This window comes from Protopterus annectens, chromosome 12.part0 (assembly GCF_019279795.1).
Source record: "Protopterus annectens isolate FY-2018-M chromosome 12.part0, PAN1.0, whole genome shotgun sequence".
NCBI lineage: Eukaryota > Metazoa > Chordata > Ceratodontiformes > Protopteridae > Protopterus > Protopterus annectens.
The window spans coordinates 996,255,706-996,392,277 of NC_056746.1; the positions used below are offsets into that span (position 1 = coordinate 996,255,706).

Consider the following 136,572-nt stretch of genomic DNA (forward strand, 5'->3'; position numbering starts at 1 on the left):
GATCTTTGAGGGTTGAAAAACATTTGCCCATGGCAGACAGGGTCTTTCCCTACTTTTCACAAAAGAATAATAGCGCTTTCTTTGGGGCCAAACAAGGACATCTTGTCAAAAGGAGCATTGATGAACAAAGACTTGAGGGGATCCACAAAAATCACATAAGCACTTCCATAGGCTTGTCTCCTTATGTAAATGCCTGAACCTGTTGCCCTTGAGATTCCTATGGTTGTGTGTGAACTGAGCCTCATAGAAGAATTGGAAATTGATTGTAGGGTAGCCACCTGAGAAGTCACCAATGCTTGTATTCTTCAGAAATGGATCCTGAGATGGTGTGACAAAGCTCCTTAATCAGATTTCTCTGTAACCTGGTGAAATGTGCCAGATAGTTCAGTGACTTTAAGGCAAAGATTGCTAAAGCACAAACACACTTCCCAAACCTGTTCATCATCCGAGACTTTTTGTTGGGGGTGATGAACAGTGGAACTCTCCTCAGCAAGTTCCTTCTTAGTGGCCGCTGCCTTGTTCAAGGGATCAACAGGCACCTCTTTTACCCAAAACTGCTTGTCCTCTGGTGCTGTCATAATTTTGTCAGGTTTCTGAGGTATTGCTTCAGTAGTGTCAGGATCCTTCCATGCCCACTGAGAGATCAACTCAATGAGCTCATCAGCAGGTGGAATCACCCAAGAGGTAGACAGACCAGTACCAAATGCCTCCAGGAATACAGACTCCTTGGAAGAAGTTCGATCACCCTGTTGGGAAGCCTGGAGTTTTGGTACCAGCTGTCCCTGTGGAGAAGAGAAGTGAAACTCCAAGCACAGAGATGGCAAGGCTGCGGACTGAGGATCCGAGATGGTAGGAACATTCTGTGTTGTTGAGGCAAACAAGCCTCTCTCCAGAACCTCAAAGGCAGACTTCCCTAAGGAGGGGATAGGACCCTGGATCCAAAAAGACAAGCTTTTGGACCATAGTCTCTTCCTGCTCTGAAGAAAATACCCTGAGGCAGAAGTTGGAGCCGAACTAACCTGTGCCAAGGCCCAGAAACACAGAGATGACTCTAAAAACTTCAGAGTCAACTCCAACACCTTGGATCCAACAGGGTAGCTCTGACTTGAACCAAAGTGCTCAGAGCAAGTCTCAGATTAGTCAAAAAGTTAAGAACAGAACTTTGTTTTTTTTTTTTTTTTTTTTAGACAGTGAAAGTATCAGACAAAGGTATAGAAAAAAATTTAAAAAATACCAACAATGGTACTATCAGGGCTGCACAAATTGTAGAAAGAGAATACCTGCAATGGTACTAACAAAACTACAGAAAATGTAGAAGGAGAATACTAACTATAGTATTCAAGAGTACGGAACATATGAGAGAAGCAAAAAAGAAGAAGAAGGTTAATGCAGTAGAATCTATACTACAAGGAGTGAGTGGCAAGGGAGATTAAATAGACCTAAGATTTAAATCAATTTAGACTTGAAAATATTGTCATAACAAAATACATCACTTAGCTCGACAGTAGTGATCACCACATCTTTTGCTCAAAGCAGCAAAGAGATCTGAGGTACTTGGGGTTAGTGCATTGTGGTTAAGGGAGAAGCTCAAGAGTTCTAGGTTGCCACAAGCTTTTGCAATGGCCAAGTCAGATCCGAGGGATTGAACCTGAATCCATTAGTTGGGGATAGAATGAAAACTGACAACATTCGATTAATATTTTATGTCATATATCATTATCCTATGCACACTCCTTGTATAACCATATACTGTCCCCAAGCTTTCCACTGTGCTGTGAAGATATTCAACAAAGCTTGACCATTTCCTTTAAAATATTATCTTCCCTAACCAACATCTCATCTATGTAGAAAATGTCACATCTTAAGCTTGTCTACATTAACTGATAAAGCTTGTCTAACAAATTAACTGAGCTAACTCACATCAACACAAGACTTCTTTCCTCATTTAACAATAAGTAAAGCATGGGTAAAGCCACACAACCCAGACAAATAAATTGTTCTACCAGGTATCTTAGCTGCCTGTAGTGACAGGATGCATAAAGGGGCTAGGAGGTGCTACCTTACTATTTAAAATAATCTGCCATGCCCATTATATAACCACCAAATTCCAGCTAAAAAGGTAAAGGGGTCTCTTATAATCAGAGTAAAAGTCAAGACCAGACACAACTAGTGAACACCAAAGCTATATATATATTTCTCCAAAATCTGTACCCAAAAGGTAGAATAATCATTTCAATATGTGTATCAATGCCAGATTAGAAGTCATAGCAATGTAATGTATCAATATATCTGTAAATATCTATTGATTTACTCAGCTATTTTCTGTTACCACTGAATGCATACTGACTGGAGTCTAACATCACTACCTAGTCACATAGGAGTATTTGGCTTCATCGTAATGTGTGCAAGCAGCCTATGGTTTGAAAACAGTCTAATGGTAAACTGCCACCAGCCAGTTTTATTTCTTTGAATGTGGGTGTGAAAAAAATGAAAACACTGTCATCTATCAGTATGTCTGGCAGGAGATTTGGGCATATTCTCAGATTAATTTGTATTGTATGCCAGCATGCCTAATTGTGAAAATGTAAATAAGTTTTTAAATTTTGAATATTTTCCTGTTTAAATAGAATGTTTAAAGAAAAATAATCTGTCACTGCTCTGATACATTTCTAACTGTGCATGTTTGAGAGGGACATTCTAAAGCACAAACTATGGAGAATCAGCTGAACAGTGAGTCATGTCATTAGAACACTTGAAATAGTTAAAAAAGTCCTTAATTGATTGATTGAATGATTGATTTCAGAATGCTGTTGTAAGGGTGTGTGTAAAAAGATGCATTCAAACATTTAATAATTTGTCTTGACAAAGCCTGGGAGAGCCTGGGTGAAAGCGCTTGATTTTATATTATTTTTCTTGTGTTAATATCAGTTCTTTACTTTACATTGTGGCCAAAACCAGTGTTTTTCTTTAGAGAAAAGAGTGCTTCTACCTGTTTGATACTCCCCAGGTCATTTCAAAGGCCTGGCTGTTCTGGTTATAGCTATCATTTATTTTGATAATTTTCATAATTGAACACTCCTTTGGAAGGGCATGAAGACCCTCTGATCGGTGGCAGCACTACTGTATTATTTCGGGAAAGAGACACAGCTGGAAATCTGCATCAGGCTTTCCCAGAAGTGTTTGGATGCGTGAAATTTAAGTTTTCTCTGAGTGTGAGTATATCAGGAGTCTTAAACGGGTACACTTTGCTCTGAAGTGTGTTAATAAGAATATACATTTGGGTGGACAGAGGTATACAATCCAGTCCCAGAAAAAATAGAGTGTGTTCCTGCTGTGCTCTTAGGAGAAAATTGTGAAATATTACTTCTGTTTAAATGACAGTCTCATACTGGAGTCAGTAGTGAGGACTGAAGCTCCTTAGTTACTTACCCTGGATAGTAAGGGACGTCATTTAATTTTTGGCAGTTTGGTAGGATATAGCTGGATGTCACATTGGGTTTTAATGCCATTTCAATGACTGCGTTTCAAGGGCAGAGAAGTTTCTATTAATGCTAGGTCTGTTTTTATTGTGAGACTATTTTATTTTGTTTAGCAAATGTCCATCAGTTTTTGTGCTATAAAATTTGAAATAAGTCTTTAAATTAAATCCAAATATCTGTAGTATTTGTAGATGTAAAGAAAATAGTATGCACACTGAAAGGTTTGAACAGGGTTTATGATAACTGGGAAGAGATAGCCAAGTAATGGGACATTGGAATGGCTGTGGGGAAAACTGCTGCTGGGAGGGGCCACCAATCCATTACTCTGCCTAGGGCCCCATTTGACCATGATCTGGTTCTGTCTGAGGTACAAGCTCTTATGGTAAGTCATCCTAATCTCACTTTTCACAAAGATAGGGTAACTTGGAGAACAAATTTGCTTTAGGCATAAAGGAAGGATTTGGAGTCCACACAAGGCCAGTCTATACATCTCCCTGTTTTCTTTCCAGTACAAAAAAATCAGGGAGAAAAATTTACACACGCTGGATGTCCACAGGTAACTCAGATGAGTCTACTTCATTTGTATGAAGTTTCAGTACTTCAAAACCCACCTGGTCGAACCCAGTTGTTAGAAGTACCAAAACTTCAAAAACGGAGCAGGGAGATAACAATACAGCATGGAATGGGAATGTTCCCTTTTCCTCACTGTAGTGTGATCTCAGAGTTGGTATATTCAAATGGGGGGTGGGGGACTTTCCCCCCTACAAAACATGTTTTCTCTGTGTTTTTTTAGTCAGCCAATCTGGCAACTAGGCTTCAGCTAAAGTGCACTTTTGTTGAAATGCACTTTCGCTGAAGTGAGCATCTACTTTGTTCGATGTAACATATTTTTGAACAAAGTCGATCCACTCAGGGTACTACATTGACAGAACAAAGACCCTCATTACTTCTGATCAACTTTTTATCATCAATGGCACATATAAACAGTGAAACTTTTTATCACCATTGAAGACAAGGAAACAGGGCAACCTGCATCTAAGACTATTTCCAAATAGTTGTCCCATGCCATTGCTTATTTGTTTCTCTCAATATAGCAAAACACTTTTGGGCAGGGGCGGCTCGTGGCATCGGACTGCCAGACTGCAGCCCCCTCAGCTAAAAAGTAGTAAAGTGTTTTAAGTGTTTTAAAAAAATGTAAAAAAAAAAAATACCTTTTTTTTTTGTACTTTAAACAAATTTCGAGTCCATGACTCGGAAGTACGCGCATGCGCATTGCACACTTTAACCGCCTCGGCTGCGGCGGTTTTAAACAGCTTTTTTTTTTTTGTTTTCATTGCAGCCCGGAGGAGTAATGAAGGCATCATTGTGATGCCCAGAAGTCTATGCGGTTCCAAACCGCATAGAATTGGAAGGGGCTCGGACTGCGACGTCCGCAGGCACGTCATGACGTGCTTGCTGGACTAAATGCTGCTGATTGGTTGTCTGTCTCTTCCCGGGCTTTATGTGCTGGGAAAAGAGCGAGAATCAATCAGTCAGTTGTGGGCTTGTGGAATGTGGATTGAATCGGACAGTCAAACTCTTCGATCAGTTATTTTTTTGAGGTAAGCAGTTTGTGAAGAAATCTATAGCTTCCTGTAGCACAGCATACATCATAAGCCTTGGTGGAAGCAATAGAGTAAAGGTTAGTTAAAGAAAAATCTATAGCTTCCTGTAGCATTGCATATGTCATAATTCTTGAATCCTTGCTGAAAGAAATGGCCTGAAGATTATTGGATTCGAAACTCTAAATTTAACTTTATTGATGTTGTACTTGGGAACATTTTCATGTATATATTTTCCTTGCTGCAGGTGTCTGCAGAGTATCCCTACTCTTAAAAAAATATTTGTTTAAGATGATAGCGAATCTTCCTGAGTTTCCACTAGAAAACTTTTTGTTTTAAGGTATAGATTGCAAATGGGAGCACTAGCAGCAGATGAGCTCTAACCAGACATTCATTGGAATTTAGCTTGTAACTGGACCTCAGATATTTTAGTCCCTCAGCACAGACTGTCAAACTCAATACATTTCCCTGTCTAGACTTTTTCAGGTATACCAAATAACTGAACTTTTTCATTTGACTTAACCTTAGAAATTCACTGTTTTACATTCAGGCAATGCAGTTCTGCTCACTGCTCTGCTTTGTGATACTTAGTTTTATAGCTCAGAGAGTTTAAGTGTGCTTACATACTATACCACACTGATTGTATGTTTAATACAACTAAGAACAATGACATTCATTAGCAAATAAGGATGTTGTATATGAGACTGGAGAGATATAAATTCAAAGTACTAGGATTTGATGAATTTCTAATTCAGGAACTTTTTGTCAACAAGACTGTCTTGTTTTTTTTTTTTTTTTTTTTTTTTGTGTTGCCTTTAAGTTAAATGATGTTATAAATATGCTATTAGATCTTATATTTTGCTTTGCATTTTGGTTGCTAAAAAGAGCACATTTATTACCTGTGGGAACTTCAGAAGAATTCTTAAGTGTTTAAAGTATATTAATTAATGACAATCTGTTTAAATTTTGTATATTTATTGATTATTTGTGCACCTCTCTGCTATGTTCTTTATATAATGCTGGAATTTTTCCTCTATTCCCAAGCTCTTTGCTGAGCTTTCTGTTTTAGAATTCAGTTCCCACACTGTATGCTTCGTTTTGGAGGGCATCCTAGATGTGATCTTGCTATTTTGTAAATTCCTGAGCTAAAACTGCATTCCCAGCTGCATATCTGTACAGCTGTGGAAGACCTTTCAAATTTATTTTTTATATTTAGGGGTGGACAAGCACAATATTTATTTCCAGCTAGCAAATCCTCATGTCTGAATGAACTTCCTGCTACACATGTTAAACAGAGACTTTTCTAGTACCTGCTGTTATGAAATGCTCAGAACAGCTTGTCTAATTTCTTAACAATAATGCTAAATAGGTTCATAGGTTGGTACTGAGCTATCTGCCTGAAGGCATATATTAGCCCAGCCACGTTGTGCGGTATTCACCGCCCCTTTAGTAGTTCCCTAAACCCTTGTACTAGCAGCTAGTACCCTTGGCCCCTATCTAGTATTGCTGTTGGTGTGATCCCCGGTGTGAACTTTCTGTTACCCATCCACTCATCAAGGTTCCTCTTGAAGAGTGATAGTGTGGGGCTCTGTCTTATGTAGATCCGGACCCTGTTCCATAGTAAGGGAAGTCTCTGCGAAGGGAATCTATCCCTCCAGCATGTTCTATTCATTGTTGTGTTGAGGTTTATATCCCTAGAGCGTGTAGCTCGAGTAGATTTGGTTTTGCTAAGATGGAGCATGTTCAACAATTCTGGGTGGGACATGGCTCTGTACGTTAGACATAGATCGCCTCTGAGAAAGCGGTATGCAACAGAGAACAGTCTTAGCTTTTTCAATCGTGCTGCATAGGGCAACTGTTTTAGGCCAGTAATCCTCTTGGTTAGGTACCTCTGTGGTCTCTCCAGCTGCTGGAGATGTCTAGCCAGGTACATTCCAATTGGTGCATTGTACTCAATAATGGGTCTGATGAGGGAAGAGTAGAGGGGCACCATTACATCCTTAGATCTTGATGCGAACCCTTTCATGATCAGATGGGTCACATAGAAGGATATTCTAACCACTTTGGCAATATGGTTATCAAAGGAAAGCTGGCTATCTACTTGGGTCCCTAGATCCCTTATTTCTTCAGATTTCAGGGGATTACCTCCTATGTTGTAGTTTGTGGGCACTCTGTTTTTTCCAAAGGGGATTACTACGCATTTTTTTGCATTTAGCTTGAGACCATGGCTTTGACACCATGCATCAGTCTCATTTATGCCCTTCTGGAGGATCACCATGTCGGCCGGAGACTCTATTATAGCACCCAGTTTGCAGTCGTCGGCAAACTTAGTCAGCCACAGCCCTTCCTTGCTTGCCTGTACTTCTGAGAAGTATATGCCAAACAGGAGGGGCCTCAGGACAGAGCCCTGAGACACACCACTAGTTACTGGTCTGGATTTGGACATAGATCCCGCTACTCTTACTTTATGGGATCTGTCTGAGAGCCAGTTTGCGATCCATCTTGTGACATGAGGGTTTATGCACAGGCTTGTGAGCTTATCAATAAATGTACAAATCTAAAAATAATTAGCAACAGCAGAAAAAAATCATGCATTTGTAACCATGTTGTTTGTGGTACTGTAGAGAAAAAAATGTTCTGTCTAGTATATTTTAACTATGTTGTTGTTTAAAATAGGCTTACTGGCTTCCCATACTTAAACAGAATCTGTAGAATAGATGGATATAAGAGAAATCTGTAGGCAAGGTAGGACGGTTCTGTGGGGGGGGGTCTTGAATGCTTTTCCCCTATTAGTGATAATAAATGCAGTTGCTTTTTAGATGCAGGATGATTATTACAAAATACCACCCTGTGTGTTATTCACAATGTATATTCTGTCTTTGCCTTTTTGAAAGTTAATGTACCAAGGTGGTGGGGAGTTATTATCTAGCATGTTATTTTAGTCTATTTACATTTTGTTTTTATCAGTGTAGGAAGCTCAGTAACATTTATAACTATCTTTGGTTAAAGAAATTTTTTTCCCTAGCTTGGACATGTTCCTATAATTGCATTGCAATGGATATTTCATTTCTCCATATATACATGTACCAATGTGTGCTGTGTAGAGTATTTAGCATGTGCCATAGTGACTTGAGCTTTTATTCCATGTAAATTAGTAAGCATGGCCATCATTGATCCCACTGCACCATAGTTCCACCCCTTTTAGTTGGCCACACCCCTTCCCATTGGCCCACCCATCCAGCTGTCTCCTGCAGCCCCCCTTTGATTTGAAGTCACCAGCCGCCACTGCTTTTGGGCAAAGTCAAAGTTCCCTCTCCCATGGTCCTGGCTACTTCAGTGGCTTTTTGGAAAGGGGTGGCTCTAGGATTACACTATATGGAGCAACTATGTGATCCATGCATATCTTTATCAAGCACCACAAATTAGCTTCCTTCTCCAACTCTAGAACAGGCTTTGCTAGGACTATTCTCCAAGGGATCCTGAACTCTGTTTCACCTTCCTCCTTCTTTACTCAATAGGCTTTGGTATTTGGACCAAATTGCATAAGGCTACTGCAGCAGTGATGAACATACTACAGTTATGCAAGTAAACTCACCATAACAGTAGACATTCAAATAGGTCATTGCTGCAGCAGCTGCTCCTTCCCTCCCCCTATTTTTGCTATTTTATGTCAGGTTGTGGCAGTTTTTGTTTTCATGTACCTATCCCTCCCCCTATTTTTGCTATTTTATGTCAGGTTGTGGCAGTTTTTGTTTATATGTACCTATCTGACAGTGCTCTCACCTCCCTATCTTCTGAGGTAAGAAAGTACTGGAGTTTTGGCACCCTACCCACTGGAAGGTGGAAGCAGCTTTAAAATGTAGGAAGCTGGTTGGCTGTCCCAGTCCTTGGTAGGACATCACATAATGCTTAAGGCTACTACAACAGAGCTCTATTCAAACATCTGCTGTTATGGTAAGTTTACTTACACAACTGTACTTTCTGGGTTCAAATCTCAAAAACTTTCTACAGCATTTATGCTTGTGTGCCATCTGGTCTTAAATCACTATACTAGGGGTTTCCTCACTGAAAAAGAAAGATCTTTAGGGGAACTATCTATATAGTGGTACTTTTTACTCACAGGACAATAACAAAAGCATAAGATCATAGGAGGTTACTAGGTATCCACCCAGAGGTCATTTCAAGCTTAGCCTTTTCATCCCAATGTAATACCAATGATACTCTAGTCAATACCCCGGACTGTATTTAGTAATGACTGCCTATGTCCAGGAAGGCTGTAGACTGTATCCCTGGTAAGAATTTATGGTGCCCCATCCACTCGTTAGGGTTTCTTTTGAACATTGTCATAGAGGTGCTCTGCTTCACATGAATTGGCAGCCTATTCCAAAGACACATCAGTCACTGGGAGACAAATCTGTCCCTCCAGCACATCCTATTCAAGTCATAGGCCACATTTAGGTCCCTGGAATGGGTGACTCTATTCCCATTTGATTTACAGATGTGCAACAAATTCATTAGGTTTGGGCCAGAGATTGCTCTGTAAGCCAGGCATAAGTCTCCCCTAAGAAGTCTATACAATACTGAGTATAGTGACAGGGACTTTGGTCGGTCTGTGTAAGGCATGTGCTGGAGTCCCTTGATCTCCTTTGTTAGGAACTTTAAGGTCTCTCCAATTGCTGAAGGTGCTTTGAATGGTACATGCGAAATGTAACATTATACTCAGTTATAGGCCTGATTAGTGATAAGTATAGAGGGGTTATAACCTCTTTTGCTCTAGAGGTGATTCCTTTGCTAATCAATAGTGCTAAATAGAAAGTCTTCATTACAACAGTAGACAAGTGGTGGTCAATGTTGTGGTCGCAGTCTACTTGTGATCCCAGATCTCTTACCACTTCGTAGGTACACAGGACATTGTTGTTAATTTAATAGTGTGAAGGGACATTGTTTTCACTGAAGGAAATGATGCATTTATTTGCATTTAGTTTGAGACTGTGACTAAGACACCGGCTGTTGATTTTCATAAGGTCCTCCTGAAGTATACAGATATCATTTGGGGATTCGATAATTGCACCCAGTTTGCAGTCGTCTGCAAACTTGGTGAGCCACATTCCCTTAGTTTTGGCCTGAACGTCTGAGAAGTATATACCAAATAGTAAGGGGCCAGGCACTGACCCTTGTACCACCCTGCTGCTGACAGGTCTGCTGGTTGATGTGGAATCATCCACTTTGATAGTGTGCAATGGGTTTGTGAGCTAGTTGGCAACCCATCTTACAACAAAGGGGTTTACATTCCGTTTGCTACATTTATTGGTAATGCCTGAGTGTGGGATTGTGTTGAAGGCCTTGTCCAAGTTGAGGTATGCTGTGTGCACAGATTTGCCATAGTCAATGGCATTTTATATTTTCAAAAAAATCCACCAGATTTAACAAGCAGGGTCTGCTCTTGATGAAGCCTAATTAGGTCGGATCTGGGGTTTGGAGGTTGCCTATGTCTTTATTTATGAGGTCAATGAAGATATGTTCCATGGCCTTACAGATGAGGCTGGTCAGACTTATGGGTTTATAATTCCCCAGGTCTGTTGCTTAGCCACCTTTGTGGAGAGAAATAACTGTTGCTGTACTCCATTCCGCAGGAACATAGCCCGTGGTTAGGCTGTGATTGAATACGCACTTAATGGTGATGATAGTTCATGCTTTAGTTTATTTAGAAGACAGCCTGGGATGCTGTCTGCCCCCACAGAAGCTGTGTTTTTGGCCTTAGACAAGGCTTTACTGACATGCTGTTTGGATATGTAGGGTGGGGGGGAGTTGGGGGCTATCTTTTTGTTATGTTTGAAGGGGATAAGGGAGTGAAATTTTCACCACATCTGTTCACCAGCAGGTTTGTAATCTCTGCAGGATCAGTGTGTATACCTTTAGTCACTAGATCGGCACATGCTTGGGTCCTACCTTTTAGGCTGCATATGGAGCTGTAAAAGGTCTTATGATTATTCTTAGATGTGATTACGTTTTTCTCAAAGTTCCTCTTCGAGAATTTGACATGTTGTCTTATTTGCCTGTAGAGGCTGAAGAGGGTGCTTTTCCATTGTGGTGGTCTCGCCTTAATTTTTTTTTAGACCATTGAATTCTTAGGTTCCTGTCCCAAACAAAGACCAACATTTTTCTTTCATATTCCATAAATGAAACAATGCTGATGTAGGGGTTAGTCTGTATAACTTGGAATTAACATTACCATGTTAGGGGTTTTCCAGCTTAAAGGAAAAGGGATTTAAGGGAAACTCAGAAAAAAGCTGTTCTGAAGACCTTTGTTAGTCTAAAGCTGTACAAGTAGCCTGGAATGCTGGAATTTCCGAGTTCAAGTCCCAGACAAAAGCCATCATTTTCCTTTAATATTCCAAAATTCAAACAAGGTCTATGCAGGGGGGCATTCTTGTTGTGTGTGTGAGATAGACCGATTTAACCTCAAAATCACCTTGTTAGGGGTTTATTAGCTAAAATTAAAGGAAACTCACAACCAAGCTTTTCAGGGGCTCTTTATTCATTCAGATACAATGACTGATACCACCACAGAATGTTGAAGGCCCTGGGTTGAAGTCCCAGGCAAAAAAAAGTTCCTTTCATATGTCATAACTTTTACCTACATGGGTGAATGCTATAAATACAGGGCTGATCTATATTAATTGACTTGTACGTTCACTCTCAATGGAAGACTGCTCAAAAGTCAATAGAATGTTTTACTTTTGGGCACACTATTAAGTAAGGCAACACACACACACATACACACACACACACACACACACACACACACACACACACACACACACACACACACACACACAAGAAATCATTGAGATTCTGACTTGCACTTTTTCTGTAAAATGCTTACCAAAACATAACTTAGTCATTAGTAATGCATTGTTTTTACAAAATCTCCAACAAATGTCAGATGCACATTCATCCTAAAGTTTGTGTAAATACTAGAAGAGTCTTTAAAATGAACTCTGATCTTGCATATACTGCCAGAGATCCCCAAAATATCCTTTTCGTACTCATGAAAATACCACAATCTTTTATTTCTCTAATATAATGTAAGGCAGTTGTCTGAAAGTCTATGAATAAACTAAGACTCTGAACTACAAGTGAGAGACAGACAAAATAAGTAAAAAGAGCGCACAGTGCAAACTTTAATAACTGCCATTTCAGTTTTACAGAATAAAAAATAGCACATTATATTTACAAATATTTCCTTTAACATGAATATGACTAAACAATATAGTATATAAAATACCAATAAATAATTACTGTAGTTCTAGTAAGCATGTGGCTTATTGTAAGCTGACAGTGTAGTTATAGTTTAGTAGAAGCAGAAACAATAAATGGATCATTTATGGTTAACTGAAGCAATGCTTAGGAAAGCAAATAACAATTATCAGTTTACTGTTTGACAGTATTAGACATCTAGCTAACACATATTTTTAAACTAAACAGTGGAAGCACCTTATTTGATTATTCTCTGGTAATAATGATTTACTGTCCAAGACCACCTCAGTTCCTGCAGGCTTATTCATTCATTATTTAAACATTCTTCCTTGTTAAAGTGCTTTAAAATAAGTTTTTATCTCTTTCACTATGGTTCTCTTCAGTTTAACACTGTTCATAACTGAATTTTAAACTAATGCTGTGCAAGAAATGTTAATAATAGCCTTCATTTTAATGTTCCATATTAAGCTCAGTCTGTAAAAAATCATTTAGCAAAACATATTATAAAAATATAAAATGGAGTGTGCAGTCACTGAAACACTATTGTGTGTCTTGCAGTTTTCTCAGTAAAAAATCCATTTGATAGGTGGACACAAACATCTGCTATATCACACATATGAAATTTCACAATAGCTTTGATCAGCTCTCTTTGTATAATTTACTGTTTGAAAAAAACGCTACAATACTTCAAACACACAGATTTTCTGGATGAGGAGTCTAACAGCTATAAAATAAAGTGAAATCCGAACATGATTTACAGAGTAATCATGGACATAATTAGTTTTGGATATTTTTAACTGACAAATATGTATCATCTGCTTGATAGACTGATGATTTCATCTTTGTTCAAAATGCTTACTTCATATTACAGCACATACCCTTTTATAGCTTCAAGTCATATAACATGAGATAAGTGAAATGAACAGTATACATCACAAACAAGTATGAATTTAATACTACTGCATTTCTTGAGGGATGGATGTCAGTTCAGCAAAGCCTATTTAACTTAATGCCATTTGGAGAAAACCACCAGACTAAAACAGAACTTTAAGAAAAATCTAACTTATTTTCCTTTCAGATGTAGTGACATCAATGTTTGTTATTTTGTAGTGGTATGCAGGGAATCCCTCACTGTGTAGGGGTTAAGAAGTTTTTCCCCCAGAAAAGAACACATTTTTATTAAATACTATGTAACAAAATATGGAGAGTGAGAAATGAATAACCAAGCAGGTCTACCAGCTTTAACGATCTGAGTTAAACTGACAGGTTTTGAAACATAATTAAGGTAACTGTATATATACTTACATATGAATATAATTCCACAGCATGGCAATGTTTGGTAATCGTGCAAAAAGTGACATCATGACAAATAAGGGTCAAAGAACAGGTGGGACACCAACTGGAAGCTTGATCTGTCCCTACCACTACTGAACTGGTCATAAGGATAAACAAATGCAAGATTTCTAGTTCGAGTCTGTAGTGCATCGAGTCCTATTCTGAAGGATGATTATTTTTGTAAGTATGGATAAAGCAACTCTTCAGTGTTCTCTTGGATTGCACATATTCTCCTTGCAGGCAAGAATTCAGGTGAGAGGTAAGCTAAACTCTTAGGTTCACAGCTTGAATCAAAGCCTGCTCATCCATACTGCCTCAGATTATTACTGCATGACTATGTGTAGGTAAGGATTTAAAGATACTGATTTATAGCCACATAGATGAAAACAGAAAGGCAGGTTGCTGTTTTTATAAAAACTACACTTGACTGAAAAGATAAATTATGAAAATATGATTTATGTGTGACACCACTCAAGCAAAGGCAGTCCTCTGCAACTCCTCTCTAATCCAATTATTTCTAGTATAAGCAAATCATGGAGAAAAGGTTATTCTGCAGATAACATAGACTTTAATATGGTGAACTATAATTTACTCAACTCAGTCCTTGACAAAAACAAATATTTACTTATTTGTGTGTGTGTGTGTGTGTGTGTGTGTGTGTGTGTGTGTGTGTGTGTGTGTGTGTGTGTGTGTGTGTGTGTGTGTGTGTGTGTGGATGCATGCATTTCCATTTATTGATTGGATAGTCTGCCCTATTCTACAAAGGCCAATGGAGAAAAGTGGAACAATACCAGATTGCAAGTGGTAACAACTTGGCATAACAAAACCAATCTGTCTGATTTGTGGGTATAGTGACCCCATCAGTTACTGCAAAATTAACTATGAACAAATAAGAAATGCCTTCAGGAAAAAATAAAGTCTGTCCACTCTGGCCAGATGCTGAGCTTGTCCCATTAAGTGCAACTTTACTGTTTACGTCTGCTAACATACTCAGAAATGAGAGACAGCACCTACCAATTCTACCCTGCAAATGGATATAATCTGTCTCTTAAATGCTTGGTTAATAAGATGCCTATGAATAATGGAATCATGTTACTGTGAGCCATTTTTGTTTCTGTGTATTACAAAGATGCTGCTGTTTTGCCATCGACTGGTGTGTGACAACCTGTGCAACACCACTATGCAGAGATATAGTTAACAGCTGGTACAAAAAAACATGGGAAATTAAAAAAAAAAATGAAAAAAAAAATCACAAATGAACTGTTGCAAACAAAAGAAAAAATACACATTGGTTTTATATTCCATCAGCAGTGCATGTTATAATTTTGCAGTATATTTACTTTACTTTGGCCTTCGCATAGATTTACTATAAATACAGGCTTACTCCTTTTAATATGCATGGATATATATATATATATATATATATATATATATATATATATTTATATATATATATATATATATATATATATATATATATATATATATATATATATACATGATTGGTGGACGCGGTGGTGCAGCGGTTAGCGTTGCCGCCTCACAGCAAGAGGTTCTCCAGTAGGATTCTCGGCTGGGGTGCCTTCTGTGTGGAGTATACATGTCCTCCCTGTGGTCATGTGGTTTCCTCCGGGTGCTCCGGTTTCCTCCCACATCCCAAAGACATGCTGTAAGTGGATTGGACACTCTAAATTGGCCCTAGGTGTGAGTGGGTGCCTTCTGTGGAAGGTTGGGTGTTGGGCTGGCACCTCGACACTGTAAAACTCCACTGCCAATAATGAGCGGACAGGTGATCTGCTGTGGCGACCCCTAACTGGGAAAAACCTGAAAGAAGAAGATATATACATGATCAGGTGCATTTTAAAAGTGGATATACTGGAAGAAATTACTTGGAAGGTATCAAATTTCTAGACTAAATTGTGCGTTGTACAAGCTAAAAAACACTGCAGTGAAATAATATATCATAGTGAAATAATATATCATAAAGACTTCTAAAGTCAAAATTAAATCACCACAGTATTGATTTGTAGAATGCTCTGTCACACTGAAATATTCATTACACTTTCAGATTGTAAATGCACATTCTGCACAAATCTGGTTTACTGCAGGAAAAATAGTTTTAAACCAAAATGTGTCTTAGTTTTCTACAGAAACTGCACTGCTTTGGAGACTTAACAGTGGTTATTCCTGAAACTATACCCAGTTTATTTTGTTGGACTGGGCCCCAAAAGTACACAAATTGTTAATGCAGGAACCTCCGTAGCTTGGCGGACAGGCTGAGCAAGGTCTTCCCATCTTATAAGGAGCTTCACCTATCCAGTTTCCCCTGGAAAAAGAAACAAAAAACATTTTATTTTTACATACTGAACTGTGATGGGAAGCTTCCCCCAATGTTTTTCAGCTTGTCTCATTTTATCCAGTCAAGCAGTCAATGTCTACCACTCTGATTCACTATCATGTGCTGTTAATCTAAGATAACTCACTGGGTGGGTCCTCCATATCTGACACACCTGACTCCAAGAAATTTCACCTACCTCCTCCATATCTGACATACCTCTCCAGGAAATCTGTTCAAAGCCAAAAATAATAGAGGGTACAAAGGCCCAAAATTAGGACAGATTTAAACAACTGCACTTATAAACTTAGAAAGTTTTTAGAATAACAAGTTTTGTGCAGGTATGCATATTCTGAAGGATACGTATATCTGAAACTCAAATGTCTGTCATTACTTATTGACTTCACCCTTTGATAATTGACCAGAAATGCACAAATGTTATGACCAACAAAGGAAAATACAAGATAAAAATATGGAGTTTCTATGAAAATCTGGACAGTTGAGGGGAATGACAGCTGAGGCCAATTAACTTTTTGTGTCACATGCACATATAAAGTTATAGAAAAAATACTGTATCTCATGGTACCATAAGGAGGGGTCCAAACCAAAGAGAAGGATGAGGAGAGTTCTGCAGAGGCATGCACTTGTAATAAGCCTAGAGCCATGGGTCTCACTCTTACTCTGAGTATCAAGAACAATGATGCGATGGTATGTTCTTCCATGCTGTGTGCTTATCACACCACAGCACAAAAGGCAAGCAGCTCAGTGGTTGCTCTGTCCTTGCCTTTTCTGGGCTGATTCCCCAATTATAATATGCAGACACCTACATAATTCAAGCACCAAAAGGGAAACTGTCTAGCCACAAAATGGCCCATATTTTAAAGACAGCATTTGTTAAATGAGATGATATTTGGTAACATTTTGAAATGTCCTATCTTGCATGCGTGAATCTTGAAACATGGAGACTGAATGGCAGAAAAAAATGGACTTGCATATACCATGTCTGAGATGGTCATTTCTCAGAATATTCCATTTTCTCTGAGGTATGATTATCTTGGAGTTCATATATATAAGTCTGGTGGAATGAGGGTGCAGGGGGAAGGTGGTTGTTCCCTTACAAAAGCAAGTTTAAAGGAGATGAAAAGACATTTTCAACATTTTTGGTGTACTCTCATTTCAACTGGGAGTCATGATTTTTGCTCTACTTACCATATTATAAAGAAAGAAAGTGTACAAACCAGTAAATAACAGTGACATTTTTGAACTCCTGAGAGTATTTCTGTGCTGGTTATTAAGGCACAGCATGTAGACAGGATGTTTTAAAATTTAAATGTATGAGGTTCTGGACTACACTAAATCAGTCATTGTGAAAATCAAACAGGTAATCCACTGATTGCATAGCAATCTGCCTTAGTAGCTGCAATTCATATGAGATTTTTTAGTAACAATTTAAGAGTCTAATTACCTCCTGCTATGGTGTCCCCAAAAACATGAGCACTCTATGAAAAATATTTTACTTTTGTTAATTTTTTTTAATTTTTCATAGCCTTTTTATTTCTTTATTTTTTGTAGACTTTATTTTGATTTAATACTTAACTACAGAAAAACACACTGCAATAATAACTAATTGCAAGCAGGAAGAATACATTTACAATAGATAAAAATGGATAAAGAATAAAACAGACTGCATTTTAATATATAGTAGCTCCCTATGAGAGCTTAAAAAATTTCTCTCAAAACAACAACACTTTAAAGTGAAACTTCATACTTGTACAACTGAAACAGTGAAAGTAGTCACTTTGGAAAGACATCAGGTAGGTAGACAAATATCCACCATAGCTCTCAAGCCCAGTCCTAGAGTGACCAGTAGCCCTTTATCTGATTAACTGTGCTGTCTGACAGAGATATATAAAGAAAGGAATTCCTACAAGTAGGCAGGACTCAGATGGTGTATGGTAAGCTAAGTTAATGCTAACATTTTAAAGAGTGACACCACTACAGCCAGTGGCCACTGCAGGTCGCATACCACAGGAGCACTCTCACTAGTGTGCAAGACATCACACCCTGACAATAAATCCTGCTGCTGAAGGTGGATGAGGTCACCATAATTTAGCTGAAAATAAAGCACAGTAAAGATGTTTTGCTGTGCTTTATTTTAGGCTAAATGCTCCTTCGGCTTCCCTTCTCTCAGACAACCCCCCTTACACTTGCCTAGTAATTTCAAAATACCAGTACACACCTGTTAGCCACAGAGGCTCAGAATGGCACAGTACCCTATTAAGAGGGTTTTCTCTTCATGGCTGGAAGCTCCTCCCCTTGAGACCATGACCATTAATAAGTAATATACCAAAGGAAGTATGCACCTATCAGGGACATCTGCTTCATCTTTGTGACCAATGCCACCTCTTGCAGTATTATAACTAGCGTAGCCATTCATATAACCTAGCTGAAGGGCCTCCTACTTGCAAGACATTACTGGCTGTAGAGAATCATTCTCTTTCTACACACTATGCCCCAGTGGCCCAGGGGGTTCATGTAATTTTCTCAAATGCCCTGAATGTCAGGTGAAAAACCACAGACACCCAGAACATTGAATCTGAAAGTGTCATAGCATAGTGGGTGACTGGGGAATCAATTATCAGACATCATGGTACAACAGGAATCAGGGAATTGGTCTTTTCTCTGCTGTAGTGCAATCACAGAGTTAGTTTATTATTTTTTTGTTGGTTTGTTTTTTGGCATTCTGGATATCAATGTTTTGTCCCGTGACATTCAGGACATTAGTGTACATGACCTCAATCGCCCAGGTGTAATTACTTTCCATGATCCATTGCTTCTTAAGCAGTACTCTTTCTGCTGCACTGATGACGCTTAGAATACAGACTGTAATACTAATTATTTCTCTCCAAGTAAACAAATGCAGATCGATAGGTCTCCAGCTTTACAATTCATGTTAAGCAGTACATATTGTTTTCATAATTCAGTGACTAAGTTTTCCCTTATGTTCCTGATCTAATCCCAAGATCAAAGTCAACAAAGAAGTTAAATAGGCTGGTAAAGACTGCTCTGATAACAATATATATATCAAACTAAACAAAAAGTGCAACCACCATGGCTAAAATAAAAACAAGAATATTTTAGTATATACAAAACTCCAAAAGATAAGTGCTTTCACAATCATCAGACTGCTTCTTCAGACCTAACAATTCCACAATACATCAATTTAAAGTCCTAAGAAACCAATAAAAAAGCCTCAAACATTATTGCCCTTAAGAAAGTTAATAAAACACATTTTTCAAACTGATAAGATGGAAATAGCAATCCATAAATACAAAAACTAGTCACAATATATATATAAAAATACATATGATTATGCATAAATATAATACATCTCAAAATATTTAAATTGTGTAAAAATAAAAAAAACACGCTTCAATGTGGGTGTGGTCGAGCCTTTAATACAGGTTTTAAACAGACACGCTCATTAATGCCAAGAACCTTATCTGCATTAAGATGAATAATCCAGTTCTGTTCTCTCATTTCAGTTACATTTCTAAAATCAGCATCTCCAATATTTGGACTAAAAATCTCTAAAGCAAAGAATTTAAAAATATGTCTCTCACCCAAATCAGAGGCATGCTGTGCTAAGGCATTATTGATGTTCTTATTTTTAATATCATTCACATGTTCTAAGATTCTGTCTTTTAAAAAGCCTATTCATTTTCCCCACAGAGAATGCAAACCACTCTACACAAAAAGTAAAATAAATCAAATTCTTTGTAGTACAGTCAGCATAAAATGATGTCTCTGTTATAAAGCATTGTGTCAGATGTGTAAAAGTGTAGCCTGTATGATAAACTTACAAGCTTTACATCTTCTGCAAGGAAAACAAAATTTTGGTCTATCACTAACCAATCGTTAAGAAAAACTGGGCAATTGTATGTGCAGATGATAAGTTAAATCAACTGGTTAGTGCTAGACCAAAATTTAGTTTAGGAACAGTATGTCCTTGAAGAGACAACTCTTATAAAAATATGAGAAAGGATTATGCACCACCATCTCAGCATGAAGGGACTTTATGGATTGCTATTTTTTGTCTTTTTATTAGTGTGAAAATGTGTTTTATTAACTTCCGTTAGGTAATAATGTCTGAAGGTTTTTTATTGGCTGCTTAGGATTTTAAACTGATGCACGTGAAGCACTTGTTATTAGGTCTGAAGAAGCAGTCAGGCGACTGTGAAAGCACTTACCTTTTGGAGTTTTGTACATGTCAAAAATATTCTTGTTTTTATTTTAGCTGTGGTGATTACACTTTTTTGTTTAGTTTTAGCCTAATCCCAAGATACAGGATGAATAGTCCCCTTACTGCTCTCTAATTCAAATAAGGCCATCAGGCTTCAGACAGTTTAGGCAATGGATGCAGTTGATGCCTCTACCTAAACATGGCTGTGGAATTTTATTCCATCCCCTTGGGCTATGTATGCAGTGACATCAACTACAGGTGCCCGTATGTTCTGAATACATGTATGGTTCCAATATTTTGAAGAACACCTTTTCTGGCAGTTACATGTCTCGGTCTGTCATCACTGAAAAAACATACGGTCTTAAAATGCCCCCCATGATAGATTACATTTTCCTGGTATGGTTATCAAACCTTTGGCTGCAGTTTATCCATAATGTAATGCTGGGGTAGTGGGGATGTGGGGCACATTCTCATCTTGTTTTTTGATTTTGCTTTCCTAGAATGTGTTTAAAGAGACAAAACAGCAAGACTCATCAACACCTAAGGATGTGAAACTAAGGCAGTCCCTACATCCCCACTACCCCAGCATTACATTATGGATAAACTGCAATTTTACTTATTTAAATGTTCTTAGCCAAGTTTACTCTACTGGGCACTGACCATTTTCAGAGAGGACCTAGACTTATGACAACTGATACGATTGCAGGATAATGGACGTGTAAAACACCGTTGGCACAGCACAGAAAAATAATAAACGCAGAGTAAACAGCCAATACTAGGATAATGTCATATAACAACCAAGTATTTCTGCATTACTTACACTTTGTTAGATACTTGTGTATGATGCTTCTGCTATGACTACCTGACTTGCATCTAAATCCAATAATCTATCTAATCCAATAATTACTACTGCATTACTTTGTTGCATCTTTTGTTCACTTATGTTTCTTTTTCTATGCATTACTTGTTGGAGCTTTTCTCCCAAGGTCTCCACTGAAAACAGTCTACATAATCCAGTCAGACACTACCCGGTTAACAAATGTAAATAAATAAAGGTTACAAATGGATGAAAATAACTGTTTGCAACTTTACTTGGATGAAAAACATTTTTTTTTAATGCAGAAGGCTAAGACATCTGCACCCTCTATTTGGAGGCAAATCCCCCACAATCCTCAAACTTATATATAAATCAACTGTACATTCACTCAGATATGATGGGAACCCCCCCCCCCCCCACTGCCAAGAAAAAATGTCACTGCTGGCACATACTTGGGAACCACAATGGCAGTTATTTTCTAAGGAAAACAGCAATCTGGGTGTTCGGCTTCATTGGTAAACTCTCAATGGCACCTCACCCAATTTAAAGCAGACAGAACATCTGGAAAGCCATGTATGAGATGCGATTAGGAGTAATTGAGGAGCATAGGTTCATAGGTAGGTACTAGGCTATTGGCCTAGGGCCTACATAAGCCTAGCCAAAAAGGTACCTTGGCTTTCGCCACCCAAGAAAATTATTTTCCTGTGCCCCTGTTGAGCAACCACAGAAGTGATCCCCAAGGTGAATTTCCTATTTCCCATCCAATCATCAAGATTTTTCTTGAAGAGTGCTAATGAGGAGCTTCGTTTGATATAGATAGGTAGTTTGTTCCCAGAGTATGGGAAGTCTCTGGGACAGGAATCTATCCCTCCAGCATGTTCTGTTTATTGTGGTGACAAGGTTTAGGTCCCTAGAGCGTGTAGCTCAGAGGGATTGGGATTTCTTTAAGTGGAGCATGTCGCAACAGCTCTGGGTTTGACATAGCTTTGTATGTTAGGCAGAGATCGCCTCCAAGTAGGTGATATGCAACGGAGTAAAGCTGGAGTTTTTTGAGATGGTCTGCATAAAGCATCTGTTTGAGGCAGGTAATCCTCTTTGTGAGGTATTTCTGTGGCCTTTCTAGTTGTTGTAGATGTCTTGTGAGGTACATACCAAAAGGAGCATTGTACTCTATAAAGTCTAATGAGTGACGACTAGAGGGGAACAATGACCTTTTTTTTCCTGGATGAGAAACCTTTTGTGATGAGGTGTGCCACATAGAAGGATTTCCTGACTACTGTGGTGATGTGATTATGAAAGGATAGACTACTGTCCACCTGTGCCCCAAGGTCTCTTATCATACTTTCAGTGTTAAGTAGACTACCACCTATGTGGTAGTTCATGGGTACAGAGTTTTTATCAAAGGGGATGACATTGCACTTTTTGGCATTGAGCTTGAGGCCATGGCTTTGACACCAGGCATCTGTCTCAGTGAGGCCCTTTTGTAGGATGTCCACATCATTAGGAGTTTCGATTATGGCTCCTAGTTTGCAGTCATCTGTGAACTTCATTAGCCAAAGACCTTCTGTGTTAGCCTGTACTTCAGAGAAGTAGATAACAAATAGGAGAAGACCCAGGACTGAACCATGTGGTACTCCACTCGTCACTGGTCTGAAGTCGGATTTGGAGTCTGCTACTTTCACAGTGTGGGTTCTGTCAGTGAGCCAATTGGCAACCCATCTTGTGACATAGACATTTATACCTAGTTTAGTGAGTTTATCTATAATTCCAGAGTGGGGGATGATGTTGAAAGCCTTGGTGAGATCTAGATAGGCTGTATGCACCACCTTACCCACATCTACAACTTTTGTGACTGCTTCAAAGAAGTCTATCAGATTTAGGAGACATGATCTGCCTTTTACAAACCCGAACTGGGTGGGGTCCAGAGTTTGGAGATTACCAATGTCTTTGTTCATAAGTTCCATGATGATACGTTCCATGGCCTTGCAGACCAGGCTCATCAGGCTAATGGGGCAGTAGTTCCCATGGTCCGTGGTGGCTCTCCTTTTGTGGAGTGGGATAACCATTGCTGTGTGCCATTCAGTGGGCACAAAGCCTGAGGTGAAGCTATGACTGAACATGGTATTTAGGTGGGGTGCCAGTTCGTTCTGTAGTTCATGTAGAACACAGCCTGGGATGTTGTCAGGTCCCATGGATGCTGTGTTCTTGGCTTTGGAGAGTGTTTTTTACCTGTGCAGCTGTGATTACAGGAACTTTGCATTCTTCTAGTATCAAGATGGGCTCTTTAGGGGGTGAGAGGGAGGTAAAGTTAACACTGAACCTATCTGCCAGGATGTTGGCAATATCAGTTGCTTCTGTATATTTAGTGCCATTGTGCTGTAATTCAGAGCAGATCTGAGTGTTGGCATTGATATTCTTGACATAGCTATAAAATACTTTGTTGTTGTCTTTAGAATCAGTGGCGATTTTGTTTTCTTAACTAGCTTTGGAGGATTTTATGAGGGATCTCAGCTTCTTACTGAGGCTGACCAGGGAGTTCCTGCAATCATGAGATTTTACTCGTTTTTGCAACAGTTTCTTTCTTCTGTTGTAGAGTTTGTTTATGGTAGGGGACCACAGATCGGCTTCCTTTTTTGGAGGATAGCATCTTGGTTCTGTTAGGGATAGCACAATCCATGCACTCATGTAAGTGTTTATAAAGTGCATTTGTATAGGATTCAACAGTCGTACCTCTATTGTCTGGTTGCATGGGTGTCGTGAAGTTTGCCACTTCTGTCTTAAAAAGCTTGACATTGGCTTTGGAGATATTTTTTACGGTGGTTTCCCTAATGGGGAGGTGGGGGCGGAATGTGGATGTCTAGGGTGATTAGCTTGTGGTCAGATCTGACCAATTTTATTTTATTTATTTTTATTTATTTATTTTACATTTGTTAACCGGGATAGTCCGACTGGATATATGTCCATTTTCAGCGGAGGCCCGGGGAGACAAGCTCCCAAAGTAAAAAAAAAAAAAAAAAAAAAAAAAAAATCATTACATATCTCAAAAACTTCATTACATGTCACATATCACGAACAGCGTAATGGAATATTTGGTGAAGAAACATTTAGACAGTAATAGTATATTTACAAAAGAATATCAAGACAATCCATACACATAACATCTATACAAAATCTAGAGAAAGAGTTAGCCAGGCTTGATACAGTAGCAAGTCCGATTTGACCCCAGGTGTAGTTTGAGTTTAGCTTTGAACTGACCTAGAGAAGAGAGTGAGGTAATCTCAGGAGGTAGTAGGTTCCATTTTCTGCCTGCAGAGTTAGTAAAGAGAGAGTCACCGCTAAGTTATTAGATTTACAAGTCTGGATAAGGAGTCTACTGGAAGAACGGTGATCTAGGGTTGTTATAAATAGTAACCAGGTTTTTGAGTGCAGGGGTGTTTTCAGGATTGTATAAAATTTTGTGTGTCATAACTAGTTGGTTATACAGTATTAGACTAGGTAGTTGGAGCCATCCAAGCCGAGATAGGTTAATGCAGTGATGTGTCCTGAAAGGAAATCCAGTAGCAAACCTGGTGATGTGATTGTAACAGATTGTGATTTTATTCAGAACAGTCTTACTAGTATTGTGGAGAAGAGGGGATGCATACAGGAGAGTAGAGAGAAGATAAGATCGAGCAATGGCAACTTTAGCTGGGGGAGTCAGAAAGCTTTTTATTCTATACAATGAACCTAGTTTTTATTGATGGTTTTGATCAATTGATTGACATGTAGGTCAAATTTTAAATTATTATCGATGGTGACACCTAGTAGTTTTGTAGAATGGTCTGGCAAAATTATTGTGCCATCCTTTGCTTTGATTGTAAAGTTAATGCCGCTAGACCTTTGTGTTGGAAGGAATAACAGCATTTTAGTCTTTTTGGGATTCAGTATCAGGCGACGATTTGAGAGCCAGTTTTCTATTGTGTTAAAGGTAGACTGGGTAGTTAACTGTAACTCTGTAGGAGATGTTCCTGAGCAAATTATTGTGGAATCATCTGCATATTGGATATAGCTGACTTTAGGAATGACAGTGTTCAAGCCATTGATGAAGATAGAGAATAACAATGGGCCTAATATAGATCCTTGTGGTACACCCAGGGTGTTAGGTAACAGGGTGGAGAGTTTGGTCTGCCATAGCACGGCCTGTTTTCTACCACTTAGGTATGAATTAAACCATTGTAGGGCTTTATGATCTAGACAAAGTGATTGTAGGGTATTGATTAATAGTTGGTGATCCACCATATCGAATGCTTTGGACAGATCCAAAAAAAGAGCTGAGGAAATAAGGTTATTATTGCGGTGGAGATTTATGGTGTTGGAGAAGACAAGTAGGGCTGAGGTAGTGCTATGGTGAGGTCTGAAGCCATGCTGGGTATCTGCCATTAGGTGGTTGTTAATTAGGTGTTGCATAAACTGTTTTTGAATACATTTTTCCATAATATTTGCTAGAGGAGAGAGTATAGCAATAGGCCTGTAATTGGAGAGTTCTGTAGAACTGCCTCCTTTATGAAGAGGGATTATGTAGGATATTTTCCAGATATTAGGAATATTTGCTTCTGTTAGAGTGCGATTGATAAGTAGTGACACTGGGTAGGCAATGGCGTCGGCTGATATTTCCAGGTATTCAGCTGGAAGTTGGTCAGCTGAGAGAGTTTTTAGTTTTCTGATTAAGGTGCGGATAAATGATGTAGCAACAGGTTGGAAGCTAAAGAAGGTTTATTTATAAGGGTAGAGCTACCTGGACTATGGGAACTTAGAGGCAGTTGGTTGGCTAGGGCTTGGATAGTCTCAGTAAAGAATCTGTTAAAACTGTCAGAGACTACTTCTGGTGGTTTATTGATATAGGCATCTGGGTCAGGGTAGAGTGACCAGGGTGGCGAAGATTATTTAATCCTGCCCAGAACTTTTGAGGGTGATTTTGATTTTCTATTTGTAGTCTGTGGTAGTATTGTTTTTTGTCAAGTAGTATGTGTTTTTTAGTTTCATTCCTAAGTTGTCTGTATTTAATTTGATCATGCGGAAGTTTAGTAGTTCGCCATAAAGCCCAAGCTTTATTTCTGAGATTAATTTTAAGCCTGGTCTCTTTTGAAAGCCAAGGAGCAGCTACTGCCTTGGTTTTCTTTGAGGGGCATGAAAGTTAAGAATCTCAAGGAATTTGTTGTTAAAATACAATACCGCTTCTTCTAGGGGAAGATGTTTTAGTATGGACTAATTGCACGAATTTAATTCTAGTTGGAATTTGGCTGAGTCAAATTTTTTTTTATTTCTGACCGTTCTTAGTAAGGGTAGTTTGGGATTGGTGACTTTGTGCTTAATTATGTATGTGAGATGGTGATCACTTAGACTATCAGGGAGGGTTCCAAATGTATACAGGTTAGGGTGACTATTAATAAATACCCAATCAAGTATACTTTCTTTCTGGTTGGATTTGCCTGCCCTTGTTGGGGTGTTGATAACTTGCGTGAATGAGTGCAGGTTAATATGGGTGGTAGGGTATTCTAAAGAACAGGAGGTCCAGTCTATGTTAAAGTCTCCAAGAAGTAAGGTTTCTTGGGGGTAATGGCTTGATATCCAGTGGAGGGTATCTTCAAGTGTAGCTATATTATTACCTGGGGGAATGTACATACAGATTATATAAATGCTTTTACTGTGGTTAAGTTGCAGTTTGGTGGCTAGAATTTCTAAGTTATTAATCTGAGGTGGTTGTAAGACATCCAGTATCTGCCTGCCTGGGGTGACATGATCGACAGTCCACGATGGTTTGCCAGAGATGGCCTCCACCTGTCCCCCTTGGGATTCCGGATTCCGGGCATGGTGGGGGATCTGTAGCAAGCTACAATTTGGATTGTGGGCTTGCCCAGAGTTAGTTGCACTTGGATAATCTCGGATGCATTATGCTAAGCAACTAGCCTGGAGGTGTGGATACCCTTAATGAATTAGGACATGCCTCTGCCTTTAGTGTTTTGATCCAAGACCAATGAGGAATTGACCTCTGGTGTGGAACACTGGTCGCTCATGTTGCTAATGACCAGGTCTAGGATATTGCTGCCCCTGGTGGGGGTGTGGATAAGTTGATCCAAGGCATTGCAATTTATGAATTTCAGAAAACATTGATCAAAAGAGTTGGTACACCAATAGTTTTCCCAGTTAATGGTGGGGTAGTTGAAATCGCCCATTATTAGGGTGTTGGGTTGTACCCCAATATTTTCCAGTGTATCAGGAAATGAGGACTGAGAATCTTGGGGCATGGTGGGGGATCTGTAGCAAGCTACAATTTGGATTGTGGGCTTGCCCAGAGTTAGCTGCACTTGGATAATCTCGGATGCATTATGCTAAGCAACTAGCCTGGAGGTGTGGATACCCTTAATGAATAAGGACATGCCTCTGCCTTTACTGTTTCGATCCAGGTTAGGTGGCCGAAAGGTGTGGTATGAATTACAGCCTGGTAATGCAGGGGTGCTCTCTGGAGCCTTGAACCAGGTCTCTGCTGCTGCACAGATGTCAATGTTCTCCATTATAAGCAGTGCCTCGAGTGAGTGCATTTTGAGGTTTAGATTTCTAGCATTGAGTAGCATTACCCTCAGATTTTGCTTGCTTGTACCTGCTGTGGTGGTGAATTTGTCATTTGAACCTTGCCTAAAAAAGGCACTATAGGGGTGGCAAGATCCTTAGCCAATATCCGGAATCCCAAGGGGGACAGGTGGAGGCCATCTCTGGCAAAGCATCGTGGACTGTCGATCATGTCACCCCAGGCAGGCAGATACTGGATCTCCTTAGAATGACAGCAGAAGCTTAGCCAATTGTTGAAGTCAATCATTTTGCCCTTGTACTGTAGTATTATCCTGGGTGATGGCAGGATACTACTCAGGGCTAGGGTCATACCTGCCTGTAGGTGGTTAATCATAGCAAATTCAAACCTGCAGAGTCTTCAGACCATTACACTTTACCAGTTCCCAGCTTAGACTGTACATCTCCTCTCAAGGGGGACTGGGCTAGTCAAGCCTGAGGTGAATTGATGAATACTCATTCAATTATCCAGGTCCCATTTGAATGAAGATAGCACACCACACTGCTTTATCTTTAGGGGGAGTCTATTCCAAAGGCGAGGGAGATGTGGCGTTAGATATGTTACACAGGGTAGGAGGTAGCAACTTCACTTTTAGAAAGTATGGGAGCAGTAAAAAACTGTTAAATCTGTAGTGGAAGGTGCAATGCCCGTGCACTAACCCAGCAATCAAGGAGCCTCAATCATCACCACTAACACCACAGAGAGCGTCTCATATATGAGGAAAGGATAACAAATACACACAGTAAAGTGCAATTTCCCTTAAGAGCAACAAAGATCACAGTCAGTCTGGGACTGGTCACTCCCTTGCTCCCCAAGTCCCCAATAAGACTCCCCACTGGCACAGCCATAGGATCCAGATCTGAACCTAGCTGGGCAAGCTAAAATCTCCAGCACCCTCTCTGTCCAACCAGTGCTCTGTGTCCCTGCCCAAGTAGCTGACACACACACACTTTGAGTTAAGTGTTTTCACAACCACACAGACACTTCTGGGGAAGGCTGGCACAGATTCTCCAGCTGTGCTTCTTTTACCCAGACTATACGGTAGTACCAGCTAATACTTATCAGCTACTCAAAGGCCCTTAAAAGGGTGTCCACTTATTACTGTGCAATATTATTATCTAATTGGTAGATGTGACTAAATAGTCAAAGCTTATTTGGAGTGACCTGGACAGTAAACTCTATAAATATGCAATGTACAGAAGTCTAAGATAACTTACATAAGGCAACAGGCAGAGTGCTGATGAGTTGGATATCAAGACAAAAATGCTTAATAATCTCTAGTTCTCACTGTTTAAATTGAAACTGCAGTTCTGATAAAACAGAAACTGCATTTACATTCTTTTACACTTAGAGCAATAAATGACATTCCAGATGTAAATTCCGTTCATTAACTCTAGTCTTAAAATAATAGGCAGGAAGCCTTCATCTAGCCCGGCCGGAGCCGAATTGTAAAACATCAAAGGCAGTCATGAAATAATTTTAACTTCAAAGGACCAACAAGAAATGCTTGACTTAGCTTTCTTTACAGCAGATGGCAATGTTGCCACATTGTTTTAAGTTCAACATTTCACAGTATTTACAAATGATAGAATTATGTACCAAATTCTATTTGACTAGGCTGGCAGCCTTCACCCATCTCTACCAGTCTTCACAGAAGGTATGAAAGAGAGCAGCAGCTTAAGTGATGATTAGACTATATATATCAGAAGTGAGGTATGTCAGATGTGACTTAAAAGAAGTCTAAACACTGATGAAATTATATGGGATGAGATTCACACTCTTGTTTGAAGGTGGATGTTTTATTAATACCTCTTATTTAGCAGGAGAATTCCATTTGTTGATTACAAGTATGCTAAGTGCTCTGTTACCCAATTTAGATGAGGTTTTGTTTTTGTGTAGGGCAGATATATCTGATCTTACAGTTATTTTGGTATTGTACCATTTTATTAGTGAGTCAAGTGCTAGGTACTGGTCTTTATACAGGGGGTTGTGCATGAATGTAAGGTATATGAAGTTGTTCAAAGAACATCCAACATCTGTTTGAGTACACTGCAAGTATGAGTGTGTGCTGAAGGTTGTTGTCAAGCTTGGCAATTTCTGTAGTATATGGATATAACTTTTGTGTGCACAAAGCTTTGTAAGATTCCTACAGTACTGAACTCATAAATAAATTTGTGCACGAGTAATATAAACTTTGTTAATTCTGTTTAGTACACTAGATTTTTTGCTTAGGCCCTTTAAAATGACGCTGATGTTTTCATTAAATGTGCATTTGCCATCAATGGTTAATCCTAGCAGTTTATAATAAGGTAGTAGATAGATGTCTTGAAAGAACTGACTGTACAGTCTGAAGTGTTTGTTGTAGAATTAGCTTCAAACTGGTATAAAATATCATGACTATTTTTCCTTTCATTTAGTATGAGTTCAGACTCATGTAAATGTAATAGTACACCAATTAAGTTTTGCACTTGTCAGAAAAGGTTAGTTGTATCACAAGCACTAGTATAGTTATTAGCATACTATAGTAGTTTTACGTCTTTATTATGTATGCCATTAATGAAAACAGTAATAAGCCTTGGTACACCCTGATGCTGAAAAAAAATCTGCATGACACGGAGTTGTGCTAAGCTACACATTATGTTCCAACATAAAGGCAGCTAACAACTTTATGACACATGATCTGCAAATAATTGGAAAGTCAAGAAAAGGTTCCGCTGCTGTAGCCTGTCCTTTATGGCTTTGGGTGGAGATGTAGTTAACTCTTATGGTGAGGAAACTAATATGGACCCTAAAATGTCCAGATGCTATTTCTGTATTACAAAGCCATCCTGAATTATACACTGTATACTGTAAATACTGTTTGTTTGTGTCTTTTGGCTTTTCCCGGTTAGGGGTCGCCACAGTGGAACTCCGGTCCGCTAATGATCGGCAGTAAATTTTTACGTGCTGGCTTGCCGGGCCTAACGCACAACCTTCAACAAAGGAATGCCCATTCACGCATGTCGACACACAGAAGACACTCTAACTGAGAATCGAACGGGCAACGTCTAACTACAAGGCTACAACGCTACCGCAGCACCACCACCGCAGTCATATACTGTAAATACTGTATACTGTAAATACTGTAAGCATCGATTTTTTTTATTTGTAGGGAGCCCTTCAATAACCTATAACTTATTCATGACTCTTCCAAGAGAGTACCTGACTACATTTTAAATTAATTCCCTTATGTCATTGCAGAGACACAATACATAACCTGTTTCTATTGTTAAACAATGTGACTGCATTTTTTTGCCACATGCTGTGGGGGGGAAATTTACTAAAAATCATCACCCTGTCAAGCTTCAGTGCAGACAAGCAAGGCAGAAAAGGTATCCTCCAATTTCATCATGAGATACAGAGGAGCTTGCATCTTCAGAGAAACCACACCTACAATATAAATGGTTCTTTCTGTATTAAATCTTTTCTAGTAGTGGTGTGGCTACCCCTCTCTCGACACGCATCTTTTTGCATCCAAATGACATGTGGTATCTTAACCTTTTAGCATTTAGAATCTTATTAAATGTTAACATTTATACTTATATAGTGTGCTTTTTGTTAACTGTACTTATCAAATACCTTTTGATTGTAGGATATACCTTTTGATTGTGGTTATGACAAAAAAGTCATGCTATTATATATCTGGGTTTATGTCAGATTATTTTTGCAGGAGGGCAAGTCTCCCTGCACCCCCACCCCCTGCAAATTTTAATATACACACACACACACACACACACACACACATATATATATATATATATATATATATATATATATATATATATATATATATATATATATATATATATATGGGTGTAGGACACATGCTCAACTAGCATATGTCCAAATCACAAAACATCGAACACACATACACAAAAATGCTCAACATTGAAAAGCACTTCTGTGTATGTGTAGTTAAAAAAAAAAATCTACGTTTCTGCAAGGGGGCTTCATCCCCCCTGCACCCCCACACCCCCCCTACTTTATTATTCTCACTCCGAGATCACACTACAGTGGGGAAAAGGGAATTTTCCCTTACCCACACTGTAGTCTGATCTACGAAACAGACACACATACACGGAAGCTCTTGTCGATGTTAAGCACTTTAGCGTATGTGTGTTCGATGTTTTGTGATTCAGACATATGCTAGTCGAGCATGTGTCCGGATCCCATAGATATATATATATATATATATATATATATATATATATATATATATGTGTGTGGTGTGTGTGTGTGTGTGCAATCTCCATATAAATGCTTCGAGTTTTCAGAAAGTTGAACATATGGTCTCAAACATATGCCGTTCGAGGTTCCAAAAACTGGATAATCTGACATAAACCCATACATGTAAAATCTATCCTTTCATTTTTCATCTTAACGATTCCACTAACTGTTCTGTCTGCTGTTTCTGCATCAAATGTTAGGTGAAGATCGATCAATATTTTAAGAAAAAGAGTCCTGATATGCAATGATATCTAATAATTTAGATTACAATCTTTTCTAACCCATTATATCAATGTAAGGTTACAATCCAAGACCCAATCATCCAAAGGCAGGTGTCCAGTCTGGTGGACCCCTGCCATAAATAAACTGTACAACAGAAGGAGGAAGCTACTACATGATAGAGCAAAATCCCTAATAGTTAAGGCATCTCTGATCAGTACTAGCAAAAAATTACAATCCCTCATAAAATCCTCCAAGGCCAGCTTCGAGAGAAAAATTGCACAGGACACCAAAGACAATCATAAGGCTTTTTTCAGTTATGTTAGAAACCCGGGATGCAACTCCCAGACTTGTTCTGAGTTGATTCTAAACGACAAAAAATACACTGAACCCACAGACATCGCCAATATCCTGGCAGACAGGTTCAGTGCAAACTTCTCCACCCCTCCCCCCCAAAAGAGCAAGTATCTATCCCAGCAGAGGGCTGCCTCCCAAACATCTCTGATGCTTAGGTGAAGGCTGCCCTCTCCAAAGCAAAAACACTGCTTCCATGGGACCAGATGGCGTCCCAGGTTGCATCCTACATGAACTCCAAGAGGAACTAATCCCTCAAATAAAACAGCTATACAATCTCAGCCTCACTACAGGATATGTGCCCACAGAATGGCGTGCAGCAACAGTGGTCCCACTCCACAAAGGTGGAGCCTCTACGGACCCTGGAAACTATTGCCCCATAAGCCTGACTAGCTTAGTCTGCAAGGCTAAGGAGAGGATCATCATGGAGCTCATAAACAAAGACATTGGGGACCTACAGACACTAGATCCTACCCAGTTCGGCTTTGTCAAGGGCAGATCCTGCCTTTTGAACCTGGTTGACTTCTTTGAAACAGTCACCAAAGCCATAGATGAAGGGAAGGTAGTCCACACAGCCTATCTGGACCTTGCAAAGGCATTTGACACAATACCCCACTTGGGCATCATAGATAAGCTATCCAGCTTAAATATAAACCCCTATGTCACAAGATGGGTCGCAAACTGGCTCAAAGACAGAACCCACAGAGTGACAGTTGCTGGACCCATGTCAGACTCGAAACCGGTCACAAGTGGTGTCCCACAGGGTTCTGTCCTGGGACCACTCTTGTTCGGTATATACTTTTCCAAGGTACAGGCAAACGTGGGAGGACTATGGCTCACCAAGTTCACAGACGACTGCAAGCTGGGTGCCATAATCAACTCTCCAGCTGACACAAACATCCTTCAAAAAGGTCTCACAGAGACAGATAACTGGTGCCAGCACCATGGTTTAAAGCTAAATGCCAAAAAATGTATAGTCATTCCCTTTGGCAAAAACAATGTGCCCACAAATTACCACATAGGTGGAAACCCATTAAGTACAGAGAAAGTTATTAGGGACCTGGGGACCCAAGTTGATAGCAATCTCTCCTTTGAAAACCACATTGCCAAAGTGGTTAGAAAGACCTTCTACATAGCCCACCTCATCACGAAGGGTTTCACATCTAGATCAAGAGAGGTAATTGTGCCCCTTTATTCATCCCTCATCAGGCCCATCATAGAATACAATGCCCCTTTTGGGATGTACCTTACCCGACACCTGCAGCAATTAGAAAGACCCCAAACGTATCTCACCAAGAGGATCAAGGGTCTCAAACAGATGCCATATGCTGCTCGGTTAAAAAAACTCCAGCTCTACTCAGTTGCATACCGCCTACTTCGAGGCGATCTATGCCTGACATACAAAGCTATGTCAAATCCAGAATTAATGGACATGCTCCACCTCAGTAAATCTAAATCCCTTAGAGCCACACGCTCGAGAGACTTGAACCTCAGTGCAGAAATAAATAGAACTTGCTGGAGGGACAGGTTCATAACCCAGAGGCTCCCTTCGCTCTGGAATAGAATTCCAGTTCATGTGAGGCAGAGCACCTCACTGAATCTCTTCAAGAAGAATCTCGATAGGTGGATGGGGGATCGTAGGTTTGTCCCAGGGATTACTCCCATGTCACTATTAGACAGAGGCACAGTAAACTAAACCTTAAAAAGGGCACAGCATACTCAAATCAAGGGGTGGCATAAGCCATACAGAATCGGGCTAGGTTTATAATTGCCCCAGGGCAGATAGCCTAGTATGAACCTATGAACCTATGAATATAAATGTTAATTGCAAAACCATGCGCAACTACTGTACTATGAATGCTTGTGCCTAAAACTGTATAGCAATGTGATTATTTATTAAGAAATGTAAAGGCTCAAATAATGTTTACAGGTAGCAATTTCTGTTCTTTGGGCTTAAGGAGCAAATGTGGATCAGGGGTCCAGTTCTGTAAATCTTGAACTAAGCTGCAATTGTTATTTGTAGCTAATCATAAGCTAAGATGGGGGATCTTAATTCAGAAAGGGGGGGCACCTAGAGTAACAGATTTGCACTTGGGGATGCCCAAGCATTTGTAATCACAGACCTCAAAAATATGAAAAGCCATAGGCATTTTTTTTCATGTAGTAGGTGCATAGACAACAATATAATACTGCTGTCTTATGCAGGTGCAGCTGCTGTTACAAATCTGTTTGTAGGTTTTCTTACGTTTCTATCTTTTGAGCCAGAAGCAGCCATAAACCAAGTGTATACTGAAACCAGGACCCCAAGCTGAAGTTTTGTTTCTGGGAACACGTACTCAATGTGCAAGAAGTAAACCGCTGAGTCAACTTGTACCACAACAAGCATGTCAAACTGTCATTTTAGTTATTCAAAAAGACACCGGTCCACTGAGCAGAAGTGAAAGAACTTGACAAGTGGTCACAAAGTTCTTCTTCCCAATTTCTGTAGCCTGCCCAACAACCCTTTGAGGGGAAGTAATGGTGTGTTCATTATGCTACTTGTAGAATGTATTTTGATCAATTATCTCAGGTCAAAACTGCATGACGTCGATGCATTTGCATTTGCACAGCTTAGTTTTTTTTGACAGTGTCAAGCATGTAAGAGGCATGCCATGACTTAACATTAACCTTTGTATGGGTTTGCTGTTGAACTCTAATGAAACATTTCAAAGTGAGAATCAGTTTGAATGTCAGTGGTAATGGGTGGGGGTGCACACGTGTGTCGGACAAAAAGGCTACACAACATTTGTGTCACGTCACAGGCATGTTTAATGGGATTTACTTTTATTGATGCAAAACAGCCACTACTAGTCAAGATAAATTAAAATATATTTGACTTTGTGATCAACAGCTTTTCTATGTGTACTTGCTGACATTCCAGACACATTTTGCACATCCCCTGAACTTCATATTCAAGGGTTACCACTGTGATTTCAGCATAAGGGAATGTGTCTGTACTGGTTTCTTTGTGATCCTTATTAGATATTCAGTTTGGAACTGACACGTGTTGTGATGTTGAGATGATATGTTCAACATTCTTTTATCAAAAATGATACTAAGTTACACTGTAAGATTTGTTTATACTAATTCCTGGGTCTGAATAATACAAACTGTGTTGTAGCAATGTAGTACCTGGAAACATCAACATTTCTTATTCTGAGAGCATAAAGTTGTGAGAGCATGAGGCACTATGCTTTATGCAGAAAGGCACTTCATGACATCCTAAAAGGACACCACTGCTCTAACCATTCTGTTATTAACACTTACTTAATTGCGTAGTTGCACACTAGGTATACAGCACGACGCCATGTACTTCCCCACACGTTCATGTTGTAGCAGTTGTGAACAGCACAACCTATTCGGTTGGTCATGGCCCACACCATCTGAAAAACATAGCAAGGTACTGCTTTAATAAAATGTTACATCTATTTATGATTTAATTATTTAATTGAAGTTAGCACCACAAAGTACATATGCAATATCCATCAACAACAGCATCATATGCATAATCATTGTATCACTTCATTTGCAATGTGGAGACCATCAAAAACATTATTTTCACATGTATTTTTATTCTTCTTTACCATATGAACTGCAAATGATTAAGTTGCTTCTAAAATCATAGCCAGACATTTCCTAGAACCTCTTCAGTAGCAGTAGCCTGCAGTACTACTGTGGGCCACCAGATGGAACCTCAGCCTTATCATAGCACTCAGAAACTATAGTAATCAAGAAACATTAGGGATGATCCTTTCCGAACAGATTTTTGCAGAATGTCCAGATTCTTCCTCATACTTTTGGTCCATTTTTCATAAAATTGTTTTCTGGCAAATTAGTGGCAAACCATTAAAGACTGAAGTTAGAAAATAATGACAGACATTGAGTTTCAGACTTCATATCCTTCAGAAAATTCATGCTAATGCAAAATGTTATTCTATCAACTTTCTAAGTTTTAAAGAGCAATATTAAATAATTGTCCCTATTTTTGGTCCTTTGTCCCACTTCTATTTATGGCTTTGTCCAGATTTCTTGTTCTAAGAAGTTGAGAGTTATGATCCTTTCCTTCAAACTTCTATTATATAATAAAACAGAACTGGGATAAGTTCATATGCAACTTTCTTCCATAGTGAACTGCAAATACCACCTGGAATAGGGACGAATAAGTCTGTAGTGCCTTGCCTTCAGAAATTCTTTACTGACTACATTAGAACTGCTGGGTAGTCATAGCACAATTTTTATGTTTAACATTTATAGAAGACTCAGATAGCATCTAATAATCAGGATTAAAATCTTCACCCCTAACCTTGTTTTCTAAATCTTGAGCGAGTTCTTCTAAGTATACTGTAACATAATTTAACTGCGGCATTTTGAAAATGCAGTTACCAAGCTTTGCGGCTGTCCTTGATGTTTAGGACTATAGTCACTTCTCTAGTACTTCTCTTTAACACCCTTTTAATATGTCTTTGAGTAAAGTGATATTTTTTGTTTGTTCATTACGGGCATACTTCATTAAACAGTGCATCCTTTTTGTTATTATTTATCCGTTCCTTAATCTGTTTTGGAATCCATGTACCTACTCTTGTTGACAGTGTAATCGGGAGTATATTCAGTTCTCATTTATCCCTTGGCTATTCCATTTTATTTATTCATTTATTGACGTTTGATTATTTATGATTTAGGATTAAACACCTTCATCACCTCATCCAATCCTATAATACCAACTAATTTCCATTCGCACAGTTCCTGTCTTGTTTTATTCTAATTTGCATGTCTCCATACACTGTGTCACTACCTACCTTATTCCTTATTAGTTGCAGGTATGCTCACAGATTCAAGAAAAATACAATATAAAGAAATAAGCAGTGACCATTCACAACCATAAAACTAGATTATAAATTAGGGAAGAACAAGTGAGTGGTTCTTTTTAAAGTGAAACAACCTTAACTTCCTGTAAAAATTTCTGAGGTTTTGAAAACTGGTACATAACAAGGCCCTACAACTTATTTTTTTGTAGCAGTCTATAGGGAAGATTATGTGACACTTGCTAGAATTCAAAAATATAGCACCTGGGGTATAGGGCAACTGCAGGGAAAAATGACAGCATGTAATTTTGAAGACACCAGAAAAGTAGGAATGCAGCAGGACTGACATTCTACTAGCAGTAAGGTGCACAGTTGGCAGTCAATATGCAGTATATATTGCATCCTTGTCACGTCGTCATTCTACATAGCCTGTAATAATTCTACTAGTGTTTCTGGGACTTCAAAGGATCTCAGGACTACCCAGATCCCCTTTTTTGGGACCTTGTCAAATGCTTTTTCCAAGTCTATGAATGGCGAGTTGGAATCCATTTTCAGCTTCTGCTCCTCCATCTCTCTACATGCATCCTGATCTGAATTTGCACTGCTCATCTCTCATCTTGCATTTCTGATACTCTGCATATTGATTTTTTAGTCACCATCTCTGCACTTTTATGCACTGTGACAGAAGGATACCTCTAAACTGCTCACAGCTGTGAATATCTCATTTGTTCTTGTAGACTGGTTTTAGAATGTTTACTCACCAGTTGTCTGGGGTACACCTCTTTTTCTGCATACCATGAGCAATTTCTCTCCTACTGCACTCAACATCTTAATCAAATCTCCTCTGACTTCATTGGAGCCATCCACTTTCCCAGGTTCATGTTCTTTCGGGCAGTTTGTATTTAAGGGATGTTTTTTTTTTTCCAATTCAGAAGCTTCTTGAAGAACTCCTTCCATCTGCCCTTGAAGTACTTTGTAGTGGTGAACAGACTGTTTCTGGTGTCTCTTCATTGTCTTTCTGCCCTGTCTTGCAACTTGATAAAGCTTCTTTGTGCCATCTGCAGAGCCACTTTGTTGAGTCACTTTGCAGAAGCTGGTGCAGGCTGATGCTCTCACAGCCTTTCCGTCAGCCATCAGCATTCCTCCCTCGCCTAGCCTGGTCTGTCTTTCCATCTCCCATGTCGTCCTGCACTACTCCTTTCTTTGTTTTTCATAACTTCCTTAACCTTCGCATTCCACTGCCACATTTTCTTTTACATCTTATTTCCATACTTGGCTTGACTGTGGCCACCAGTAGCTTACACTGGGGGATGACCGTTTCATTAAGGATGACTTTGCAATCTCTACTTCAAACCAAATGCACTTTTATTACTAAGAGGAAGTTAACTACAGTAGTTGCATGATGGCCAAATATATATTAAAAGAAACTATGTGTAATCTAAATAGCCACACGAATACACAGTGCTACAAACAGAATATATACCAAGCTGCAATTCATATAATTTATACAAACACTCATATATATATATATATTTATAAGAGAGAGAGAAGAGATAATGCATAAATACAGCTATTAACTTGTACACACATGCCTAAATGCATGCATATACCACAAAGTGTGTGTGTGTGTGTGTGTGTGTGTGTGTATGTGTGTGTGTGTATAAATACACACACACACACATATGCACACATCATTTATATATATATATATATATATATATATATATATATATATATACACACACACACACACACACACACACACACACACACACACACACACACACACACACACACACACACACACACACATACATACACAATCAATTTAGTTGGTGTCCAATTTCTAGATTTGTCTAAACCCTTCAACTTAGTTTGTCACAGAAAACCTACTTCAAATGTGCTCATTAGGTCTGTCTCAGTCCACCCTTCTGTGGTTCATAACCTGTGTGTCAAATAGGTATCAGTCAGTAAAATGGCACTCCACCCTTTCATCATACCTCCATGTCACCTATGGTATACCACAAAGCTCCATCCCTGGTCTCCTCCTCTTTAACATTCTCACTAACACCCTCTACACATCCACACAAGGGGCCTTTCTAACACAACATGCAGGTAACTCCACACTCATGCACATCAGACAGACAACCTGTCACATCTCCAAAAAATTACTCAGGACACTTCCCCACCCCATGTTCCCCTCTCATGAAAAACAAAAAAATAAAATCCTCTCTCTTAATAATGCAATCAATGAAGTCACTCCTGATAAATTATTAGGCATAGTCTTAAATTTAATCTATATATACAAAACTAAATAAAAAATCACCAAAACCTAGGATGCTTTAAAGAGCCAAAAACTATGTTACCAATGCAACTAAAACTGCACTTAACATTACTTACCTCCTTCCATCACTATTTTATAGTGCTCCCATCCTTACTAACCTCCAGACATTACAGAATCAAAACTTGGACAATGCCAAAATAAAGTGGGTAATTTTGCAGTAACTACCCCTTTCAGAACCCATCACTGTATAGCACTAAAAAGCCTAAATTAGTTAAAACTACCCCATCAGCTAACATATCCAAAGCTTCTTACTACCTATAAAATTATCCAGTAGCCATCTGCTTGTCTGACACCAAGTACCATTCTACATAACTATGTACCCACTCAAGGCACTATGAGCCAGTGACCAAAAACTTCTATCTGTCCTATCAAATCTGCTGGGCATTGCCTGTAGTCATACCATGTTGCTAAGAGCTGGAACTCATTACCTGTATCCATCAGGTCAATACCATCATCCCCCAGTCCTTTACAATGATTCTGAAAGATTTACTAGCCAAAATGTGGCTCTGTTCTTGCTCATTCCAGGATAAACCATATCCCTAAATATAAACATGTACCTATTCATACCTTACACCTCCTTAATCACCCGTTATCACTCACTTCCCAACTTCAATCAATTTCTCTCACCTGACTCTCTAAGTTTTCCATAACCCTGTTTTTATCTCTTTCTTAATATTGTAATTCTTGTTTGTATTATACTAACTTACCTTTGCTTTCTCTAAACTGGCTAAAATGTCTCGATATTAAATCATTGTCATATAACTTGTATCTGTTTTTGTATTATTTTTAAAGATTGTGAAATTACTGTTCTTAAAATTAGACTTTCCTGATAATCAAATGTCAATAAACAAACCTCTAGATGCATATTTAGACTGTTATACCTTAAAGTAGAATCCTGTCCTCTCAGCCTAGATAGCATTATGGGGTTAAATGAAAAATAGCGAGGCATCTTAAAGGAAATTTAAGTGCAATCTGGGAGGTATCCTTGAAGTCTGAAATCTGTAAGGTATGTCACATCTGAAGGCACTGGGAGATGTTTGAAGTTACCCCTACTTGTGCCAAAGACAAATGTGGTTATCCTGCTTGTATGACAATGAGTAAAAAAAAAAAAATACTAACACGTTTTAAGTAATGTTATTTTTACTAACTCAAAAGGTTAGGTACAAACCCATATGTCAACCATTGGATAGCCAACTGGCTATGTAGAATAAAACCAGTAGTCACACCATCTCAGAAAATGTTTATTAAAAGACAACAGTGCTTTCCAGTTCTCACAACTCTTCTTCAGTACCAATATGGTTAAAACAAGACTCAGTTTAAATATTAGATGCGATTAGTAGCCAGCTTATCAAATTTTAACAATAAATCACATGACCAAAAACCAAAAATATTTATTCAGTGAACTGCATTACGCATATACCTAAAATACCTAAATAAATAAGTGGACACACAAAATACATAAATATAAAATGCAAAATATTTATGACACATACAAAATTCTGAAAAGGTTATGTGACATAGGTTTGCTGCTGGACAGACAGGTATGTATCCCAGAGACTACCCCATCTCTGGGACAGGCTCCCCATCAGTGTAAAGCAGAGTTCTACCCTAACTCAATTAACGTGCAACTTAGACAATTAGATGGGGAACAGGAAATTCATCCCTGGTTTGGCACTTAAGTCTCTAATGGACATAGGCCACCTGTAAATGGTTCATCTCCCAAACCCTTGCTTACGGTTATCAAGGGTATCAGAACTTGTCATAGATTCGGGATGCGTGGCTAAGCTTAAAAAGGGCCTTGTGGCTGTTAGTTTGTAAGTTCATAGGTGTAGGCTATCAAAACCTTTGGAGAAGTCTTGTATCAGAAATATTAAAATTGTATTTACTAAACATACAAACAAACAAAAAGTAACAATGAGGTTTTTTTTAGAAGCCCATGTGTGGAGTTGAAATTTATAGAAACACTTTCTGAAGCAGATTTTGTGACTGTATTTTTCTGTTACTCTATATTTAGGCAAGAAAGCACTATTTTTAGTTTAGCCCCTATAAATAAACATTATTTTAAACTCAAACAGGGTATATATACATTATATTCTACACACATATATATCTATGGGTCTACTTTAAAACACTGACATGCAAAACACTGACGACGAGAACATCGAGACCGGAAGATCGACAACTGAGATGACCGACAGTTTAAAAGCATGAAACTTCACATGCCCGACAAACCGCAATCCTGACAATCAACAAAACAGAACCGCAATCCCGACAATCAACAAAACAGAACAAACACCTTTTCTGAAAAACACACACACAACACAAGCACAACAAAAAACTTACAAACCTACACTAAACCTTACATAAACAACTACCTATGCACTAACCTTAACCCAAACCCTAACCCTAAGGTCCGTCACTATCGTACACTCACCTAACCCGTGCCCTAACCCTAACTCACTTAACCCGCCCCTAACCCTAAAGTCTGGCACTATCACACACTTACCTTACCCGCACCCTAACCCTAACTCACTTAACCCGCCCCTAACCCTAAAGTCTGTCACTATCGCACACTTACCTTAACATGTCGGTGTTCTCAGTGTCTGGCTTTTAAACTGTCGGTCATCTCAGTTGTCAGTCTTCTGGTCTCGGTGTTTTCATCCTCGGTGTTTTGCATGTCAGTATTTTAAAGTAGACCCATATCTATATCTATCATTACACACACACACACACACACACACACACACACACACACACACACACACACACACACACACACACACACACACACACACACACACACACACACACACACACACACACACACACACACACACACACACACACACACATACACACATATCCATGTCTTTATGTATATTGCTACATCTATCCATATCTATAAAGTTGTATCCAATATATGAACACGTATGCCAGTAAGGTAACAGGCAAACATGCAGCAGAACATTCACTGTAAGCCTAGGCAGCAATAAACAGTACTTAATTGTTGAATGCAAGCTGCATATAGATTGTGCAATTGCTATATTTTTTCAGATCCCCAGCCCTGTCCACTCCCACCCCCACCCCCTGAATTCTAGTGAAGCAGTTTGGAAAGAACGATGAACACCAAGCTTCTTCAGTGCTGACAGGCAAACTGCCTCAGCATGAATCTTCAATATAGAAGGCATTTGTCCGCATACATATATTGCCAATAGTCACAACATCATACATACTGGATCATGTAGCCATAGCACTAACCTAATGCAGGCTATTAATCATTTTTCTCATGATAAATGCCTCCTTCAGCAGAAGTAGACATCCTCTTACATGAATATCAGAAAGCAGACATTCTACCTTTGCTTCTTATTAATCTGTTTCTAAAACATGTTGTGAACATTAACGGAAACTTGTTTCTGTTAAACATGTTGTGAACATTAATGGAAACTTGTTTCTATTACACCACAAAGTTCAACAAATGTATTCAATTGAACTGAGGTCAAGAAGAGAGTTTCCCTCTTTTGAAACTACATGTTACTGTTCTCAGTAAAACAGCACTGAATATTAAGCAGAGATCTAAACTTTGCTTATGATAAACAGAACATGCCGGAAAGACAGATATGTGTCCCAGTGGATCCCTGCCCTATCGAATAGGCTCCTCATCCATGTAAAACAGAGTTAATTCCTGACCCTATTCAAACAAAAACTGACAACTGGATGGGAAATCATAAATTTACCCAGGTCTACCCCCCCCCCATGTCCCTTACGAACAAAGGCCATCAATAAGTACAGTAATATCCAAACTATCAACCCCCCCCCCACAAATCCTTTAATTATCTCCCTGCTAACATGCTCCCCCTGTATACACACCCATGACACTCGGGATCCAAATGGGTTTGCGGTGTGCACCTAGACTTTTAAGGGCTCTAGAGGTCGTTAGCCTACTAACAACCTATAACATTCTGCAAAGTCACTGATAAATACTTTAAACAGGTAATAAATATAGACATAGTCAAATAGACAGCAGATGGCTAACTGGAATTTGCTTATGCATAGACATTGTGCAGGCTACAACAATAACTATTCCAAGACTATAGCAATTTTACAATACCATATTTTAACATCTTAAGAGTGCACAAATCATTGCCTTGGAACTTTTAACAGCTGTATAGTAGCTACATAATAATAACTACTTACACCAGAAAACTCAACTTGGTGATTTATAAAAGTGCACATTAGGAGCTCTTTGTTTAATGGAGCAGATTGTTAATTTCTCCTGTGCTGCCTGTCACCACCTTTGCTGAGCCAAGTCTACGTAATTCTGAGCTACAGTGCCCAGCAATGAAGTCTGAAAGGCTTATGTGTGAACAATGGCTGCGTGCTCTGAGCCCAGTGCCACCAGGGACAGAAAATGCTGGCCTAATTAAAAGGAATTGATCTTGAGCTGATCCCACGGATATAGGGATCCCACTGTTACAAGCCCTTCAAGGTCAATGCATGACACCTGAAGTGCCTGGTACTAATCAGGAATGAAAATGAAAAATGTGCATTTCTGAAGCACTGCTTGCCTTCACTTTGTATGACTGTTAACGAGATTATCTTTTTCACACATTTCTTAGACAGATAGATTGTATTCAAATTACCCTTAAGGATTTACACTTCATTAAGTAAGAAAACCACAGAATTTTTATAATACTAAATTGAAGAATGTGTAATTTCATTCCCATAACCACAGAGAAAAATAGCTGTAGGAGGATGAGAGCGATACAGTACTTGCACTAGCACTCTGTATAAACTCTGTGGCTGTCTGCAGACATAGTTAATATAATACATTCCAAATATATCTTCTAGCTAACTTTAAAATGCCATTGTGAAGACAAAGCCACTTGACAGAAATAATTTTGCCTCAAACCTGTTGGACAGCATGCTGAAATATTTCCTGTTAAATCATTCTTCTCAAATCTTCTGTTTCCTAAGATCGACCCATTTACATCACACCCATAGCTACTCTGTTTCCTTCATTATGAGCTAAAAGCTTGAGCCGTTGTGTACTTGCAGATACCGTTAGTCTAAGCATCTTTGTCACTTTTAGTGACACAGATGGTCAGGTGGGCACTACTGCTAATCTTCTCAAAGCTCAGCTATTTGACGCTTCACCCCAAGGAAGGTGTTATAAAAACATTTGTTTTTGCAAGGGGGGCAAGCTCATAGTATACCCCCATGTAAGGGATTTTGCCTCCACATCCCAATTATTAAATATACTAATTTTACATTTACACAACCAAGAAAAAAAATGAAAAAACATACAAAGAGCTGGAACATAAAAAGAAACTGCATTAACAAGGATTGCCATCTTGGAAATCAAAGATATCCTCTTTTCCACTACCAGCTTTGTATTTCTGAGAAAGACGGTTTACTTACTGAAAAAAGTGTTTGCATTACAGAATATAACTGTCATTTTGAAAAGTTAAAAAATGAAAAACAATTTAATCTTCAATAGCTGTAGTCTGTAGGTTTAGCTGGGTTTACAATACAAAGCATGCTAACAGCAAACTCAGTGAGATAAACTCACTGAAAAAAATCCTGTCAAGCGTCTTAGCCGTATCACAAAAAAGAAACATTTCTGCAGTGCCCGCAGGCTTCCCTCTAGCCTACAAGGAGGAGCTTTTCCAGCACCACCGATCCTTGCTTAAAAGCAACTCTAAGCGCACACAACCATGGAGAAAAGTGAAGCATTCTGCATGGGGTACAAAAGTGTTTATACAATTGCAATCTAGTAATATTCTGGATAAATGTAAAAGCATTTGAGGATTGCAGAATTCAGGAAGTGGGAGTCAGGGAACTATGTTCCACGAGACACCGTTGTTTAGATCTCTCATTCAGTTGGAGTATAACTTTTGGAATTCTGACTAGCAAGATTGTGAATAAAGACCATGAAGTAGTTAGTACAGTCAGCTTTTGATTGAGAGCCTCTCTCAGCTTTGAAACAGTGACTGTAGGTGTGCTGTAAAGTGCACTGACCTGTTTGCTAAAAGTAAACAGCTTATTCTACACTTAAAAATCAATAATATTTCTGCAAGCATGCATACTTAGGCAAAAATTCCTGTAGTCCTTCCATTTTATCCTTTATACAGTCATGGACCCCACCAGACCCTATCCCAGCAGTCAGCGGGCACAAGGCTTTGTATTGTGATGATTAATTTGTGCTCCTCAGTAAGCCCAGGACATGCTTAAAACATTTTTCTGTCTAATCCACTTATCATCTATTTAAATAAAAATAAAAACGGGATGTGGGGTAAAATAAAGTTTCTAAATGATGCCACTCTACAGTTAATCTGAAAACTTTTATTTCTTGGAATTAGCAGACTGCATTTTTTAGCATAAACCTACAACACAGCACTTTGGTTATTTACTATAAATAAAAGTATACACCCTCCTACCTAGTAATTTGTGTTACCCTTAGTAGAGCACAATTAAGTGGATTGGTTAGTACTCTTCTCAAATATGACCCAGGTTCATTAAAGAGCACAAATAAAACATCACAGTACAATAATAATACTAAATGAAAAGTATCAGTCAGATATAGCCCAGTGATACAAAAGTTATATAAACAGTTCAACACTAAGATAACTTTTGGACTTGTGACACTATTTTGTATCTTCACTACAAATGCAAATGACACTACTTGTCCTAACAGTAACATACTAACACAACTTACTGACTTACAGCTATTAGAATCAATGCTATTTCATGACATTTTCACAGATCTTTGAATAGTCATGTTTACGTGCAGTACCCATTTACACACAGCCATGTGGTGCAGTGGTTAGCATTGCTACCTCACAGCAAGAGGTTCTCCGGTTTGATCCTCAGCTGGGGTGCCATCTGTGTGGAGTCTGCATGTCCTCCCTGTGGTCATGCGGATTTACTCCTGGTGCTCCAGTTTCCTTCCACATCCCAAAGACATGCTGTAGGTGGACTGGATACTCTAAACTGGCCCTAGGCATGAGTGTGTGCTTTCCATGGAAGGTTAGGTGCCGGGCTGGCAGCTCAACACCATAAAAAGTTCCACTGTCAATCATGAGTGGACAGGTGATCCGCTGTGGTGACCCCTAACCAGGAAAGGAAGAAGTACCTTATTTGTTGCTTTTGTTTTTGTTTAGAATAGGCTCCATCTCATTTTGTTACATGGGTCCACTATTTAAGATGCCAATAATCTCAGCACATTTACAATAGTCTGCAGCCCCAGACAAATATCATGCCACCCTTATAAGGCTCACAGTTATACCCCTTAGAATTACAACAGGCACCCGGAGTGCTGTCCCCCTTTGGTGATTGCAGTCTTCATTGTGGCACACTGACTTCAAATTGCCTGTGCACCATCTCTGTGTGGTACGTGATGACAGACAGTACAGCTCTGCAAAGATGCAAACACGAGTATGGACTAGCTCTGGATTTAGTTGCATGATACATGATCCTTAGAAAATCAATTAACTTATTTATGCTCACATCCCACTACTGAAAAAGTAGACACTCTTTTTATAGTTTCATTCCTAGTTAGTGAAAAATCACATAAATATAAAGAAATATGTATAATATTGTATACATGGTGTTCGGTTACCTTTGTGTGCTATTGTATCATTTCATTTATTCTGCATTAGTTTTCCCACATAGCACTGCAAATTTGGAAACAATCTTTAGTTTGATATGTTGTTCCTGGCACTACAGTCTTATACATGAATAAATATATAAATAGTTCATTCAGAAAAAGATACAGATTGTATTAACTACTCCATACCTGGGTGTAGTGACCACATACAGAACCACTGCATTTGTTAGGGCAGCTAGGATTGCATTCCTGAGGATAAGGGAAGGAATAATATAGTTTCTCATCATGCCATGATTTCACAAGATCTACAACAGACCGATACCTGTATTAAAGAAAAAAAAAGAACAACCTGTAAATGCTGCTTTAACTCATTAATATGTTAATGAAGTAGGTTACTGCAGTCAAAAAGTCTTCTGAACTTCAGATTACTGATTTTTTAAGGTACAATAATATTTCTAAAACATTGTTGTGAGATTTTATTCTGAATTCTCTGCAATTCTGAAGCAGTGCACAGACCGTAGGAAAACCGTGCTATAAGTGTAACTCTTCTAATGACAGGAAAGGGCCAGCTGAATTTCATACGGCTGCCTATTACACCATTCACCATCTACAGTTCAGAACTAGCATTCTATAAAGGGCACCGCGTTTCCTTGCAGGTGACACATGGCTATCTCAGAGTTTTACTTGCAGAATAGCATTACAGTACAAACTGGTATAAGGAATCAAGTGTTGGTATCCAGTTCCAGAGATAACAGCTGCAAGGTTATATGTGTAGTCAGGCTGCAGTAACCCCAAGCCATATTATGTGCTGGTTATTATATTTCTCAGATAAAAATCACTTTGTAATGTTTGCAAGATCTGAGGATGGATAATGGGAAAGATGTCCAAAATAAGAAGAAAGGAGAGAAAGAAGGTGCTGCCTTTCATTATTCACTGATAATGCCGTGTTTTTTTTATCTGTGTATATTTGTGTGTTTTTTTACCTGTGTATATTTGTGTGTTTTTTTTTAATCTGTGTATATTTGTGTGTGTGTTTGTGTGTGTGTATGTGCATGCGCTTGCACGCGCATGTGTGCCTGCGTGCCCACGTGCTTGTTTATTTGTTTGAAAACCAGGTGACTGATCTGGTCCAGAGATCCTTTTCAGTCATGAGCCAGGCTAAATTCACATAATGTGTAGCGGGTACAAAATAGTGAAGACTTCAGGCAATACAATAATGTACAATTCTTTAAGCAATGAAAAGGTGAAGAAACAGAAGTTAAGCTTGCAAAGTTATGAAATTCAGCAATGAAATCAAAAATGTAACAATTTAAGTAACATTAAATAAGTTACAAAACAATAGATGGAAAAAAGCTAAGGGTAATGCTGCTCAATGCCAGAAGTCTCAATCTCAAAATGCACGCACTCAAGGCCCTTCTCAGTATGGAGAACATCGATGTCTGTGCTGTGACAGAAACCTGGTTCAAGGCTCCTGAGAGCACCCCAGCACTATCAGGTTTTACCTCATACCATGCCCCAAAATCCGGACAATACCAAGAAAGGAGGGGGGTATCCATATTCATCAAGGACACCCACACCTCAAGATTGGTGGCAACGCACGATGCATCGGAGACCATCCAGGTGCAATTAACCATAGGCAAGACTGCTCTGCAAATTGTAGCATGTTACAGGCCACCCTCACAAACTCAGGAACCTCACATGGCTTTCCTGAAAACACTGGAGGGGATAAATGTATCTCCAAACACCATCATACTAGGTGACTTCAATTACCCTAATATAGACTGGGAACACTACTCAAGCCCAAATACCCTAGCCCAAAAGTTCCTGGAATTCATAAACTCAAACTCCATGGAACAACTGGTCACCATCCCCACAAGAGGAGAAAACATACTTGATCTCATCATCACGAACATGGGAGCACAATGTTCAACACCGGAAGTATACCCCTCACTGGTGAGATCAGATCACAAACTAATCTCTCTGGAGGTCCTCATCCCACCCCCACCTGAAATAAAAAAGACCACAGTAAAGAACTTCTCGAAAGCCGACTTCACACTTCTAAAGACTAGTGTGGTCTCCTTTAAGGCACCCGAGCCGGTGGAAAACAGTACCCAAGCCGCTGAATCACTTACAAATGCCTTCTACCAGCACCTACAGGACTGCATGGATAAGGCAATCCCAAGCAAAACAAAGACTCTTTGTACCAAAGGTAAGCGTCCAGTCTGGTGGACCCCAGCCATAAACAAACTCTACAACAAAAGGAGGAAGCTACTACAAGATAGAGCAAAATCCTTAAAAGGTAAGACACCTTTGATCACTACAAGTAAAAAACTAAGAGCTCTCATAAAATCATCCAAAGCAAACTTTGAGAGAAAAATAGCTAAAGACTCAAAAGACAATCATAAGGCCTTCTTCAGCTATGTTAGAAACCTGGGAGGGAACTCCCAGATATGCTCAGAACTAGTTCAAAATGATGTGAAGATTACTGATCCTACAGACATTGCCAACATACTGGCTGACAGGTTCAGTGCAAACTTCTCCACCCCAAAAGGTGAGATATCTATACCAAACGATTGTAGCCCCCCAAACATCTCTAACGCCCAAGTGAGAACTGCTCTCTCCAAAGCAAAAAACACAGCATCCATGGGACCTGATGGTGTCCCTGGCTGTGTGCTCCACGAACTCAACGAGGAATTAAACCCACAGCTAGGACAGCTGTTTAATCATAGTCTCACCTCTGGATACGTACCCAGGGAGTGGCGCACTGCGACAGTGGTCCCACTTCATAAAGGCGGTGCCTCCACCGACCCAGGAAATTACCGGCCCATTAGCTTGACAAGCCTTATCTGCAAAGCCATGGAGAGGATCATAATGGATCTCATAAACAAAGACATAGGAAATTTGCAGACTTTGGATCCAACCCAGTTTGGCTTTGTCAAAGGCAGATCATGCCTTTTAAACTTGGTTGACTTTTTCGAAACAGTCACCAAAGCCATTGATGAGGGAAAAGCAGTCCATACAGCATACCTCGATCTGGCAAAAGCTTTTGATACAATACCCCACTCGGGTATCATTGAAAAACTCATCAGCTTAAATGTTAACCCATACATCACAATATGGGTTGCAAACTGGCTGAGTGACAGAACCCACAGGGTCAGAGTTGCTGGCGCCATGTCAGACTCTAAGCCTGTCACAAGTGGTGTCCCACAGGGCTCAGTCCTGGGCCCACTCTTGTTTGGCATCTACTTCTCAAGTACAAGCAAACACAGGAGGGTTATGGCTGACAAAGTTTGCAGATGACTGCAAACTGGGCGCCGTAGTCGAAAACACATCTGACACAGATATCCTTCAGAAAGGTCTCACAGAAACGGATAACTGGTGCCAGAGCCATGGCCTAAAGTTAAATGCCAAAAAATGCATAGTCATACCCTTCGGGAAAAACAAGGTTACCCTAGCTACCACATAGGTGGCAATCCACTGAGCACAGAAGAAGTTATTAGGGACCTGGGGACCCAGGTTGACAGTAGCCTGTCATTCGACACCCATGTAGCTAAAGTAGTTAGGAAGACCTTCTACATTGCCCACCTTATCATGAAGGGATTCACATCTAGATCAAGGGAGGTCATAGTTTCCCTGTACTCATCACTCATCAGACCAATGATTGAGTACAATGCCCCATTCGGAATGTATCTGACCCGACACTTGCAGCAGCTGGAGAGGCCACAAAGTTCCTCACCAAAAGGATAAAGGGTCTCAAAATCTGTCCTATGATACCCGACTGAAAGAACTTCAACTCTATTCAGTCGCTTACGCCTTGCTCAGAGGTGACCTGTGCCTGACATACAAGGCCATGTCAAACCCAGATTTGATGAATATGCTTCACCTCAATAAATCTAGATCCATCAGAGCCACAAGGGCGGGAGACTTAAACCTCGACACGGCTATTAATAGGACGTGCTGGAGGGATAGATTCATCACCCAAAGACTCCCTATGCTGTGGAACAAAATCCCAGTATATGTGAGGCAGAGCACCTCGCTGGCCTTGTTCAAGAGAAATCTTGACCAATGGATGGGAGATCGCAGATATACCCCAGGGATTACCTCAGTGTCACTGCTCGACAGAGGCACAGCAAAATAATGGGTATAGTTCCCCATACTAAAGGGGTGGCGTAAGCCACAAAACTATGGGCTAGGCTTGTAAATGCCCTCGGGCAGATAGCCTAGTATAAACCTATGAACCTATGAACCTAATCAAAGTATATTACAGTTTGTATACACTGTATACAAACTCAAAGTATGCACACTGAATAATATTCTAATATTTTCACAAAATGGTTCTGTGAGGTGATTAGTGACTGGTAAGAGAAAGGCAGAAAGAGACAAGTAATCTGTTCAAAAGGCAGGTAGCCAGACAGATAGATACAGTAAGTACTGTTTTGAGTTCCAGACGTGACACTTCTGTGACACTATGATAATATATACAACAGAGATACTTCTGGTCATACCATCAGAAAAATATCTACTTTTTTGAATAAATGTAGTGGGACCTTTAATATCCACTTAGGAAGGCACATATGGTGGGTAAAATGGAATCTTGCTAAATACATGTAGGCATTCAAAAATGACTTCCTTGTCTACAGCACTTTCAAAGCAGCCATTCCTGATTCTACAGGCCAAGAGAAAAAAAATGAAGCCGAGCGAAACAATTTAATAGAGAAGAGCCTGTCAATAGTTTCTAATCTAACAATGCACATGAAATAAGGATACTGGTATATGAGAGGTTGTAAATAACCAAAGAAGGCATACTAAAACTATAAATCACACATACAAATTTTACTTTTGAAAATGTAGTTGGAATTTCGGCCAGTGCTGACTTCATAAAAACAGTTTAGAAATCTGTGCGATAAATGATGGTGGCAAATTACTTCAGGTGCTCATCTTTAGAACATTTTGTGGGAGGTAATCTCTTGCAAACAAACTTCTAAGTGCAATGCTGTTCTGAATTCTCCTGTTCCATCATTTATTCACATCTGTCCATGACCCGTTCTGTCATTTATTCACATCTGTCCAAGAACCATTCCATCATTTGTTCACATCCATCCATGAACCGTTCCATCATTTATTTACATCTGTCCATGAACCGTTCTGTCATTTATTCACATCTGTCCATGAACCTTTCCGTCATTTATTCACATCTATGAACTGTTCTGTAATTTATTCACACCTGTCTTGCACTACTTAGTCTACCACTTCCCATCTCATTGGTGCAGGGATACAAAGTAACAAATGTTGAGTAATACTTTTTTAGGTGCACAACACAACTTGTGCATTTTTTTATGATATTGGCTGATGCAGGGAGCATTTAATCAACTGAAAGTGTAAGGTTTTAAAATTGGAAAAATAAGACTGCAAAGATAAAGATGATGGTGTGGATTTTTAGTGTGACAGATTTTATTGATCTGTGAAAGAGGGTCAAAAGAAGAGTTAGGGACCAGGAGGCAAACTAATGGAATAAACAGGCTACAGAAATGAGTCAGGAATGGAATACTCAAGGCTGCGGACAATGGTTTGGGCAACTAATAAAAAGGAAAGTAGTGGATTCAAAGGTTGCAAATTTAGCAGTTGGGGAATAAGGGAATAAGGGAATACAGGCGGTTGAAGAAAGTGGGCAGGGAGCAGCAGGAGGTGAAGGAAACAAAGCACAGGAAGACAAGCAGAAAAGTATAACTCAAAAAAGAACTGTTAGAATGGATCAGTACAGGTATATAGCAGAAAAGAAAAGTGGCCGGACAGACCAGGCAAGTTTTAGTAAAGATGAGAGGGAAATACTTAATAAATAATTTGTTACATTTTCGTGGATTAAAGTGATTGGGATGGTACTGTGTTGGGAGACAGATAGTACAGGAGGACTGTGGAGCAGTGGATAGAGAAATTGAACCGCAAATATGATATTGTGAGGGATTTGGCTGCTCTAATAGATAAAAATAGCATTGGATCCACTGGGGCTGCTTCCCAAAGTCCTCCAGAATCCCAAAGTCCTCCAGAATTTGGCCACTGTACAAGTGAATCACATAACAGAGACCTTCAGTAGTTCCCTAGGGAGTGCAGAAGTGTCCAAGGACTGGAAAACAGCAAGACTGCTACAGTATGCAAAGGAGACGCACATGAAAATATAATGATCTTTACGGCTGATAGCCTAACAGTGGTGGTAGGGGAAGTCTTAGAGAGAACTCTGTGGGAAAGATAGCCTTCTTTCCTAGATTCTAACAGCGTCCAGGGCCACAACAGATGAAGACTCAGGCCAGAGGAATTTGTCAGACAGTCCTGATTCAGTTTAATATCCAAGTTACAGGAGAACTCAGCAAGGGAGTACTGGTAAACTGCCCAAGCCTTTGATTCAAGTTCAGATGGGAAGCTTAAAGGAAAATTAGAGAAGCTGGGGGAGTGGGGTTGTTGAATCAAGAATGAGGAACTTATTTACTACACTGCTGAAGGGTAGGACTTAGGGCTTCTGTGAGAAGAATGTTAAGAGAAGTGACCAATGGGGTATAGCAGGGAGCTAGTTCTGCAGTTGTTACTCTGGCATGTTTATTCAGATATATCTGAGGAGAATATAGAACAGAGCCAGCCTCCTTGTTGATGACTCAAAGGTGGGTGCGGGATGGGATGATGTGTGGAAGTATATGAAGTTCAAAGCCAAAAATGGAAATCACTGCACCTGAGCCACAACAACCTTGGTTTGTAGTATCACTTGTAGAGAATAGCACCAATGGTGACAGACCAGGAAAACAGTTGGAACGGTGCTGATCACACCAGGACTGGGTCACTGGGAACAGAGTGGAAGAGCAATGGCAACAGCAAATAAAATGCTTGGATGTGTCCTCCAAGGGTTGTCTCCAGAAGCAGAGTAATGATCCTGTTCTTCCAGGCCTTATTTGTGCCCTGCCTTATGTACTGCCTGTAGCTCTGGAGGCCACATAAGAAAATGGCACTAAACTAATAGAAACAAGAAAGAGAACATTTACCAGGAGGGTTCTTAGGTTGGTAATAAAAGAATATTATGAGATGTCAGAGGTGCTGCAGCTTTCTCACTTGAAACTAGAAGACAGTAGGACGGTATGATCACGGCTGGGAGAAGAAAAATGGTCACCTGAAATGGAAGGAGAAAGTGTGGGAGGAGGTGGCACAAGAAGCAGAATTTTGGGAACAAACTTTTCCTTGTATCTGTGGAAGTACTTCAAAGAGAGGTTGTGCACCCATGGCATACATTCCAGAAATGGATATTAGAGAAGAATTCAATGAAGGCAATTTAGAAAACATGGGATAGGGCGAGTGAAGGGGAAAGAAATTAAGAAAGGGAAGTTGCATGTTGAATGATATTAAAGGGCAGACTAGACAGGCTGATTTTCTCTTGTAAATTCTCTGCTGTCAAACACATATTTATAACTAATATGTATTGTGTGTGTGTGTGTGTGTGTGTGTGTGTGTGTGTGTGTGTGTGTGTGTGTGTGTGTGTGTGTGTGTGCTTGGTAAGGCAATATTAAAATTGGAACAGCCTTGTCCTTTTCTACTAAAATTAAAATAAAAGATAACTACATCTGTACATATAGTTTTCAATCTTACCTCCCAGAGCGAACAGCTAGATTCTGTCCCAAATATCTCATCACCTGTGGAGGGCCATGGTCCCAAATGCATTTAACTGCCCACGCTTCTGCAGACTTTGCTAGCCTGTCATCCCAAACCTATGGACAAGGAGGACAAAAATAATGAAGTGCAATTATGACAGAAATACATTTTCTGACCTCAACTTGCTTTAGGGAAAAAGAGACATTTTAAAATATTAAAGAAACATTCTGTTTTTTTTTAATTTTTGAATACTGTTAATAAAAACTTTTGTAAAATTCACTGGACTTTGTAAACTTAACAACAAAGTACATATGATGTGAAAGAGGAAGAAATACCCTGACTCTGACCCGGATGACCCATTTTCAATTAACAACATGGGCACTTGAAGGGTCAGGCCAGGAGGAAGGGAGTGAATACTGATCTTGCCTAACCCAGAGATACCACTCTCTCTCCTGATGGAATGAATGTGTTGCCAAAGTGAAGTTAAAGGAGCCATTAGGCAGATCCAACAGGCACAGGTGATAGAAGTAGAAGTGAAAAAAATAGATTCATGGAAAGGTTTACCTTTGGCATTACTAGTCATCTCCTGAAAATGATAAATGGGAGAAACAAATTTGTTCTAGAAAAGAATGTAAGCAGTTCCAGTGAGTCAACAAGGAAAAAGGGCCCAACAATATAATGTTCTTACTGCTTTAAATACAAGCAACAAAGCTCAGTTTAAAAACAATCTGGAAACATCAAGGTTAAACATGCTTTACCACTTTATTTTGATTATTGTAACTGTCTTTAATATTTGAAATGCTTTAGAGACTCAACTGGAGATTAACAAAACAAAGCCTATTTGAGTCCTTTGAAATTAAATAAACCATATTTCTACCTAATCAGACAGTATCAGTGAAGACAAACTGTGAAGCTTGGTATATGTGTCTTTTAACTGATAAGCAGATATCAAATCTATCTTTGTGAATTGTTGCACCTTGTTCAAGTGGATTAAAACCATGCTAATATCCTGTGGGATTCATACCATGCATGGATTGCCTTAACCTTAACAATGTAAAGATGGTATGGTTTGGCTGCACACTATTATATTGAACAGATCACCTTATGCTGTACTTTGGATTCATGGCAGCGGCCCATAACTTCTCTTCTGTTTGTACCAAGCACAACAGTGTTGCTCTTCTCAGAATGCACATTCCAATAAAGCAGCGTGTGTTGTGAACTTATCCATAGCTCTACACCCCAGCACGCTAAGTCTTGATGTACAGATACTTGGAGTAGCACAGGACTGCCTTGTGTGTCAGAACTCTTGAATTTTATCAGATAGCTTCTTGATAAATCTTGTCACTGAATGCCTCTGTGTCAGTATAAAGAGATCCATTCAACATTCTACTGTCAGACTGGAGAACACCAAGCAGAAAACAGCACATATAATATACTTTACTACATGATTTTACAAGGACAGTGCAACCAAAACTACAATACTCATCAGTTCATATTAGTAAACTGAAAACAAATTCAAAACACAGTCATGCTCTTCAAGACAAAATATCTTTCACGTAAAATACATTTGACACAAAATACAGTGGAAGTAAACTACATGACAGCAACTGAATGACAATTACATCAATATCTATTTGTTCAACTACTTTGGTTGTGTTTGTCTTAAATGAAGGGTAAGAAATAAGCAAACAGCCTAGATAAGGAAAATATAATATTTTCTAGAGGATCATTATGGCATAATATAGTTCATGCTGAAAGGCCTATTTTTTTTTCATGTCCAATAATGTGGTTCAGTCTGAATTCTGTGCAGTCATGTTGAGTGTGGCCCTAAAGACAGAAGTTAAGTTTCTTTTTTATGTCCAATGTAAAGATATGTGAAGGCTGCCTGCCTAGCTAGACAGAATTTTGTAGATAATTCTGTCATTTGTAAATATTAATATAAGCCACAGGCTTGTTCTCTTAAATGGAAGAAAATTGTGTGAAATATCAAACGTCAAAAATGTAACAGTGCACTCTGCTGGAAGAAAGCTGATAAGTCAGGCCTTGTATGACTGTTTGATCTCAGGACTCGAAGCCGTGGTGTCTGAACCAGCAGATTCTTTCCATTGTTTTGAGACCAGAGTTAATTGCTAGATTTTACATATATAATGTCTTTAATTGCTGTGGTTTCCTGACCAGCTGCAAGCTCACTAAGAAATGTAAATGTAGAGTTTCTGTTAGCCTGAGAAACCAGAGAATTGTTACGAATGATGTAATCTAAAATGAGTCAGCAGGATGCATTATCAATTTAAAGGATTTTCTCAGAGATAGAGAGCATTTTGGATTTTGTCTAAAGCTGACAACAACTTACCAGTACTCTGCATTTGCTCTATATGTAAGTTTATTTAGAACTGTGATTGCTCTTAGATATAGATAGAAAATAGTAAGTTTAGTTTAACTGTTTTCTGTATAGATATCAGAACTATTCTACTATATTATTTTAAGGATTTTCCTGTAATCACTGAACTCTTGACTAGCACTGTGTAGTAAGAACTATTGTCTTGTGTTTTATTTATTATTAAATATTTTAAACCTTCCAACTGTGGATGTTTTGTGAAGGGATAACTTAAGCTCCAGAGTACATTGCATGTATATAGTGGTACTGTCCAAGCCACTCCAATAACTTTAGCCCTGGGTCACACTTACTATTTGGATAATAATATTGCACAGTAATAATTGGGACACCCTTTAGTAACAGCCTTATTAGTAGCTGATATTAATGGTTGGTGGCAGTGATTTCTACCGTATAGCCTGGCAGAAAAGGAGGCATAGCTGGAGAACCTGTGCCAGCCTTCCCCAGGAGTGTCTGTGTGTTTGTATATAACTCATATCTCAAAGTGTGTGTGTGTGTGTGTGTGTGTGTGTGTGTGTGTGTGTGTGTGTGTGTGTGTGTGTGTGTGTGTGTGTGTGTGTGTGTTTCAGCTACTTGGGCAGGGACACGAAGTACTGGTTGGACAGAGAGGGTACTGGAGGTTTTAGCTTGACCACTACACTAAGACCTGTACCCTATAGCTGTGCCAGTGGGGAGTCTTATTGGGGATCTGGAGAGAAAGGGAGAAACCAGCCCCAGACTGACTGTGATCTGTGTGTGTGCTCTTAAGGGAATTTGTACTTTACTGTGCCTGATTTGTTATCCTTCCCAATGAGGACACCCCTCACTAGTGTTAGTGGTGAGGATTGAGGCTCCTTGATTACTGGGCCAGTGCACAGGCGTCACATCCAGTAATGTGGTTCAGTCTGAATTCTGTGCAGTCATGTTGAGTGTGGTCCTAAAGACAGAAGTTAAGGTAAGCAGAGCTAGATTACTTCTTCTTTATGCAAATTCATTTGCATATAAATGTCATTGATACTTTAGATTTCACTTATGAAAAGTACAGGAAGGTCTGATAAGATGGGGTTAGCTTCAAATAACATCCTTAATATGCAACATAAATACCTATCAGTGAAGTGAGTGCTGAACTGCACCACAATCTCTCAAGCCAGTCCCAAGATACCATGTTTCTGAGTGAATGATATATGGCTTACTGATCTGGACACCTCTATGTGAACCGACAGTCTGTGTCAGGTCTTTGTCATGTTGTTAAAGACAGTGTTAGACCTGAATTCTGGTGATGGTGCATGGATGAGTAGCTCTAAAAGTAGTGATGTTTATTTTCTCAAAGAGTCGGGAGTATTTGTTGCTTAAAGAAAAAAGAAAAGGCGAGGAAATAAAATTCCATGGCTAGAATAAGGAAAAATCAGAAGAAAAGATGACAGAGCAGTTGGAAATGCAATAATCATCGACAATGAAGACAGACAAATATGGTGAAAGATGATTAACTGTTGGGGCTTGTGGAGGCCCAGATTGAGAACTCAGAAGCAGAAATGGACAGTGAGAAGCCACAGGGTAAACAGACAGTATTCAAAATATAAATCTGGAAAATAAGTAGGCAACATGTAAGTAAAAGATACAAAGTTGGTGAATGTCACAAATTCACATGTGGATACTACTGAGCACCAACAACAAACCTTAAAATATACAATAAAATCAGATCTGATAAAATCTGTTTATCACAGATGAAAGCGCTAATCATGGTCGTTTTAGTAAGTAAAGTTGGACTAGTTGCCATTTCTGGGTCCTGCCACTTTTTATTGTGGATTTTACTTTCTGTTGTAAATAAATAAATTAAATATGGAACAAAAGTCATATTCAATGAAATAGATTACTTTAAGTGAAAGTAAGGAACATTTAAAGACTTTTATAAACAATAAGCTCCAAGACTAGATGGGATTATCTCTGAGATAGTATTATTATCTCATGATATAACAAATCTATTTAAAAGGGTATGCTTGTCAGTTCCAAAAGTAAAAGGAATTCTGCCATCCTGGAATTATTGCATAATGATTCCAATACTGAAACAAGAGAAAGATCCTGAGCAATGATCTACATACACACCAGTTTTACAGCTTATTAACATAAATATTTCATAGTCTATATTAATTGCAAGCAGAATAAAGGAATACACTAATCAGTTAATATACATAGGTTTAAAAGAATAACAATTAAAGACTATGCTAAACAAATAGTTCTAAACAGGCAAAGTTTAAATTTAGCATTTTGTTCAGTTATAGTTATTTAAGAAGCTAGACCTATCTGAATTTCCAGAGAAATGTATTATACTATTAAAAAATATGTAGAGACCCTAAAGCTTATCTTAAAATTGCATCATTGTTGTCCCTTGTATTTACAGTTAAGAAAGGAACAAAATAGGCCTACCCACTCTCTCCACTGATATGTGTTTAGTTATTAAGCCATTACAGAATATATTAAGAAAAATAGAAACATTAATGGCATTAAAATTAATGAATCCTATCAATCTAAAATACAACTTTTGGCTGATAACATCCTATTGATAGAGGTGATACAATTGTTTTAAAGAAATGTACGATTCAGTAGAATTAGTTGAAAATATACCTAAAAGGAAATGTAATGACAATAAAGATGAAATTTTAAATAATTTAATCAGAACATAGACAATGAATGGGTAAGTCAATATAATTTACTCTCAAAACATACATTAACTATCTAGCTATATATAAAACTTAGACTAGTTCGTTAACAGAGTCAAGGTTAAGTTATACTGAATAAATAAAAACAATAATTACTAAATGGAACAACTTTTTTCTCCATGGTGGGCAGATATAATTTGGGGTAATATCATTTTTATTAGCGTTAATCATTTAAACAACTGTGCTAATTGCAGGAATACCACTTATGTAAGTCATACTAGACCATGGAATAAAGGAAGAAATAGCTTTCCCAATGCTATTAGTTATGCTCTAGTATTGATTTTTATAACTACATAATACTGATTAGTAGTAGCACAATGGAAATCAATTCATACTTTTATATTTGACAAGGAATTATTCCATTCTCTTTAGACATCATAAATAAGATATTATTCCAAATCTATTTTAATGGTAGTCATAACAGACTAACAAAGTTAAATTGTTAAAAACATTTAGAAATTTCATTTATTAAAAAAAACCTCTGTTTTAACAAAATGCTGTTTATTATTTTTCTAATAGCATGCAAAACTAGATTTCTTGAAAGTAATTTCTTGAAAGCAATATTCATAAAAAGATGTCTTTAAAACATAATCTTGTACAGTGGTTATAATGGGATAAATACACATTCAACAGGATTACCAATAAGTGATATCTAGAATATCTAAAATTTTTTTTAATTTAAAATATAAGAATAAAAACTGAAGAAAAAATCCTGATGACAGGCACAAGAAAAAAATACTGAAAAATATTAGAATATCCTTCTATAATTAGTGATGTTGGTGATGATATAAAACCTTACCTCTCCAAATCATATAAATTAATTTCAGGTTCAGAAATAAAAAGAGATTACATTCATCAATGCAACTTAAAAAAGGTTGTTAATGATAACAGTAAATGATTAATACTGAGGTCTACTGGGATAACATCATCTAGCACTTCCTGGAAGGTATTTATTTGGAAATATTTACACTGAACTTGTATCATTCCTTACAAATCTATAAAATCTATAAAAACTAATGAAGTTGTCTGTTGAAGATATAAGGAAATATTAAAAGCAGATTAGTATCATGTATTTCTTAAATGTAAGAAAAATAATAAATACTGGGAAGAGGTTCAGTTTTTATTTAGGGCATTGTGGTCCAACATATGTACAATTTCAAAATTTCTGATCTCAACAAATGCTCCACTTCCTGCATGTATAAACTCATCACAACATCCTTTAGTGTAGATTAGCTATAGCAAGGAAAGTAACTACAGTGTATTGTAAAAATGAATCTCCATGAAGCATTAATTAATTTATCAGTACAAAGTGCATATTACTACAGAGAGAGCAAATGGAAAAATGCCAAATATCAAATATTGGGAAAATTGGTATTGTCACTCTAAAAATACAGCAAAATGGCAAGTGTGAAATAATAATGCATATATAAGTGCATTTTATTGTTATATGTGTTTGTAAATATTATAAACGGTTATGTTATTGATGATGCGATACAAAAATAATGCAGCAGTTTGTTGTTGAAGATTTAAGGAAAACATCAAAGGAGGACATTTGTAGGTGGAAATGCTGAGCTTGCAAGTTGATCAATTTGTCCACTTTTGTCTTGACATGGTGATATTCTGGAAGAAATTTGAAAGTAAATAGAAATATAAGGCTTTATGTTGGGTGGCGGAAAACCTAATGCATAATAAGACAAAATGCTACTTCTAAAACAGATGGGCAGTTCTTCTGTTCCTGATCCAAAGATATATTTTGAGCTAGTTTAGTTAAAGATTTTTTATTCATTATTTATTTATTATTCATGTACAAATATGAGGTCAAATGGAAAGGATTATTTATGCTACATGCAGAGAGCTTAGCTTGACAGATACACTTATTGGATATTATGAGCAATTAATGCAGCTACTGTTTGTGATAAAAGGCTAAAAACAACATTTTGTGCTTTACTAGCAAAATAGGAGATAAAATAGCCATCTCATAGGAAGAACAGTTATGTAATTGTAATTGAAAAACTAAAATAATTTACTGAAACCAAAATAAAAGTAGAAGGTAGCTGAAGTTTATAGGACCAGATAAAAAATATGGACTTCCAAAATTTTTGCATATCAAATTCGAGTGATTGCTGGTACAGCAAGAAATTTAGAATTGAGAAAATTCATGGAGAGGTCCTATCTAAACCACTGTCTGTCATTAGAAGGAAGAAGCAGTAATCCAATGGGTAAAAAGGCCTACTATACAGAGCACATAAATCATAAGTTGATACTGGAGGTGACAGAAAAGCTCATATGAGCTTGGAGTACTGTGCTGGTGACTGAAACAGATGAAATGAGGTAGAAATGTATTTGAATGTTACTCAAATTTGCTACAAAGTCACTGCATATTAGGACCTTTGAGAGGAAATATCTCCACAGATTTTTCTATATTTCTCATAGGTTAGAGAATATTACTGAATGTTTATTTTCACCATTGGATGTGTGAAGAAGGTGTATTAGAGACAATGGAATATACATTTTAGTCAAGTGCTACTTTGAAAGGTTTTAATGAAGACATCAACTAATTATTATCCTGAGTTTTAAGAAGGTGGATGCAATAACTTGAAATGATGTTTTTTTTAATGGTTTTAGGATACAAGAAATATTCATACAGTATTAAACATGGAGGAGTAATGGTACTTTTAGTACTCTTGCTACAAAGGAGAACTGTTTCATACCAATGGAATTCAAGATTAATAGCAACAGTCAGATATGTAATATTAATTGATCAGCTGGATAACAGGGAAGCTCATCCTGCAAAAAAGTTCCTGGAATAATTATGTAATTAAATGATTCTGTGACACCCCACCACTGGACCAGTAATCAAGGATCCTCAATCCTCACCATTGGCAACAGTGGGGGACATACACTGAGAGGACAATAAGTACAAGCACACAATATTTCCAGATGCAGCTCCCTACATCAAGTGCAATTTCCCTTAAGAACACACAGAGACCACGGTCAGCCTGGTGCTGTTTTCTCCCTCTTTCTCCATATTCCCAGTAAGACTCCACACTGGCATAGCTATAAAGTGGAGTCCTTAGCCAGGGTTCGAAGCAAAGTCCTCCAGCACCCTCTCTGTAAACCCAGTGCTTTGTGTCCTTGCCCCAAGTAGCTGACATGCACACACACAGAGATCTAATTTGCATGCACACACACACACACACACACACACACACACACACACACACACACACACACACACACACACACACACACACACACACACACACATGGGAAAGGCTGGCACAGGTTTACTAGCTATGCCCCCTGCCCAGACTAGAAGGTAGTTCTCACTGCCACCAGAACCCCTTATCAGGTACTATCAGGCCCTTAACAAAGAGTGTCCAGTCTTACTGTGTAATGTTACTATTAATACAAATGGTAGTTTGACCCAGAGCAAGGCTATTAGGAGTGGCCAGCACAGTGTCACCAAATAAATATGCAAGTACTCTCAGAACTTAAATATCCCTAGACAGATCAGCCACAATGAAAGGTTTACATATATTTAATAATAAATATTAAAAGAACAAGAAACTACTCAGCATATATTTATAGTGACAGAGTTCAAAATCACAGGAAATATTTAAAACATTGCAGGGCAGTCTTAAATAACTAAAGAAAAATATCAAAACTAAGTGGTGCTATACTCCCGACTATATCCAAGTGAATTATACTGTTCCCTAGACTTACTTACTGTAGAGTAGTTGCTGTCAGGTCCAAAACAGAATACAGAATGCTGTGTCTCTCAGAGACGTCTTAAATTAATATCTTAAATATCTATCCCAGGTGAAACACCCACTGCTGGAAGCTACCAGTACTTAGTATCTACCTGTGAAAATACTCGGTCCTCAGATCTTTGGCAAATGCTGGAAATCAACACTTCCAAGACAATACAGAAAGCATCTCAGCACAGACACTGTGTCTGTAGCTGCCGCAAAGTAATTTAATTTCAGATATTTTGCTGGACTGAAGTTAGCCTCCTGTGTTCTAATTTCCACTTAAAATATATACATTTAAACAGTTACAATAGTGTATGTTCATTTCTATAGTGTATGTACATTTCTGTTCTCTTCCAGCAGGGCACAATGTAGATACATCTTTAAGCTCAGTACTTTACAAAATATGTTTTTTAACACATCTGTACAAGCAAGTTAGCTATACACATGACATACAGTTCTAATACAGTTGTAACACAAGCATCTTATATGAATTATGCTGATATCCACAAATGAAATATATTGTTTACAAAATTCCAGATAGCTGGGCTGGCAGTGTCTCCCTTTGCCACACTTCTTCCTCCCTCAAAGACTCGGGCTAGGTTTTCAAGTGACCCTTGAGAAACATTGCCTGAGAGGGATGAGCCTATCTGAGAATACCTTACCCCATTCCCTGTCCTGGCAGCCCATCTGCACTGGCATTGCTAACCCCACTGTGGTGCTGCACTGTCATATCATATGCCTGCAATCCTAGGCTCCACCTTAGTAGTTTAGCATTTTGCTGGCTGACTCAATGTAGATATGTTAAGGGATTGTGGTCTGTAAGTACAGTGAATTTCCTTCCATACAGATAAGGCTGAAGTTCCTGCAGTAACTACACTATGGCTAGACATACCTTTTCTACAATTGGATACATCCCCCCTGGGTTGCAGCCTATGGCTGAGATAGCTTCATAGGTAGGTACTAGGCTATCTGCCCGAGGGCATTTATAAGCCTAGCCAGAGTGTGTCAGCTTGTGCTGCCCCATTGATTAATTAACTGAGCCTCTGTCACGAAGAGACAATGAAGTGATCCTGGGGTGTATTTTCTATTACCCATCCACTCGTCAAGGTTTCTCTTGAAGAGTGTTAGTGAGGGGCTCTGCCTAATGTAGTTAGGAATTTTGTTCCAAAGCATGTGGAGTCTCTGTGCAGGAATCTATCCCTCCAGCATGTTCTATTTATTGTTGTGGTGAAGTTTAGCTTACTAGAGTGAGTGGCTTGCAGTGACTTGGATTTCTTTAGGTGGAGCATGTCCATCAATTCTGAGTTGGACATGGCTTTGTAAGTCAGGCAGAGATCACCTCTGAGTAAGCGATATGCGACTGAGTAGAGCTGAAGTTTTTCCAGTTGGGCTGCATAGGACATATGTTTGAGGCCAGTAATTCTCTTGGTGAGGTACTTTTGTGGTCTTTCCAGCTGATGGAAGTGTCTTGTGAGGTACATCCCAAATGGGGCATTGTACTCTATGATGGGTCTGATGAGTGATGAGTAGAGGGGCACTATAACCTCTTTATTTTTAGATGCGAACCCTTTAGTAATTAGATGGGCTACACAGAAGGATTTCCTAACTACTTTGGCAATATGATTGTCAAAGGAGACATTACTATCTACCTGGGTCCCCAGATCTCTTATTACCTCTTCTGTATTAAGAGGGCTGCCACCTGTGTGGTAATTCATGGGTGTTTTGTTTTTCCCAAACAGGATGACTATGCATTTTTTGGCATTTAGTTTGAGACCATGACTTTGACACCAGGTGTCCGTCTCAGTAAGGCCCTTTTGGAGAATGTCCATGTCAGCCGGAGAGTCAATTATGGCTCCCAGTTTGCAGTCATTGGCGAACTTGGTTAGCCATAGTCCTGTGTTTGCCTGTACTTCTGAGAAGTATATGCCAAACAGTAGGGGTCCCAGGACCGAGCCTTGTGGGACACCACTTGTGACTGGTTTAGAGTCGGACCTGGAGCCCGCTATTCTTACAGTGTGACTTCTGTCTGTAAGCCAGTTGGCAACTCATCTCGTGACGTAGGGGTTTATGTTCAGGCTGGTGAGTTTTTCTAATTCCCGAGTGGGGAATGGTGTCAAAAGCCTTGGCGAGGTCAAGGTAGGCTGTGTGAACTATCTTCCCCTCATCTATGGCCTTGGTGACTGTCTCAAAGAAGTCAACCAGGTTTAATAAGCATGATCTGCCCTTAACAAAGCCGAACTGGGGTGGGTCAAGTGTTTGGAGGTTCCCAATGTCTTTGTTAATGAGTTCTGTGATGATGCGCTCCATAGCCTTGCAGACCAGGCTAGTCAAGCTTATGGGGTAATAGTTACCAGGGTCAGTTGTGGTCCCTCCTTTGTGGAGCAGAAAAACTGTTGCTGTGTGCCATTCTATGGGCACATAGCCTGTGGAGAGGCTGAAGTTGAACAGTGTGTTTAGGTGGGGGGTTAGTTCATTCTGTAGTTCATGCAAGACGCAGCCTGCGACACCATCTGGCCCCATTGACACTGTGCTTTTGGCTTTTGAAAGGGCTGTTTTCACCTGTGCATCTGTGATTTCTGGGACACTACACTTTTTTGGTATTGTTGTGGGCCCTTTTGGGGGTGAGAGGGAGGGTGAAGTTTGCAATGAATCTATCTGCCAGGATGTTGGCAATATCAGTGGGTCCAGTATATTTTGTACTATTTTGCACTAGCTCAGAGCATATCTGCGAGTTGCCACTTAGATTCTTGACATAGCTAAAGAAGGCTTTGTGATTATCTTTCGAATCCTTGGCTATTTTTCTTTCAAAGTTAGGCTTGGAGGATTTTATGAGGGACTTTAGTTTCTTAATGATACTGATCAGGGATGTCTTTCCTTCTTGGGATTTGCTTTTTTTCTGAACTAGTTTCCTCCTTCTATTGGATAGCCTGTTTATGGCTTGGGTCCACCAGACTGGTTTCCTTCTCTTAGGGGAGTGAGTCTTGGTTTTGCTAGGGATGGCACAACCCATGCATACTTGTAGGTGCTCATAGAGTGCATTTGTAAAGGTTCCTGCATCTTGGACACTGTTATCCTTTAGCGTGGGGGCTGTGAAACTTACCACCTCTGTCTTAAGTAAGGTGAGGTTTGCTATAGAAAAGTTTTTCACTGTGGTTTCCTTGGTTGGAGGTGGTGGTGTGGTGTGGACATCCAGAGTGATTAGTTTATGGTCTGATCTAACCAGTGATGGGTTGACCTCTGGTGTGGAACACTTGTGGCCCATGTTGGTGATGACCAGGTCCAATATGTTTTCACCTCTGGTAGGGGAGTTTACCAGCTGATCCAGGGCATTTGAGTTGATAAATTCCAGGAAGCGCTGGACCTGGGAGTTTGTACTTGAGTAATTTTCCCAGTTAATGGTAGGGTAATTGAAATCGCCCAATATCAGGGTGTTTGGTAGGACCTTCATGTTTTCCAGTGTCTCCAGAAAGGCGGAGTGGTGGTCCTCGGTCATGGAGGGTAATCTGTAGCAGGGCACAATTTGCATTGCAGATTTGCCTGATGTTAGTTGTACACACATGGATGATCTTGGAGGTATCATGCTGTGCCACTAACCTGGAGGTGTAGGTATCCTTGATGAATATGGATACATCCCCTCCTTTTGTGTTTCGGTCCATGTTCTATGGCTGAAATGTGTGTTATGAGTTGTAGCCTGGTAGTGCTGGGGTGCTCTGTGGATCCTTGAACCAGGTTTCAGTTACTGCACAGATGTTGACATTCTCCATACTGAAGAATGCTTCAAGCACGTGCATTTTGAGATTTAAACTCCTGGCGTTGAGTAGCATAACCCTCATTTTTTTATTTGTGCTGTTTACGGAGGTGGGTTTGACTTTTGAGCCTTGCTTAAAAAAGGCACTATGGGGGCAGCAAGAGCCTTGGCCAGTATTCAAAAGCCTAGGGGTGACAGGTGCAAGCTGTCTCTTATGAAGCAACAAGGCTTGTCGAGCATGTCGTCCCAGGCTGACAGACACTGGATCCCCTTTGAATGACACCAGAAGCTTAGCCAATTGTTGAAATTGATCATTTTTTTCTTTATACTGCGGTAACATTCTTGGTGAGGGCAGGATGCTACTCAGGGTCAGGGTCATATCTGCCTGGGCTACATGATCAGAGAGCTCTTCCATGTCTCTTTTCATGTAGTCCAGGGAGGTACGTCTCAGGTCATTCACACCAACATGAACAATGACAGAGTCATATTTGTACTTGTTCTGGAGTGACCTGAGTGCTTGTGTTATGTGGTGGATTCTGGCTCCCGACAGGCAGCTAACAGTAACCTTCTCCTTGTCCAGCCTAGTGAGTGGAACATCAGTGTGCCTGACTATAGTCACCTATTACTAGTGAGTTAGGTATGTTATTTCACCTTAAGGGCTGTGAATGTGCGGCACACTGATTTTTTGTTTTATGTGTTGTCTGGTTTGTGATTGGAGGTGCAGGTTTTTTGGGTGTCTGCTTTGGAGGTCTGTGATGCTTTTGCAGGTTTTTATTTAGAGCCTCTGAGTATGATTTTGTGTATTTATGTGTATTTTTTGCCATTGCTGGTTTAGTATGTCTATGTGAGGCTGGAGGTGTGGTGCAAGTGTTAACCTTCTCCTCATGATTGCCTGTTCCAGGCTTGGGTGGAGAGAGCTTAGCCTCCAATTTAGCTATATAATTGCATCTCTCGCATATGTTAATGTTTTGTGGTAGGAGGAGAGGGTTGTCTGTGTACATGAGGCAGTTGTAACATTGCCTCAGGATACACAGGCTCACCAGCTGGACTGGAGAGTATGCCTGAAATTGCCCTTTGGTCATGCCTGAATAGTAGGGTGAGCTGCTTAGTCACTTGGTTGGTGGGAGTGAATAATGAGCCTTGCCCTGCTGGGCAATCAAGTTTCGGGGTATATTAGTGCTTGCTATTAGGTCTGAGCAAGTGCTGGACTGTAGGATTCCCACTGGGTGCTCTTCTCCCTCTGAGGAAACCTGGCTGAGTACAGACCCCACCCCAAAGTTTGAAGCTTCAACCTGCACAACAAAGTCTTTGCTGTAATCTGGACTGGCTAACACAGGGGGTCCTCCCAAAGCTCCTGTAAGCTTCTGGAATGCCTGCTCACATGCTGGAGTCCACACTACCTTATCTGGTCTGATTTTCCTTGTCAGGTCTGTGAGCAGAGCAGCTATGGTACTATAATTGAGAACAGACTTTCTGTAGTACCCTGCTGTCCCTAAGAATGCCCTCACCTGCTTTTTGGTAACAGGAGCAGGCCATGCCTGAATGGTTTCCACTTTGGCAGGTTCTGGTCTGATCTCCCCACTCCCCACACTGTATCCTAGGTAGATATCCACCAGGCACATACTGGGCTTAATGGTCAATCCTGCCCTTTGTAGTCTGCCCAGCACCTCCCTGACATGCTGAAGGTGCTTTTGCCAGGAATGGTTTCAGATGGCAATATCATATAGGTAAGGAAAGTCACTGGGGCATTTTTCATCCCAAAGGGCATTTTTGTGAACTCATACAAGGGGAAAGGAGTCAAAAGGCTGACCTTTGTCTATCGTTGTGAGTCAAGGGCACCTGTCAATAGCCCTTGGTAAGATCAATAATGGTAAGATACTTAGCCCTACCCAGCTACTCTACGGCTTCATCTGTCCTAGGCATGGGGTAAGCATCTGACTGTGTGTGACTATTTAATTTCCTGTAGTCCACACAGAGCCTGGTGAAGCCATCCTTCTTTAGCACCAGCACCACTGGGAGGCCCAGGGACTGCTGGACTCCTGGATTACCCCTAGTTCCAACATTTCCTGTATCTCCTCCCTCAGAGTCTGTTTGACTCTCTTAGGCATCCTATAAGGGGCTTGCTTAAAAGGCCTTTGAGGTCCTGTGCCCACATGGTAGTGGACCCTGGTTTTCCAGTGAAGATGCCACCAAACTCCTGTAACACTGCTCAGATTTCTCAAACCTGGGAAGGGTGTAGCTGCTGAGACATTGCTACCCCTTCCACTAAGGTGGAAGAACTTCCTTACTACTTTGAAGGGCCCTTCCCAAGCTGCCTGCAGCTTGTTCTGCCTGACAGGAATGAGAACCATAACCTGCTGCCCCACAGCATACTCTCTAACTGGAACATTCCTGTCATATCAAACATTTTTCTGCTGTTGGGCTTCTGTCAGGTTCTCCTGGGGCAAGCCCATGAATTCTCTGTGCCTTGTCCCAAGACTTAGGACATATGCCACAACAGACTCCTTGTGGGATTCACACACATCCTTTCACTCATCTCAAATCAAATCTAGAAGTTGCCTCACCCCATGCCCATACAGCACCTCAAACTGTGAAAAAACTATGGATTCCTGGGGCACCTCTCTGTAAGCAAACAGATGGGGCAAATATTTGTCTCACTTCCTCTTGAACTGGTCTGCAAATCCCAGTAGCATGGTAAAGTTTAACCTCTCCACCAGACCATTAGTCTGGGGATGGTAGAGAGTGGTCTTTAGGTGCTTCAGCCCACAGTGCTTTCACAAACCAGCCAGCAGGTCTTACATGAAATTGGCATCTCTGTCAGTCAGTATTTCTTTTGGAAAGCCTACCTTGGTGAAAATCTGTAACAAAGCATTTGCCACCTTTTCTGCCTCAAAGGAGGACAGAGTCACCGCTTCAGGGGATCTGGTTGCATAATTTACTACCACTAGGATATACTTTTTCCCTGTGGAAATGGCTCCTCAATCACAGGCAAAGGCACGAAAGGAGCATTGACCTTGTCTTCTGCCTTGCCTACCTTTTGGCACTGCTCACACATCATGCAGTACCCTGTTACATCCCAGGAAATCCCAGACCAATAAAAGTTCTGCATAATACGTCTTTGGGTACGCTTTATGCCCATATGACCTGCAAAGGGAATGTCATGAGCTATAGCTAGAAGTGCCCATTGGTAGGCTCTGGGCACTACCAACTGCTGTATTCTCTCACCATCTAGCCCTCCCTCAGGGGTCCACTCTTTATACAATAACACTTTGTCCCAGTATGCAAATTCGCCCTTTCCTTGAGAATCAGGTGCCTCTCTAGCTACTTCCCTCAGGCCTTGTAATGTAGGGTCTGAGAGCTGCGCCTGTCTCAACTCTCTCTTTGTAGTCCTTCCAAGTTCCCCTTCCACAGGAAGTCTGGTATCCTCTGAAAGTGATGCCTGTCAGCCTGAGTACTAATACTCACCTCTCAACTTGCAGTCACTCTGTCCAAGGGAACATCAGCACCCACAAGCAGATGTGGCTCACCTTCAGTCTCACTGCTAAAGGGTAGCTCCCTCCCTGAAGTTGCCACCTCACCAGTACTGGCTTCAAGTGGGCATTCTGTCTCGTCCCCTCCCAGTCTACCAGACCCACATGCCTGGCTGCAAGCCTGGCTTCATGTCACTGCATACATACGAGTTACTGCATTATCACAATCATTCCCTATCAGGACATCTACAGGGATATCCTCAAAACACACCTACTTGCTTGCTTCTTTTCTACCCTGCCAGTCAAGTGAACCCCAGCCAGAGGTATTTGGAATGGGGTCCCTCCTAAAGCTCTGACTGGAGTAGACTGTCCAAGCAAGTAATACTCCTCTTTAACCACTGCAGGCCTCACAATGGTTAGGTCAGTGGCTGTCTCTCTCTTAGCAGTGGCCTGTTTCTCTATCTACTAAGATGGGATATAACCTCTTGTAGTTTGGTACCCTTGTTGTCTCTAGACAACTTACTACTGACATTCTAATAGCCCCACTTACTGGCTCTCCCACATTTTGTTCCCCACCTTGCCTCTATGGACATCTATATGATACATGGCCCCAGTGGCTGAATTTAAAATATTTAACCCTTGGTCTTGGCCATGTACCTGAACTAGTGGCATCCCCTGCTACTGGTGGACTCTTAGGTGGTTTAAGCTGCCCACCATGGGTTCCTTTAGACCCATGAGCAGCACTGGGTATCCCTTTCATGTGCAGTGATGCCTTGCTTGCTAGGTATAGGTCTCCCTTTTCCCTCTGCTTTATTACATTCCCTATCTGCTAACCAGATTCTCATGTCCTCAAGCAAAGTACTAAGGGCTTGTTCCCTCACCAAAAGATCTACCAGCCCTTCAAAAGTGGTGACCTGACACCCACTCACCACTATATTCATGCACACTTTCATATGCCTTGCATCTATGCTCATTAAACTTTTTTTCTCTAAGGTTCAGGTGTTACAAACTGTTTATTAGAGTGTTTTAAGTGAACAGTATTATAATTTAAGCAAACAGTATCAGACAATTTGGAAACACCAGTTACAGCTTTACCATGGAGTAAGGGTGTCAGGAACCATACCCAGAGCCCTTGGTTAACATGCTGTTTTCATAGCTTTATTAATATGATTGAAAGGGTATCAAAATTATCACCCTCTGTAAAATGTGGAAGAAATTTACTGATCATTGTTGCTTCTGGGGTTCAGTTATTCCCTTCCCCATTACCTCCATGACCCTGGTGAAGAGCCAGCATTCCCTTTTCCTGTTGCCTCTGCCTCTCCTTTTCTTCAGCCTCCAGATGTCTGTCGCTCTGCTGATTCTACTTCCAAATGTTTGGCCTCCAGTTCAAGTCTCTAACTCCTAACTCCAGATGGATTTTTAAGTCCTTTGAGACAAAATTGAACTGTCCACTTTCTGAGAGTTGTACATCCCCAAGGCCAGTCTGGTTGTACTCCTGGTTGCTGGTCTGTGATGCAGCTGTGACTAAGGCTGCAATCATTTCCACTTTAGTCAGGTGGACATGCACCAGTCCTTTGTCTTGGCACATCTCAGCCAGCTGGCTCCTTGTCAGCTTGCTATACTCCTCTGCTGACATCCTTGCAAGCTCTCCCTGACTCACTAAACTAAGAACAAAAAAAAAAATAAATAAAACTATCGTGATATGAAACTCTAAATGTCTACCATGTGGCTGCTTGAGAGTACAAACACCTTCTATAGTGGCCACTTCTACAGGAGTTCAATATCCACACCACTGAATCCCAATATGTGGATATCCAACCACTGCCAACCAATAAATGTGCCACCCCACCACCGGACCAGTAATAAAGGAGCCTCAGTCCTCACCACTCTCAGCAGTGGGGAATGTACACTGAGAGGATGACAAGCTCACAACCAGTGTTTCCAGATGCAGCTCTCTATATCAAGTGCAATTTGCCTTAAGAGCACACAGAGACCATAGTCAGTCTGGGACTGGTTTCTCCCTCTCTTTACAGACCCCCAGTAAGACTCCCCACTAGCACAGCTATAGAACTGAGTCCTTAGCCAGGGTTCCAAGCAAAGTCATCCAACACTCTCTCTGTCCAACCAGTGCTTTGTGTCCCTGCCCAAGTAGCTGATACACACACAATAGGAGATTTGTTTTACACACACACACACACACACACACACACACACACACACACACACACACACACACACACACACACGCACCTGGTAAAGGCTGGCACAGGTTTACTAGCTATGCCCCTTCTACCCAGACTATAAGGTAATCACTGCATCAGAACCCCTTATCAGCTACTTTAAGTCCCTTATCAAAGGGTGCCCAATCTTACTGTGTAGTGTTATTAATACAAATAGTAGTTTGACCAAGAGCAAGGTTATTAGGAGTGCCCCACACAGTGTCACCAAATAAATATGCAAGTACTCTCAGAACTTAAATATCTCTAGACAGATCAGCCACAATGAAGGGTTTAAATATATTTAATAATAAATATTGAAACAAGAAAATAGTATATATTTATAGTGATACAAGAGTTCAGAATCACAAGAAATATTTAAAACTTTGCAGGACAGTCTGAAATAAATAAAGAGAAATATCTAAACTAAGTGTTGCTATATTCCCAACTATATCTAAGAGAATTATACTGTTTCCTAGACTTACTTACCGTAGAGCAAGACAGATGTGGTGAATGGATCTTGTAGCTGCTGCCAGGTCCAAAACAGAATACAGAATGCTGTGTTTCTCTCAGAGACTTTTTAAATTAATATCTGAAATATTACTGCTGGGATAGCATGCAGAATGATATAATTTCTTGTCATCTGGCTCTATTCCAGGTTAAACCCCAATTGCTGTAAGCTAGCATTATTTAGCATCTAACTGTGAAAATACATAGACCTCAGAGCTTTGGAAAATGCTGGAAGTCATAAAACAATAAAGCACTTCCAAGACAATAGAAGTTAACCTCCTGTGTTCCAGTTTCCACTGTTAAACTATATACATTTAAACAGTTACACCAGCAGGGCACACTGTGAATACATCTTTAAGCTCAGTACTTTACAAAATACATTTTTAACACGCATCTGTACAAACAGGTTAGATATACACATGACATACAGTTCTAATACAGTTGTAACACAAGCATCTTAAAAGAATCCTGTTGATACCCAAAAATGACATATAATTGTTTATAATATTCCAGATAGCTGGGCTGGCAGTACTTCCCTTTGTCACAATCACCATAGACATAGTAGAGAGTCAGTGGAAGTATAGACAGCAGAGTTGCCATATTATTAAATCTATCTGCCAGAAGGAGGATAGTATTTTTACTTGTCTTTAATTTGAAGTAAGTATTTTATGATTACCTCCCAAGTTTTTTAAAAGGTTTGTATTAGCCAATATTCTATTTAAAATTTCCAATTGCAACCAACTAATAAGATATAAACAGTTCCTGCAGGTAGCAAGTGGTAGAACGTAGCTAGGATAGCTACTGGCAGCTCAATAATAATGTCACAGATAAACAGAATGAAAAAAAGATGTTAGAAAGTCCTTTTAAATCCGACGAAACCACACTGCTTTGCCGAATTGGCAAGATGCGTGACTTGAATAAAACACAATGACTGTCACAAGCTGATGTAAATCAGATCGAGTATAAGATGTTACTGAATCCTTTTATACCAGATATGTAAATATCCCAATACTCAGCCAAAATAGTAAGATATGTGGCTCAGACACGTCTCACAACTGACTGTGAGAGCAAAACATAAAAAATTACCTTTGAATGTTGGAAAGGCAAGCGAAATGCCGCAAAGCAACTGCCAAGTTCATACGAATATCCTGACTGCCAGAATAACTTGTAGTTGAAAAAATACAATCCAATTCTTCGTAATTGAGAATACACAATCCAATTCCTACACAATCTGCAAAACCCAATAGTTCCAAACTCAAAGGGAGGCAGTAAGGCTGGTAAGTGAAAAATAATCCTTTATTGCAACGATAACATTCCTTAAGCACTAGTTGAGCGCTTTCATCTGCACCATCGCAGACTTCATCAGAACTAGTGCCAACATCTAATTCACTCATTTAAAACCAGTTTTTGGCGCCAAAACCTTAATACTTCATTTAAAGAAACAGTGATCCATTTATAGTATAACTAATATAAAGCTAATACAGAAAATACATCTTCATCAGTTAATATTATACATGTTATAAATATAAAATATAAAATATTAAAAAACATGTTAAAAATCTCTGAAAATAGTAATTTATATGTCAATAAATAAATAGTAATGTATTTGGATTTTTTGACAAAAGTAAAAAATGCTATGTGAATAAAAATCCATTCATCTTGTGTAATTGCATTACATCATATGAAATAATATATATATTGTAACTATTGTAGCTATGTAAAAAATTCCTATGAATCAAGTATTAAAAATGGTTTTATACTTATAAAATCATTGATACCTGGATTCCTAGTGGAATCAGTTAAAATCTGCCACTTACTCTCTTTACAGGCCAGTCTTGTTTTCCAGTCCCCTCCAAAAAGGATTTCCTTCACCTCATCTATAATCATGAATGAGAAAGTGTGTTCCTCACCATATTCCTTAATGTGTCTAAATAGGGCATTTTTACTGTCCATTTTCCTAATTTTGTAATAATGTTCATAGATTCGTTTCTTTAACTCTCTTTCTGTTTTACCTATATAATAGGCTGGACATTTTTTACACAGAGCTAGATATACTATATGCTTGGTGCCGCAATTACCACCTATACTCCTAATTTTAGTATGATTAATATCATTCAAAACAATATCACTATTGGTGTTTATATATATACATTGTTTGCATCTTCCACACTTCCTAGTGAATATCTTGTCTTTTTTGTTATTTTCACCTTTCCTTGACTTTGAATATTCCAGTAATCTTTTTATATTGGGACCAGTTTTATATACAATTTTAGGTTCCTCACCTAAAATATTTTTATTAACATCTGTCACTGTAATAATGTCCCAATATTTCTTTATAATGTCCTTGATCTTTGTGCTATAAGGGGTATAGGTCAAAACACATACTCTGCCCATATTTCCTTTCTGCATGTTTGCATTGATCTCCTTTTCATGACCTAGCAAGGGTTTGTATTTGATTCCCCATTGGGATTTGACAAATTCAATTGTGTCACTAATCATGTCCCTAGGATATCCTCTTTTATCAAATAATTCTGCTAACAGAACCATTTCTCCTTCCATGAATTCTCTGGTTGATGACATTCTAGCACATCTGATACATTGTCCCTTGATAATATTTTTAAAAATGTGTGGAGGATGTTCACTCCCGTAAAATAGATAATCATTGGAAAATGTGCTTTTTCTGTGTATCTTGGATGTGAAACCTTTATCATTCAAACCTATGTATACATCCAAATAAGGGATACCAGAGTTATTTGTTTCGTAGGTAAATTTCAAAAAATTAGTGGTTTCATTGATATATTCAACAAATTGTGTAATTTTTTCTTTTGGTCCCTTCCACAAAATGAATATGTCGTCCAAAAATCTCACATAGAAGGTGATGTAACTAGAGAATGCACAATTGGTGATAAATTCATTCTCCCAATCAGACATAACTAAGTTTGCAAAAATGGGAGCAGGATGCCCCCATGGCAACTCCCTTGCTTTGTCTGAAAAATTCACCCTCAAAAGTAAGATAATTGTGATCCAACACTAAGCCCATCATGTCCATAATTAAATTTATTTTATTCCAGGTCAATGAAGAAAACTTTCTGAGACTTCTGGCAAACCTTTCTAGTCCCTCGTCTTTGGGAATACATGAAAATAAATCACATACGTCAATAGTGATTAATGTACATTGTTCGGTCCATTTGTCAGGACTAAGCTTGCCCAAAAAGTCCCATGAGTCTTTGATGATGAATGGTACATGTGAATAAATATGCTTTGTCCATCTGTCACCTTCGACTTTAGCTTTTTTCATAGTCGAGCGGAAATGGATTACAGAGGGGCTAAGCCGAAACATGTACCCCCTAAAAAGACTTATTCTGCAATGGCATGTATGCCGAATACAAAAACTCAAGGTACTGTACCCAGTGATTCCAATTCACGACACAATGAAAAAACTGTGAGAAACAAGAGAGTTACACAGGGGAAACATGGAGACAATAACTACTCCACGTTTGATAAGTTTCTCAAAAATGATTATGCTTTTGACTCATCACACTCTAATGGTATGTTCCAACACCATGACAACATCAATAATAAAAAATATGGGGATGATGATGGACACGAATCAATCAAAAGTAGTATATACAAAATGGGAAATATCTTAATACAAATACAGAATATCAAAGTTGATAAAGCTTATTTGAAGCAATGTATTAATTCGAAGGTAGTTCCTAAAGGCATAAGGTTTTTTAAACTACCCATGGGTATAGAATATAATGAGAGTATTATTTCAGCTTTTAATAGTTTATTCGATGACTTTGGTATATGTTATATGAATTTGTTATTGAAATGTTATGAGGACAAGTTGAATGTACTTATTGATGAAGTAGAGCATGTTAATGAAATTATTTTGCGCAACCCTGCCTTTGAACAGTGGTATGACTTATACCACAAACAATTCCAAATGCCAAAGACTACAGCGGAAAATATTTTCTGAAGAAAAAACAAAAAATTGGAGCGTGATATGGAGCTATATAGAACTTGTAAGGTATATGTCTGGCCACAAGATAGGAAGGAAAAATCAGATGAAGGATATACATATGTAAGAGGTAGAAGACAGTTGGACAGACAAGAAAATTTTCAAGGAGGAAGACACCATCAGAACTATGGGAGAACAAATTACCAGAGCAACAGAAAATACAAGTAAAATTCAGAGTTGGCCAGCCTAGAATGACAGCCATAGGTTTTCCCATTTCTTCTTCTTCTGTTTTAGTTCCATCTAGAGAGATTGATGTGGATTTTTATCCCCTTACTAGCAACAAAGAAAATTTACTCAATGTACACAACGAAACCGTGAAAACAGACATACAGGCAGCAGTTATATTGGAAAAAGATAAGCCTAGTATAACGCATTATCAAGGCTTCAATGTTTATAATTACACAGATGTTCCCATTCATGAGGAATTATGCTCCCTTTTAAGTAAAGGGACCAAATTCATTCCCACACAGAAATTTAATCTTGTAGATCACATTAAAGAAATCAAATTATACAGTCGGAGACTTAACCTTGCTCTCCTATTTGAAAAAGGTAAGGAAGATGAGGCCACATATATACCCACTGAATTGAAAAGGAAAAGTACATTTATACCACAGTATAACCCACAAGTTAATGTATTCGATCAGATGATATGCAAAGAACTATATCTATTTAACCATGAAATCAACAGAGGATATCGGAAAAACCAGGAATTAGTAGAAGACAATATTTCAAAACAAGAAAGAGCGGTACTGAATGAATATATGTACAAAAAGGATGTAAGAATAATGAAACCCGACAAGGGTGGGGGGGCAGTTATTTACCCTCAGAGGACATATATCACTGAGATACACAATATATTACATCTTACTGGGAATTACGAATTGGTTTCGATCAATCAAATTAACCAAGGTTTTAGAAGAATTGATATGGCTTTGGAAGAATATTTGATTGATAATCGTATCACGGAAGAAGTATACAGGTTTCTAAAAGTTGATCATCCAGTGATGGCTCGGATAATAGGAATTCCGAAAATTCACAAGTCTCTGACCCAACCACCCTTTAGACCCATCATCTCAGGTTCAAAGTCAAAAACATACAATATAGGAGTAACGATTGACAGATGGACAAAGCATATTTATTCACATGTACCATTCATCATCAAAGACTCATGGGACTTTTTGGGCAAGCTTAGTCCTGACAAATGGACCGAACAATGTACATTAATCACTATTGACGTATGTGATTTATTTTCATGTATTCCCAAAGACGAGGGACTAGAAAGGTTTGCCAGAAGTCTCAGAAAGTTTTCTTCATTGACCTGGGATAAAATAAATTTAATTATGGACATGATGGGCTTAGTGTTGGATCACAATTATCTTACTTTCGAGGGTGAATTTTTCAGACAAAGCAAGGGAGTTGCCATGGGGGCATCCTGCGCCCCCATTTTTGCAAACTTAGTTATGTCTGATTGGGAGAATGAATTTATCACCAATTGTGCATTCTCTAGTTACATCACCTTCTATGTGAGATTTTTGGACGACATATTCATTTTGTGGAAGGGACCAAAAGAAAAAATTACACAATTTGTTGAATATATCAATGAAACCACTAATTTTTTGAAATTTACCTACGAAACAAATAACTCTGGTATCCCTTATTTGGATGTATACATAGGTTTGAATGATAAAGGTTTCACATCCAAGATACACAGAAAAAGCACATTTTCCAATGATTATCTATTTTACGGAAGTGAACATCCTCCACACATTTTTAAAAATATTATCAAGGGACAATGTATCAGATGTGCTAGAATGTCATCAACCAGAGAATTCATGGAAGGAGAAATGGTTCTGTTAGCAGAATTATTTGATAAAAGACGATATCCTAGGGACATGATTAGTGACACAATTGAATTTGTCAAATCCCAATGGGGAATCAAATACAAACCCTTGCTAGGTCATGAAAAGGAGATCAATGCAAACATGCAGAAAGGAAATATGGGCAGAGTATGTGTTTTGACCTATACCCCTTATAGCACAAAGATCAAGGACATTATAAAGAAATATTGGGACATTATTACAGTGACAGATGTTAATAAAAATATTTTAGGTGAGGAACCTAAAATTGTATATAAAACTGGTCCCAATATAAAAGATTACTGGAATATTCAAAGTCAAGGAAAGGTGAAAATAACAAAAAAGACAAGATATTCACTAGGAAGTGTGGAAGATGCAAACAATGTATATATATAAACACCAATAGTGATATTGTTTTGAATGATATTAATCATACTAAAATTAGGAGTATAGGTGGTAATTGCGGCACCAAGCATATAGTATATCTAGCTCTGTGTAAAAAATGTCCAGTCTATTATATAGGTAAAACAGAAAGAGAGTTAAAGAAACGAATCTATGAACATTATTACAAAATTAGGAAAATGGACAGTAAAAATGCCCTATTTAGACACATTAAGGAATATGGTGAGGAACACACTTTCTCATTCATGATTATAGATGAGGTGAAGGAAATCCTTTTTGGAGGGGACTGGAAAACAAGACTGGCCTGTAAAGAGAGTAAGTGGCAGATTTTAACTGATTCCACTAGGAATCCAGGTATCAATGATTTTATAAGTATAAAACCATTTTTAATACTTGATTCATAGGAATTTTTTACATAGCTGCAATAGTTACAATATATATATTATTTCATATGATGTAATGCAATTACACAAGATGAATGGATTTTTATTCACATAGCATTTTTTACTTTTGTCAAAAAATCCAAATACATTACTATTTATTTATTGACATATAAATTACTATTTTCAGAGATTTTTAACATGTTTTTTAATATTTTATATTTTATATTTATAACATGTATAATATTAACTGATGAAGATGTATTTTCTGTATTAGCTTTATATTAGTTATACTATAAATGGATCACTGTTTCTTTAAATGAAGTATTAAGGTTTTGGCGCCAAAAACTGTTTTTAAATGAGTGAATTAGATGTTGGCACTAGTTCTAATGAAGTCTGCGATGGTGCAGATGAAAGCGCTCAACTAGTGCTTAAGGAATGTTATCGTTGCAATAAAGGATTATTTTTCACTTACCAGCGCCTTACTCGCCTCCCTTTGAGTTTGGAACTATTGGGTTTTGCAGATTGTGTAGGAACTGGATTGTGTATTCTCAATTACGAAGAATTGGATTGTATTTTTTCAACTACAAGTTATTCTGGCAGTCAGGATATTCATATGAACTTGGCAGTTGCTTTGCGGCATTTCGCTTGCCTTTCCAACATTCAAAGGTAATTTTTTATGTTTTGCTCTCACAGTCAGTTGTGAGACGTGTCTGAGCCACATATCTTACTATTTTGGCTGAGTATTGGGATATTTACATATCTGGTATAAAAGGATTCAGTAACATCTTATACTCGATCTGATTTACATCAGCTTGTGACAGTCATTGTGTTTTATTCAAGTCACGCATCTTGCCAATTCGGCAAAGCAGTGTGGTTTCGTCGGATTTAAAAGGACTTTCTAACATCTTTTTTTCGTTCTGTTTATCTGTGACATTATTATTGAGCTGCCAGTAGCTATCCTAGCTACGTTCTACCACTTGCTACCTGCAATATTCTATTTAGTTCATAGTATTAATAAAAAGTTGACTTTGGAGGTTTTAAGTTAGTCAATACTACAATAATCTGATAATAGTGCTCAAGAGTATGCACGAGATAAGATAAACATTCACCAATAACATGTTGTGATGTTAATGTTTTATTTTGAATAGTTTAACTGTGATGAGTTTGCTTGATAATGACATTGTGCATATATATTTCTTGCTGAATGTAAAAAAAAGATATGCTTGAAATAGACATTGGTCTCTGTAAGGTCCAAGTCTATAAAGGTAAATGCGTCTTCACATGTTTACTATGGGACAGCATCTCACAAATATACTAAAGGTACACTGGTGTGAGAACCAGTACAAACTCATTTTGAGTCTGGTAATGTGTATTTGGTGAGAAAACAGACAGCATCTTAGCTAGCATATTCACTAGTAGCAATCAAAATAATATATTATCACCCAGAAATCCCCTAATTTGAGAAACACAATGCTTATTTTGTGGCTACCCATGGTACACCACGTACAGTGGACAGGACAAATTCAATAATATGAACAACAAATCTAGTTATATAATGAAAATTTTTAATAAACATCACAATGCCTACAACTACCACAGTCAGAGAATATCCTCAATAGTTTGTCAATGCCTTCATAGGATATGTTCTTAAGAAGACAGGCTACAGCCCTGAGTCATCAAATGATGATCATTCCATCAATGGACTACTGTCATCCCCATCACTCAGCAAATTCACCAAATATTTAGAGTCTGTTGGGGAAGTTACAGCCCTATTTGTATGGCTGTATGACAGAATTATCAAAAATAAAATACTGCATAGTTTCAAATGAGTTTGATGTGTATACTATAAATGCAGCTGTGATGATGTGAGGTAGTGCCAGCTGTGCGAGGGAGAGTAGGGCAGTGCATGTGCACCATATACCAGCACAGCCAGTTGCAGTTTTGTAAGGAATTATATGTCATTTGAATATCAAACTGATTTCTACAGATGCTTGTGTTAATATTTTATCAACAGTGAGTCCTGCTGGACAGAAAATAAATATACATGTATGGCAGACTGTATTGCTGGAACTGATGAAAGGTATATATTTTAACAGGGAATCCTGGAAGGGAAGGGGTTAAGCTCAGCCCAGCTAACCTTAAGAAAAATAGCCTGAAACTGAATGACTTGGTTTAGGCTATAAAGATTTTTATCTCACAGGTCTGAATGCTGCCAGAGAATACCTTGTTAGTTTCTGCAAGAAGGGTTGAAGTTTTGGAATTATTTGCAGTTTCCACATGCTGTAATAAAACCCTGGCTAAGGTTGTGTGTGTGTATTGTGGCACATCAGTTCCAGATCCTAGTTCAGTTTCTACTGAGGGGGTAGTGTGGGAATCACAGAATCAGGTAACCAGATGTGATGTCATATTGTAGCCAGCACTGAAATTGTATTTGAATACTAGTGGGAGATGTGAGGTGCGCACTCTCTTTTTTAGACCTGACAAGACAGGCATCCACTTAATCTTGCCTTGCCTAGTAAGTAGCTAGGGAGTAGCAACTCTTCAGTCATTTAGAAAAATATAGTGAGATAAGCTAAATGTAGTTTTTCTGTATCTGTAGGAGTCTTTCCATCTATGTTGTTTTTTATATTTCCTGTGAGTGGAACTCTGGTGTTTACTGTAAATAGATATTCAGTATTGTCATGTTTTTTTTTATTATTATTTACTATTAAATATATCTAAACCTTTCATTCTGGCAGGTTGTTTAGAAAATATTTAACCTTTGAGAGTACTTGCATTTATTATCGAAGTATTACTTTTACTAAGTGCAATTGGGTCCACTTGTAAGAGCCTTAAAGTAGCTGGCTTTGGGTGTTCTGGTGGCAGTAGAGTGTGTGTGTGTGACAGTTACTTTGAACAGGGACACAGAGCACTGATTTCATAGGCAGGATGCTGGAGGACTTGGCTTGGAACACCCAGCTAAATGCTCAGCATTATAGTGGCAGAGGAGAGTCTTATTTGGGCCTGGAGAGAAAGCCCAGCCCCAGGACTAGAGTATGCATTCCTTGTCTGCTCTTAAAGGAAATTGTATTTTGTGTAGATAGCTGCATCTGGAAATACTGTGTGTGTCTGTTCTCACCATGAATGTTCCCCACCAATGTCAGTGGTGAGGATTGAGGCTCCTTGATCACTGGCCCAGAGGAGGGACGTCACATATTGTTGAGCAGCAGTATGGATATTAATTGAATGTCTGTAGCCTGTAGGCAGTTGTCACTGAAGGTGTGTGTACTTTCAGCAGCTATAGGGTAAACATATGGAGTTTTGTTTTTTCACAACAGTTTTATTTACTTTTTTAGTTTAGTTTAGTCAGGGGAAAGCAGGCAAAGATGTCAGCAGGGGATTATGGTAAACTGAGAGTGAGGCAGTTGGCTAAGGTGTGCAAATCCAAAGGACTGATGCATGCCAGCCTGACTAAAGAAGAAATAATTTCAGTCAATCACAGCTGTAGCACACACCAGCAACCAGGAAGACAACCAGCTGGTGATGGGAATGTGCAGCCCTCCGACACAGGAAGGTTCACCTTTTCCTCAGAGGACTTAAAACCCATCTGAAGTTAGAGAGACCTGAACTGGAGGCAAAATGTAAGGAATTAGAATCAGCAGAGAGACTGTGGTGTTTGGAGGCTGAAGAAAATGAGAGACAGCATCAATAAGAAAGGGACATGTTGACTCTTCAACAGGAACATGGAGGCAATGGGGAAGGGAATAAACAAACCTGAGAAGGAACGAAGGTTAGAAAATTTCTTCCACAGGACACTGAAAGTGAAAACTGATAGTTTTCATCATATATATGAAAGAGTATGAAGACAGTACGATGTTGACCAAGGGCTCAGTGTAAGGTTCCTGAACCCCTTACTACATGATAAAACTGTACCTGCTGTTTCTAAATCTTTCCATCTATGTTGTTTTTTATATTTCCTGTGAGTGAAACTCTGGTGTTTATTGTAAATAGATATTCAGTATTGTCATGTTTTTTTATTATTATTTACTATTAAATATATCTAAACCTTTCATTCTGGCAGGTTGTTTAGAAAATATTTAACCTTTGAGAGTACTTGCATTTATTATCGAAGTATTACTTTTACTAAGTGTAATTGGGTACCCTTGTAAGAGCCTTAAAGTAGCTGGCTTCGGGTGTTCTGGTGGCAGTAGAGTGTGTGTGTGTGACAGTTACTTTGAACAGGGACACAGAGCACTGATTTCATAGGCAGGGTGCTGGAGGACTTGGCTTGGAACACCCAGCTAAATACTCAGCATTATAGTGGCAGAGGAGAGTCTTATTTGGGCCTGGAGAGAAAGCCCAGGCCCAGGACTAGAGTATGCATTCCTTGTCTGCTCTTAAAGGAAATTGTACTTTGTGCAGAGAGCTGCATCTGGAAAATACTGTGTGTGTCTGTTCTCACCATGAATGTTCCCCACCAATGTCAGTGGTGAGGATTGAGGCTCCTTGATCACTGGCCCAGAGGAGGGACATCACATATTGTTGAGCAGCAGTATGGATATTAATTGAATGTCTGTAGCCTGTAAGCAGTTGTCACTGAAGGTGTGTGTACTTTCAGCAGCTATAGGGTAAACATATGGAGTTTTGTTTTTTCACAACAGTTTTATTTACTTTTTTAGTTTAGTTTAGTCAGGGGAAAGCAGGCAAAGATGTCAGCAGAGGATTATGGTAAACTGACAGTGAGGCAGTTGGCTAAGGTGTGCAAATCCAAAGGACTGATGCATGCCAGCCTGACTAAAGAAGAAATAATTTCAGTCTTAATCACAGCTGTAGCACACACCAGCAACCAGGAAGACAACCAGCTGGTGATGGGAATGTGCAGCCCTCCGACACAGGAAGGTTCACCTTTTCCTCAGAGGACTTAAAACCCATCTGAAGTTAGAGAGACCTGAACTGGAGGCAAATTGTAAGGAATTAGAATCAGCAGAGAGGCTGTGGTGTTTGGAGGCTGAAGAAAATGAGAGACAGCATCAATAAGAAAGGGACATGTTGACTCTTCAACAGGAACATGGAGGCAATGGGGAAGGGAATAACCAAACCTGAGAAGGAACAAAGGTTAGAAAATTTCTTCCACAGGACACTGAAAGTGAAAACTGATAGTTTCCATCATATATATGAAAGAGTATGAAGACAGTACGATGTTGACCAAGGGCTCAGTGTAAGGTTCCTGAACCCCTTACTACATGATAAAACTGTATCTGCTGTTTCTAAATCTTTCCATCTATGTTGTTTTTTATATTTCCTGTGAGTGAAACTCTGGTGTTTATTGTAAATAGATATTCAGTATTGTCATGTTTTTTTATTATTATTTACTATTAAATATATCTAAACCTTTCATTCTGGCAGGTTGTTTAGAAAATATTTAACCTTTGAGAGTACTTGCATTTATTATCGAGGTATTACTTTTACTAAGTGTAATTGGGTACCCTTGTAAGAGCCTTAAAGTAGCTGGCTTCAGGTGTTCTGGTGGCAGTAGAGTGTGTGTGTGTGTGTGTGTGTGTGACAGTTACTTTGAACAGGGACACAGAGCACTGATTTCATAGGCAGGGTGCTGGAGGACTTGGCTTGGAACACCCAGCTAAATACTCAGCATTATAGTGGCAGAGGAGAGTCCTATTTGGGCCTGAAGAGAAAGCCCAGCCCCAGGACTAGAGTATGCATTCCTTGTCTGCTCTTAAAGGAAATTGTACTTTGTGCAGAGAGCTGCATCTGGAAATACTGTGTGTGTCTGTTCTCACCATGAATGTTCCCCACCAATGTCAGTGGTGAGGATTGAGGCTCCTTGATCACTGGCCCAGAGGAGGGATGTCACATATTGTTGAGCAGCAGTATGGATATTAATTGAATGTCTGTAGCCTGTAAGCAGTTGTCACTGAAGGTGTGTGTACTTTCAGCAGCTATAGGGTAAACATATGGAGTTTTGTTTTTTCACAACAGTTTTATTTACTTTTTTAGTTTAGTTTAGTCAGGGGAAAGCAGGCAAAGATGTCAGCAGAGGATTATGGTAAACTGACAGTGAGGCAGTTGGCTAAGGTGTGCAAATCCAAAGGACTGATGCATGCCAGCCTGACTAAAGAAGAAATAATTTCAGTCTTAATCACAGCTGTAGCACACACCAGCAACCAGGAAGACAACCAGCTGGTGATGGGAATGTGCAGCCCTCCGACACAGGAAGGTTCACCTTTTCCTCAGAGGACTTAAAACCCATCTGAAGTTAGAGAGACCTGAACTGGAGGCAAAATATAAGGAATTAGAATCAGCAGAGAGACTGTGGTGTTTGGAGGCTGAAGAAAATGAGAGACAGCATCAATAAGAAAGGGACATGTTGACTCTTTAACAGGAACATGGAGGCAATGGGGAAGGGAATAACCAAACCTGAGAAGGAACGAAGGTTAGAAAATTTCTTCCACAGGACACTGAAAGTGAAAACTGATAGTTTTCATCATATATATGAAAGAGTATGAAGACAGTACGATGTTGACCAAGGGCTCAGTGTAAGGTTCCTGAACCCCTTACTACATGATAAAACTGTACCTGCTGTTTCTAAATTGTCTGATACTGATTGTTTAAATTATGACAAGGATAAACAATGTTTGTTGGAATGACAATGCAAAGAGCAACAACACAACTCCTAGATGGATGAACAAACTCCGTACAAAAACAAACGTAAACATGAAGAATAAAATCCAGTACAGAGTTAGAAACATGGCCAGCATTTAATAAAAAAATCACACACAAAATGGTGAGCACTTTCACGAGTAATAAACCCATTTCATCAGACCTTAATAAAATTATTACATTAGAGTTAGCACTTTTATAAAGTTTAAAAATACATAAACCAATAGCAGTCTCTTATGTCATTACATCACTCATTCCCCTTGTCTTCATAAAAGGGCCATCATAAAACACGTGTTAAAAGGGCAATGACTGTCTGCATACACTTAAATGCATCTAATTTTCACTAAACATAGAAAAGGGCTAATCTATACAAATACATATAAACAGATTCTCATTTAAACAGTCCTTGTTTTTAAAACTGGTTTGAGTGGCACTTGGCCATTTAAACCCATCTTACCATCTGCTCTTAATCTAATAATACATTTTACTTCATTAGCTTCTGTATGGTTAGAGAAGTCACCCTTGTGTTTACTATCCTTTACTTGTTCACAGTGAAGGATACAGTGAAAAACAACAAAACAACATAGAAGTTATTACCACTTTTATGTCTTTGATATTGACCAACAATATGTTTGTATTCAATGGGAGGTATTACTTTCAACTTGCTGGCATACCTATGGGCACGGTATGTGCCAGTAGCTACACCAACATTTTTATGGCATCTTGGGAAACCAAATACATATTAGACAATGAGCTATATAGTAGGTATATTCCATTTTATCGTTTCATAGACAACTTTTTTGTATGGGTGGTTGGAGACGACCTCTTTGGACAGTTTTGTGAATATATTCAAAATATTGATGATTTTCTGAAATTTGATATAAAAAAGGATGCTTGCAGTTTAGATTTTTTAGATGTTAGAAATGAGATGATAGAGTTAAATAATAGATTTGTATTAAGGGGTTATAAGAATTCAGATATTATCCTTATTTCTGATGACGTTAAACAAGGTAGAGGCAATACATTCCACCCATTCCTTTCTAGAAATAGTAATATGCCATCAAAGAGAAAAACACCCAAATCAGAGAAACAGTGTTTAAAGTATTCTATGTTTTATAGTAATTATAATAAATACATTAGACAGATCATTAGTAGGCACTGGAGAATTCTTACCACTGACCCTAAAATTAGTAATATAGTAGGGATACAGCCTAGTTTTAGATATAAGAACAAGAAAAATATGAAAAGATTATTGTGTGGTCATAGGAACTTTGATCACAAAATAAAAAAGATGGGAGACAGTAAGATGTGTACTAAGCCCTGCACATCTTGTAATTACTGCCACTATATAAATAGTAGTGGCTGTTTTATACCACCTGTCGCTTCTCAGCAGTTTAAATTCTATGTGCAAGCAGATTGCAATAGTACTACTATATTATACTTAGCTCAGTGTAAATTGTGCCATGTCTTCTATATTGTAAAATACAATAGAAGACTAAAAGATCGGATTAGGGAGCATTTGTATAGTTTTGCTACATGGAACATCAGTAATGCACTTGCTAAACACGTAGTTAAATATTCTTCTGAACATCTGTTTAGTTTTATGGCTATTGAAGAAGTAAAGGATAGTGAATGCAAGGGTGACTTCTCTAACCATACAGAAGCTAATGAAGTAAAATGGATTATTAGACTAAGAGCAGATGGTAATTTGGGGTAAGATGGGTTTAAATGGCCAAGTGTCACTCAAACCAGTTTTAAAAGCAAGGACACTGCTTAAATGAGAATCTGTTTATATGTATTTGTATAGATTAGCCTTTTTCTATGTTTAGTGTAACTTAGATGCATTTAAGTGTATGCAGACAGTCATTGCCCTTTTAACACATGTGTTTTATGATAGCCCTTTTATGAAGACAAGGGAATGAGTGATGTAATGACATTTTAGAGACTGCTACTGGTTTACATGGTTTAACCTTTATAAAAGTGCTAACTCTAATGTAATAATTTTATTAAGGTCTGATGAAACGGGTTTATTACTCATGAAAACGCTCACCATTTTGTGTCTGATTTTTTTATTAAAAGCTGGTCGTGTTTCTAACTCCATACTGGATTTTATTCTTCAATGTTTATTGGAATGTTTTAAGTTAACTACTGTAGCTTATAGAAAACAATTTTGTGAGCATAGATATTGGGCAGATAAAAGTGTATGAGATTATATTGGTGAGGTAAGCACTTATTTTCATAGGTGGGTGAGTGGGTGTCAGGTCACCTCTTTTGAAAGGCTGGCAGATGTTTTGGTGAGGGAACAAGCCCTTAGCACTTTGCCTGAGAACATTAGAATCTGGTTGGCAGAATAGAAGTGTAACTCTGTGGATGAGCTGTGGAGAAAAGGGGTGTCTACTTAGCAAGCAGAGCACCACTGCACAAGAAGGGGATACCCACTGCTGCACATGTATATAAGGGAACTCATGGTGGGAAGCCTATACCACCCCAGCAGAATCCACCAGTAAAAGGGGAAGTCACTAGTTCAGGTACACATCCAGGATCAGGGTTTAGTTGTTTTAAATATAACCAGAGGGGCCATGTAGCATACAAATGTCCACTGAAGCAAGGTAAGGAACAAAAGGTGAGGGAACCAGCAAGTGGGAATAACTGCATGCTAGTGGTAAGTTGTCTGGAGACAACAGGGGCACTAAACTATCACCAGAGTTTATATCCTATCATAGATGATGGAAACACAAGCAACTGCCAAAAGAGACACAGCCTCTGACATAACCATTGTGAATCATGTGTAGTCCACTCCAGTCAGAGCTTTAGGAGTGACCCCACTCCAAAAACCTTTGGCCATGATTCACATTGACTGAGAGGATGGAAAAGGAAGCAAGCAAGTAGGTGTATTTGTAGATATCCTTGCAAAGGTCTTGACATGGAATGATTTTGATAATGCAGTACCTTGTGTGCAAGCAGTTACTTGCAGTCTGGCTTAGAGACAGGCATGTGGGTCTAGTAGCCTGGGGGAGACTCAGACAGACCCCACACCTGAAGCCGGGGCTGGTGATGTGGCTATTTCAGGAGAGAGAGATACCCTGTAGCAGTGAGGGTGAAGGTGAACCAAAGCTGCTGATAGGCACTGATGTTCTCTTGGAAAGAGTGACTGCAAGGACAGAGGTGGGTGTAGTACCCAGGCTGACAGTGAGGCACCACTGTCAAAAGATACCAGACTTCCTGTGGAAGGGGAGATGGGAAGGGTCACAAAAGAAGACTTGAAACTGGCTTAGCTCTTGTATCCTACATTATGAGTCTTGAGGGATGTAGCTAAGGAGGCACCCGATGCTCAAGGAAGAGGGGAGTCTATATACTGGAACAAAGGGTTACTGTATAGAGAGAGTGGACCCCAGAGGGAGGGCTAGAGAGTGAGAAAATATAGTAGTTGGTAGTGACCACAGCCAACCATCTGGCACTTCTAGCCATGGGCCATGAATTCCTTTTGCAGGTCATATGGGCATAAAGCATACCAAGAGACATATTATGTAGAACTTTTACTGACTTGGAATAGCAAAGGAAGTAACAGGGTACTGCAGAACCTAGGAGCAATGCTAGAAAGTAGGCAAAGCAGCAGACAAGGTCAAAGCTCCTTTGATGCTTTTGCCTGTGATTGAGGAGCCATTTCAGATAGTAGCTATGGATATTGTTGGAACTCTGAGTACCCCAAGTTCCACAGGGAAGAAATACATCCTAGCAGTAGTAGATTATGTTACTAGATACCCTGAGGCGGTGGCTCTGTCCTCCATTGAAGTAGAGAAGGTGGCAAATGCTTTGCTAGATATTTTCAACAAGATAGGCTTCCCTGAGAGAAATACTGACTGACAGATTTGCCAATTTCATTTCAGACCTAGTGGCTTGTCTGTGGGAGCACTGTGGGGTGAAGCACCTAAAGACTACCCCCTTACCACCCCTAGACTTATGGTCTTGTGGAGAGGTTAAATTCTACACTGAAGACCATGCAAAGGGTATTTGCAGACCAGTTTAAGAGAAGGTGGGACAAACATCTGCCCCATCTGCTGTATGCATACAGAGAGGTACCCCAGGCATCCACAGGTTTTTCACCCTTTGAGTTGCTGTATGGGCACAGGGTGAGGGGGCCCTTGGAATTGATTTGTAATGAGTGGGAGGGTGAGCGTGAATCCCACAAATAGTTTGTTGCGACATATGTCCTTAATCTCAGGACAAGCCTTAGGAAGCTCAAGGGCTTAGCCCAGGAGAATCTGGCAGGAGCCCAACAGCAGAAATAGGTCTGGTATGACAGGAATGCTCAAGCCCAAGAGTATGCTGTAGGACATCAGGTTATGGTGCTCATTCCTGTCAGACACAATAAGCTGCAGGCAGCTTAGGAAGGACACTTAAAAGTGGTAAGGAAGGTCAGTGATGTTAACTACATGGTAAAACTGCTAGGCAGGAGGCAGGGGAACAAACTGTACCATGTTAACATGATGAAGCCTTACTAAGAAAGGGAGGCTCTTGTGCTGAGTATTTGCAGTGAGTGGCAGGAGGCGTCTAATCTCCTCAGTGAGGCCTGGATTGACACCTCACTGGAAGGAGTAGCAATGTCTCAGCAGTTATCCCATACCCAGGTTCAAGAAATCCGAGCAGTGTTACAGGAGTTTAGGGACATGTTCACTGGGAAACGTGGGTGCACCCATCTGGTGCAGCACCATGTGGATACAGGACCCCAAAGACCTATCAAACAGGCCCTTTACAGGGTTCCTAAGTGGGTCAAACAGGCTCTGAGGGAGGAGAAACAGAAAATGTTGGAACTGGGAGTAATCCAGGAGTCCAGCAGTCCCTGGGTCTGTCCAGTTCTGCTGGTACCACAGAAGGATGGCAACACCAGGTTCTGTGTGGACTACAGAAAATGAAACAGTCACACAGAGTCAGATGCAGATCTACGACAGATGAAGCCTTAGAGCAGCTGGGTGGGCTAAGTATCTGACCTCTACTGATCTGACCAAGGGCTACTGGCAATTGCCCTCAACTCCAACCTCTAGAGAGAGGTCACTCTTTCCGACTCAAATTATATGAGTCCACAAAGATGCCCTTTGGGATGAAAAATGCCACAGCAACCTTCCACAGGCTGGTAAATCGTATCCTGGCAGGAGCAGAAGATTATGCCCTTGCTTACCTGGATGATACTGCCACCTATAGCCATTTCTGCCAAGAGCACCTGCAGCATGTCAGGGAGGTCCTGGGCAGCCTGCAAAGGGCAGGGTTGATCATTAAGCCCAAGTGTCGGATGGGTATGGCAGAGGTCTCCTACCAGGGACCGAGTGGGGAGTAGTAAGATCAGGCCAGAAACTGCCAAAGTTGAAGTGGTGCAAGCATGGTCTGCCCCCGTTACCAAAAAGCAGGTGAGGACACTCTTAGGGACAGCAGGGTTATACATACCTCTCAACTATACAGATTTTTGCAGACTGTACAGATTTTTGCCTCACATTTTGGTCTGTTTTTCATAAAATTGTGGTTTTCTGGCAAATTTGTGGCAAATCATGAAAGACTGAAGTTGGAAAATAATTACAGGGATTTGAGTTTCTGAGTTCATACCATTCAGAAAATTTATGCTGATGGAAAACCTGTTATTCCATCAACTTTCTAAGTTTGTAAGAGCAATATTTAAAAAACGTCCCTATTTTTGGGCCTTTGTCCCACTTTTATTTATGGCTTTGTCCAGACTTTGTGCTCTAAGAGGTTGATAGGTACAGCGGGGTACTATAGAAAGTTTATTTCTAATCATAGTACAATAGCTGGTCGACTCAAACCTGACAAGGAAAAACAGGCCAGATAAGGTTGTGTGGACCCCAACCTGCAAGCAGGCATTCCAAAAACTTAAAGGCCTTTGAGAGGACCCCCTGAGCTAGTCAGTCCGGATTCAGCAAAGACTTTGTTGTGCAGGTGGAAGCTTCAAACTATGGGGTGAGGTCTGTACTCAGCCAGGTTTCCTCAGAAGGAGAAGAGCACTCTGTTGTATATCTCAGATGTAGACTCTAACCCAGGAAGAAATGTTATGCAGCTGTAGAAAATGAATGTGTAGCCATAGTACGGACACTGCAAATACTTCAGCCCTATTTGTATGTAAGGAAATTCACTGTGTTTACAGACCACTCTCCATTAACATGGCTACGCCAAGCCAGCCAGCAAAATGCAAAGTTATTAAGGTGGAACCTAGGGTTGCAGCCATATGACATGACAGTGCAGCACCATAGTGGGGTCAGCAATGTAAATGCAGATGGGCTCTCAAGACAGGGTATGGGTTGATGTGTTCCCAGATTTGCTTGAGAGGAATGAGCCTCATTTCTCCAGAGTCATTTCAAAAACTAGCTTGAGTCTTCAAAGGTGGGAGAGATGTGATGATGTGAGGTAATGCTAGCTGTGCCAGAGAGAGTAAGGCAGGTGGAACATATGTCAGCACAGCTAGCTGGAGTTTGGTAAAGAATCATGTGTCATTGGGATATCAAACTGATTTCTACAGATGCTTGTGTTAAAATGCATTTGCAAAGTTGCTTCTGTTAAAAATGCATCAGCAGTGGGTCCTGCTGAACAGAAAAGAAGTATACATGCATATCGGACTGCATTGTTGTAACTGATGAAATTTATATATTTTAACAGAGGACATTGGAAGGGAAGTGGTTTCAGCCCAGCTAACCTTAAGAAAAATAACCTGGAATTAAATGACTTGGTTTAAGCCATATAGATTTTATCTCATAGGTTTGCATGCTAACAGCTTGTTAGTTTCTGCAGGAAGGGGGGAAGTGTTGGAATTGTTTTACAGTTTCCAGATGCTGTAATAAACCATAGCTAAAGTTCTATGTGCGTATTGTGACACATAAGTGCCAGATCCTGGCTCAGTTTCTAGAGAAGGAGAAGTGTGGGAATCACAGATTCGGGTGACAAAATGTGATGTCATCCTGTAGCCAGCACTGAAATTGTATTTGAATACTAGTGGGATATGAGAGGTGTGCCCTCTGTTTTTGGAACTGAGAAGATACGCATCCACTTAATTTTGCCTTGCTTTTGTAATTAACTAGGGAGCAGTAACTCTTTGGTCAGTTAGAAAAATATAGTGAGATTAGCTAAAAGCTGTTTTTCCATATCTGTCTGAGTCTTTCCAACTATGTTGTTTTTTTTATATATTTCATGTGATTGAAACTCTGGTGTTTATTGTAAACAGATATTCAGCATTTCATGTTTTTTTATCACTTATTATTAAAGATATCTAAACCTTTCATTGTGGCTGGTCTTTTAGGAAAATATTTAGCCTTTGAGAGTACTTGCATTTATTTAGTGTCACTTTGGCTCCACGTTCCTGAAAGTCTTGCTGCTTGGTGAAACAAAAGTGTAATTGGGTACCCTTGTAAGAGCCCTAAAGTAGCTGGCTTTGGGTGTTCTGGTGGCAGTAAATTTACCTTATAGTTTGGGTGGAGGTGTCAGAGCAGCTATGCTGTGCCAATGTTTCCTAGGTGTGTGTGTGTGTGTGTGTGTGTGTGTGTGTGTGTGTGTGTGTGTGTGTGTGTGTGTGTGTGTGTGTGTGTGTGTGTGTGTGTGTGTGTGTGTGTGTGTGTGTGTGTGTGTGTGTGTGTGTGTGCAGAAAGCTGTGTCTGGAAATACTGTGTGTGTCTATTTTTCTCACCGTGAACATTCCCCACCAGTGTCAGTGGTGAGGATTGAGGCTCTTTGGTCATTGACCCAGAGGAGGAACATCACAGTAGCCAACATTAACTCTTTAAGTTTAAGATTAAATACATATGGGCACATTACAGTTATATAGATAATAGAAAGCGCTAAGAATAATAGCAACTGTATTGTTCTTTTAAACATAAGGAACTGAAAAATCTTCAAATAGATTCTGTAAAGTAGTATGTCCAACAACTTATTAGACACTCTGAAGTATGTAAACCGTATCAGCCATCATTAAAGAAAATACCATATAAAACACAGTGCTGTAAATTAAATTGAAAAAGATGTATGGTAATGCTTTTGGAGAAGAGCTTCTCCTTCCTAAATCTCAGTAACCTATCATACTAACTCCAAGCTCACAATCCGCTTGACTAAAGGAAACACATAATTTTTCCACAAAACAAATATTCACGGTCTTTGAGGCTATATGCTCTTCTGCTCAGTAAACTTGGGATCAGATTCCAAAACACTGGAGTAGCAAGAGTGCACTGCCAGTGTCAGCCATCTCTCACTACTTTGAATGCTGTGAAATCCAAACATCCCTTGGGATGACATCATCCAAGTTAGCAGGCGAGTTGTGTCAATGTATAGTGACAAATTATTACAGTGAGAAGAATCTGACTGCCCTCTAAAAATTATACACTGCACACTGTTGGCATGCACTGAATGGGGAATGGTGCAGCTTCATTGTTTGTAATCAGGCATGGAGTACCACACCAAGCTGGGTGTAATACTCTTAACCCACGCCTTTTGGAATATGGTCCTTAGGCAGTGGGAGTATATGAGGACTAGGTGGCACAGCCCACATTATCACACAGAATAATTTATTGACCTTATTCTTTTTTTATACAATTTGTATCCATCCTTGACAGTTTTGATGTTAGTATAACATATTTACAGATTTCACTGCAATTCAGATTTAAGTTGCTGATTATTCCATTCAGACAGCTTACACTTAATGTCACCAGTGAATCTGTTACTCTTATTGTGGTATTACACTTTATTCCCTCAGACGTCTTTAATTAATGCATTCTTTAAAGTATCCAATCTATTGATTTTCCAACAGGCATTAAGCCTTCTTGATGCATGCATGGAGTAATGTACCTTCATTTCTTTCTAGGAAAAGTCCCTCGATATCATTGTACCTTTGTGGGCATTTTCCTCATCTTTTGCAGCTCCCCACCATCATGCTACCTTTTAGTAATGGGAAGCACTTAATTCATGACCACTTTTCTAATTAGGGAGTTTCAGTATCTTGACCTAATGAATTATTACAATACTTTTAAAAGTGAAAAAATGTATTTTAGGTAGTAAGTATTAGTACTCAAAGCTGATTGGAACTGTACTTGTAGCTGAAGAATAAACTTGGTTCCATTTTCTAATATGTGCATCCTGACAGTCATTCTGTTAACAATAAATGTGACGAACATACAACAACGACTAGATGACATGGCAAATATTTAACAAATTTATGCAAATGTTTTCTGCAGCATACCTATTTTACAGTACGCTTATTTTTTTCATGTTATGCTGCTTTACCTCTCTGAGTGATTTCTAAGTCATTCCTCTGCATCTCAAAGAATGCATCCATTGGCACTGGACTGCAAATCTAGCAGAGTAACTGGAAAACAGCATTTATACCCCTCAAGTGATAGCACTTGTCCTTGTCTAGTCAAACCTTTTCTTTTGTATGCATATATGTAACCAGACATATGCCCTTTACATCATGAAATCCATTTTTAAACAAACTATTTATGTTGTATAGTAATATTTACAATTTATTTATGTTTTGACTTAGTCTAGCTTGTCCAAGTGGGTTGAAAACATTATCAGTGGAGACCAAGAATGAAAAGCTATAACATTTGCAGTCCAAAAACTAAACAAAATCAAGAAAAAAAAACAGTCAGAATTAATGGTAAACAACAGTGCCATACTTACCATAATGTAAGGACAAGTATTTTGTTAAGTAGCTTTTTTTATAGTTGATGCAGGCTATGGTCTTGGTGTTAGTGACATGTCCAAAAATATTGGCTACATTCCTGACTATGTCATTCCTTTGTACAGTGTTCCCTGTTTCACTGATTCATAGGTTCATAAGTGTGTATTAGGCTAATGGCCCTGGAGCCTTTACAAGCCTAGCCCATAGGATTATCCTGGCATCATGCAACCAGACCTTAGTTCCTAGTGCCTCCGTTGAGTAGAGCAACTGGAGTGATCCCCCAAGGTAAATTTTCTATTTCTCATCCACTCATCAAGATTTCTCTTGAAGAGGGCCGGTGAGGTGCTCTGCTTGACATGTATGGGAAGTCTATTCCATAGCATGGGCAGTCTCTGGGTTATGAACCTGTCCCTCCAGCATGTTCTGTTGATTGTGGTAATGAGGCAGAGGTCTCTGGAGTGTGTGGTGTGGAGGGATTGAGATTCTTTAGATGTAGGATTTCTAACAGAGCTGGGTCAGACATGGCTTTGTAAGTCAAGCAGAGATCGCCAATAAGTAGACGATATGAGATGGAGAATACTTGGAGTTTTTTGAGTCTGTCCATATAGGACAAGTGTTTAAGGCCTAGGATCCTCCCTGTGAGGTACTTTTGTGGCCTCTCCAGTTGTTGCAGGTGTCTAGTGAGGTACATGCCAAATGGGGCATTGTACTTGATGACTGGCTTAATGAGGGAAGAGTAGAGGTAGACGATCACCTCTTTCTTCCTGGATGCAAAACCCTTAGCAATGAGATGTGCCACATAGAAGGACTTTCTGACCACAGTGGCAATGTGGTGGTCAAAAGAGAGGCTGCTGTCAACCTGTGTTCCCAGATCTCTTATAAAGCCTTCTATGCTCAGTGGACTACCACCGATGTGGTAATTCAAGGGAACTGGGTTTTTCCCAAGTGGGATGATGACACATTTTTTGGCATTGAGCTTAAGGCCATGGTTCTGACACCAGTCATTGGTGTCATTGAGGCCTTTCTGTAGGATGTCAACATCACTTGGAGAGTTAATAATATCTCACAACGTGCAACTGTCTGCGAACTTTATCAGCCAGAGTCCCTTCATGTTGGCATGGACTTCAGAGAAGTAGATACCAAACAGGAGAAGACCCAGGACCGAACCCTGTGGGACTCCACTCATGACTGGTCGGCAGTCTGACTTGGAGTCAGCTACTTTCAAACTGTGGGTTCTGTGAGCCAGTTTGCAACCCATCTAGTGATATAGGGGTTGATGCCTAGCTTAGTGAGTTTTTCTATGATTCCTGAGTGGGGAATGGTATCAAAGGCCTTGGCCAAATCAATGTAGGCTGTATGAACCACCTTGCCTTCATTCACAGCTCTGGTGACTGACTCAAAGAAGTCGACCAAGTTGTGCAGGCATGATCTACCCTTCATAAAACCAAACTGTGTAGGATCCAGAGTTTAGAGATTCCCTATATCCTTGTTTATTAGGTCCATGATGATGCGTTCCATAGCTTTGCATATCAAACTCGTCAGGCTAATTGGGCGATAATTCCCAGGGTCTGTAGTCGCTCCTCCTTTGTGTAGAGGGATGACTGTAGCAGTGCACCATTTGATGGGGACAAAGCCTGAGGTGAGGCTGTGATTGAACGGGGCACACAGATGAGGTGCCAGTTCACTCTGTAGTTCATGTAGAACACAGCCAGGGATACTGTCAGGTCCCATAGAAGCTGTATTCTTGGCCTTGGACAGTGCTGTTTTAACCTGTGCAGCAGTAATACTGGATGCCTGGCAATCTACTGGTATTGTGGTTGGTTATTTGGTGGGGGAGAGGGGTAAAGCTAGCACTGTATCTATTGGCCAGTATATTGGCAATATCTGTTGGCTCGGTATAGGAGGTACCATTGTGCAGTAGCTCAGAGCAAATCTGGGAAATTGTTGTGGAGATTCTTTACATAACTATAGAAGGCCTTGTGGTTGTCTTTACTATCTGCTGCAATTCTGTTTTCATAGCTAGCTTTAGAGGATTTTATGATGGATCTCAACCTTTTGTTGAGGCTGATAAGGGAGTTTTTGCAGTCTTGGGGCTTCGCTTTATTCCGCATCAGTTTCCTTGTTTTGTTGTAGAGTTTGTTTATGGCAGGGGACCACCAGATTGGCTTCCTTTTTTTGAAGAGAGCGTCTTGGTTCTATTGGGTATGGTGAGATCCATGCATTTGTGTATGTGTTCATAAAGTGCAATGGTGTATGATCTGGCAGTCATGCAACTATTCTCCATTTGCATGGGTGCCATGAAGTTAGCCACCTCTGTTTTTAGGATCCCAAAGTTAGCTTTGGAGAAGGTTTTCATGGTGGTTACCTTTGTGTGTGTGTGTGTGTGTGGGGGGGGGGGGGGGGGAGCGATGTGGATTTCCAAAGTGATTAGATTGTGGTTGGATCTAACCAGGGAGGAACTGACTACTGGTGTAGAGCAACGGTCGCCCATGTTAGTAATGACCAAGTCAAGGATGTTGCTACCTCTGGTAGGGGTAAGAATGAGCTGGTCCAGAACATTTGAATTAATGAATTCCAGAAAGCATTGGGCAAGTATACTGGTATATGAGTAGTTTTCCCTGTTAATGGAGGGGTAGTTGAAGTCGCCCAGTATGAGAGTGTTAGGTTGGACTCTAACTTTCTCCAGGGTGCCTAGGAACAAGGAGTGCGAGTCTTGGGACGTGGTTGGGGACCTACAGCAGGCTACGACCTGAATCGCTGTCTTACCCAGTGTTAGCTGCACCTGAAGTATCTCAGATGCGTTATGTTGGGCTACCAGTCTGGAGGTGTGTGCATCCTTTATGTATATGGAAACACCATATGTAGATGTATAAAATATAGGTTGTTTCAAATACATTGTTTTTATTTATTCAAGTCTGTTGACTCTACTTGGTCAGCACATCAGCTGATTGAAGATGCCAATACCAGATCTCTGTAATATTGGGGATCGAAATGTGCTCTTTTTTCACCACTGTGTAGTCTCAGAGTTGGTATACATAAGTAGCAGGGGGGAATGGGGGCATAGACCCCACATCAGGGTGCAGGGGGACTGTGCCCCATGCAAAAAATTAGAATTTGTTAATTTGCATGCTTCAAGTTTATATTTTAGACTTTGCATGTTGAACTGTCAGCATGTTAAGTTCTAATAATGTGTGCTTGAATGCAATGTTTTACAACACCAATTATCATATATATGAGTTTATAGACGAAAGAGATGATTCGGCTTGTTAGTATCACAAGTACACTACATATAAGCTTACCTCTCCCAGATAGATCATTGAGAACAATATTGTACCATACACTCATTCCCAGCAGCCCCACATCAGTAAAGTATAGCTCCTGCAAGGCTGTAGGTTGTGTGTAGGTGTGTGTGTGTGTGTGTGTGTGTGTGTGTGTGTGTGTGTGTGTGTGTGTGTGTGTGTCTAAATATATGAGAGATTAGGAATATGGGGGCAACCACTAGGGTTACTTTGCAGTCCTAATGCAAAAAACACTTTACAGTTTAGTATTTTTGTATTTAATGGTCATCTATTAAGTAAGGCAGTAGGAGTATAATCCCTAAGTGGGGCATCAGTAAGTAGTGCTAAGATGTAATAAAATAGATCTTCATATTCATTCACACATCGTTGATATAGTCTTGTACATCAGTATTATCTAACCCAGTCTCTTCTGTTGACTAGTGAGAACAGCTACTAACTAGCTTCTGTAATCTCTAGTCACGTCATTTTCCTTACATCCCATGTGCATTTTTAATGCCTTTCCTTTGGACACACAACAGCAAACTCAACATGAACCCTGATGAGATCCAATTTTCCATTCTGCTCATAGTCTATAAACACTTAGACCTATACTGTTTGTATTTATATACATAAATATTTAATTTAGTCTTGGAAGATACATTAAAAAAAAATTCAGACATTTTTGCGAAGAATGCATAAATAAACAGTTCAAGTAAATGATTTGTTTCATGTGTAAACTGTGAAGAGATTGTGGGGGTGCAAGGGAAGCATAGTGGTGATTGTTTAGCCTTACTGCCCCACAGTACTTGGTTCTTTGGTTAAGTTCCAGGCTGGAGTGTTTTCTGTGCAGGGTTTACATGCCCTCCCAGTGTCTGCACTGGTTTTTGCTATGTGCTTTGTATTTCCTCTGCATCTCAAAGACATGCTGACAGGTGAACTGATGGTCGTATAAGTCGACTGTAGCTGAGCACACAATGTATGAGAACTCTGCATTATGTAACTGACTTTTGCCCCACTATGACTGGTTCTCTATGACTGGTTCTCTGCCTTTTTCTTGACGAGTGCCACAACCCAGAGAAGAATAAAGTGGATATCTATGAATGAGCGTGAATGACCTGAGACGTACCTCCCTGGACTACATGAAAAGAGACATGGAGGAGCTCTTGGATTATGTAGCCCAGGTGGGTATGACCCTAGCCCTAAGCAGCATCCTACCATCACCCTGAGTGATAGCACAGTACAAGCAGAAAATGATTGATTTCAACAATTGGCTAAGTTTCTGGTGTCATTCTAAGGGGATCCAGTATCTGTCTACCTGGGATGACATGATTGACAGACCTCAATGCTTTGCTAGAGATGGCCAGTATCTGTCACCCCTGGGCTTCCGGATACTGGCCAAGGCTATTGCCACCCCTATAGAGCCTTTTTTAAGCGGTGTTGCAAAGAACAAATTACCACCGTAACAGCTACAAACAAATGCAATCTAAGAGTCATGCTGCTCAATGCTAGAAGTCTAAATTTCAAAATGCACTCACTCGAAGCACTCCTTACAATGGAGAACATTGACGTTTGTGCTGTAACAGAGACCTGGTTCATGGCAACAGAAAGCACCCCTGCACTACCAGGCTATAACTCATTCCACACCTTTTGGCCCCAGAACTTGGACTGAAGCTCCATATATATATGGATATAATTAAAACACTCTACACAACATAATATTTACAGAAAAATATCAGCATCACAAATATCTAAAATCAGAAATATCAATAAAATCTAACCACATCCAAAAAAAATGTTTTTGAAGGTGGGGGGGGGGGCAACCTGCCATGCAAATCCTAATTATATACATCAACTCCCAGGTCAGACAGCAGTTAAGAAGGGCATAATCCTTTCCTTAAAGTGTATTGCTACACTTCTCATATATCCATGTTTTAGACAATTTTATTTCTGGATATACTCCTGATACTTTAAGTGGCAAGTGGTTTGAAAACAAAACAAAGATTATGACTTTTTGCTGATGTTTTAGTTTTACTGTTGACTCAGTTTTCCTTATCACCACACCCACAAAATGATGTCAAGTTAGGTATTGGCAATAATGTACATACACATTGCACAGCATTCTGGGTAATCAAAGGCACCATACTTCTTTAGAGAAGAGCTACTTTTTCCATTATGATTTCACTAACAGAGCACCACATGTGTAAAATTTTCAAGGATGGGTGTTCAACCTGTAAGAAATAGCTGACAAATTGTTTTGCTAGGATACAAGGCTCCCTTATTGCAACATCTAGCATGAAAAATGTTAGCTTACACAGTAATGTACGAAGTGAGGGATTGTGGGTACACCCTTTCATGATGTCATGTTAGGCATTTTCGTTTCAAGAACATTTTTCAAGGAGCGGTGTTTATGGATTAATTGTGAAAATAGCACATTATTTGCAATAAACACTGTAAAATTTAATATGGTATATGGTAAGGAGATTAATCCCATTACTAATGGTTGGTTACTTATATTTGTTAAGGAAAATGTGACAATATACTAACATAAATTTGATTTTGTCACTATTAGGTATACCTTTATAGTAACGTTTATAGTTCTAACTGAAAAGGTTGAATACTCATTTGGTTGAAAAGTTTTTATGGGTATGAAGAAGAGAGAAGGCACATTGTGTGAATCATATTCATAGGTTCATAGGCAAGTATGTCTTGGAAGGTTATTTTAAGACTAGCCAATTTCCTTTCAAAGGTGAGAATCAAATCTTATACCTTGCTTCTTTACAATAAACACTTTAACCCATTATGCCAACCAACCCGGAAAATTAATATTGGAAAGATGTGCAAAACTTGTTATAGCAGTTGGTGTGTATGTAGAAGTGTTTTAAAGTCATGGTTAGACTAATGGTTAAATGAGGAGACAGAATCATTGTTGTGCATGTTTTGTGTTGTGTGTTCTGTTTCCTTGCATGTTTTGTGTTGTGTGTTCTGTTTCCTTTTGATTTGTGTAGTAATGCCATTTTTTTATGTGCAGGGCTAGGTTTTGGGTCAGGGGTAGAGTGTTAGGGTTACAGTTGAGGTTAGTACACATAAACAAGGTGGGTGGGGCACAACAAGGTGAGGGAGTTTGAATATCAGTTTTGGTGCTGGAATACATTGGGGTGGGGATGGGAGAGGCCCATCTTTTTATCAGGTTGCCCACATAGGGAAGAAAGATTTGGTGGATATCTAGCCCTAAGGTAGTGTCCTGCAAATACTAGCCAAAACAAGTCACTGATCAAGAAAGGTCATAGACATGACCATTCAAGCTGGTGATGGTAGCACCTGAAGTGTACATGTTGGAAGTGCGCACACACCTGATGAGGAGTATAGATGGCCCCTGTATTGATCCAGATGCTCAGATTTCCACCATTGGGAGGGGATAGGTAAGTACAGAAATTCTCTTTGTGGGCTTCGTTGATGACAGCTATGACTCTGCTATCTCTTGCCTGACAGGAAAATGGATGTTCTCCAGTGGTTCTTATTCTAATGGAGAATAAATGGGCAGAAAATTTCCAAACCCAGATGGGAATGAATGGGCAGCCAAGGCAGTGGTTTGAAGGCTCGTAGGCAAGGGGGCATGCTATACAGAAAATATTTGAAGTAAGATCTCTGAAAGCATTTGCTAAAGAACTGATCTTCTCTATTTCCAAAATAGCCAAATGTCAGAAAGATTACTAGCTGTACATTTGGGCAGTGTATACAGCGTAATACAGTTTATAATTCTCAACTAATATCCTAACCAGGCAGTTTGTAAATGTAAATGTAGACATTAACATCATTTCTACTTCTTCTGGAGAAACAGGATACCTAATAAAACTGAAAAAAGCAGAAGTGTTGTAAAGCTGCATTTAACGTTAATCCTTAGTAACACCACCTGGTGTTTCTTTAGAGTCAGCCTGATTGTGCCTCTAGGCATCTAATACTACCTCTTCATAATGACATTAATAGTTGAAGAAACTTGCTAGATAAAACACCACTGAAAGATTTTATTGTAAAGATTACATACCAGCCAATACATGCTGGCCAGCACAACTGCACTGACACTTGATATCAGTCTAGTGGAGCTAAAGAGATAACAGTTGCTCATAGCACCCATATTTCTTTTTTAAGCATTTGAACAATCATATGAAGAAACACAGCTGGAGGAACAAAATGCTGCTGACAGTACATGAGCAGCTTCATTGTTTACTGATGTAGTGTAAATTGTTTACAATTACAAAAATGAATATTTACTGTGCTCTGATTTTAAAAAATCTGGTTTAAGACCTAAAATAATGAATGATGCCACTCTGAAGTTTTGTTTTGCTTAATAATTTGATATTTACACTTCTTTAGAAATGATTATGGTTTTAGAAATGCAGCATTTGTAAGGATATAACTTAAATGTTGTTAAAAAAAGCTCATGATGTAGACATTTCAGGTTAGAACTTTCAGAACTCTTCTGGGCAGAATGAGTTACACACAATTTGATAAAATACTATGAATTCACTATTAAGATGTTGAATAATGCGGATAAAATGACAGTTTTTCACAGAAGACACTAGATATATCTTGCACTGAAATCTCTTAGAATAAGGTGTTCTATATTTTCTGTTTTGCAACACAGGTAATGACTTCAGAGAAAGGTGCAATCAGGGTTTTTTGTGACTGTATAAGTTCCAAACCGTTGCATCTCACAAGAGACTAGCCAGAAATGTTTGATTTATCCTCCAAACTCCTCTGCTGCAATCTCACCCGAACATAAAATGCCCCTTCTCAGTGGTATCTTATAGTAAGGATAAGTAAGTTGACAGGATCTCTAATACACTTAAAACTTTATTTACACAGCAAATATTTGCATCTTTCACCTGCTTCCATTAATGTGTTCCTGTGCCCAGCAACAGTACATATGTTCATAATGACTGGCTAGCACACTGTCTCAGATTGGTTGCCCACTTTGCTCCCCTCCCTCTCCCACTTCCCCAGTGCCCCCAATAGCGGACTTAGATTTATACTTTTCTGTCCCCACATCTGTTACTTATCCTCCTCTTTTGTCTCTAAAGTACAGTATTGCGACATCTCAAATGCTACCCCTTTCTCCTCATATTATACTTTGAACTCAACCTCAAACCAGTCCCTCAAATGAAAGCTAGCTGCTACTGCAGTTTAACATTGCTCACTCATCATACACTTCTACTTCCTATTACTGCCCACCCAAACCTTACCTAGTACAGATATCTCCCTAAATCCACTCTCACAATAACTTTCAAAAGTCAGCAACACATATTCCTAGTTCATTCAGTATTAGAGTTATACTCAGTTTCAACAACTCTCCACCAGCTCTACTCTCCATTTCCTACTTACATATATGCATGCAATTATCATTATAATCTTCCTCTCCATATCTTCAAACGAAGGTGATAATGCAACCTGTGGACAGAAACTTGGGTGCTCAGCAAAGAACCCCAACACACCATAGCTCAAGTAGAATTCACCCCTCAGAGGCTATACCCCTAACAACTCCAAACCCTAATCCTCCATCAAATAAATCCCTCTCTTCCAAACCCAAATAAAATAGTTTTACACAACCGACAAAAGAAATAACATAGATGGCCATATCAGAGTACTTGGTCCAAATTTCTGTGCAATCTTTCTCATACATAACTCTCTTAGTCCTGCAAGGAAACATCAAGCCAAACCCAGGACACCTGTCAGAACAAAATCATGCATTTGCTAACCATACCTTACTCACATGACACCTTCGTAATACTAGAAGTGTCAAAAATAAACTGGAACAACTCGTCTTATTTTTAGCACCCCAATTCCTAGATATTACAGCCATTAAAGAATCTTGGATTAAAGATTATATCCCACCCATTCACTTTCACATCAGAGGTTACCCCCATAAGCCTTAAATAACAGATCAGGTAAGGATCTGAGGATGGCATCATGCGCTTACAGAAACATCACTTACAACTCCCAGTAAACTCCCAGTACACACACACACACACACACACACACACACACACACACACACACACACACACACACACACACACACACTACTCAGAATATGGCCTTAACTAAATAACCACCAACATCCTGTAGAAAGATCCAGATCTCTACACAGCAGCAGCCTACCTCCCTCCACTCTTTATCCTATCAAGGACACAACAGCAAATAGGCATCAAGAAAGACATCCCTTCTTCTAATAACCAATTATGGGAGACTTCAACTTTAATCCATTTCTCAGCAGCAACCCAAAAATTTATTGATGGCTACCAGACATCTGCTTATTACAAATTATTTCACAGCCAGCAAGCCCAAATCCAAAAACCAAGAGTCATTCCCTCCATGACCTAGTTCTCACCAAGACTCCACACCAAATTAAAAACATTAATACACCCCCATCACTAATTGACCATTGACCCATAATCTTTATAATCCAAAATTTTTCAACACACTATACCTTCACTCCAGCATAATAACTTTAAGCCACAAAGCCACTAAACTCGAACCACAACCCCCCCAGACCACCACACACAATTTAACTGGACACAATTGCAGCCATCCAAGAGCCTGCCAGTACAGCTAACAACCCAACTACCACTCTCCAGTCATTTTACAACAACCTTTCCCCCTCTTACCTCCCATTTACACAAACCTAACAGAAATAATTGGATAACAAAACAAATCAAGTCTCCTCTCAAACTGAGAGAGGACGCTTGGAATGTCTGGAATTAAAGCAAATCTGATGAAAGAATTATTAACTTGTGTAACCTACTCAAAAAAGAACATTAGATTCATAAAATTTTACTAGGCTATTGACCTGAGGGTCTTTACAAGCCTAGCTGTTAAATCGCAATATAATACTAGATAAGAGATATCGCCTATGCCCAAAGTTTTTCTAGCAAGGACTACCCATGTCCAGGAGAGAAGCTAGGGCAATTCCTGGCAGAAACTTAGTTTCCCATCCAGTTGTCCATGTTGTGCTTAAACAGTGTCATAGAGGTGCTCTGCCTGATATGGACTGGAAGCCTATTCCAGAGGAGTGGCAATCTCTGAGACCTCTATCTGTCTCGCCAGCAGGTACTGTTCATGTGACAGGCTCGACTGAGGTCCCTGGAATGGGTGACTCAAGTCCCATTTCACTTATGGATATGCAGCGTTTCCATTAGATTTCAGTCAAGGTAGCCCTGTAAACCAGACATACATCGCCTCTAAGTAGTCTACATGCTACCCAGTACAGTGACAGTGACTTCAGTCTGTTCGTATAAGACATGTACTGGAGAGACTGATTTTTTTAGTTAAAAATCTCAGAGTTCTCTCAAGTTGCTGCAGGTGTCTGATATGGTACATAGCAAATGGAGCATTATATTCAATAATAGGCCTATTGAGGGATGAGTACAGGAAAGTTATAGCCTCTTTTGCTCTTGAGGTGATGCCTTTGCTGATCAGGTGAACAACAAAGAATGCCTTCCTCACCGCAGTAGACACATGGTGGTCAAAGGTTTCACAGTCAACTTGTGTTCCCAAGTCTCCCACCACTGAACTGCTACTTAGGGTATAATGGTTTATTTTATAATCAGCAGGGACAGTGTCTTTACCAAAGGGAATGATAATGCATTTTTTTAGAATTTAGTTTAAGACCATTGCTTTGGCACCAATCATTAGTCTGTGTAAACCCCTTTTGAAGTACGCTGACATTGCTAGGGGAATCAATGATAGCACCTAATTTGCAGTCATCCACAAACTTGGTTAGCCACAATCCCTCTGTTTTGGCCTGGACTACTGAGAAGCATATGCCAAACAAGAGGGGGCCCCAGCATGGACTCTTGTGGGACCCCACTGGTTACAGGTCTGCTGGTAGAAGCAAAGTCTACCACTGTGTCTGAGTGTTGTCGATCTGTGAGCCAGTTTGCAACCCACCTGACAACAGAGGGGTTGATATTCAACTGGTTAGTTTGTCAATGATGCTGGAATGTGGGATAGTGTCGAAGGCCTTGGCCAAGTCAAGATAGGCTGTGTGCACGGCTTTGCCCTCGTCTATGGCTCTGGTCACATTCTCGCAAAAGTCTACCAGGTTTAGCAGGCATGACCTGCCCTTGACAAAACTGAACTGGGACGGATCCAGGGTTTGGAGGTCACCTATAACCTTATTAATGAGGTCCATGATGATTTGTTCCATTACCTTACAGATCAGGCTGGTTAAACTTATGGATCAATAGTTAATCAGGTCTGTTGCTGAGCCACCCTTGTGGAGGGGGATAATAGGTTCTTAGGTGTTTACTAGGCTAACAATCACAAGGGCCTTTTTAAGCCTAGCCATGCATCTCAAATCTCTGACAAGTTCTCATAACCTTGACAAGTGTAAGCATGGGCCTGGGAGATGTACCATTTACAGGTTACCTGTGTCCATTAGAGACATAGGTGCCAAACCAGGGATGAATTTCTAGTTTCCCATCCAATTGTCCAAGTTGCACTTAAATTGAGTTAGGTAGGAACTCTGCTTCACCTGGATGGGGAGCTTGTTCCATAGACGGGTTAGTCTCTGGGATATATACCTCTCTCTCCAGCAGGTTCTATTTATATCACAGGCAAAGTTTAAGTCTTTAGAACATGTAATTCTGGTGCTGTTTGTTTTGTGGATATGCAGGAGGTCCACTAGAGTGGGGTCTGACAATGCCTGTATGTCAGGCACAGATCTCCTCTCAAAAGCCTGTAGGAGACAGAATAAAGGGATAGGGCTTTGAGGCAGTCTGCATAGGACATTTTACTTATTCACTGTATTCTCTTAGTGAGGAAGCTCTGTGGACGTTCCAACTGTTGGATATGCCTGGTTAGGTACATACCAAAGGGGGCACTGTACTCAATGATAGGTCTGATGAATGCTGAATACAGTGGAACAATGACTTCTTTGGACTTAGATGCTATACCTTTGTTTATAAGTTGCGCAACATAAAATGGCTTCCTCACCACTGTCACAGTCATTGTTTTCCATTCAGTGGGGACAAGGCCAGTACTAAGGCTGTGGTTAATAGACTGCCTAATGGAGCAGCTAGCTCTCATTTCAGAACATTACGAACGCAGCCCAGAATGCCACCTGGTCCCATGCAGGCTGCACTCAGCCTTAGAAAGAGCATTAATGATTTGCTCTTTGGAGATGCAGGGAAGAGGAGATAAAGAAAACATGGTTTGTGGTATGCTGGGGGGGGGGGGCGGGGGGGGGTAAACTTTTTGCCAAACCTGTCTGCTAGCAGGCTTGCAATTTCTGCAGGGTCAGTGTGTGTGTGTGTGTGTGTGTGTGTGTGTGTGTGTGTGTGTGTGTGTGTGTGTGTGTGTGTGTGTGTGTGTGTGTGTGTGTGAGTGTGTGTGTGAGATGCCATCCACAATTAGTTCAGCACACATCTGAGTCCTACCTTTTAGGTTGCAGAAGTGGCTGAAGAAAGCCTTATGGTTATCCTTGGCTAAGATGGCTAACTTTTTCTTATAGTCACTCTGATGATTTTACAAGTTGTCTTATTTGCTTGTTTAGGCTGAGGAGGGTGCTTTTCCAGTTCTGGGATCTCTCTGTATTTATAGACAGTGGCTTATTTTGCTTATTGTATAATTTAACAACGCTAGACATCCACTACGATAGTTTGTTTTTTCTTGAGGATCTTGCTTTAATCCTATCTGGCATGGCTGTGTCTATACATTTGTGTAGATATTTATACAAGGCATCAGTGTACGTCTCTGTATATCCATCAATGCCATCTGTGGAACTGGAGCTTGGAAGTCAATTATACCTTCCCTTAGCAGGGTATAGTTAGCTTTGCTTTTTTAGCCTGACTTCTAATTTGGGGAGTTCTGGTGCTATTGTTACTTCAAAAAATGACTGATTTACGGTTAGAGTTAACCAGTGCAGGCCCTACACTAGAGGCGTTTCTCTAGAATATTGGAGGCCCTTGTGGGATGCTGCACTATTTCTTCCAAGGCATTTGAATTAAAGTCCAGGAATTTTTGTGTGAGTGAGTTTGGGTTAGTATAACTTTCCCAATTAATGGAAGGATAGTTGAAGTCACCCATGACTAGGGTGTTAGGTTGTACCTTAACTGTCCCAGGTAGGTCTAAATAAACTGTGTGGGCATCTTGGTTCATGGAAGAGGATCTGTAACTCATGATGACCTAAAGGGGGGGGGGGTCATACCCATGATAATTTGGACTTCGAGTAGCTCCACAGAGGTTTCTTGTCTAACCAGTCTACAGGTGTAATTATCTTTAATGAAGAGAGATACTCCGCCTCCTTTGGTCATCACACCTTCAATTTGCGGTCTGAAAGTGTGGAAAGAATTGTAGCCTTGCAAGGCTGGGGTACTTTCTGCAACCTTAAGCCAGGTTTCTGTGACTGCACAGAAAGACAGACATTAGAAAGCACAAAGCCATATACCTCCAAAGCCAACAAATTGATATACCCAACACCACAAAAAAATCTAACAATTGGCAGAGTCCAGAACACCATCAGTGGATACAATACTGATATAACCATGAAAGATCTACTTTTGCCAGATCACTTTCGTGCTAAATTCACTTAGCTAACCACCCTCATGCCTCCATATATCCCCTCCTCAGACTCAAGCCCACTAGAATTTTCTCTTTATTTTAATCTCATTTTTGAAGTAAAAAAAAAATCAAATTAAATTAAAAATGTAAATCGACAAAATCTCAGACAGCAGTTCCCTTAAGGTCAGATGACCTTGACCTATGGTTTACAAACACCTGTGCCAAACATATAACATACACACTTAAAACACACAATTTCAATCTCTACCTATGTTATCATATTTTCCTGCAGATAAGGAAAGGTGTACAAATTAAAACAATCCCAAAACTAAAATCCACTGTCCTGCCCAGACTTTAGATCAGTATCAATACACCTCACATTTAGCATAGTACTTAATTGTACTTTAGCCAGCTCTCAACCAGGATTGTAGAACATCTCTTGTTCCCCAACCAACAGAGATTCTGGGCTAACCACAGTATAATGACAGTTATCCAGACCATAACTTATAACATCCTAATAGCAATGGACAAGAGTCAGCTTACAGGTGGCATTTTCATAGACTTAAGCAAAGCATTTTACATAGCCAACCATTCCCAGCAATATGCGATTCATCAACTTTCACACTAACCAGGTATTAAGTATGAAAAAGGGCTCACTGCACTCAGCCACAATCTTATTTCTCAAAGGGGTCCCTCAAGACTCAGGTTTTGTCATCTCTGTTTTTTTCCCTGTACATTATCAAGCTTCCTTCAGACAACCCACAACTCTTCATCTTGCTGTATGCAGATGACATGGTCATCTATAGACCTATCTGTTCCTGGAACATCATTAAAATTCAACTCCGGCATAATCTGTTATCTCTTGCCAGATGGCTAAATTGAAGAAAATTTCTCATTAACCCAAATAAAACTAAAGTCATGCTTTTGATACACAAGAAAAACAGACACACTGCTCCCTCTGACTTAACAATTCTCAACCACAAAAAAGCCACCTTATACAAATACTTGAAGCTCTGACTAACTTCTAACTGCACATCTACAAACAAATCAAACATTTTTTTCTGGTTGTATAAGATATCCTACTTTCTGTTCCTTGCAGGAAGAAACCCACAAAAAGACATACTCCTCACTCAGCTTGAATATGCTCTTCCAGTAATTGTCTCAGACTCAAAGAAAAATTGTAAAGCCTTACAAACTACTTCCCAAAACCCACCATTTTATTTCCCCAAGGTAGAGCCAAGCACCACTGCTCAGTTATTAAAAATACTGTCTTGCTCCCCATCCAACAGATGGCGCAACTATTTCTCATTTCACTCCCGTTCAAACTGCCGAGCCAAAAAACATTCACCTATCTTGGCAGCACATTTGCTTAACAGACAGAACTTGCAACCTCAGGTCTCAACTCAGCTATGCTTCCCCTCTCCATGTCATTCCCTCAAGCAAAAAAAAAAGGGCAGCAGCTACAGTTTCTCTGTTCTAGATCACACAGTTTGGCAAGCCATCGCCACTTCTAGGTTCATAGGTTCATAGGTTGGTACTAGGCTATCAGCCCTAGGGCCTCTACAAACCTAGCCATAACAATTACAGATTTCCTGATCTTCTCTAATGTAAGAAGACTCTTGGACTCCATCCACCTAAGGAAGAACAATGTCACTTCTTCACTGAGGATATTTATTTATTTATTTGCATTTGTTTACTGGGGTAGTTGACTGGGCTGTAATGAGCCCGTTTTCAGTAGAGACCTGAGGAGAAAAGCTCCATGAATAGCAAGCACACATAACATATACAAAGAGTAAATACAATGCAATGGGTACAGTTCAAGAGTATATACAGCAAAGGTAAACATATTTAACAATTGTCCAAGTATAATAATACATTGAAATAATAAATTGACAAAAACAGATAGAAATTTCTTAGATATAACCTGAACTACTAAAGACAAATCTAGTTCAAAGTCTTACTGCCATTACAATTTGTAATATCTGTTAGAGACATTGCAGAAATAAAGAAATTACATTACTCTTGTGGAAACTGTTGGATTTTTTTTCTGTTGTGTACAAATTTAAATAAAAAAAACAGATGCAGAATATATTCTAAAATATTTACATTATAACTATTTAAATTTGATAGTAATATAAGAAAAGTAAATCACACTGGACACATTTATCTTTTTTGATGGTTTATGATTGATAATTGCATTTAAAAGGGTACAGATAAACTATGTATTTAAAGCTGGAACATTTGGTGCCTTGTTCTGTGCAAATTGTCACCCCCCAAAAGAAAATAAATCATGGGTTACATAGTGCACGTCTGGCTACACACATGATTTTAGTTACGTCTGAATAAAGGAGATGATAAAAAGCAGGATTAAGTCTCACCTCTCAAATGTCCAGATTGTTGCCTCATATTTTTGGTCTGTTCCGCATAAAATGAGTGGCCTTCTGTCAGTTCATTGAGGCTTGAAGTCACTAAATAATGACCTTTTCAGTTTCAGATTATGTATCCTTCAGAAAACTGACAACATGTTTTATTCTAACAGATTTTTAAGTTCATAAGAGCAATATTTCAAAGTGTCCCTATTTTTGAGCCTTTGTACCCACCCATTATTTATGGCTTTGTCCGGATCTCTCATGCTAAGAAGTTGAGAGGTGTGCCTGTGGTTTGTCTCACTAACCATACCAAGTCAGTCATCCTTGATTTTAGACCCATAAGTACTTGCTATTGTTCCATGGTCCTCTGAGGCAATACTGGGACATACAAGGACTTGACCTTTTTCAGACTGGAAAGCCTTACAGATGCCAGGTTGTGCAAAAGGGAGAGAAGCTGGTGGATAGGGGCTGTTATACTTCAGCTGGCAGGAATGTTAATTGTGGATGGTGCAGTGGTGCAGCAGTAGCGTTGTTGCCTCACAGCAAGAGGTTCTATGGTTTGATTCTCAGCTGGAGTGCCTTTGATACTCGGCTGGAGTGCCTCCTGTGCAGAGTCTGCATGTCCTCCCTGCATTTGTGTGGGTTCCTTCCTGGTGCTCCAATTTCCTCCCACGTTACAAAGACATGCGTCTGAAGCATTTCTCCTTAGGCCTCCAATGAAAATTGGCTTCGTTCCAAGTCAGACTTTCCCAGTTAACAAATGTTAAATAAATACATAAAAATAAATAAATTGGCTTAGCTAATACTTAGCCACTGGCAAGCTGAGTGATGTACTGGGGGGAAGACATGTAATTTGGCACTGCAATATAATTTCTATCTCCACTGTTTTGTCCTTCTCAATACCCTGCCTACATCATTAACTGTTAATTCCTCTTGGCACTGGCTGCTGACATTACATGTTCCTCCAAGCACATCCCCTCCCCCCAACAGTAGAAGACATTACCTCAGCAGTTTTCTGCCTCACCCTGAATCAGCTCCTCAGGCTCTCTGGCTAACAGTCAAACCTGGGTTAATAACTTAACATATGCAGTGCACTCTGAACAGTCCTTACCATAAACCAAAATGGCCACAGCACTGCGATGGCACTACTCCAACACAGACTACCTGGAATTCTGAACCAATACAGTGATGCTACCACTGAAATATTTATTCAAGATGTTTAGTAGCTTTGAAAAGTAAAATGGTAATAAAAGAATAGCACAGTGAGTTAAGTGTAGCATTGTACATAACCACACAAGACATTATCATGAGGCAATATGGCGGTAAAAAAGCAAATGACAAAAAACTGCACCAGTGGCAGATGTCCACAATGTGAATCTGTCACTCAAATGAGAAATATGCCAGAACTCTGACAATAGACAAAGTATTCAGGCTACTGAGACAATACTTAATCCCTATGTGTTTAACAGAATATATGTGTGAATTAACACAGCATCCAACTTTTAAAGTTGAAACTGGATACCCCAAACATACTGCTAACACCAAAACAGTATGATTTCAGAAGAATCAGTGCTATTAAAACATATTATGTGAGATATGGTGCATGACTATAAACTGCAGACAGGCAAACATGTTCAGAGTCCATTTGATTGGACTGCAGTGAGCTGTACAACAAGCCTCCAGCTGTATCTAATTTACTAGACTCAGCCTTTTCAACAATCACTTTTACATAAGGTAAATTATCATGTATATGTTATTTAACATTAAGCTACCAATTTTGCTAGATATCTTTGAGAATGTGGTACTGCTTAAACACAGTGATAGAATGTGTTTTGCTAGAGTTCTAGGTGCAACTCCCCTCCTTAGTTTAGAGGGGGGAGTGGCTGATTGAATGTTTACTGTATTCTTGTTTAAATAGCAGGGCTTTGTGCATCACTGTACTCCATTTGCCTGGGCTGCAGCATGCTGTGCTACAGGTTTCCTGCTGTGTTTACTTTAGCTGACTCCTTGGTAATCCCTTCAGCATCAAGGAAGTGGCAATTTATTGTGTGTATGTATTTTTTAACATCAAGCCACTGATTGTGCTGAATCCCTTGTTCTGGGAAAGGAATGCTGCTTAAACACTTTGCAAGCAATAGTGTTTTGCTAGTGATACGGGTGTCCCACTCACTTCACAGGGGAATTAGTCAACTAGATGTTTATTACATTCCAGTTATTTAAATTACTGGGCCTTGAATACAACTTCACTCCATTTGGATGGGTTGCAGTGAGCTGCACATTGCACAACAGTGGGGCAGAGTACACTCCACAGGCACAAGTTCCTGTCTCTAATGTTAGTCCACAGCCTTCGTGACCCCATTACTTTCTCCCTTACATGTAACCTTTACCCTGCACAAATGTTTACTCCTCACTTAATCCCATCACCTTGCTGCACTGAACTACTACCTCTGCCTTACAATGTTACATTCAGTAATTTTATGCTTCACTAAACCTCACCCACTCCCCCCTTCTCATAGTACACTCTACACACCCAGACACACACACAAAGAAAATCACTCTTTTACACAAACTGACTTCCTGCAGTCCTCTGCATGTCCTCTGTCCTGGGATTAAACAAGTAACTTGAAATCCCACCACACTACTCATACCAACCAACAGTAATGAACATCCTTGTCCCATCTCAGAACTTGGCAAAAATTAATGCTGTGCTACTTTAGTTGGGCCCGAGGTTAAATAAGTTACAGGGAAAGCCACCAGCCAGGCACTTAGTTATAGGAACCCAAATTTTCAAACTAAATCCTCTGTTCCACCAGTGCTGTGTGAACCTATAATTAGAATGAAAAAGAATCAATGAAAACAGTAACACTGGAGAGTATTAACTGACAAAAAATCAAAAATGTAGCGTTTGGTTGTAATTCAGTAATAAAATCATGTCACTTAGACTGCACATTCTCAGTGCTATATAAACCAAGTCATCTAGCTCAGATGTATTAATAATCTGCAGTTATTTGCAGCTGTTCTCTAGATGTATACATTACTGTACTTCAGATATATGAAATAACCACAAGCATAAGAAATCATGACAAAGCCAAAAATGATGGGAAGACAAAAGCCCAGTATCAGGGACAGATTTTGAAAATTGCTAGAACAGCAGGTTTTTGCATTAGCATGCATTTTCTGAAAGATACAATATCTAAAACTCAAATGTCCGTCATTATTTAGTGACTTCGATTCTTGATAATTTGCAAGAAAACCACAAATTGTATGAGGGACAAACCAAAAATAAGACACAAAACACTCTGGACATTTTGCAAAAATCTGGGCAGTTGAGAGGTATGTTATCACCTTAGGCAATAATAAGGACATTAGCGTGGCAAGTTATGAGCCATGTGTGCTGGGCTAGTAGTTTTCTGGAGATAACAGGATCATTGTATTAGTACTTGCCTGAGAGTACAGCCCATACAAGATGCTCGAGCATTCAATAGATGTTGTCACATCACAGATGTGGTTACAAGAACTGCACTATACATATCTTAGACAGAGGTTGCTAATATTGACAGATGTGAGTTTTATTTAAGTTACTGTAACCTCACCGGGGACCAAAATTTATATTGACACTATATATGGTAAAGACATGCCAGTAAAGTTACTGTTGTTCATGTATGTAGCCATGGATGATGGTTAAAACCTGAGTATACAAACACTGACAAAAAGAATTTACTGTACAGACGTACATCAGGTGATTTCTACATTCCTTCCACAGCATTTCTTCCATCTGTCACAGGTGCCTCTGCATCACACACCATGGCATGAAACATGCTGACAGTGCTGCTAGTGGTTATAGAAACCAAATACATTTCCCAGACACAGTGACTCAGTCAGTCAGAGCTTTATTTACAGTACTGAAGTCTGATGACTTCAACACTTCCCATTGACATCCATGCAGTACTGAAATGTCCCAGATGCAACTATAACTGATGACAGGAATACTCTATTTACAAGGAGTAAAATAATCACCCACAAGTTGTGTACTGCATACGTGGATCATACTGCCTAGATCAGCTCTCTATCCAGGCAGTAGCTAGCCATCACCTTCTGATATACTGTACACATGTAGCACATTGCCTCAGTCAGCTCCCACTACAGGCAGTATTTATCCATCACCTTCTGATGAACTGCACACATAGTTCACTGCCTATATTTGCTCTCTGTACAGGTGATATCAATCCATCAAGATATGATGTAGTGCATACATGTAGCTCACTGCCTGCATCAGCTCCCTATCCAGGCAGTATCTGTCTATCACCTTTTGATGTACATACATACTTCAGAAAGGTAATACATGATCAGAAACTACACATTTACTTCCGGAGTGTATTAATATCTTTTGGAAATAGCTTAAGGAAGTAAAATGTTTGTTGTCACAAAACCAGATAATTAGAACAACATTAATGGTCAAAGGAAAATCCAATAAGGTAAATATGCACAGAATTATAACTTAAAAACATAATGCAATCTGAAGTTTTTCTCCTCAGTACTCTGCTACAATGAGGCTATCCAGCCCAGTCAGACCATACTAGTCAAAAAATGTAAATAAATGAATTAATTATAATTAAAATAAGTAACACACTTCACTTAGTTTTCTGTATACTTACTAATACTGTAGCTACACCTTTATGCATTTAGCTTACATTTGACTGAGACATAAATTTGGTCTGTCTATTTTGAACCTTTTACCCTCTGACTACAAGTGAATGAGACTGCAACTTGTAAAAAAATGTGTCTTTTCTCAGAAATCCATTCAGTGTAGTGTACTTTAATGCATTTTTGTTCATCAGTTATGACAAGCTATGTTCTCATCATATCTGTCATACCTAATAATAATGACATCATCTTCTTCCAGTGCATTTTTTCAGGCATAGGTATGTTTTTTCAGCATAAAATGTTAAATCTGCCCACTTTGCACACAGCACTGCCCTCTTACATGAGCTTCAACTGATATTATATTACAGTGAAAGCATTAGGCAAGAATAAATCTCAAAATCTTGAAACCAAGTGTCTTGCATATTAAAACTCACCCACAACCCCCTAAACATTTATTGCACCCTCTTGCACCGTTCTTATGATAATATACTGATTTGAAACTCATGGCACATCTGGGCAGGTTTAATTTTGCTAAACTGCATTAAAAAAATTCCCTCATGTCTTTGTGTTTCAGGATGTTTTGGTTCAGGTTTATGTAACACTGTTTGCTGTCCACCTATTCATGTTTACATGCTGTCATACTACACGATACCTGGAGCTGTCATAACCATCATAACTTTTAACTTATGTATCAGTATTTAATCCACTCCTTTCAAAACAGAAGGTTGCTGTTAAGCTGAATAGCAAATAAAAGGAATTCAAAGGCATTTCTTTTAAGGACTAGGGATGTAAAATGCAGTGAAACTTGAAAATAACTATAGTGAAAAGTGTAAGCATTAATATAAGTAGTTCCACGCTTCACAGCTACTGTGATTTAGGCATATTACTATGCTTTTGGCCAGTAATTTTAGCCTTGCTCCTCCTTGATTTATGATGTGCCTCAAAGTCAGACCTGTTTATGGATATACACTTTAAATATATAAACTAAGACTATACAAAGAATCACAACTGCTAATTACATAGACTCTATTACATAAAGATCTTCTACTGTGAAAAACAGTTTTCTTTTCTGGCCCTCTGATATGGTTTTAAAGGCCAGTGCTATCACTTTTTAATGACTGGAGGTTGAGAGGTATGAATTTCATCTGCTGTAAATCTTTTTCAAATAAAATTCAGCAAAGTCATCCACACTGAGTAATACAGTTTTAGTGTGCTAGTGCTCCTTTTCTTTAGATTGTGTGCTGTAGGACTTCAGAAATCAACTTATATCTTGCACGTTTTAAATTGATAATATAATTACAAAATTCTAAAAGGCTGAAGTTTTGCTTAGTAGCAAACACTAGGGCAGTCAGCGTACCTGTCAACCACAGGGCATAAAATCTTAACACTACACAACTCGTTAAACTGTAGCTTATACATTGACATGGTTCTTTTTGTGTGATCTTGACTTAATGATGCAATACTTTTGCTCGTAGAAAACGTCCATCGTTATTAAATGTGTACATAGTGGTGGCACTTGAGATGTGTGCTTGTGAACATAAGGAGCCTGCAACAGTACCTAATGATGGAACAATGCATACCTCTCAACTGTTCAGATTTTGCCCTAATCTTTTTCTGATCTTTATAAACGATATGCTTTTTTCTGGCACGTCACTGAGGACTGCAGTCACTAAATAATGACATGCACTTGAATTTCAGATTTCAAACCCTTCAGAAAAAAAACCATGCTAACACGAACCCTGCCATTCTGGCAACTTTCTTATTTAAACTATATCCCTATTTTCAGGCTTTTGTCCCTCCTATCCAGATTTCTTGCACAAGAGATTGAGAAGTATGGAATTAATACTGTGTTTCTAAGTTCTTGATGTAGTTACAGAGGTTACTACCATAGTATTTGCTACTAACAAAAATCATGGTTATGTTTGAACTGGGATCTCAGTCAGATAAGAACACTTACCATATATTCCATGTTTGCAGCTGGAGGAAACACCTGCGAGCGCACGTTGTTGTGGTATTCCAGAATCGCACTCATGTCTCCCTGGGAGATGTACCGCTTCCGCCTGTTTCGGGGGATGCCAAAAAAGTTTGGAAACTTCGGAGAGTCCGGCTGGGTGTCGTGGTAGGGGCCAGGAAGGTCTGTAGCGTTGGGCAGCAAGAAGGATGTTGACTTCTGTACGATCCACAAAAGTAGAGCACTAAAGTAAAGCTGGATGTGCAACACCGTCATCTTCAGTTCACACTCTCAAGACTGTTGCTATTTTAACTGCAAAAGGAATACAAAAATTAAGTATGAAAGGTGCAGGTAGAATGTTTACTTACTGAAATAGCTTCTACTAACCCTTTTTGGATTTGTAAATCCCATTGTATTTTATATTATAAATACTATTCCCTTCCCAAAGTGTCTTGGCTACATCAAAAATGAAAGCAGCCACCTGCAATTAAATACACCTCGTTTCCGTTAATTCAAACACTTAAGTATATTAGCAGAAACAAACAGGTAAAAATAATATCAATACCCCTCACGGTGTAGTTTAGTATATCTGACAGTTGTGTGATGTACAGTTTCACTTCACTGGGTATTGCTGTTCCTCGCACCGGTTTATGAAGAGGACAAGATCGGAACCAGGCTTTTTAAGGTGAAAGGAGAAACTCGCTAGCAGATGGAAAAGCCAGCCACGAGTCTGGCAAGTGTGCAAGTACCTCTCAATGATACAAGGAGTGAGGGATGGTTTCCCAAAGACAGAACACACAGAGTACTGATCCTAAAGCTTGGAGCCAGCGCCTCAGACAACAACCAAGCAATAACTTGGCTTCTTCTAAAGGGATAGTGTGCAATCTACTCAGTTTTAAGAGAACTGAGCGAGCCAAAAGTTGTTAACCTGCAGTGGCAGCTGACGCACTCGGTATATAACGCTGTTTTTTCCTTCCCCTTCTCCGTTTGTGTGCGTGTGTGTTCCAACTATCAGCTGCTCCTACTACTCCATTTCTACCTCAAGTGTCCCCTCCCCGGTACTATCCCCCCGGGCCTGAGATCGAAGCGGAGCAGCCGCCCCCTTTTTATTTTAATTACCCTAACCGGACCAAACGCATCACCAGCATAAACTTGGTTAGTATTGGCCTCACCCACTTTCTTACCAGAAAGCTAACGGCACTTTACTTTGATTACCATCATATAAATATTCTCATGGGATGGTCCAAACCTTTGAAACTGGCTCATGACTGATTTAAGACTCTTGCTTGCTTGACCACGGCAGACAGAATTCGCAGATGGATATTTTAGTACTTCCCAACAAGTATGTGAGTGTTTGAGGCCACTTGTGTGACTTCAGCAAATAAGTAATGCATTTATGAGAGCCTTACCATTGCAGTGCCCTTACCTCTTAACTGTTCAGATTTTCTTAGAATGTCCAGATTTTGCCTCATGTTTTTGGTCTGTTCCTCATAAAATGTGTGGTTTTCTGGCAAGTCACAGGGATGATCTGAGGACTGAGGTCTTTGAATTTCAGGCTTCAGATCCCTCAGAAAATGTCAAGACAAACCCTATTACTTTAGCAACTTTCTAAGCTTATAAAAGCAGTACTTAAAATCTGTCCATATTTTTGGGGCTTTGTCCCCACATTTTGTCAGGCTTTGTCTAGATTTTTTGCGTTAAAAGGTTGAGAGGTATGGCAGTGCCTCATGCTGCAAGTGATGCTGAGTAGCAGTAACTGGTTAATAGATTAGATATAATTTCTCAGAACTGTAGAAATTTGTGTCAACAAAAAATGCTTTCATTAAAAGTTTTCTAGCATCTAATAGTACGAATCATTGATATCTGGCATTACTGCTGGGATTGTAGGACTAACTGGATCATTGCAGTTCTCAACTTCTTAGCTCAGGAATCGGGGACAAAATAAAAAAAAAACAAGCAATAAAAATAACGAGGGTCAAAGTATCACAATCAGAGACATATTTTCAAATATTGCTCTTCAAAAAAGCTTCTAGAGTAAGAGATTTTCCATTAGCATGCATTTTCTGAAGGGCATGATGTCTGAAACTCAAATGTCTATTATTATTCAGTGACTGCAGCCCTCAAAAATGCACATTTTTATGAAGAACAGACTGTGTGTGTGACACACACACAGATACACAAATACATCCATAATACATCCATATACTTATATATATATATATATATATATATATATATATATATATATATATATATAAGGCAAAATTGGGGGCATTCTCAAAATCAGGGACAGTTGAGAGCTATATAAGTTGTGATATATGGGTACAGACACACTGAGAAACAATCATGTCTTGTGAATAAATTAAAAACATGAAACATTTAGGTTAATAGCAGCAGTAATAGCATACACCTGCACATTATAAGCATGCAATATGCTAGCCTTAGAGCAAATTGAGGGGGCTGTCAGGAAAGATGTGCTACATGTCAAGTACATGTCATGCTTTGTTAACATAAAGATAAGTAAAAGTGCAAAGACTGAAGTTTGTTACCCCATTGCTAAACAAGACAGCTTAGTAAACCAGAACACAATTCTCATGTTTTATGGTTACTGTAAATAATTACTTAACATTGTGTTCATACAGGCCAGAGGAATGTTTCATGCTTATCTGCAAGTGTCACCAGTGGATCACAGTCTTATTCAGGAACTGATATGCAGTATGAAACATCAGACAGGTTCTGAGTCTGCATACACTGAGCCAACAGTATCCACCCATACCCTACAGCCCCACCAAGGCCGGGCACCGGAGGCACAGACAGTGACATAACATTTTGGTCTGTGGTGAATCCATACCTGGTTTGCTTTATTGTTATTTTGCAGGCAGATATGAGCAATGATATGTTAAAATTCTGGTGGAAAGTCTTGTCTGATGAACAGAAGAGGATAAAGTGCAATAAGCCTTCTATGCATCTGCTTGTTGTCAAGCTGTACTTGACTCCTATAACAATCCACATAAGTAGCCATTGTGATTCTCAGAGTCTGCTAGATAAGTAGGGAATATAATTAGATTGCCCCTTTTTGTTCAGTATCTCTCTCTCTCTCTCTCTCTCTCTCACACACACACACACACACACACACACACACACACACAAAGAACACAAACATGCATGCACACCCCTTATGGACAATTTAGAGCCACTAATGCATATACTGCATAACTTTGGGGTGCATGAAGAAAACAGTGTACCTGGAAAAAAATCCACACTAAAACAAGGAAGATATACAGAAGGTACCTTATTTTTAAACTGACCCAGTGAGCTTCTTGTGAAGTGACAATGCTATTCACTACACAACTTTGCTGCCCCAGTAGGCCTTACTTGCGATACATCTGATTATAGACGAGGGGAATTTCCTCCAAACATTTGAATAAAAGGACTTAAAAGGGATGTGTGTTTATGATATCTTCCACAAATTTCAGATGTAAGCCTTTTTATTTTGTTTATTAATTGGGAAAAGTGAGCCCTGTGTAGCTTACTTAGCCTTGAACTGGACCACAAAGGCAAAGATAAAGGCTAGGTGTACACATATCTTGGTGTAGCCAGTCAGTTTAAGCAACATGTCTTAGAGTGGGATTTGGCATTTAAACAGGGAAACCACATAGACACTGGGAGAAAACACAAAGACACTCACAGGATGTCAGAACTAAGCTCAGTAGCTGTGAGGCAGCAACACTTATTTATTTATTTAACCTTTGTTAACCAGGAAAGTCCAACTGGACACAGGTCCATTTTCAACAGAGGCCTGGGGAAAAAAGCTCCACATACAATACAAATACTATTTACAACAACAATACAAATTACAGTTTGAAGAGAAAGTTTTGAGTGTCCAGTTAGGCAAATTAAACAAACCCTGGGATTCAGCAAGCAGCTGTGCAGGAATAGCTTATTCCTGCATGGCAGGGACCTTTCCTGTGCATCACGGCAGTGCGCCATGCATATTTATGAAGGCGCACTGACATGCTGTAAAATGGACACAGTGCTGTGTATGAGTGCAGGGGGTGTGTCTGAGAGCAGAGCTTACACTATACATATGCCCCATGCACTCCAGAATTGCCATTCGGCAATTATAAATGAGCATACCTGTCAACTTCTTAAAGCAAAATATCTGGACAAAGCCTAAAATGATGGGAGGATAAATAGGGACAGATTTTAAATATATCAGAAAGATGATAAAATAATAGGTTTTGCATTAGCATGAATTTTCTAAAGGATGTGGAGTCTTAAACTCAAGTCACCCAACACTACAACCTGTGAGAGATGCACTTATGTAGCCAAACTGGAAGCAAAGCTCTCTTCAACCAAGACTGGACTAGACAGTCAAGAGGAGAAGGTAAACACTTGCACCACACCACACTCATCACATAGTCCCTCAAAACCTACACCAACAAAACACACACATAGAAACACAAAACACACACCTACATTCGCGGAGGCTCTCAATAAAATCCTGCCCAAGCATCAGGGACCTCCAAAGCAGAAACGCAAACAACCCCCCCCCCAACACACCCCAAATGACACATAGCCCAGAAACTCAGTGTGCCACTCAACCACAGTCCATAAGGCATAACAATGTACCCAACACTCTAGTCATAGGTGACTCTATAGTCAGGCACACTGATGTTCCACTCACCAGGCTAAATAAGGAGAAAGTTACTGTTAGCTGCCTGTCAGGTGCCAGGATCCGCCACATAATGCATGCACTCAGGTCACTCCAAAACAAGTACAAATATGACACTGTCATTGTCCATGTTGGTGTGAATGACCTGAGATGTACTTCCCTGGACTACATGAAAAGAGACATGGAGGAGCTCTCCAATCTTGTAGCCCAGGCAGGTAAGACCCTAGCCCTGAGTAGCATCCTGCCATCACCCAGAATGATACTACAGTACAAGGACAAAATGATTGACTTCAACAATTGGCTAAGTTTCTGGTGTCATTCTAAGGGGATCCAGTATTTGTCTGCCTGGGATGACATGATTGACAGACCACAATGCTTTGCCAGAGATGGCCTGCACCTGTCGCCCTTGGAATTCCGGATACTGGCTAAAGCTCTTGCCACCCCGTAGTGCCTTTTTTAGGCAAGGTTCAAATGACAAATTAACCACTGTAACAGATACAAGCAAGCAAAATCTGAGGGTAATGCTACTCAATGCTAGAAGTCTAAACCTCAAAATGCACTCACTCAAGCCACTCCTTAAAATGGAGAACATTGATATCTGTGCAGTGACAGAGACCTGGTTCAAGGCTCCAGAGAGCACCCCTGTGTTACCAGGCTATAATTCATACCACACCTTTCGGCCACCTAACCCGGAATGAAGCAATAAAGGTGGAGGTGTGCCCATATTCATTAAGTATTTCCACACCTCTAGACTAGTTGCACAGCAAAAAGCATCCGAGATTATCCAAGTGCAACTAACTCTGGGCAAGACCGCAATCCAAAATGTAGCTTGCTACAGACCCCCTATCATGCCCCAAGATTGCCACTCCTCATTTCTTGATACATTGGAAAGTATTAGGGTACAACCCAACACCCTAATGATGGGCAATTTCAACTACCCCACCATTAACTGCGAAAACTACTCAAGTACCAACTCTTTTGCTCAACGTTTTCTGGAATTCATAAATTCCAATGCCTTGGATCAACTTATTCACACCCCCACCAGGGGCAGCAATATTCCAGATCTGGTTATTACCAACATGGGCAACCGGTGTTCCACACCGGAGGTCAGTTCCTCGTTGGTCAGATCCGACCACAAGCTAATCACCCTAGACATCCACATCCAACCCCCATCCCCAATTAGGGAACCACCATAAAAAACTTCTCCAAAGCCAACTTCACACTTCTTAAGACAGAAGTGGCAAACTTCATGACACCCATGCAGACAGACAATAGAGGTATGACTGCTGAATTCTACACAGATGCACTTTATAAGCACTTACACGAGCGCATGGATCATGCTATCCCTAATAGAAATAAGATGTTATCCTCCTAAAAAAGTAAGCCAATCTGGTGGTCCTCTGCCATAAACAAACTCTACAACAGAAGAAAGAAACTGTTGCAAAAAAAGAGTACAATCCCATGACTGGAGGAACTCCCTGGTCAACCTCAGTAGGAAGCTGAGATCCCTCATAAAATCCTCCAAAGCTAGTTACGAAAACAAAATTGCCACTGACTCTAAAGACAACCACAAAGCATTCTATAGCTATGTCAAGAATCTCAATGGCAACACTCAGATCTGCTCTGAGTTACAGCACAATGGCACTAAATATACAGAACCAACTGATTATGCCAACATCCTGGCGGATAGGTTCAGTGCTAACTTTACCCACCTCTCACCCCCTAGAGGGCCCATCTCTATACTGGAAGAATGCAAAGTTCCTGTAATCATGGCTGCACAGGTAAAAAACACACTCTCCAAAGCCAAGAACAAAGCATCCATGGGACTTGACAATATCCCAGGCTGCATTCTATGTGAACTACAGAATGAACTGGCACCCTACCTAAGTACCATGTTCAGTCATAGCCTCACCTCAGGCTTTGTGCACACTGAATGGCACACTGCGACAATTACCCCACTCCATAAAGGGGAAGCCATGATGGACCCCGGGAACTACCGCCCCATTAGCCTGACGAGCCTGGTCTGCAAGGCCATAGAATGTATCATCATGGAACTCATAAACAAAGACATTGGTAATCTCCAAACTCTGGACCCTACCCAGTTCAGGTTTGTAAAAGGCAGATCATGTCTCCTAAACCTGATTGACTTCTTTGAAGCAGTCACCAAAGCCATAGATGAGGTTAAGGTGGTTCACACAGCTTATCTAGATCTTGCCAAGGCTTTCAACACCATCCCCCACTCCCGAATTATAGATAAGCTCACTAAACTAGGTATAAATCCCTATGTCACAAGATAGGTTGCCAACTGGCTCACGGGCAGAACCCACACTGTGAAAATAACAGACTCCAAATCCGACTTCAGACCAGTGACAAGTGGAGTACCACAGGGTTCAGTCCTGGGTCCTCTCCTGTTTAGTATCTACTTTTCTGAAGTACAGATAACACAGAAGGTCTTTGGATGACAAAGTTTGCAGATGACTGCAAACTAGGAGCCATAATTGAAACTCCTAATGATGTGGACATACTACAAAAGGGCCTCACTGAGACAGATGCCTGGTGTCAAAGCCATGGCCTGAAGCTCAATGCCAAAAAGTGTATTGTCATCCCCTTTGGTAAAAACTCTGTACCCATGAACTACCATATAAATGGTAGTCTACTTAATGCCGAAAGTGTGATACGACACCTTGGGACACAGGTGGACAGTAGTCTCTCCTTTGATAATCATATCACCACAGTGGTCAAGAAATCCTTCTACGTGGGACACCTCATCACAAAAGGCTTCTCATCCAGAAAAAAAGAGGTCATTGTTCCCCTCTACTCATCACTCATTAGTCCCATTATAGAGTACAATGCCCCTTTTGGTATGTACCTCACAAGACATCTACAACAACTGGAAAGGCCACAGAAATACCTCACAAAGAGGATTACTAACCTCAAACAGATGCCCTACGCAGACCGTCTCAAAAAACTCCAGCTTTACTCCGTTGCATGTCGCCTACTCAGAGGCGATCTCTACCTAACATACAAAGCTATGTCAAACCCAGAGCTGTTGGACATGCTCCACTTAAAGAAATTCCAATCCCTCTGAGCTACACGCTCTGGGGATCTAAACCTTGTTACCACAATAAATAGAACATGCTGGAGGGATAGATTCCTGTCCCAGAGACTTCCCATACTCTGGAACAGACTACCTATCTATGTCAAACATAGCTCCTCATTAGCACTCTTCAAGAAAAATCTTGATGTTTGGATGGGAAATAGGATATTCACCCCAGGGATCACTTCTGTGGCTCTGCTCAACAGGGGCACAGGAAAATAATTTTCTTGGGTGGTGAAAGCCAGGGTACCTTTTTGGCTAGGCTTATATAGGCCCTAGGGCTAATAGCCTAGTACCTACCTATGAACCTATGTTTGTCATTATTTAATGACATCAATCCTCAGCTATTTGCCAGAAAGCAACACACCAAAAATATAAGTAAAAAATCTGGACAGTCTGTGAAAACCTGTACACTTGCAAATGAACGAGAACGCTCGTAACACCCTGACCTGTCAGGGTAAGACATCTGGACAAAGCCATAAGGGACAATCGTCCCACAAAGCAGAAAGTTGATAGAATAACAGGCTTAGCATTAGCAGGGATATTCAGAAGGGCATAAATAAAAAAACAACAAATATTTCTTTTACTGTGATAAAGTTTAAGAGTAGCTGCGCGGGTGTGCCTGTTGCTTACCTATGCTTAGTCCAGCTTAAACAGCACCAGAAGTTAAATAGCAAGACACATCCAACTTTAGCAGTGCTGCAGTAGTGTACTGATTAGAGTGTATGCTTTGTAAGCAGACATTCATGGTTCAATCCCAACTGTGACCCATTTCCATTTCATATGTGAAAGCAGTACATAAACATTTTTTTTATAATTAGCTACGAAATAACATATATTTGTTAATCAGAGTACTGTAGTAGGTCCAGGTGTGAGGTGTCAGTGTAATAAAGTTGTGAAACCCCCATATAAACACAAGTGCCCCATACAGTATAGTCACACAGGAAAAAATTACTGAAAGCACATTGGTGGATATCAGGGACAGTAAACAAATGTATAATATATAATGAATGATGAATCAATGCCATACAGCGGATAGTCTATAAAATGAAAAATAAGCAATGCTAAGCATTGCACAGCTCTGCTTAAAAGGTGTAGGCATTGTGTAAGTAGGACTGCTAAGCAATGAGCAGCCCAGCTAAATGGATTTGCCCATTGGTAAACAGTGCTGAACCTACCCCTTTAAGCAATACCAACCTTAGCTAAGCAGGTTTTCCCGTAGCTTAGCTTAGCTCAGCATATTCAAAACTGTCCAATCATGGGAAAGGGCAGGAAACAACCGTATTTAAACCCCACAGGTGGGAATACAGCTCATAACTGGTTGCAGCTTCCCACTGTAGGCAGAATGGCTGGAGTCGGAGATGGCATGCGCTTCCGTGCACGGCTCTGGGGCATACAGGAGTCCAAGGTCATGGTAGGACTCCTGGTAAAAAACCATGATGAGAGACTGCTGCAGGGCCAGTACCAAGGCTCCCAATATAAAGCGGAAGCCTGGGACTGTCTCGCTCGTGACCTCACCAGTGCCACTGGTACCCTCAGACTGGTGAGCAGGTCAGGCACCACTATGCCAACTTGAAACGGAGGAAGAGGGAGCTCTTGGACCACTGGGTCCAAGAATCAAGGCAGAGGGGTGATGTCCCAGCAGTGTGTAAGTATTCATACCAGTAACTGTTTAATAATGTCCAGCCTGTGTATATGATGGATAGATATGGCTAAATATTTCTCTATTTCCCTTACAGCTTCAGCTGAGCGGGCTGTGAATCAGAAAGCTCATGCGAGTAGGCTGCAAAGGCTGTGTCGCAAGGCTGGTGAGTAACAATTCTGCTTGTAGTAGTCATACCAAATAAATATAAAAGGAGTAGAAAGTCAGCTGCCAGTATTAAAACATGGGTTGTACTGAATAAACCAGACAATATGACAGTAATAGTCCCATATAGGTTGTATTTAAATAAAACTGTAACTGCCTGGCAGTAAAGATCTAAATCCTGGATTGGTTGTGTTTACTCTGGTATTGTATTGCATTTTTAGTGTTGCATTCTCTGAATAGTAATGTTGTATTAACCACTGTTACCCACACTGTGCTACATAATAAAAATGTCTAGGAATGTCTGTATAAGACTGTTGTAATTACAAGGTAAGATTGTACAACTGAGAGAGACTTAGACAGAAAACACTGAAGAGATAGACAGCAATATCCAAACAGCACACTCTGCTGAAACTTAAATTGTTGTATTTGTTTCAGACACAGCCATGGTTCGAATCCTGGGAGTGGTAGTAAGCTGCATGCATAATCATACTGCTCAACAGTACACATTTGTTCAGAATGTCCAGCTAATTGGCTCATATTTTCTGCCTGTTACCCTGTCCCCCTGGCAAATCAGTGGGATGAACTCAGAATTTTAGTCAGCAAACAATGACATACATCTGATTTTCAGACCTCAAAACCTTCAGAAAATGTATATAAAACAAACCTGTCACTCTAGCAACTCTCCAAGTTTATGAGAGCAATATTCAAAATATGCCCCTATTTCTACCCCCATGTTGTCAAGCTATGACCAGAGTGTGTGCATTAACAGATTGAGAGGTATGTGCATAATATTAACTCGGAATCTGGGAATATGTGTGGCAACAGTCAGGTAATGTTAACAAACATTCCCTCCACAGGTCTGTCAGATAAGAAAACTGTGCTTGTCAATGAAGATTGAAATCCTGGACTGGTAGTGTTTACTCTGGTATTGTATGGCTGGTCAATAACATCTGATATCAGAATGGTATTGTTGTGTCAACCACTGTTTCTCACACTGTGCTACATAAAAATATGTCTAGGAATGTCTGTATGACACTGTTGTAATTACAAGGACAGATTGTACAACCACGAGAGACTTAGACAGAAAACACTGAAGAGATAGACAGCAATATTCAAAAAAAATGTTGCTGACACTTTAATTGTGGTATTTTTATCAGACACAGCCATGGTTTGAATCCTGGGAGTGGTAGTAAGCTGTATGCATAATCATATCTCTCAACTGTACACATCCTTTCAAAATGTCCAGATAATTGGCCCATATTTTCTGCCTGTTCCCCTGTCCCCATGGCAAATCAGTGGGATGATCTCAGATTTGTAGTCAGCAAATAATGACATCCATTTGATTTTCAGATCTCAAAACCTCCAGAAAATGTATATGAAAACAAACCCTGTCACTCTATCAGGCCTCCAAGTTTGTGAGAGCAATATTCAAAATATGCCCCTAGCTGTACCCCAAATGTTGCCAAGCTTTGACCAGAGTGTGTGCAATAAGAGATTGAGAGGTATGTGCATAATATTAACTCGGAATCTGGGAATATGTGCAGAAACAGTCAGGTAGTGTTAACAAACATCCCCTCCACAGGTATACCAGGTAAGAGATATAGAATTTAGCTATAAGCAGTTGAAGTATACACTGTTTACAAACACACCACTGACCAAACCAAGGCCATAGGGTAGTTTAATAGTACCTGTACCTTAATGATTAGAGAAATGATCATTAAAGTTGTGAGAACTGCAAGGATATATAAGTTGTTAATTGACAACTCTCTCTACCTCTACAATATCTGCAACAATAATCTAAATACACAAATCAATGGGTATGTTTACATCAAACCTACTGTTGGGACATATGTCCTATTGTTCAATAAATATTGAAATGTGTTTCTATTAATGTTCCATGTTGAAATACTATAATTGGTGGCCTGTTGCTATCAATGTAACCTGCATGCCGTTGTAATGGCCACTGCGGTTCCATATATGCATGTGCTCTGTTTGCTATGCAACTGTTTCAAATCTGGTGTTTTGGGTTAATGGGAATATCTATGCATGCTGTTATAACTAATCCTGGATTGTGTTGACTATTACTGACCCACACATGTTTTAAAACTGCAACACTATAGCACGTTTGGGAAGGCCGGTCCCAGCAGACCCACCTCTCCCACCTCATCTGGCCGTGGCACCGGGCTACAGCACATCTGGGACCCATCCCAGGATATCCTCGTCCTCTGGTTCTGCACCACCTTTAGGTGGAACTGCCTCAGGGGATGGGGCTTGCCCCCCCGGGAGTGGGCGTGGACAGGAAATTGTCACCCATAGTCAGGTCTGGGTATTGGTGTGTAGTGAGCTCCGAAGGGAGTTTGGAGATCTGCTATGCCAGCTTGAGGGCCGCGTGGTGTATTTAGAGGGTCAGCCTGCCCCTCCTACCCAGCCCCCAACACAGCCACCTTCGGGGCTGTGATGGTGCAGTGGTGACTGCCCATGGGTGGGGACCTCAGTCCCATTGTTTCCATTTGAGGGCTCATGGGTTTCTGATTTCCAAACACCCCTCCCCATCCAAGGTGTTTACCTCCCCACATGTGTTATATACCACCCCTGTATGCTGTCTTGTCTGTCTTGTCTGTCTTCCTACCCCACCTAACTCCCCAAATATACCTACTATCCTTCCCCAACATCCCACTCTCACCTTAAAAAGAAAAAGGGCAATCCGTTCCCAAAAAAAATAAAAATTCTCCCCATACATAGCTGTCCATTTTGCACACATGTCCACTGGACACATGTAATTTGGTCTAATTGATTTCACAAGATATTATTGTTGTCTTCACCCCCTCTCAGGGGTTTGAGTGTCCAAATCTACCTCCAAATTCAGTATATATGCACAGCTGTTGCTGTAGAAGAAACACACAGCTATGGACCTTCCCTGCACCTGTCCTGCACATCCCTAGCTACTTTCTCTATTGTCTTTCCCTCTGCGTGCCCTCTTTTTCATTACTTTCCTCTCACCCCTTTTTTCTTTTCTTTTAAAGAAATTAGTGCGGGGGTAAGTGGGAGTAAGCACTTTTAAGCAGTAGTAAACGGGTTTAAACCTGTTTGCATGGTGTCAAGCAATGGCAACACAGATTAATAGGTTCATAGGTTCATAGGTAGGTACTAGGCTATCGGCCCAAGGGCCTACATAAGCCTAGCCAGCAAGGTACCATAGCTTACGCCACCCAAGAAAGTTATCTTCCTGTGCTGCTGTCCAGCAGAGACACAAAAGTGATCCTATTTCCCATCCACTCATCAAGATTTTTCTTGAAGTGTGCTAATGAAGAACTTTGCTTGACATAGATAGGTAGCTTGCTCCAGAGTATAGGAAGTCTCTGGGACAGGAATCTATCCCTCCAGTGTGTCCTGTTTATTGTGGTGACAAGGTTTAGGTCTCTAGAGTGTGTAGCTTGCAGGGATTGGGATTTCTTTAGGTGCAGCATGTCCAACAGCTCTGGGGTTTGACATAGCTTTATATGTTAGGCAGAGATCACCTCGGAGTAGGCGATATGCTACAGAGTAAAGCTGGAGTTTTTTGAGGTGGTCAGTGTAGGGCATTTGTTTGAGGCCAGTAATCCTCTTTGTGAGGTACTTCTGTGGCCTTTCCAGCTGCTGCAGATGTCTTGTGAGGTACATTCCAAAAGGGGCGTTGTACTCTATAATGGGTCTAATGAGTGATGAGTAGAGGGGAACAATGGCCTCTTTTTTCCTGGATGAGAATCCTTTTATGATGAGGTGTGCCACATAGAAGGACTTCCTGACTACTGTGGCGATGTGACTATCAAAGGAGAGACTACTGTCGGCCTGGGTCCCAAGGTCTCTTATCACGCATTCGGTGTTAAGTAGATTGCTACCTATGTGGTAGTTCATGGGTGCAGAGTTTTTACCAAAGGGGATGACACTGCACTTTTTGGCATTGAGCTTGAGGCCATGGCTCTGACACCAGGCATCTGTCTCAGTGAGGCCCTTCTGTAGGATGTCCACATCATTTGGGGACTTGACTATGGCTCCTAGTTTGCAGTCATCTGCGAACTTCATCAGCCAGAGGCCTTCTGTGTTAGCCTGTACTTCAGAGAAGCAGATACCAAACAGGAGAGGTCCCAGGACGGAACCCTGTGGCACTTCACTTGTCACTGCCATGTGGTCAGATTTGGAGTCTGCAACTTTTACAGTGTGGGTTCTGTCAGTGAGCCAGTTGGCAACCCATCTTGTGACGTAGGGATTTATACCTAGTTTAGTGAGTTTAGCTATAATTCCAGAATCGGGGATGGTCTCAAAAGCATTGGCGAGGTCAAGATAGGCTGTGTGAACCACCTTACCCTCATCCACGGCTTTGGTGACTGCCTCAAAGAAGTCGATCAGGTTCAGGAGGCATGATCTGCCTTTCGCAAACCCGAAATGGATGGGATCCAGAGTTTGGAGGTTACCAATGTCTTTGTTTATGAGTTCCATGATGATATGTTCCATGGCCTTGCAGATCAGGCTCGTAAGGCTAATAGGTCAATTAAGCACTTTTATGGCTGCCTGTAAGCATATTCAACCAGAAGTTAGCATTGCTTACCGTCATGCAAACCCATGCAAACCTGCTTACAACTTCTTAAAAGTGCCTTAATCACTGTGTATCTAACAGCTCTTGTTCTACCCAGCAAAAAAAAAAAAATCAGCCCTTGCAAGTCTCAAACCCAGGACCCTGCACACCACAGCCAGAGTGATTTACCACTAAGCCATTTGAGCTATACATAAATGTGATTTTTTTCTCAAGCATATCATGCAGCACAGTCATTCAACAGTAGGGAAAATGTATTTATATATGTAGATGTATGCATGTATATTTATATATATATATATATATATATATATATATATATATATATATATATATATACACACATCTAGATATATATAGATATATATATATATATATATGTATATATGTAGACATACATGTGTATATATGTAGACATACATGTGTATATATATATATATATATATATATATATATATATATATATATATAAACAGGGGTCTATATTATATTTTTGAAAGTTTCAAACATCAAACACAATATGGTCATCATATGAGTGATGTTTGAAATTTCAAAAATATAATAAAAAAAAAAAAACAAAAAACTGTACTTACCTAAACACTGTAGGCATGGGGGCAAGCTCTTCTGCACCCTCCAAGTGCCCCCCACACCGCCACTACTTAAATATTCCTACTCCTACATCACACTGCATTGAAGTAAAGGGAAAATATTCTCTATGGCGATTTCCGTGTTACGCACGTGACGTTTCAACGTTTCGACCAATCGGGTTTGCTCAATACGTGTTCGCCGTTTACAATTTTCGATCACATGATAGGAACCCATAAAATATATATATATATATATATATATATATATATATATATATATATATATATATATATTTATATGTGTGTCTATATTGCATTCACACATTGGATCCACACTCTGAACCTCTCACTGCAAAACTTCTGACCCAACACACTGTTAATGGAGATGAAGGTGCCCAAATTAGGGATCTCTTGTAATTATTGCCATTTTACCTTCCTCCACAGCTGAACATATATGCCTTGCAACACAGTAACCAGCACTTGCAAGACTTGAACCCAGGACCCTGCACAACATAGCCACAACAAGTTAACAGTAAGCCATCTCAGCTGTAAAATGTCAGGATGATATGATGAAAGAAGAGGAGGAACCCACCATAGAAGAAGTAAGAGCGGCACTAAAGAACAGTATGGAGAGAGGTATATCCCAGATAAATGGAGAATAAGCATACTAGTGGCATTATAAATGAACCCAGGGGACATCCACTACTGTAGGAAGTACAGAGGTATCAGATTCTTGTCACACTGCTGGAAAGTTCTGGAGAGGGTGGACATGACAGACATATTTTTATCAACCAGAAGAGAATTTACAAATGATAATTAATAAAGAGTTGAATGAATGTAATTGGGAGGGGAAGGAATAAGTATTAATTGGCATAAATGGATTCTCTCCATAGAATAAGGAGAGCTTAAGGAGATTTAGGAGAAAATAGCTCAGGAGTGAAAGATAATAAGAGTGTCAAGCAAAGTTCCTCATTAGCACTCTTCAAGAAAAATCTTGATGAGTGGATAGGAAATAGGAAATACACCCAGAGGATCAATTCTGTGGCTCTGCTTGACAGGGGCACAGGAAAATAGCTTTCTTGGGTGGCATAAGCCAGGGAACCCTGTTAGCTAGGCTTACTTAGGCTCTTGGACCAATAGCCTAGTACCTACCTATGAACCTATATCATGCAGAACAGTCAGTCTAGCATAGGGAATGTACAACGTGGAAGCATTAAACAGTCCAATGATACATATATACACACACATATATACGTATACATATATATATATATATATATATATATATATATAGTATATATATATATATATATATATATATATATATATATATATATATATATATATATATATATATATATATATATATATGTACAGCATATCAAACAGCCATTATTCCTACATTTGCCACCTTTTAAAATGGCCAATGCTGGATTATTTCCTACAAATGAGAATTACTGCATGAAACATATACCCACACACAATGCAAAGGACATGACACCACACACAAGTTTGCATACATAGAAATGTTTATTTGTGTACTATTTCAGTTATTTATGCCATTTCTTATAGCAGTTAAGTGTTTGGAATACATAATAACTGATTAATGCAACTCTCAAACAAAACTTTTGATACAGTAATGTGAAAAACATAACATACTTTGCTGTCCAGGCTAAGGCCTTCAAGTAGTACTACAGTAAAAAAAAAAACACTTGCCTTGAAGATAAGAACCAATCAGCACTTAATTACAGACATAGATCAGCAGCCTCCAATTACACTCTGTACTCACCCCCTTGGGGCAAAAGTATTAGTTGTCACAATGTAAATGTATCTGTTACATAATGATTAACTTAAAATGTCACTATCACACTGACAAACAGAACTGTGTGTAAGTTAGTAAGCTGTAGCCCACCACTGTTCCCATGGTGAAATGTATGAAAATGTACAGACATATACCTTAATGTTTCTTACTACTGATATCCCTCACATGTTGTAACAGCCTAGGTTAAAAACATTTAATATCCCTCTCCCATAAAATGTCTTACAAGGGCATATAACAGTGTTTTCCATACACTGACCTCCGGACTGTACAAGGTCACACACATTTTGTCCAGCTGTTGCCCTCATATATATGGACCCTACCCCACAATTTGTGTGGGAGTCCACAACATCACTGGAATGATAGCAGGAATGCCAGCACTAAATAATGATAGGCCATTAACTAACAACCTCTTACTGCATGACAGCTGGACAAAGCCTGGTATATATGTGGAGGACAGAGGCTGGAACACAGAGCCATATTTGCAATATTGCTGTCATACACTGTGAAAGTTG

The 136,572-nt window shown here is 39.6% G+C and overlaps 1 protein-coding gene across 1 annotated transcript; it reads right to left on the bottom strand.

Moving 5' to 3' along the window:
• Positions 1–15,758: 15,758 nt before the first annotated feature.
• R3HDML (R3H domain containing like) lies at positions 15,759–120,474 on the bottom strand. The gene is made up of 6 exons (XM_044090564.1): positions 120,068–120,474; positions 119,509–119,814; positions 54,928–55,046; positions 47,494–47,626; positions 35,820–35,935; positions 15,759–16,001 (listed from the first exon to the last, which is right to left on the bottom strand). The coding sequence occupies exons 2-6, from the start codon at positions 119,776–119,778 to the stop codon at positions 15,869–15,871; spliced, it is 771 nt and encodes a 256-aa protein (XP_043946499.1). The 5' UTR covers positions 119,779–119,814; positions 120,068–120,474; the 3' UTR covers positions 15,759–15,868.
• Positions 120,475–136,572: the final 16,098 nt, after the last annotated feature.

What these genes read in the sequence shown, in the direction of transcription:
- R3HDML (XM_044090564.1), bottom strand. Translation starts at nt 119,778, where the DNA reads ATGACGGTGTTGCACATCCAGCTTTACTTTAGTGCTCTACTTTTGTGG. An exon ending in CTGCAAACATGGAATATATG is followed by an intron (nt 55,047 to 119,508) that starts GTAAGTGTTCTT and finishes CCTTGTCCATAG; the next exon opens with GTTTGGGATGACAGGCTAGC. An exon ending in GTGTGCAACTACGCAATTAA is followed by an intron (nt 16,002 to 35,819) that starts GTAAGTGTTAAT and finishes TTCTTTTTCCAG; the next exon opens with GGGAAACTGGATAGGTGAAG.